Source organism: Melospiza georgiana, chromosome 5 (genome assembly GCF_028018845.1).
Source record: "Melospiza georgiana isolate bMelGeo1 chromosome 5, bMelGeo1.pri, whole genome shotgun sequence".
NCBI lineage: Eukaryota > Metazoa > Chordata > Aves > Passeriformes > Passerellidae > Melospiza > Melospiza georgiana.
This window is the reverse complement of record NC_080434.1, coordinates 31,772,901-31,914,316: the sequence shown is the minus strand read 5'-3', so window position 1 is coordinate 31,914,316 and position 141,416 is coordinate 31,772,901. Positions and strand designations below refer to the sequence as shown.

The 141,416-nt window shown below is 49.7% G+C and overlaps 2 protein-coding genes and 3 long non-coding RNA genes across 6 annotated transcripts; 4 read left to right on the top strand and 1 right to left on the bottom strand.

The window, feature by feature from the left end:
• Window positions 1-37,586: 37,586 nt before the first annotated feature.
• ANTXR2 (ANTXR cell adhesion molecule 2) lies at window positions 37,587-113,764 on the bottom strand. 2 transcript variants are annotated; one of them, XM_058024798.1, is made up of 17 exons: window positions 113,683-113,764; window positions 113,100-113,171; window positions 111,201-111,272; window positions 105,462-105,543; window positions 104,493-104,600; window positions 104,330-104,398; window positions 103,414-103,494; window positions 90,347-90,407; window positions 89,290-89,385; window positions 86,572-86,641; window positions 73,898-73,976; window positions 71,575-71,670; window positions 67,185-67,226; window positions 66,522-66,617; window positions 63,513-63,680; window positions 62,588-62,668; window positions 37,587-39,424 (listed from the first exon to the last, which is right to left on the bottom strand). In XM_058024798.1, exons 1-17 carry the CDS (start codon window positions 113,700-113,702, stop codon window positions 39,386-39,388), a joined length of 1,332 nt encoding a protein of 443 aa, XP_057880781.1. In that variant the 5' UTR covers window positions 113,703-113,764; the 3' UTR covers window positions 37,587-39,385. The 2 variants fall into 2 exon arrangements, with proteins under 2 accessions (XP_057880781.1, XP_057880782.1); XM_058024799.1 differs by lacking the exon at window positions 113,683-113,764 and adding an exon at window positions 113,397-113,519.
• Window positions 66,532-73,375, top strand: LOC131083830 (uncharacterized). Its single transcript, XR_009114483.1, has 4 exons — window positions 66,532-66,619; window positions 70,760-70,788; window positions 70,879-70,983; window positions 73,119-73,375. It is a non-coding gene; the product is annotated as an uncharacterized LOC131083830 (long non-coding RNA).
• On the top strand, window positions 99,259-102,575 carry LOC131083831 (uncharacterized). The gene is made up of 3 exons (XR_009114484.1): window positions 99,259-99,358; window positions 100,287-100,399; window positions 102,428-102,575. It is a non-coding gene; the product is annotated as an uncharacterized LOC131083831 (long non-coding RNA).
• On the top strand, window positions 102,924-105,466 carry LOC131083829 (uncharacterized). The gene is made up of 4 exons (XR_009114482.1): window positions 102,924-103,037; window positions 103,136-103,291; window positions 103,846-104,228; window positions 105,400-105,466. It is a non-coding gene; the product is annotated as an uncharacterized LOC131083829 (long non-coding RNA).
• A 22,032-nt stretch (window positions 113,765-135,796) lies between the features above and the next one.
• PRDM8 (PR/SET domain 8) lies at window positions 135,797-139,824 on the top strand. Its single transcript, XM_058024965.1, has 4 exons — window positions 135,797-135,989; window positions 137,377-137,597; window positions 137,826-138,057; window positions 138,245-139,824. The coding sequence occupies exons 2-4, from the start codon at window positions 137,379-137,381 to the stop codon at window positions 139,624-139,626; spliced, it is 1,833 nt and encodes a 610-aa protein (XP_057880948.1). The 5' UTR covers window positions 135,797-135,989; window positions 137,377-137,378; the 3' UTR covers window positions 139,627-139,824.
• The last annotated feature ends 1,592 nt before the right edge of the window (window positions 139,825-141,416 follow it).

Sequence of the window (141,416 nt, the reverse complement as noted above, 5' to 3'; positions counted from 1 at the left end):
GTCTGTTGTTATCAGCTACCGCTGACTGGTAAAGCAACAGACCTTAAAGATAATGATATTTGCTGGAACGTGTTTGTCAGGCAGCCAGCTTTCCTCTTACAGCGGCTTTTATTCTCCCTAAAGCACTACTTGTGCTTAACTCCTGCTGCTCCTGCTCTCTCAGAGCTGTTCCCATTCCCACAGCCCCTGCATCAGTGTCAGCACAGCAGACCTGGCAAAGCTGGGCAGGGCTGGAGGAGTCCTGCAAACAGCCTTTCCAAAAGCTGAGGCCAAGTGGACACGCCAAGTGCTGTGTCTCATAGTCATAGGAGTTGCTGGTTGCAATGTTTATTCAATACACATGTATCAGCTTTTACATGAAGAAGTGTTTGGATACCTGATGAAATTTACTGAAACCCTGTAAATAGAAACTTGATTTTATTCTCCCTCTGTGTCCGGGAGAATCAAACATTTGGCTTTTGTCTGCCTCTTATACACACGCAGAGATCCATCTATTTTGGGGCTCTCAGCAGGCTGTGGCTCAGTCACTACCATTTTGTGCATGGACATGGGTCAGTCACCGCCATTTTGAGGCAGGCTGTGGGTCAGTCACTGCCATTCTGTGGCCCTCAGCAGGCTGTGTGTCAGCAGCCACCATTTTAGGTTAAGCTGTGGATCAGTCACCACTATTTTCTGGCCTCAGCAGTATGTGGGTTAGTCATAGCCATTTTGTGGCCCTCAGCCGTCTGTGGGTCAGTGGCCGCCATTTTGGGGCCCTTAGCAGAGTGGGTCAGTCCCTGCCATTTTGTGGCCCTCATCGGTCCGTGGATCAGTGACCACCATTTTGGGGGAGGCTGTGGGTTGGCCACTGAAGCAGGGGAGATGTGGAAAGAGGATGTGAAGATGTCAGCAGTGGAACAGGGTGGAATATGGTGTCAGTCTCAAGCTGCAAACAGTGACAGGTACTTCAAACTGAGCACCTCCAAAATATTGTGCAGATTCAGGTAGGTTTCTCATTTCTTAGCACATCAGGCTGTCTGCCTGTCCCCTTTTCCAGGGCACACGTGTCACGCTTTTTAAGCTGTCCTGTATATATATTGTCAAGAGAGTTACTCTGCTAGGGCAGCAGTGAAATCTGATCTAGCTCTTCAATTGCAATTTTGGCTTTTGTTTCTTCTGAAAACCTGCTCTATCTCTCTCAAAGCTGTCCTTGGGCATCCAAACATTCTTCTAAGTACAGTGGAAAAGGGATTCTTTGAAAAGAGTTCCCTGGGCTGTGATTCTCTGGAGGAGTGTTGCTGGTGCTGGCACTGTTGTTTTCCACACTGGTACCAGCACACGTCCAGTTGGCATCCCTCACAGTGCTGGGGAACATTGAGAGCCAGGATCGGTCTCAGGGAGAGAAACTGAGCTGCTGGTGTGGATAGAGATTAACCTTTGGGTTAGGGTAGTGTCTGGGCTGTGCTGGGGAGGGAAAAAACAGTAATTTTTTTCAGTGCTTAACTCCCTTCTGCTGGGCAAAATCTACCTTGGCAGATTCTGACTACTTCTGGCTTCACAAGTGTGTGTACATTTTGGGTGGCTGAGTTTCCATGGAAATTCAGTGCACCCATGAGGTTCTGAAATGGCTCCACGTGCAGTCTGGATTTGAGAGCAATTGTTAGCTTGTCTTTTTTTTTAATGCCATTTTTTGATAGAATTGGCCCATTCTCCTTGTAAGTTGTGGAGGAGCAGTTTGCTAAGTAAGCAGACTCCAGAAGTATCTGCTCTCCGCGCAGGTACATTTACAGGTGTTGTAGAAGTCACTGTGGGAGAAGCTGCAGGACTTGAGGGTTGGTAATGGGGACACTTTCAAGTGTTCATGTCTGTTTCTGAATAGCTTCAGAGGAGCTGTTTGGTTCCAGTGGGTGAATCATCTGCATTTTTAGAAGAACCTTAGTATATATTTATGTAATCTGCCTTTTAACAAATCCCTAATTTTGTATTTATGTGACAGATCATAACAGCACCAAAGGAGCCATTTTTTATTGTCTGCTTTGTCACTCCTAGTAGACTTCCATGAGGGATATTTTCCTGCTTCAGGTTGGTGTTTGTGCATCTAAAAGCAAAGGGATCAGCAGTGAGGCTTTCAGTACAGTTATCACTACACCAAAGCTGGGCAGGGAAGGGCTCCTCCTCCTCTCCCTGGCTGTGCGAAGCTGCTGTGCAGGCAGATGGGGTGTCTTGAACCAACCCTTGCTGCTGGGTTGGGTTTGAGATGTCTGAGCTGTTCTGCTGGAGCCTGGGCAGGGCTGGGGCTGTGTCAGTGTGGGTTAAAGCCCATCCTGCAAGGACCCCCCCCTCCCAGGCCTCATTCCCTGTTCTCCTGCCTATTACCTCCTAAGCATTGTAATAACTCGGGTAAACTGCCAGGACAACAACGCCGTCTGGAGATCCTGCATCTGCCTGCCTTAATCAGCTTCCTCCCTTGAACAAGAATTTAAATAATGAGTCAATTAATGTTCTCAAATGCCAATGAGATGCAGAAGAGATGGGTGGAGGTGGGAGCCTTGTGAGCTGTTCCAGCACTGGATTTTATGAGGAGTCACACACTAGAGCACCCAGCTGATTGTGTGTCCCACACAGATGTGCCCACCTGGCACTGCTCCTGCTCCCCATGCCTGGCTCAAAAGAAAAGGCCCCTTTTCCACAGGACTGTGCACCTTTCTGCACAGGGCAGATTTATCACACACCCACAAGCAGACAGATGGTCTTTCCATAGGGCATAGTAGCTTTGTTTACTAATGGGGGCCTTAAAAATGCAGAAGAAAGCCCAACCTCAATTCTGCTTCCTTCATACTGAGGGTCATTTAATTCATCCCTGCAACCTGCACAGATTATTTTGGCAAGCACCTAATCTCTTTGTTTGTTGCTTTGACTTCACCTGTGCTCAGGCACTTGAACTCTTCTTACCACACTTTGCTTATTCTGAACAGTAGCAATAATTAATAATAACTAAATCAGCACCATAACTTGTGAAATTTCCTTTTATTTCACAAACTAAATGCAGGCTGGTAGGGCTGAGAAGGGATCTGATCTATAAAAATGACTGGAAGGAAAAGAATGGTCCCTAAATTTTAGGTATCAACATTTCAGTTCTTCCTCTGCCTCTCTTCTCCACAAAAATAATTTTGGTTGCTCTTTGTCCTGCAGGGGACTTATGTAATTTGTAATCCTATCTTGAGCAGAACCAGACAGGTAGTGTGGAGCACAGGTTGCCTGTGCTCCTCTGACTGACTGTTTTGTTACTGCCGTAGCAGTGCCTGATGGGGCCGAGTAATGTCCTTAATGTCGCGAATGCTGGAGCTGTGCCAGCTGTAAACACTGCTGGAGTGCCCCGTGGCTGGGGAGATTTGCCATCTCAAAAGAAGATGTTCCCTTGCCTTTGGTGGCAGCCTCCCGTGCTGGATGAGCCTGACATCATCCTTGCTTGTGACAGGGGCAGGAGCTGCATGAGCACGTGGTGCACAGGGGCGAGCCACGTTTTTGTCAGTAGTTCCTGTTGACCCCCAAAAGTAGTCTGCTGGTGGGGTGCTGTTAAATCTGAAACCTCCTTCACCCTTCTATCTGTGCATAGACACTGGCTAAAGGCTGTTTTAGGATGCAGCGGATGGAGCTGTGCATCGTGACTGCTCCATCAGGTCCCAGCAAACCTCCCCTTCAATTATTCCTCTGCTGGTGACTTAGAGAAGCCCAGTGCAGAGTTATTCCACCTGACAGCAGCAGCAGAGCATCCAGGTAAATAAAGATCACAGGCTGGCTGAGAAATGAAGTTGGACCTCAGTCAGATCTAATCAGGGTTAGCTCACCTAGAAACTTACCTGTCAGCGTGTGCAGGACTCGGATACTTTCCCTCCTCCTGGTGAGTTGTGAGCAAGGATGTGAGGCTTTGGTGGATGAGGATTTGCTGCCATGCAGAGTTGTGATGGAGCCAGTCCCTTCAGAGGAGTCCCTCCCTGGGTCTGTGGGAGAAACAGGGACACACCAGGGCCTCCAGCACTTGGGTTTTTTGGTATCCAATGGCTTGTGAAAGCACAGACCTTGCCAGCTTCCTGTCTAGTAAGTAACAACCTGTATGTGGAACACATTATCCCTGTCTGTCAGGAGCCCTGCCTAATTGCAATGGGAAATGTAACGTTATCCTTTAACTTCCCATTTATGAAGCAATTTGCAGTGGCAATGGGGACTGTGTGATGGCCTTTCAGAAAGGAGCTGCAGAACTGGAAAACACACACAATTTAATAACTGACACATCCAATTGTGAGGCAGAGGAGGGGCACTGGTTAAATATTCCCTCATTTGCTTGCCCTGTGTGTGGAATATGCTGCAGTGGAATAGGCATCAGTTGTTACTGCAGCTTTTGAACTCATAGGGCAGGTGAAGCCTGGGTGCCACTGCAGCTCTGCCAGGGAGCCTGGTTACAGCAAAGAGAGGCAAATTGCTCTGGCTTGGATATTTGTGTTTGGTCTGAAACATGTTCAAAGCATGCAGGGCTTGCTTCTAGAGTAGATTAGAATTGAATGAACTCCTGATGAAGGCTAGAGGAGTCAAGCATGCCCACGCATTGGTCAGGCTGCTCCAAGGCCATGAGCTGGGCTCTGTGCTCTGCAGTGGGAGCATGGAGCTCGTCTAGGATTTCCAGTACCATTTCCTGAGCAGAAAATGCCAGATGGATTTCCTGCAGTTAGGCAAAGCAGGGTGTTTACTCAGATTCTGGTCAGCAGAGACAGGGGCTGGACAGGCTGGGAGTCCTGAGAGCATCTGCAGGGTTGATGACCTGTTAACATTTGTGCCCTCACTCTTTGTCCACATTTTCCATCCTGCACAGCATTTCCCATTAAAGGAGAGTTGGACATCACTGTGAAACTGCCAGTGACCGAATATAGATATGTGGTGCTTTTCTCTCACCTGTCTGTTTCACCCTCACAGTGGCTCAGCTTTTGCTGCCTCCTCTGCGTATCTCAATAATTTGTGAATGATTTGAGGCTTTCAGAAATGCACTTTGCATAGCCAGTAGCCAGAGGTGTTATTTCTACCAGGATAGATTTTCTGTCTCTTTTTCCCCTTTGTCTCCATGTGTCATTCCAAGGCAGAGTGGGTGATACACTGTGCCACAGCTCGGTGGATTAGTCTCTGACCTTTTGCTGGGGGATTCTCTTTGATGTAGCCTCAGTTCACAGTGGAAGTGCGGCCGTTTCTGTGCCCGCCAGTGAGTGCGGGAGCTGGCAGGCTCCTGACGAGTTTCCATGTACCCTTCTGGGGATCTCTGCTCTTTATCCATGGCCTTGGGTCCACATTTTTACTAAGTGTTGGGGTTGCTGAGGCAGGGTGAGTGCAGGAGGCTGCTGCTGGGAATGTTGGGAGGGGGGGGACAGGTTCGATTACCGAGCCCTGCTGCTCTGCTTTGGTCACTGGCACTGCACTGCCAGTGGCAGCCCAGAGTGCTTGGGCTGCACGTGACAAGGGAATAACTCAGATGCAATCAGAATAACCTGCGTATCATGCAGCTTTTCTTTCCTTCATTCAGAGGCTTAAGATAAACCCTTGGAAGAAGTAAACATGAAAGCCATATTCTTGAATGCAGGCTTAGGGCCTGTTGCTGTGCTTGTGTGGCATTTCCATTGTTTTGTCACCGCAAAGGAATGTGTGGAAAAATCCACCTGTTTACCTGAAGTCAAGTGAAAAAGTTGGCACAAGTTCTCTGTGGGATTTGAGGAGAAGAAAGGAGAGCTATAGTGGAGAACTTGTTGCCAGAAGGTGGACATCCATCACCAAATCAAAGTCTTGTGCTCCAGAGTGTCCCTGTTGCAGCGCAGGACAGGCCAGTGCTGGGCTGCACTCCCACAGCCTTAGGGCAGGAGGCATGGAATTTATGTGAGCTTGATGGGGAGGGCGGACATGGAGAGTGGCATGGGGGTGCTTGGACTGCTGCCTTTGTGCAATGTCACTGGGGTCCTGGAAACCGGAAACAGGCCCAGCAGCATCTGCAGGAGTCTTTAAGGAGCAGCTTTCTGTTCCTGTTGAAGTACAGCAAAATTGGATGCAAGCTTCCTGGCCTTTTCTTCAGAATGGTTTGTGAATGATGTGTTCCTGTGGCTGTCCAATGCATTCTTAATTAGCCATATATATCCATAGTGCAAAAGCTTTTTGTGAATTGAAAATACACCTCTCACTAGCTGCCCAAGTCACATAGGCATTTTGCAAATATCTCCCAAAATAATTTCTGTGCATCTCTTCCAAAGGGAAGTTGAGCATGAGATTTGCTCCCTTTGAGGAGGAGCTGCTGGAACTGTGATTTATGGACTGTGCCTCCTGGAGTCCAGGGATCCACACTTGAGAGGTGGAAGGACAGGAGCAGAGGGCTGGCCTGACCATCAGGTACATTAATGGAGGGCAGTCTGTCATGTCACTAATGATGGCAGTGGCACTTCATTATACTGCTGTAGTACCTGTAGCTGGTGCTGAGGGAGGAGATGCTCTTTGATGTGTCATTGTAACCTCTGTGCCACAATGCTCTCAGGATACCTCACTTAGCTGAGAACACAGGATTTTCCCCTGAGTGTTGGTCCTCCCTTCACTGATTTGGATTGGGTTTTCTGTTACCCTTGTGGCTTAGACAACTGCAGGTATTAAAGGGCCATTCAAATTAAATGAGGTTCAGCTAACTGGAGGGGCCTTTGGAAAACTGGGACAAGCAAGAGGAAGCTGGGAGTCCCTGTCAGCTGGCAGCAGCATAGACTGCAGAGCCAGGGGTGAGTTTCTCCACTGGTGGAAGAGGTTGCATGGCATCAGGAACCTGAGTCTTGTGTCTGCCTATGTCTGTAGGCTTACTTACAAGTCCCAGGGGCTGCTATGCTTTTGGAAAACCTAGACAGACGATCCTGGTGCTGGGGTGAAATAGGGCAGCTGGCTTAGCTGTAAAATAGTTACAATGGCAAATGTATCTCAGGTGAGCTGTTGGAGATCTGCAGGTACTGGAAATGTCCTTTGTGCATGGCTTGGGGTACCATATGCCATTCAGTAAGGGCACAGTTGGTGTGCTGGTGACCCACATCCAAGGTGGAGGGTATGGAATGAAGAGGTGACAGTGACTGTAGTTCTGTCTCTCCATGTCCTTGTGTTATCTGCCCTCTTGGTGAGACGTTCTATCTGCAATACTACTAAAGGTACAGATATGCCCACATCTCTTGCTGTTTCTGTGCCCCTTGCTGTTGACCCTATTCAGGAGTTAGTTTTTAAGCAGAGCAGAACCATATACTCCTTTTCCTATTCATAGAGGACTTCTGGTTAATGGTGCTTTATGGTTATTAATAGTAAATCAACAGTGTTTACCTCAGCAGGTTCAACTTCCTTTTACTACCTGACATTATTTTGGCAGGAGAGCTTAGGCCAGTAAAAGGCAAAGAGTGGCTGCCTTAAAGGGAATGGTTTAGAAACCCCTCAGATGCCAAAATGGTGGCTATGTAAGAAGCTGCCCAAGAGCCAGAGCAGCCTGATGGATCCCTGGCTGGTGGGCTCCAGTTCCGTGTTGTCCCCTGTCCCTCTCATGGCTGGTGAGCTCCAGCTGTGTGCCCAACTCTGTCCCTGGGCTGGTGTCACGAGTTGCTGTTGGGTATTGCCTGAGAGCTTCAGCACTGCTGTGCTCAGCTTTGGGCTCTAGAAATGTGCTGATGGTCTGGCTGGGTCAAATGTTAGCGTTCAGCTGAAATCCGAGGGAACAGCCTGGCTCACGCCTTGCTTGCTGTGTTTCCTTTTCTCTGCAGAGATCTGTGTGGGCAGGTTTCATGTCTGTGTGCTCTGTGCCTCTGGGCTGAGACCAGGGCTCTCTGTCCCCCCTGAAATCAGCCCATGCGGACAGCAGATTTACAGGGGAGCTCTCCCAAGCTGAGCTGGGGCGTTTGAGGTTTTACTGTCCCCTTTGGCTGCTTGTCTTGTGCGTGATATGTGGAGGGGCATATAAAGACTGGAGATTAAAAAAAGGAAAAAAGTTACCATTTCTATGCGGGAATAAATCCAGAGGCAAGTGCTCCTGGTGTGTGGGAGGAGGGCAGGGCCAGGTGGGCCACGGAGCCACAGCGCTGAGGGGAGCAGGGCTGCCCTCCTGGCCTGGGAACGCAGCATCAATGGACCATAAGTGCTCCTGCAATGGCACTGGATCCGTGGCAGCTGTTTGTTCAATGTTTCATGCTTTTAGCCACATCTGTTCCAAATGAGTGTTAATATTGCAGTGGCATCCACTAAGGATGGGCTCTGTCAGCTCTGCTGAGCGTCAGGCTGACCCTGGTGACAAGGAAAGAGCAGTTCAGCCCACAGTGCTCCCTCTCCCTCCACCCCCCCGTATCCATCTTGCCTGGCTCCGCTCCATCAGAACGCCTTTCCTCCCCACCAAGGGGGGAAAAGAAAAGGGAAAACTAAGGCAGTGATTCTCAAGGAGAAAGATTGCATTTATTCCTAGCACCCTGTCCAGCAATGTCAGATAACAGTTTATTCATCCCCTGGCCCCTGTATGACATTGAAGCATATCAACAGTGACAAAAGTATATTGAATAATTATCTTGAAATTAATACATTATCCCAAACTTAAATAAATGTCATCTGATCAATATATCTTGGAATGGAAAGGGAAGAGAATGTGAAGGGCATCGCTTCATTATTCATTAATTTTAGAGTAATGTAGGCAGATGAAATGGTTATTTCAGAGCACTGCTATTATACTCACTGGCATTTTAAATAACTCCCAAGATTTAACAGTATATATTCCCTTGTCGAAGCAGCTTACACTCGTTAACACTGTGGGTTCCAGATTTTTCTGCTTGACGGTGCCAGAAAAGACCAGAAATACTGTTCCAGCCCCATTTTTTTTGTTTGGTTGGGATTTTTTTCCCTTTACCCTTTCTGTTTTTTCTGTGGTTTAAGAGATCCAGTTCCACCCTCACCAGTACAGCACATGCTGGGGTCAGTCCAGCTGAAACATCTGGGCATGACTGTTGAATTTCTGGGTATGAGAGGTGACCCCATTTAATCCACATGTATGGCTCCGGCTCAAAATCAAGCTGCTGGTTGCAGATTTCTCTGTGAGGAGAAAATGGAAGCAATCTTGTGCCTCCTGGAATCAGGATCTATGTTTGGACTCTGGCTGGCTTTCCCCAGGAACAGGCAAGGTAACATCCTCAGGTGTGGCCTCACATGGGTCAGACAGGTGCTCACCACAGACATGCCCAGGGACCTGGCTCTGGCCTTTTCCCCTTTCAGGGGCCACTACAGAGCTACAGGGACCAGCAGGAGCCAGTCCAGGGCACACATCTGTAGGATTATAACAAAACCAAAAAACCACGTTGGCAACTGCTGTGAAACTGCTTGACAGAGTTGAGTTGGTTAACTGAGAATTCTCAGCTGAGAATCCAGCCTGGTGGAGCGTAGTACCTGTGCTGGCACACGCAGAGCACAGCCAGGACATGGTTTTGGTTGGAAGTTACAGATATTTGGGAACAGTAGGGATTGGATGGCAGGGCCTTAGTGAAGTGAGAGGAGAGGTCACAGGCCGCCCCAAGTCTGTACTTAGCTCAGGCACGTGTGTGTCCCAGCTCTGCCAAGCCCAGTCCCATGTGGGATTCTCCTGGTCCCAAAGGCCAGAACATCACAAAGACCATCTTAGATCAGTGTGACAAAAGGCACAGCCATGCTGGTGCCTCCTTCCTGTGTTGGTGCTGCTTTCACACTCGCCATGAGCGTTAACCCCTGCTATGCACCCCTCCTCCCACCCCTCATGGGGTGCAGTGCCAGGTGCACACAGGTTGTGTGAAGCTGTGGCAGATTTGAACTGTGCCCTGCCTCTGCCTCACACCAATAAATGTCCTCTCCTGCGGTGCCCAGGGACAAGCACGGCACTTAATGACACCCAGCAAGGTCTGCAGTGCCAAATGAACTGGGATTCTGGGAATGGATTATCTGTGCCCAGCTCAGAGGTACTGGAAATGCATTATCCAGTGTCTCAAGCTCATGGCTTGGAGTGGGGTTGGGAGAAGAATGCACTGCCAGTAATTTACTTCATAAATTTAACCTTCCAGCGTATTTTGAATAAATCTTCACAACTGTCCTGCATGTCACACACCCTGTTATGATTTTGATGTTACTCAGTGACCTGTGTTTCTCCTTCCTTCATCTGTGGCTGATTTCATGCAAATTTACAGTCAAGTTCACAACTGAATATGCTGGAAATTCCAGCTGTTTCTTGGTTTAGGGTGGTGACCTCTGTGGTTGGTGTTTTATTTCCCCCATGTGGGTCTGTGTAGGGGAATCACCTTGTTCGTCCTCTAGCAGAAATCAATCCTTTTTTCTTTTTTCCCCCTATGGCTTCAGCTGATCTTCAATCTAGCCAACATAAATATTTTCTCTACCAGGAAATACTAACTATATTTTTATCTAGGAAAATAGTAAAACAAGGTGTAAAGTTGAGAGGTGCCATAGTGTGTGTGCATGTGCTTGTGCAGGTGTGTGCGTGTGTGTACTGGCAGAACGTTCCAGCAACCTGCATGCTGTACTTAGAAGAACTGAGGCATGTTCCTGTGTGTGAAAGGAGAGAAAATGATTTGTTTCTGTGGGGAACAGAGTGAGAGGATTAAGGAAACAATTGCAGTGACACAGCAGAGTGGTGCCTGAGATGCTGATAAATTGAGGCCTTTTGGAAACATTGAGGCACACATGGAGTGCCTGTGTCACCGAGGCGTGCCAGGCCCAAGAGTATGCTGAGCCAATGTGAGTGTGATTCAGGACAGAATATCCAGGGACAAATAGAGTGAAGAGCAGAGCAGATGAGGCCCCAGAGCAGGATGCGCCCTCTGTGTGACGCCCAGTGCAGTGGATGCCGTGGTGTGTGCGGAGCAGCAGCACAGCACCCAGAGCCCTTCTTCCTAAAGCCCTTGCTTTGCCTGGCCCTGCCTGGGAGCTGCAGTCACTGCTGGAACATCTGTGTTTATTTTGCATGACAAACTTGTTCCTGGGCTCTGACAAAACGCGTGCTGGTCTGGGACTGGGGTTTGGGCTCCTCAGCAGGGCTGTGCCATAGTGCGCGGCTGGCCCTGCGCTGCTCTATAATACATATTACATTACTTCATCCATAGTTAATGACAAGTGTGCTATATTTTTAATCTTTATGGCTTTATTGTGTGCAAGTGGTTTTAATAATTGGTGCTGCAGGATGGTTACTTCCCAGAATTACCCTGCAAAATTGCTGTGTTTTCAGCCTTCAGTCGTGCAGGTTGTAAATTATAAACTTGGTTAGTAATAAACTTGGCTCCCTCTCAGTGCTCTGTGGAGATGCCAACCTGTAACAACAGCAAAAAGATAGATGCTGGCAAAAATTTCTCCCTGAAGCTATCCTCATCCTATGCGCATGGCCTGTGGGGCAAGGAGGCCCTCTGGTAACCCCTGCTTATGCTTTGTGTGTGTGACCATGAGCAGGAAAGTAACTGCAATGACACAGGGATAGTGGTAAGGAGCAAAGGGGCTTGGGGACTCCCTGAACCCCCCCACCTCCTCCAAGACATTCCTTGGTCTCCTGCCCACGTGGAGCATGAGCACTTCTGCCAGAATTGTGATAAACAGGGCATGTGGTGTCCAAATGCCTCTGTTGATGTCCTGAGCCTGCACATCCCTGAACTGGGGCTCTGGAACGGGGTTGCACATGACTGATGCTGGGACTGTAGCCTTGTCTCATGTGGAGTCTCTGCTCATCCCATTTGAAGGCTGAGATTAGGGTGCTGCCCACCAATGCAAGGCACATACTGTAGCGCCTCAGGCAAGCAGAACATTTTTATTTAAGAAAAAGAACACAAAACTGGGTGAAGGTGTTCTGGAGGCTTCCTGTTTCAGCTGGCTCATTCTGTTTGGCATTTCTCAATTCTCTTTTTCTGGGCACGTCCCCAGCAGGATGATGGTAGTGCCTCCCCTTCCCCTGTGCACTGGGATGGTGAGGGCTGTGTCCCTCCCTCCTGTGCTGCCTTGGCTCCCAGTTTCCACCCCCGAGCGCCGGGGGCCCAGGTGCTGGAGCAGCCCCCCAAGCCCCACACACAGACAGTCCCCAGTATCCCGAGGAATGCTGTGAGCATGGCAAACACACAGCATCTCTCCGGAGGCACAGCTCTGGGATGGCCTCAGGTAACAGCAGCTCCTTTGATCGGGCTTGTTGCCTTCAGCCTCCAGCTGCTGGCGACGTTCCGCTGCCTCTGAAACTCTGTTCACCCGTGGGCAATATCCACCTGCTGCCGTCCTCGGAGCCAGGCAGGGGATGTGAAATGCGCTCCTGGAGTGCCTGCAGGAGTTACTGGAATAGCTGATGATCAGCCTGCAGGAAGATGGGAGTCTGGGGGAGGGTGTCAAGGGCCAGGCAGCACTTTGAGCAACCATACAGCCTGCAGAAGTGAGCAGTCCTCAGCTGGGGACAGGCTCTAGTCCTACCAGCCAGCTCTGCTTTAAAGCAGCACCAAGACCTCCCTTAAATTACTGGGTTTCTTATATTTTGGCTTGGGATGAAACTCTGTGTCATTGTCAGTGGCATTTTTAAGCCTTACATGGACACAATGAAGTATTAATAGCTGTAGCAAGACAAGACCTAAAGAGGTAATTCATAACAAATAAATCACTTAATGCTTTAAGCTTCTTTACTTCCCCCAGAAACACTGAAGACATGTGGGGTTCCCAATAAAAACATGGGTGCAAACATTTTTCATTAGTTCCTGAGCTTTGAGGTGCAAACATTTGGTTTTCACCCTTCACTCTGTGTGGAGCTGGTCAGCTTCTAGTTGCTGGGAAGTGACTGGCTTTGCAGGGGGCTGTGCATTTCCAGGGTACTTGTCCTCTGTGGATAAAAGTGAATTGGGGGATCTTGATTGTTTGACCAAGGTGCTTCAGCACGTGTTTAGCTTGTGTCTTTGGGGCTCAGGCACCTGTTGAATGAAAGATCTTTCCTCGTGAAATGTTTGAGCATTTTCCTGTGACTTAGCTAACTCTGCACCATCCTTTTGCTGGCATTGCAGTGCCTTGTGGCCCAGCTGTGTCCTCTGGATCTCTGGCGACCCGACAGCCACGGTGGACCTGCCAGGTGACAACCATGAGGCACAGCAGGAGGTGAAGGCTAAGGTAGGAGATGTTCAGTCTTATTTACACATTAAACATATTGAAAGACAGATTACCACTGAAGCACACAAACACATGCAAACACTGTGACTCCAAGTGCATTCAGGGACATCCCCCTTTCTTCTCGTGGCTGGAGCAGAACAGCGATCCTGTTTGAGCAGTGTTGGACTGAAGAAATTAAGGTAGGAGGGAGGGGATTTAAAAAGAATTAAAGCAGCTTTTTTCTGCGCGCGTGCCTTTGTTGTCTCCTTTTGGATGCGGTGATTTCCATTTTACTTTGTGTCTATTGCCAGTTCTGCAGAGCACCAGTTCACTGTGAGCACTTGTCACAATGTGTGTGATTTTTTACTGATGGTGTCCAGTTTGTTTCAGTTAACATATTTGTGGGCAAAGATTTCATTCAGATGTGTGTTCAAGACCACCTTATTTGATAGAGGCTTTGAGCAGGGTTTAATCTGCCTTGTGGAACACATTGAGGGGGTGCCAGGCTGGGTGGGGAGGTGCCTGTGCCCATGCTGCGCTCAGCCAAGAGCTGCTCTGCTGAAGGCTTTGAGGGAGTTCTCCTCACTAATTAGTCATCCTGTCTGAAACAAATAAGATTATCACTACTTTTTGTTGAATGTTGAAATCCCAATTATGGCTATGCTTGATGGAGGGGAGAGCAAGTTCAACAGTCCTTGTTCCCACTGTTGAAGTGCTCACTTTAACACAAGCTGTTGTGTGTTTGAAAATCAGCGTGTTAATGCTGTGTGTGTCTCACTCCCCTGAGAGCAGCTGCAGTGCCTGTTTCAACCAGTGCACAATGTTCCTGGAACTGGGACTTCTTTGTGACATGAGGGGTTTGGACCCCACACCCTGTAGGCTTGTGACAGTCCTTGTAACAGTCTGTGTGGGTGCGGTGTCTGGGAGAGGAGACCTTGGGGAATGCCTCTTGGGAAAAGCCCCTTGTTGTTAGTGAGGTGCTGAATCACACAGGGGAATTGTGCAGGTAATGCTGGAGGTACCCCCGTGTGGGGCAGGGGCACAGCCTGAGCACAGGCTGTTGGGAGCTGAATGTGCTGAGCTCAGGACAGGGCTGTGGCACCTGCTGGGCTGCCTAAATCGGGGGTCATGCCTCATTTACCTTTTGCAAAGAGTGTAAAGAGACAGAACTGAGCAAGGTCCCTCCTGAAGGGAGGGTGTATCAGCTTAACCCCAAAGTCAGCTGTGAGGTGAATCTGATTTCAAATACTGGGACACCGCAAAGCATTGCCCTTAGAAAGTGCATTTTTCCTCTGACAGAATGCAAATTAGTTAATAGTTTCCAGCAACCAAAAATGTACTAAAGCATGATTTGAGCAGGAAGGAAGCCACCAGCAGTGCTGCCACCTCTTTGACAGCTCTTCTAATCACCATAGCTTTATCAAGAAGTGTTAAGTTGTATTTTTTTATTGATATTTAAGAATAAATTCTTACAACATCATCTCTATAAAAGGTTCATCACAGACCAAATACCACTCTAACCTTTTAAGCTTCTACAGTAAAAACTGTCGTCTTTATTTATCTAAGTTTGGGAGAGATACAAATGTAATCATAACCCCCAAGGCAAAATTTTATGGCAGTTTTCAGAACTCCTCTCTATAAAAACTACTCAAAGCTACCAACATAAAAGCTCCCAATAAAATTTGCTTTAGATCCTAGTCGTAAAACATGAATTTTTTTCCCTGGTCCTGGAACTACAGGTGTCCAATTGGCAGCGCTGGTCACTGCCGGATCCCCTGGCAATGTCAGGCTCCACGTATCTGCTGGGTCAGGTGGGCAAGGAGGGGCTGCTACCCCTGAGCTCTACCTTGGCTCATGCCAGCGCAGCCTGTGGGTGCCTGGTGCTGTGCCTGGTGGCAAGTGTGGGCACAGGAGGTGTGGTTAGATTGTGGCTGGGACAGTTCTGAAAGTGAGCCAAATCTTTGGGTATATGAAGAGCTGTGCAATAAAAAGCTGAAAAAGAACATCACAGGCAGTAATGTAGAACACGGGACTCTTTCCTCTGTTGCTTGGCTGTTAAAACATTGGGGATCTGCACTTGTTTGCAAGACTGGTGGCCCTCCAGGTCTTATTTTGGTGACATAGGAATCCATGCGCCAGAGGTTGCCTTAATTAAAGATTCCTTACTGTTATTTGCACATCCAGTGTTAGCACTAAGTAAAAAACCCTTTACGTACATTTAGCTGAGAAACCTAATCTGGACCCATATGCCATGAGGTTGGGCTGGGGGGGGATGCAGCCCAGCTGTGTTCTTGAAATGCAGTGCAGGAATAAATCTCTACAGGCTTTAGTGGATTCCTGGCAAGTAAAGGCTCACACTTTATCAGCCTAGAGTAATTTGCTTTTGCTGTGCAAAATGGATTTAACCCTGCTACCCCACTCTGGATGTTTTCTGTTCAGAGACCTGAACCTCTTCTTCTGACTGCAATTTGGAGAAAATCTAACATAGCACAAAGCTTCTGCTGGTAAAGGAGAGCAGAGACAATTCCTAGATGTGAAATAAAAAGCACAGCCACCTTCTTTGGGGTACACACCTCAAAGCATCCCAGAAATGTTATGGTAAGTAAGAACAATGTGATATAAAAGTGTGCTTGGATGCAAGTATTTTTCTGAGGCAAAAATACTATTATGTTGATTTCTAAAGCTGCTTTTTTTCAGGAGGCTGGAGGTAGTCCAGAAAGCCTCTACCTGGCAGCCCACATCTTGCGATTGTAGGCCTTGGCCTTGCTTGTCATTCTAAGCCTCCGCTGCATGCTCTGTTCTATAGCTGGGAAACATGAAGTGGTTGCTCATCTCAGCTGATGGTCCTTGTAAGGAGGGTGGGAAGCCCATAGCCCCATCTTTGGGAAGTTTCCTTCCCATGGTGCTTCCCAAGGGCTTTTTCCTCCTGACTCCATGTACTCCTCTGCAGAGACGTCCTTGGGAGCTCTAGGACTGCCAGGAAAGGGCACTCTCAGGGAAATCAGGTAGATACAATAGTTGCATAACATGTATAATAAAAGCTGTGATTAATGACAGGGCTTTTCTGTTTACTTTAAAGTAGACTTAAATTACAAATCTGTCTTCCCAATTGTGTGTGATGTTAGGAATTGGCTCTGGGAGCATTCCCAAGCTGGCTGTTAGAGCTGTGTTCCTATCTCCCTGTCTTTGCTCCATTGGAGAGGCTGCTGGGTACTTCCTGTGTGCTGGATCTGTGATAACTGGTTAGTTCTGCTTTGTGGGTGCTGTCTGACATGGGAACTTCTCCCCAGTGCCCATCCTGAGTTATCAGTTAGCTTAGGGCTGTTGGGTCTTTGCTGTGTCCAGCTAGGAAAAGCTTTACTGGGTGTATGTTGGTGAGAAAGGTCAGAGAAAGGATGTTTTTCCTTGTCTGAAGGACTGACAGACTGATACCTTCTCTGGCTGCATGGGCAAAACTACACAGCAGCCACCATCTCTTCCTTGCCTCCCTTCTTCCTGACAGTCCTGAGGGAGCCTGAAGCATAGAGTATCCCATGAGTCCTTAATGGCCTTCAACAGCCATGTCCTCACAAAGCTATGTCCTGACAAAGAAGTTAAAAATCTGTACTAAACTAATGAGACTGTTCCTTGTAGTGGCAACCAACCATAGAGTCCCTCTTATGGCACCTTTTAATTATTGTTACTGATGATAGAGGCTTTGGGTCACTGCTTTTGGAAAGAAGCAAACCAGGAAACTTGTTTCTCCTAGAAACAGGCATTCCAAACTCTGGAGCCACAGGCTCAGAGGGCACAGGAGATACAGGGCTCTTTGGCTGCTGCAGTTTGGAGACCCGGGGCTGTTTTGACTCTGTGTTTTGTTGATAAACACAGCCATTCATTCCCTGTGCCTTTGTACCTGTTCCCTCTCATGAGCTCCAAAGGCATTTATTTTCCTTCAGTTTTGGCATGGGATCAGAGGGTGGCTCTCTGCCTCTGATCTAAATAAAATAGTCATGATTTGAGGTAGGTGCTGTTCACATTATTCATTGCTCCTGGCAAGACAAATGTTGGTTTTAAAATATGGCCATTAATATTTTGAGGAAGTATTGAAGCCACCTGGATTTTGGGCAGAGCCAGGCTGCTGGGTGGGGGCCTGGTAGCTCACAGACCCAGACAAGGAGGCCCAGTGATAGCAGGTGAAACTGCACAGCAGCATTCCCAGCCTGAAAGGTGGATGTGCAGGTCGATTGTCACCACCCTCTTCGTCCTGTTCAGCTGCTGCTCAAGGGAGAGTGGCAAGGTCCCAGCCCCAGGTGCTCCTGGACAGCAACAGGTCTTTAATGGTTTTGATTTCACTTGTGAAAATAAATGTTTGTAACAGAACGCAAGGTCGTTGAGTCTTGTGGGCATTTATCCTCAAAAGATTAGGGAAAGGGAGGAAGAAGCTGTTGCCAGCTTCTGTGCTTGCACTGAGTAGAGGTTTCTGTGTGAGACTTCTGCAGCTATTGATGGCCTGAGCTCCCCGTATCTCTGCCTTACACGAGGCTGTCAGGCACCTTTTGTGAAGGCTTGACAGCATCATCAATACTGGCATTAGAGCTCCTTGTGCAGCTTATGAGGATGGGATGGGTGTGATGGATATGGAGCCATGTGAGAAACTGGGCAGGTCACTGCCATTTTTTTCCTGGCTTTCACATTTGCTTCCCTGAGTTCTCACACAGGGACATGAATTGTTTGGTGCTGCTGCAAGTCACTTGGCAGGATGAGTCGGGAACCCTCAGGGGCTCTGCCAAATGGATGCATTGAGTGGGTCCGAACAGAGCTCTGGGACTGTTGGGCCGTCAGTGTTTGGATGCAGGGAGCCCCTCTGAAGGCTGTCTCTGGGGATAGACACTTTGTGTCTGTGTGCTCTGTGAGGTGGAATTGTCTGACAAATTGTAGTGCCCACACAGGGCACTGCAGAAATTGGACTGTTCTGTCTGTTCTCTGATCTCCAGTTTCATTTTCCTTTGCTACTGCTGCCTCTGGCTGTGGGAACAGAAGAGGCTCCTTCCCCAAATGTCTCCCAGTTGGCATCTGGAACTCGTGCAGTTTTTCCAGATCCCTCATACTGCCCTCAGAGCCTGGCTGGAGCCTGAGGAGAGGCTGTGTGGATGCTGGTTGAGGGACTGTACCAGTGCACTTGTGGGGCAGTGAGAGTGGGGTGAGGAACCATATTGCAACTCCCAGAGTCTCTGTGGCTCCCTCGCTGCTCCAGCTGGGAAATAATCTGCACCAGACTTGTTTCCTGGCACCAGCCAGCTTCCTTGGTGCCAGCTCCAATGTGTAGGCTGGCACATTGCAGGAACGGGGAATGTGTGTGTGGGGCAAAAGAAGTGGAAACAGTCCTGGCTCCAACACCTCTGTTCTGACCTGCCATGGCCCCTGATGGCCTTGCCTTCATGGGGTAGAAAAACATCCAGGATAAGACATCCCTCTTTCCTGGTTTACACCATTTCCTCCTATTCACTTTAGTGATGGTGCTTACAGGCACAGATTCCAACATGTTCCAGGATAAGTGCAAATTATTCCCATTCTGACAAGGACAGTTCATACCAGAAGCAGGAAGTTGCTTCCACTGATCTGTCTGTGAAATACCCCCCAAAGCAGCTCCAGTTGGGAAGAGCTGGATGGTTAGATTTTGTGGTTTTTGTTAGATTTGGCCGTGTTCCTCATAAGCCAGTGGAGGTGCAGCAGCATGCGGCTGCCACAGGGACCTGACATGGGAGTGAGTTCCCATGCTTGTTTTACAGTAGAGGCTGGCTTGGTGCTGCTTCATGTGTGAAAGCTCCGCAGGATTTGCTTTGAGCTGTGTTTTTAGCAGCTCTCAGACAGCTGGGGCTGTCCTGCAGCAGGGTGGCGAGCCTGTGGGAAATGGCCTTTTGCAAAATATTTCCACAAGATTTTTAATGCTCCCACTCTTTCCAAATGTGCCCTGGTTGACCTGAGGCACAGGATAGGCAGCAGCTGCAAGGACAGTGTTTGAGTGGGGTGTTCCCACTGCACCAGAGCTGGGCTGTCTGCCACAGAGAGAAGGTGGGATGCTGCCTTATCCTATTAACTGTGGGACCTTCTACCTGGAGATGAAAGAACAAAAGCCTGGGCAGACAGTTAATTATAGCTTCAGCTTCACAAGCAGAGTTAATGAATTTTAACGTGCCTCAATTAATAACTAATTGGGTTTTGCGCCTCGGCTGTGAGTGGAACTGGAGGGGTGTCCAGGAAAAAAAATGGCCTAAAGATGAGAGATTTTAATTGAAATACTGTAGGATTCTTGTACAGGGGGATGGTTCCTGGTGTTATTGTATGGTTTGAATGCAGAGGGAAATTAAAGGGGAAGTTGTTTCCAAGAGAAAACAAGTGGAAGCTTCAGAGTGCCAACAAGACATTATTGTGTCACCTATAGTGTGCAGTTTGGAGAGCCCTTTATTAACACCATTATTGTGCCACAGAGAAGTGGGTCCTGCAGGCACACCAGGATGTTCAACCTCAGAGTTCCAGGAGTCAGAGAATTTAGGTAGAAAGAAATTATGTGTAACATAAATTTTTTTATACTCTAGGCTGGAATATGCCTGGTAGTGCTATTGGTCTAATGAGATATTTTATGTCTGTTTCTGTGGAAAGAGGATTATTTTTTAAGCCTACAGTTAGGAGAATGTCCAGTGTTTTGCTGTGATTAGCATTAATTCAGGCTCTGGTGGGCCAAAGGAAATGACCAGAGGTAAAGGTAGCAAAGGTTAAATTGTGTTTGCAGTAGTTTAAAAGAGCGATAAATCCTGGAGAGTGCAGAAATAGAGAAACACTCTGCATCTCAAGCAGCAGAAAATTGTTGTCTTTTGAATTTGATGCTCTGAGTGTGAAGGAAGAAAGGAAAATATATCTATATGCCATTTCCTCCTTCAGTACCATTTCCAGGGAATATTTATCAGCAGCCTCAGCCACCAGGCAGGAAAACACCCAAAAGCCAAAGTGCAGATTTAGTTTGTTTTGTTTTACTCTTTCATTTTTCTGGCTTTATTCAAACCCCCTTGGAGAGAATGTGGAGTAATAAGAAAAAGAAAAGAAATTAATTTATTCAATGCAGCATTGTCAGGCACCGACCCTCCACCGATGACTATTTACGCTGGGCTGCTCATCATGCCCTTCACAACTGCTGCACAATAAATAATAAAAGATTAAAACCTTAAACCTGGAAAACTTAGGAAAAAAAATATTAGAAAATTTTATTTCGGATTATAAAAATCCCTGAATGATTTACTTTAAGGGACAATTTCATTGCTGCCATGTGCAGGAACTAATGATCATGGAGGGCTCCGGATTGGTGAGGAGGCTGCTTGGGAAACATAGTCATGGGTAGGTGATAAAGTCACCTTGCTCCCGCGCTGCCTCACTGTCACCGCAGTGGCTTTCACCATTTGTTACAAGAAAATGATGGTCCATGTACATATTTATACGTGGATGGCAATAACATTGGCAATAACCCTCCCTGAGCCAGCCACCTTGTTTTAGGGAGCCCGGCTCATTTCCCCGTGCCAGCAGCCCTCGCCCGGTGTGCAGGGAGGTGAATGGAGCTTGGGTGATGGACGTTTGCAATGGCAACTATTCCTTGTCATGAAGGATGTTGCTTAAACTAGCAGCAGGTGCCAAGTGTGCCACATTTCCCCCCAGGTGCTCCCGCGGCACCCCCTTAGTGAGGAGATGGGTCTGTAAGGGCCTTCCAGTCTGCTCTGGAGAACAGCATGTCTACTGGTACTTGGGTGGCTGGAGTGTGCCTGGCTGGGCATTGCCCTTGTGTCAAAGTGGATTTGTGCTGGCTGGGGGAAAGGCTGCTGGATGCAGCGCTGGTTCAGCAGCGAACCATTGTTTGAGTTTTAGTTTGTGTTTTTAAACACCCACACACACTGCGCAATTAGCACATTCTTGTCCAGGCTATTGTTGGGCAAGGCTGTCAAATGGAGCAGCAATTGATGGTGCCAAAGCCTAGGAAAAGTACAACTAAAAGCAAAAGACAGTATAGGGTATACAAGGCAACTGGCTGTGCTTTGGGGCACAGAGGAGACACTTGTGCTGGTGAATGGAGGCACCTGGGAGGTTTAGTAAATCCCATTTGGAAACCTTCTCTGTGTGTCCCAGCCCTCTGCCTTGTCTATGTCTTGCTGCATTTATTCAGTCTAGCATATACTAATTCTTTGCTCCAAATTCAGGATTTGCCATTTTTGTGCCTTGATTTCAGGTGTTTGCCATGTTTTACCCCCCTCTCTCTGTGTCCAATGGCAAAGTTCCCTGGTTTTGATGACTTATTAGAGTGTGCAGTTCTGGCTAGGGTGCCTTCTTGCCTTTTGTCTTGGCCTCATGCTCAGGAGGCTGCTGAAACCTTTCTGGTTCTTCACTACCACCTTCTGTTAAAAAAAAAACAAACAGTGTGAAATGGTAGGAAAGAGGTTATGAACTTGATGCTAGTGATAAGCGAGTTCCTTCCATGGGATGAGGTGACAGCAGATGGAGGTGTTGGGAGTCAGTCCTGGTAGCCCACAGGCTCTGGTGCAGCCCAGTTCCACCTTCCCCTCACCTTCTGAAGCGCATGCAGGCTGGGCAGCATTTTGGCACCTGCCTGTGGCTGCACAGAAGGGGCTGGGAGCAGAACCTGCCAAGTGCTGGGCCCTGGAGGAGTTGCCAGCCTGAGTCCCACAGGTCACCAGCCATGCATGCACGGCGCCTGCTCCCTGAGCGTGTCCAGCTCCGTGTCTCGCAGCCCAGTCCTGGCTGGCATCCCCGCTCCGCGTGCCTCCTCCTGAGGGGGCTGTGGCCAGAGGACAGCAGCAAGGTCACAGCCGCTGCAGGATTGTCAGGTTTGCAGGCTGCAAGAGGGGTCTGGGCTGGCTGGGCTCTCTGGAGCAATGGGAGCCTGCATGAGGATGGTGTCATGGTGTATGGCACCTGCGCCTGGAGTGGCATTGTTTGCACTCAGAGGGGTGTGAAGTGCCCCTCGGGAACCTCTGATTTTCTGCGTGGCTCTGGCTGCTGCTCCTCATGCCCCGGAGGTGACTGGACCATGGGGAGGGCAGGCAGGGGTGATGGGCACAGCCCAGCTCGGCTGTCGTATGTGGGGAGCCAGACCAGTGCACTGTGGCCACCGTGCTTGTCACTGTAGCCTGCTGGTGCCCTTGATTCCATGGCCAGATCAGCACAGGCACGCTCCTCTTGGGAAGCACACACAAATTCCGGGCCAAGGCACAAGGCTAAAGGCATCTTCAAACAGCCACAGTCAGGCTGCCCTAGGAGATGGTGCTACTTGTCTTGAAATGAGTGAAGTAGTGGGGGAGAGCCCTCCCTCAGCCTGCTGGCCACACACAAATTGCTTACAGAAGGTTTTAAATTTCAGTTGAGAACTGTTTGTGGCACGGCTTGGGTTTCTGCTGGTGTTAATGAATCAGTGCTGACTTAATTTATCCGTGTTAAATGTTTGTTTCTCGTCTGGAAGTTGGATGTGAGTGAGAATTTAAGGCCAGCATTCCGTGTTTTCTTAAAGCAAGGGTCCACATCTGCATTCCCAGGAAGTAAACATGTAAGGTCCTTTCCTGTGCCCAAACTGCAAATGGCATTCAGAGCCAAACCAATATGCAGTGTATTTTCGTCCACATTTCTTCTGCTTCGCTTAACACCTGCCAACCATTTCAGGAGAGGCCCTTGGTCAGATCAAACAATTCTTTGTGGGCCACCAAGCATCCTTCCCTGTCAGTTGCTGTCCAAACCTTCCATCCCAGTGCTGCCCGCCCCACAGCCCCCCCAAACCAGTCACCCTTGGTTACCTGCAGGGCTGGCAGCCGAACACGCTGTGCCCCTATCAGCATAGGGAGGTTTTCTGCTTCTGTCCTTCCTTTAAAGCCACTCTTCTCTTACCGGCACTGGTGGCTTTGCCTCACAGTCCCTGGCTGAGTGAGCTGCTGCACGTAGGGGCACTCTGCACTAGATCAGATACGAGTATCAGTGGCAGAAAGGTGTGATTCAGACAAGGCAGCCCTGGTACAAACTGACGTTATTCTCTCCCACCACTCCAGTGGAGAAACTCTCAGGGGCACTTACTGTAACCATGTGTAATGATTACTCACGTAACTTGGTCTGATCCTGTGGGGATTTGAACTGTATTTGACATGAAGTGAAATGGATTTCCATTCACCCATACAGACACTTGCAGCAGTTTAACCAGCTCCGTTTCCAAAGTAGTTTTAGGGCATCTCAGGCACAGCTGGGGGAGATAGGGAAGTGGAGGGGAGCTGTGGTGGATGAGGAGCCCAGAGGTGATAGCCCCATAAAAGGGATGGTGCAGGTATCTGGATGCCCTGTCCAGCATAGTTGGCAGGTGCTTATCAGAGCCCAGCTTTTTAGGGCTGTTCCTGCACCCTGGAGTGGGCCAGCACACTCTGTGCTCAAAGCGCAGCAAATGGGAATATTCTGCCTAAAGCACTTATGGTTCTTCATGTTGTTATTGCTCTGATACTGAGCAGAGATTTATGAGGTACTCCAAGGTGGTGATTGAATGTATCTGTGCTTCAGGACCTAATCATGTAAGCAGGAATTAAGAAGGGGATTTTTAAGAGGAATGCCAATTCCCCAGCATTTGCCACAGTTGTTGGGGATTCTACCAAAGCCCACAGCAGAGCTGCATTTATTTCATTTATTTTGATATCCAAGTCTACTTAGGGAAGGAAATCAGTTAAATTAAGTATTTATAAAAGAGAAATTGGAGAAAAGATGTGCAAGTTCCCCACCCCAAGAAAGATACTGCATTGGCTGTAAAAAGAGTTCTCAGGGTGTTCCGTGTTTTACTCGCCTGTGTCATTCCTGCTCTGTGCAGAAAGAATCTCTCCTGTGTCTATGTCAGGAGGGTGACAAGCCAAAAATGCCATCAGTGCCTGTGGGGAGACAGAGGTGACTGGTCAGCACTTCCCAGCATGAGGAATCCCAGTGAATGGGATCGGGTTTAAGATAGGAGCCACATTCTGTATGTACTAGCAGGAGGAAGGGCTTTATTGCTCATTGATGAATACCCTGAGCTAGTACAGTTTGTAACCCATGAGAGAAAGGCAATGCTTTTGCTGCTTCTGTTTGCTGTCTGGTGTGAAGTCAGTGGGTAACTTGGAGTGCCCACAGAAGCCTTCCAGATGTGGGATTCCCCTGTGGGTGACTCAAATGTAACTTCTGTTTCTTTCCAATTTTGGTGGGATTTTCCTTGTGGAATCAGAGCTCTCCTTCAATCCATGTCCATGTTGTTGGCTTTCCCAGGGCAGATCTCCTTCCACAGCCCCTTGGAAAGGAGAGAGACTGAGCTTTTCTGTCTTACCAGGGCCAGACAACACATGGAGTGACTGCCAAAGTCAGACATGTGTCACTATCCCCTCTCCCAGCACATCCCATCCATCCCACTGTCCCTGGAACAGAAGGAGAGGGGAGTGGGGAGCAATAGAGCATGAACCCCTTGATAGGAGCCCCCCACACCCATGACAGAAGCTTTTGAGATGTGGGCTGTACCACTGCCATGTTGTCCCTTCTCACAGAGCAGATCCCCAGTCCTGCTGCCACTGTTGTGTCTTGGGAAAGGGGAGCTCTTTTTAGATCTGTGAGCTGGGATTCCCTTTACAAAGGTGTTCTTGACTTCCAGTTCAAAACACTTCAGAGCACATTTCCCATTGCCATTTCTCAGCATCTTGCCACCAGTTTTGTTAGCACCAGTTTTAAGAGCAGTAGCTTTCACATAGGCGTGAGTTAGATCGGAGTTTTGCTAAAGGCTGTAGGGAGATGTCCCATTCCTTCCTGTCATTCCATGTATACTTTGAAGAGCTGTGCTAATTGTTCCCTTTCAAGAGTCAAACCCCTGAACTTCTGAAGCACCACTTCCTTGCCAAAAGCACTGCCAGATCTGTCTCCTAAGCTTTCCTGACCACAGATTGCTAAAGCAGGTGCTCATGGTCCATGGTAAGTCATTCAGGCATTACAAAGCTCCAGAATGTGGGTGTGGAGGCCAGTTTCTGGGTGCAAGTTAGAGGTGACCCTGGGTGTAGTAACTGCTGCATAGCCCCATACAGAGTGCAGCCACTGCCTGGCTCTCTGAGTGATCCCAGAGCTGGCTCCGGGCTTGTGCCTACTGCTCAGTACAAGCTTGGAGCCTAACTAGAAGTCCAGCAAACTGGAGGAGTTTCAGGCAAGGTCCCTGCTTGGCCTGGCTGAGCAATAAAGTTGTTTCAGATTTTCTCTTGCTCCATGGCCTCTTAAGCTGGAACCAAAACCCAGCAAAGGAGAAAGGTGTTTGGGTCCCATAGGAGGGGGGGGTCTGAGCAGCCCCAAAAAGCAGAGTTGCTGTGTTCTCAGTGCTGTGCTGGCAGCCACTGCTGGGCTCTGCAGAGCATTTTCACAAGGCCCCTGCATGTGGCACTGACTCACTGCAGCCACAGCCCCTGGAGCATGAACAGCTGGAGCAATTTCCAGCCCCGAGTTTTCCAAATTATGAATGTTTGTGAAAGGAGAAGCAATGCTGAAGGTTTTTAAGGATTTGGTTCTGTAAAGAAGCAATGCTGAAGGTTTTTAAGGATTTGGTTCTGTAAAAGACATCTGGGTTGGAGGTTTGTGTTACCTCATAAGCATCTGTGTGTTTAGTGTGCTGGTATTTCACTGCATCACCTGGCCCTGTCTTTGTGTTTGGATTTCTCTCCCATATGCCTTCACTCTTGTCCCTTTTTTACTGAGCCTTCAGCTTTCCTGAAGGACAAACAGTTCCTAGCCTTTGCAAGCACCCTTAAATGTCCCCCACCTCCTCCCAGCTGCTCCATTCTCTTTTGGCTCTGCTTTAGGAATGTTTTGGAGGAGCTAGGAGATGGGATCTTGTACGAGTTACAGGCAGATAAGCTCTGTGCAAAGAAGCCCTTTTCCACAGAGGTGGAAAAGAGCAGCTTCCCTACCTGGAGGTGGGAGGAAACAAATCCCAACTTTGAGCAAGGTCCTAAAAGAATCCCAAACAAATTCCATCAAACCAGTGACAATGGCTTTTCTCTCATGCCTGTTCCTGAGAATGATCAAGTGCCATAAGAAACCAGTTCTTTGAAAGGCAGACTGTGGTAATGTAGTGAGATTCTTTGTGCCGAGCACAACTCCAGCTGTGACATCACCTCTGTGGTCTCACCACTGGTGACAGGCAGGAATTCCTCGCCATTGACTGCAGCTATAATCCACTATGTGCCAGCCAAAATCCCAGCCTGGCAGCAACCCCTGCTTTCCATCATGGAGGCCCAAGGATGGAAGGAGCCAAACCTGCTGTGTTTGGTTCACGGAGCTGGTCATTACCAGAGCCCAGCTCTGGTGATTATCGCAGTGCGGCGCTGGTGCGGGGCTCGATACAAATAAAAGGTCTTTGCAGTTATAATGAGATATTCATGCATGGCAGCTCCAGGTATAAACTCAGGTGCTACTGTGTGCTTAGCTATGGGAAATGGAGCAAAGCAGGGCTGAACTCATTGCATCCCACCACAGCTGCATCTCACAAATAACGGCCATGAACACCCTTGTCAGCAAGGCCATTTCCTGTGGCTGGGGCGGCAGTTCCCTGGCCAGGTGTCCTCTGCACAGACAGGCCAGCCAGGGGTGACATGGCGCAGTGGGGAACAGTTGTGAAGTATTCATATAGCCTGTTTATGGGAATGCTGATGGTGACAAGGCCATAACAAGTGTCTCACACTTTCTGTCCCAGCTAGGGGAGGGGAGCTCTGTGTGGGAAGGCTGTGGTGTGCTGGAGAGGGGGAAACTGAGGCATCATGTGACCAAAGCCTCGTATGTTGTGCAACAGAGTTTGGAGCACCCAGGAAGCCATGGCAAGGGAACAGTGAGGCTGGATAGTACCTGGTGATGTTCCCCCAGCCTCACAGTATGCCTAGTGGGAAATGGGGAGCTGAAGGCAGTGCTCATGTAAGAGAGACCAGACAAGGGAGGGTGACAGCCTTGTTGCTTTGTCCCTCATGTTTGCAGGTGACATCCCTCAGACCTCCCTGACTCAGAAACTTCTTCTGGTGTCTATCCAGACTTTTCTGGTGTTTTCTTGGGGTTTGGGGTGGATGTGAGGCACAGGAAGTTAATTTTCTAGCTGAATTTACAGCATAGAGTCTGACATCTTCCACACCATTTTCCTGCTGGAGTACCTTGCAGACTGAAGAGCCCTCCCTGAAAGGCTGGATGCTTTGGCACTGCTTCTATTAGATAAAGCTAGAGGTTTGCTGCTGATAATCCTGCCACAAATTCAGAATTAATCACAGCATAATGGAATCTGGTAGTGCTGGTTGTTAATTCTCTATTGAGTCTGCATTCCTGTGTTTGTTCTCATTTGTTCTGATCAGGGCCATTGTCTCTAATATTGCTGCATAAAGGGTAAGAAATAAATCAGCGGTGTTTAGCTTTCCTAACCATCTGCTCTGGCTCCCATCCCAAACTCAGTTTTTAAGTTGGGCACAGTTTCTGTGATTTTGCCTTGTGACAGAGAACGTCTCTTGGGAGAGGAGGAAAAAGTGACTCCTGATCTCACCCCAGGGATCGATCGTTCCAGGGATACTGCATTTGAACTCACCAGGTTTTTGTTGTCATGCCCGTGATTAGGCTGAGCTTTGGTGGAAATGCTGAAAGGAGCTTCTTTCTCTCTGGTATAATGGGATTAATGCTTTTAACAGCAGTGTGGGTACTTGGAGGTGTAAAGCACTTGGTTTGGCCATGGAGTTTGTGTGCTTGGTGGCATTTGGTCCCAGCAAGGTCAGTCTCCAACCTGGGTACACTGTGATGCACCCCTTGGGTTGTTACTGAGCCTTCCTGTGGAGCGCAGCCAGTTGGTTTTAAGAGGTGTTGTTAATGCGGTGAAATTCAGGGCATTTGGGAGCTGCTGCATCGTCACAGATGGGACATACATCTTGTAAACTATAAATTTTTAAAAATTATTTAGCATCTCCATTGCTGTGTGGGCCATGTGGCAGCGAGCATGGGATAATTCTGCAGCTTTCATTAGAGCACACATCAAACATTTAAAGTCCACGGGTGGTGTTTTCAGGAACTATTATAATAATTAGGAAAGGAGAATGGGTTTAATAAGAGTTGTAAACAGTGATCAGCAGCCAGACCCCGTCCCTCCCTGCAGACCCATCTGCACGGCACATCTGGGCACATGGAGCAGGGAGCAGCATGTTCCATCCCACCTGCCCTGACTCTGAAGGAAGGTGTGGGGGGTCTGGGGTCACTCTGGGACACAGCAGTGACAAACTTGAGGAGGAAAATCTGTAAAATAACACAGAAAACCCTAGCCATACCCTTCTAGTAGATACTTGTTCTCAGTCTCTTGACAGCTGTCACTAGGTGCTCAGGGCTCACAGGCACAGAGCCCCGTGGGCCCTGAGCTGTGCTGGGTGGGCACAAAGGGATGTCCCTGCCAGTGTGGGGCCAGGTGTGGCAGCCAGTGGGATGCAGCATGGCCCCACCCTTCTCAGGGACTTGGACACAAGGGCCTGAGCCCGGCTTTTGCGGTCAGGCCCTGCTGACCCTCTGGAGACCAGCAGAGAGAAGTCTGCAGGTTTTGGTGCATTTCAGCTGTCAAGATGAGACATGAGAGGTAAAATCATGAACTCTTACCTAAAAGTCATAATGGGCACTCTAATCTACTTAATCAGGCTAAGTAGTGTAATCCCTAGGAGCAACTCCTTGCAACGGGATACATTGTGGTCTGGAGGGAAGCTCCAACAGCTGGAAATCCAGTCAGGCTATGTGGATTGTGAGCATCTTCTAAGTGATGGGAAGTCCCAAATTATACCCAGTGGAGGAATATTCTGGAAAGCAGGTTCCCATTACTTAAGTTTGATATTCCATGCACAACAACCATAGTCAGGATTGCTTCCTGTGACTATGGGGCAGTTTGGGGTGCTTGTGTTCAGCCACTCTGGTCCCCATTCCCTGGTGCTCTCTGCAGACCTTTGGAATTTCCTGGTGACAGGCAGTGGCTTTGTTCAAGGTGATGGAGGTCCTTGTGTAAGATACTGTGGAGGGGAAGGATGGTTCCAGTGCAGCAGGGAAGAAGCTGTTGAATAATTAGCTGCTTGCTGCAGCTGCATTGTGTGTCCTGCTGGGTGTTAAATGGGCGGTGCTCAAGTCAGCAGATCTGTTATGTCATTCCATGTTCCGTGTGAGTTCAGGCTCTGGAGAAAGCAGCCAAGGTGCAGCCCTGGGAGCCACAGGCTGGCTTTGAGCACTTTTGCACTTGATAGCCCCCACCTAGGAAAGGCCCTGGTTCAGGTGGGACTTCCAGCTGAGCTGTCCTTTCTCTCCCGGAGTACATCCTTCCCTGGGCCAGCTGTGCAGAAACACAGCTGTGGCAACTTGTCAGTCACCCGGCCACCTTCCGGACAGGCCACCAGCCAGGCAGGTCTCAGCAGGGAGCTCTGCTGGACCTCGGTGGCTGTCACAATGCTCTGCCACACCCTGAGGCGCACTGCCAGGCAGGGGTCACCGTGGGATGGGGGGAAGGCACCTCCTCTTAGGCTCTGAGCTGAGGGCCGGTCACGGGGCATGGTAGCCAGGCTCCGGATCTGAGGAAGCAGTATGGTCTCACCTGCCCCACAGAGGGTGAGCCCCACCACAGGGGCAGATACCCATGGCTGGGGTCCCCTCCATGTGAGCCCCCACAGCCAGCCTGGCCCTCCAGCCTGGCATGGGGCAGCTCTTGTCCACTGACCTAAATTGAGGCTGAGCAAAGAGAGCAAGCAGCTGCCCCACTGCTGCTGCTCTGTTTTCAGCACGGCTCGAGCCTCCCTAATCCCCTCGGATTTTGTATCTACCAAAACAGCTTGGGCCCATCAGTAAATTGCAGTGGCATATGGTCCAGGTTTATGAGTAATCTGGCACACGCTGAAGGCAAGGAGGACGTCATTCTTCAGCAAATACAAAAAATATTGGGGGGGAGGTTATGACTGTATTTAATATAGTTGATGAGAAAGCTGTGAGAAATGTTTACCTTTGAAGCCAGTCCTGTTTCAACTTCAGCTGCTGGGAGAAGCCACTGTGAAACAGAAAACAAATAGAAGTAACAGGAGAGTCCCATTGGTCCCGTGAAGGTTTTGTCACTTAAACTGATCCCATGGGGCTGTGCGGGGTTGGAGAGGAAAGCAGGCAGCTGGTGCCACCAGCCACCCTGTATACAACGAGTGCCACAATTGGAATAGTCCTCATCACCTCCCTGCAGGTGAAGTTCCTCCAGCTGGTGCATATGTCAGCAACATAGCTTCATTCCTGAAGAGAAGAGGGAAATGCAGTTTTAGCAGCTCTGGGAGGAGGAGCCTGGTCATGGACACCTTGGTGGGCCTGGCCTTGTTGTAGTGGCAGTGGATGTCCGTCCCAGCATGGTTTCCAGATGTTCTCTGAGGACACAAGAAACACCTCCCAGTGTCAGTGTACTCAGCATTGGCTTCATCAGGGCAATTCACCTGAGGAATGTCCAGGTCCTGGTCAAGGAACCCTTTGTGCAGTCCTTTCCTGGCAGGGAGATGAAGCTGTGGCTCAGCTGACATCCCCAGAGACATCTGTGTGAGGACTGGGACATCTCTGAGAGCAGGAGGACATGGAGACTGTGTTGGGTACAATGCCGCAGCAGCACTGTGAGAGTTTTCCCTTGGCCCCTGATTGCTCTCTGTGGCTCAGACCAGCAATGCTGCTTTTCCCTCCAGCTGGGGTGAGAGCTAACAACTTCTCTCCTCCCCACTCAGCTGCTGTGGGCTGTGGAGCCCCATTACACAGAGGGCTTGAACTTCCTTTCGCTCTTGCCAAAATCCATGTTTCCTCAGCGTGTTTGGAAGCCCAGCTACAAGAACCTCACTCTCTCACTATGCTGTGTAATGCTTTGGCAACACTACATGTTTTCTTGGTTGCATAGACGTGGCTGTGACATTCAGGGAGGAGTCATCTCCAAGAGGAGGTGCATGTCTCCTGTCCTGTGGCCTGGTCGGCAGCACAGGGAAGGAGAATACAGCTGGCTCTGAGTGCCACTCTTTTCTTGCTGCCAGTTTCCAGCTGACACTTGGAAACACCCCAAACTTCAAGGAAGGTTTCACCTCTTTAATCCAAGAAAAGGCCTCAAACAGCTCACAAATAACTTAAACCTCGGGCTTTTAAAATTTTAAACAGAGCCTTTGGGACCATATTTGTTCAAACCTTACGTATCTCGGTGGCTCAGATTTTTAGCTGTTTGCTGCAAGCTTTGAGGCAACACAGTGTGCAGCTTAAAAGGAGCTTTGCTTTTTAAGTGGGAGCTGATTTTGTAAGCTCGGAATTGTGTGTTTTGTGTCTTTGTTTTGCATAATCCAATTTTGCACTCTGGAAACTAAAGGAAATATCTTGTGTAAAAGGGTGGATGCAGACCATGTGATCTCAGCAGCAAGCTGGAGCAGGGTGTGTTTCTCCAGGGGGCGTGGTGTCTTCTGTGGGACCGTGCTGAGACATTCTGCCACTGCTGGGGCAAGTTGCTGGAGCCAGGAGAAGTTTCCAGCAGTCCGTGGCAATCCAAGGATGTCAGCTCCCAGTTGTTATTTTAAGTGTATGTTGACAGGACCTTCACATGCTCTGTTGCTTTGCTTGGTGTGCGTGTGTTCAGATGGATCAGGACAAGTCCCCCCTGCCCCTCCAGGTTGCCCTGGTACAGCAAAGGCCCTGCTTGGTGCCAGGGACAAGGGCATCTCAGGGTCCTGTGTCAGTCTGTGCCTGGGAATGCCAAGCTGCATGCCATGCCTGGAAAACAAGCCCCACGGTGTCCCCTCATGCTGCCACTGTCATGAGGGAGGACACAGCTCCCAAGAGGAGCCCACTGGGATTTTTCAAAGCAGTTTGGGGAAGGGCTGAGCCTCAGGTGTGCAGCAGAGCTGTGGTCTGCAGTTGTCTCTGCAATTCTTCTCTGCTTTCACGTGGGTGGGACAAAACCAGGTGATCTTTCCAATTGTGATGACAGGACATCTCAGGTGTTTCCTCTTCAAGATGTAGCAGTGAGTGGTGGGGACTCAGAGTCTGCATTTGTAGCCCTGCACAGGCAGTGTCCTGGTGTCTGCCTGCTGCTGCAGGACACATGCTAGGCCCTGGGAGCCGAAGGAGTTAAACTGTTTCCAAATAGGCCTCTTCATGCTAATAAAGTACCTTGGAGCTGGTCCAGCAGGCGGACACCTGGGTATTATCCAAGCATCTGACACCCCTAGAGAACTAGAGCCTTGATGAGCTTTGTACACTCTCAGAAATCTTGGAGAAGAAAGGAGGCTTTCCATGGAAAATGGATTTTCAGGGCCAGCTGAAGGACATGACGTTCAAGATCATTGCTTTAAAATAATTTCAGCTGCAGTTAATGTGAAGCAAAGAAGAAAAGAAAACCCAAGACAGTGAAAGGATAATTAATTCTGAGTTGGAGCTGCAATTTGGAAGGGCTGTATTGTGAAGTGACCCTTTTCCAAATGATACCTACACTGGCTCTTCTCAGAGAGCCCTTTGCACTGAAATGTTGTGTTGTTTTACTTTTACACTGTATGTTTATTCACCCCTGGTGTTACAGAGACCTTGAGTTCAGCCTTGCAGACAAGGGCCCAGTGTAGTGAGGAGGTTCTGCAGGGAGCTCTGGCACAGGCTGGGCTGAGCAGAGCCCTCTGGGGCCAGCTCCCCTCTCCGTGCTGTGGCAGGATGGTGCCTGGCTGTCCCCTGGACTTGTGGCACCCTGCCATCCATCCTGCTTTGTTCCTGTCTTCTCCCTGACCACCACAGCATGCACCCTTATCAAGAGAGGCTCTGCAGAGCCCCCTCTAGGATCATGGAGCATCCCTTTGGAGGGGCACAGTGTCCCTACTCCCAGGGTCTCACCCCACAGAGCTCTAAGGGAACTTGGGTCAGTGGATCACCCTATCTGGCTTTGACCTCCTGTTGCTGGTGCATCTCCTCCACTCCTTGCACATGTTGTACTGAATTTCTCCAGAAGCTGAGAGATGATTTTTATGAGGAGCTGTTCCAGGGACTGAAGCCTGTACAGAATATGATGTTTATTACTGCCATTCCAATGTAATTTGAAAAATATTTATTTCTGGCCTACTTGCTCTTCCTCAGCTTACAGCAAAACCAAAAAAAAGTGTCGAGGCCAGAGCTCTAATGAGATTCACATTTTGGACATCAGATCAGTACAATAATGCATTTCACACTGTTGTTTCCTAATTTGCCTAATCAAATAAAAGGAGATGAAGCATCACAGAGCCCAACCTCCCCGTTCCAACAAGGCAGCACTGAACCCATCACTTGGCACTCAAATTAATTTTCCCCATGCAGGTTGGCCAAAGCACATAATTTATTCAGCGTCTTGCAGCTCTGTCAGTAGGCACCATCTATCCCAGGGGCTGGCAATCCCAGGCAGCTGTCCCAAGGAGCCACAGGGTGCATGGATAGCCTGGAGAGGTTCGGGGAAAGAGGGGAAGGCGTCTCAGGCTACTGCAGCCCATGCTGTTGCGGCAGGTATCGATCAGTCAGGTTCTGTGCTGTGCTAAATCCCAGGGAAATCCTTGCTCCAGTACCACAGGTGTAGCAGAGGGGTCACTGTGCCCTCAGGAGATATTCCAGGAAAGTGAGGGCTGTTGTTGGAGCTTGGGGAGGTGCTCGGGGCCAGGGTGGGGCTTGAGTTAATGCTAAAACCATTGGTGTGGTCAGGGAGGCATTTCTCAGTGACTTAGTCATGTCTTGTTACATCCTGAAATGGGAAGGACTCGTGCTCCAGGTAAATCCATGTCCCTGAAGGCAGCTTAAGAAGCAGTATGCTGTTCGGGACAGGTTTTCCTAAGTGTTCTGCTGAGCAGTGCTGCAGGGAGCTGGGAGCTTTTGGGTACTGCCCAATTCACCACCCAGAACAAAGCAGTTCCACTTGGAGAACCCGAATGCTGAGACCTGGGACCCCTCTCCTGGCTGTGGAGCAGACCTGGGAACCCGTGGGAACAAATGCTGCAGGATTGGTGCTATTGCAGATGCTTTTCTCCTACAATGTGTTGGAGAATTTAGCAGAATTTGAGATTGTGCTTTTAAAGGAGAACTAATCAATGGGATGGGTTGGGGTTTTGTTATGATTCACTGGGAGTCAGGAATGTTATTTCAATGCTGGTGAGATCAGTGCAGACCTAAAAATGGTACTCAAACCCCTCAAAGTATAAAACCATGTTTGAATTCTGTTTCTCAGGAGATCTGTCCTGGGCTCGGCTGTGTTGTAGAGCACATCCAGCTTTGCAGGTGGGGTGTTTGTCTCAGAAGGAGGTTTGTTTCCAGTTCCAGTGAGGACAGCTGTGGTTTGTTGCAGTGGGTCCCTGGGCACTACTGGAACATCCCAGAGCTCCCCAGAAGGCAGCAGCAGCCACAGGCCCCAGCTGAGCAATCCTGTGCATTCCCGTTTGGGAAATTAGGTTCGTTTACAAAATCAGGCAGAGCAAGGAAATTTAAAAAAAATTAGTGTGAATTAAATAATACAATTCTGGTGCAAACATGGAAATCAAATTTTGCTTTTCCATGGGCTGTGGAGCCATCCTTGTAGCACAGGAAGAACCATTGTGAGTTCACTGCCAAGACTCAAAAAGTTATCAAGTAAAGGCAGTTTCTTGCATCCAAAGTCCCTCATTATATTAAAAAAAAATATTGCAGCACAAAATTTACAAGTGCATTACAGGACCCAATTGCACTGCTAAACAGATGGCACCTACACAGGACCCAAAAATATATAACAATTTTAATTGAGCCAATGCAAAACAGATTTGTGAAGTAAAATAGGACATGCCAGGTCTAATAAGGCCCTCTCTAGAAATTGTGGCATTAGTTTTGTAAGGGCACAAGAGGTACTCAGAAGCTGCTCTTTAGCAGATGAAGCACTGCCTTGACTTGCTCACTGCAGCCTCTGAAGTTTCTGTTCAGCACACTGCCCCTGCTGTGGCTTTTCCTGGAGTGCAGTGCCAGCCCCCTTGGCCACGTGAGGCCATTTGCCCCGTGTCCTGCTCTGGTGCAGCTCCCTGGGCCACAGCCCTGGCTCTGGGTGAGGACACAGCCAAGCCCCTCGCTTGGCACGTGGGAAGGGGACATTGCTCTGGCCACACCTGAGCTTGTTGTCCGCGCTGGTGAACTGTCACCAGGGCCACACTGCCATACCTGTTTTGGATGCATAGAGGGGAGGTCAGAGATAGATCCTGCCTCCCAGCACTGCAGAGCTGAGCTCCCAAGTTTCCCCTCAGTGTCTCCTCTGGTGAAGGAGGGGTTCCCTAAGCTGAACTCTGAAGGCAGGTGGTGCTGGTGCCTTTGCTGCTTCCCAGTGAAGTAAGGAAAACACCTGTCCTGCAGCAAAGCAGGGTTCCTGTAGTGATGAGGCACCACTCAATGAGAGAGAATGGATTGGGGATTTCTCCCTCATTTATAGCACTGGGTTTCTTTCACCTTTCCCTGCAGTCTGAATTGTGACCAATAAAAAAAGCCATTTCTTCCACAGCTGGAAAGGGAGGTTTGGTCTGAAATGACATAATACAGAATTCCCAAGTTCCTCCTGCACGTGCAGGAGAAACAGCAGAAAGGAAAAACAAAACCTCCCCTACTCCAAATTTTGATCTTTGTTTTTTCCCTGAGTATGTCAGTATGATCCAAACCATGAGGACATGGTAAGGTAATGACAGTTGTCAGGGCAGTCTGTGTCCTGGGAGTTTGTGAGAATCCCAGGAAAGAGATGCAAAGCCATGATGACCTGCATGAGATGCCACTGCTGAGAGGGGTCAAAGATGAAGTTATCTTTGCCACTAAACCCCAGCACCTCCAGGAGTGGGAATGTACCCGTGTGGGAGCATTCCAGTGTGATGAGGCTGAGTCAGGTGTGTCAAACAAACTGCAGTGTGGGAAATGCAGAGCTGTGGTGTCACCTTAGGGATGATAAGAAGAGGGATGCAGCTCAGAAATTTCCTGCAGGAAAATCCCCAATAGGAATTAGTACCAGTCAGCCAGGACTGTCCTGCAGTGCCTAGAGCTCGAGATGAGCCTGCATCACAGCACTCAGAATTCCCTTCCATTTTGCCTTGGATCAGTCTGACCCAGCTCCCCTGGGTTACACACAGCAGGTTCATGCCTGATGAATGCTGTAGTTCTTGTTAAATCAAAAAACTGAAAGGGAACATGGCAAAATTAATGTTTTGTTCATATTAACTCCAGCCAATTCATTTCTGCTGTTATGAAAATGTATAAAATAAACATAGCCTTGTCATACTGAGGATCTTCTTGTCCCCATGAGTTCTCCCTTGCCTCACTGGTGAGAGGAGCCCTTTGGGTTTGCCTGGTGGCATTGCTGGGCTCTTTGTACACAGCTCTTTAGAGTTCTCTGAGCCATCCTGAGCACTCCTGCCAAGTAAGTCTCACTTGTGTCATCTGAATCAGTGGATTTTATATCACCCTACGCCTCTTGCCCCACAAATTATTTGTGATGGACATTTCCACACTGTGTAATAAGGAAACTCTCAAGTATTATCTGCACCAAAATGCTACGTGTAAGGTGCTGTGCTACTGTGCCAGTTAGAAGGGAAAATCCATGTAGGGACTCAAAATGCAGTTTTGCTTGTGATCAGCCTTTCTGTGAAGAACTGCTCATTTCATGGTTTTCAATGGGCACAGGCAGAAAGGATAAAGAGTGATTAGTGGATTTCTACTTTGGTGTCTCAGTTGGTTACAAATATTCTTTGAGAGGCAGCAGAAGAACGTGAGGGACAAACCCTCTTTGTCTGCATGTTGTCCTGTTACACAGCACAGTTCAGAACACGAGCCAGTGCTCCAGTGATACCTTGGAATGTGTCGTGTGTACATGGAAAAGGAAGGAAAAGTGAGAGGGAGCCGATTGTGTTTTAACCTAACATCTGCTGAGCTCAGTGCTTCCAGCTGTGCCGCCTCAGCGCCTTGAGGAGCACTGCAGGACTTCACCTGTGTCCTGGTACACCTGCCCAGTGCTCACTCTTGGTCCTGCGTTGGGCTGGAGACTGCACAGAGATTTAGTCAGGTGCTTGCTGGTTGGGCTCTGTGGGTCAGACGTCCCCGGCCCAGGGCCAGTGCCACCCAACCTGTGGTTCTGCAGCGACAGGGCGTCACTGTGGGCACTTAGTGGTTCTGGTTGTGTGGCTGATGCTCCACAAGGCATGAGCAGCATCCTTGTGGTGTTGGAAGGGTTCTCCCTGGCCCTGGGTGGCTGGGTCCCCTGGGTACAACTGTGGCAGCTCTCCTGGCCACGCTGTGCAAAGCAAAGTGGACTGCCTCTGGAATTCAGCACCACAGGTCACCATGGCACTGGAAAGCAGAGGTCTGAGATGTGGGAATGATGGGGAGGCTATGGGGGAGTAGAAGACGGAAATAATGACTGAAACTTTGATAATAATTTTATTTATAGTCTAATGTGCAGACATGGCTGTTGCTGATGAGGCTACCAGTGACATAAATAAACTCAAGCAGAAGATGTAAGCAAGTGGATAAATGTAAAGGCATCTTTGGGCAGTGCCACGGATTTGGACATGGACCAAGAGAATTATTTCTGTCCCTTGCGATTCCAATGAAGAGCACAAAGGAGATAATTAGCCCAGGATGCTCCGCATTGCTCTTTCCATCTTGCGCACATTCATGCCCACCAAATGTGAAATGTTCGCCTTTTCCCCTCCAACGTGATGGTTGTTGAACTTATTTTTAGTGTCATTTGATAAGCCTTCCTGCTCGCAGAGAGACATCCCACTGACCCAGCCACTGGTCATTGTCTATACCAGTTCCCATCAAAGCGGGCGCGCTTTGTCAGGTTTCGACTCGAATATCCATTCTGCCTCTGAAGTACAGTATCGAAAGTGACTGGATCATTTGAGCCTTTTTCTTCAGCTGCTCCCTCCTTCCTCCCCCACAGTGTTTCCGCTCACGCTAACATAATTTGGCATCGTCGACGTGACACGACACTGGTTTTTCTAAAAAATTATAATACATACATTGTCAATGTTTGGTGATGGCCGGCGCTCCCATAAATTTAATTTCCGAATTGATGGAAAGAGGTCTTTCCCACTCGGAATCGTACCCAACGTTCGGCGCCCCCTCCGCCACTGAGGAACGCACATACAGTAATAGGTCATTCAATGTCAAAAGGCATAAAAAAGATGAGCAAAATCTTCACAGGCTGCTGCTTGCTGTTGCCTTTAATTATATTAATTAAACTTTGAAATTCTCATGCAAAGAGGGTTGCTGGCTTGTGACGCTGAAGAGCCCTTGGAGATTTGCGGGGGGAAAAAAACCCTGAGATACCAGTGTAGTGGCTACTGCTTTTTTTAATCTAAAAAAAAAAATACACAAGCCTACGACTGCTAGGTATGTTTATAGATGATGATGTTTTATGCGCTACTGAACTGTGAATGCAGGAAAGGGGAAAAAACCACCAGCCACAGTGTCAAGGTCTTGAAGCATCAGTCCCTCCAACTCGGCTCGAGATCTCTGCTTACAGGCTGTCTTCCCGCGGAATAACGCTCTAGTAATTCCTTCCTGTCCCGGGTGCATAATGAAGGAAAGGTGTCTTCAAAAACTAAAGGGCAAAGTCTTGCTTGCTACTGATACCTCGAGGCATCCTGTCTACATTTTGTCATGCGTGTGCACTTTTCAGTGTTAGAGTGACAAGATTTCCAGTCAGAAGGTTCCCGTAAGGCACAACGGAGGGAGTTGGCAAGGGTTGGGGATCTGACATGGCTCTGAGGCACTTGGCTCTGTGCCTGCTTAGCCTGGTGGGAATTGTTATCCTGTGCCTGTGGCGAGTAGTCCCTGTGTAAATACCACGTGCCTCCGCTGCAGCTGAGGAACGCTGCGTCGCCGCTAAAAGCACATTGCGTCCTGAGAATCTGTAGTCCTTAAAAAAACAGCAAATAACAAAAAATAGAAAAGCATTCTCATCTTTGGTGTCTGTGCTGTCCCTTCAGTGGCGCACAGAGCCAGGCACTCATGGCAGTGCTGCTCTCCGGGGCACGGGCAGAGCACCAGTGCGGAATTAGAACGCGGGCTCCCGGAGCAGGGATGCAGGAACCTGTGGAGCTTGGGCTGCAAGATGGTCCAAGGGATGCGAGGAAGGGCTCGGTTCTCTCAGCTGGGTAGGACAGTGGCAGTGTGGCTGTCTCTCCTCCTGGTATCCGCTTCTTCTCCTCTACTGAGAGGGAACTCGGGTGAAGTTGATACAGCGGCCCTGAGGGAAGAGAGAAGCTGTTACTGGTGAAGTAGCACACAGGCAGAGGTTGCTGGATGCTGGAAGGAGGCTGTTGAAATTCAGATGTTTGGGAAAATAACAAACCCATGAAAAACCTTTTAAGAATTAATGGAAATTACCCAGAGTGAGGCACTACATTTGCCTTACAAATGCAGGCTCTAGGCAAGCACGAGGACACGGGCGACACATTCTGACACTCCCAGGCCTTCTGTGAGCATAATTCACAAATTCTGTCAAGCTGCAGTGAGCAAACCCAAACCCATCTGACTGTGGGGAGGGAAGAGCATGGGGAAGGCAGATCCTGCCCCCAAATCTCCCCTAAGCCAGGTCCTCACACAGTGAACATGGATAGATGTGACTGTTAGTTAGCAGAGCTGCTGCTGATTTGAAACTGCATTTTATTAGCAATAACCCTAGCTCTGCACCTACAGACTCTGTACTTAGGATCTGTGAATTGCTGTGCACAGAAGGAAAAGGGGTTTCTTGGGATGCCATATCCATAAAGAGGTCCAGGTGAATCCTGACAGCTTTCAGTGTAGCTGAAATGAAACCATTCCAACAGCAAAATCTTCAGCCTTTTTTATTAATTTGGAGCTCTTTTAAATGCCTAAACTCTTACAGGGTCATGGGGTGTTAGAGCAGGGTGTGCTGCCTCAAAGCAGCTCTCTGGCACAGCAGCAATTCCTTCCCTTTGGTCAAGGGCATTTGTCAAGGATGGTGCCACGTGAACAGTGCTGGCTTTGGAGCAGGCAGCACTGCTTGTGTTCTGAATCCTTATTTCTGCTTTAAGAGATGCGCTACTGGAGGGAAATTACTGCTTTCTGCTCAAACCTGGGAGATGATGGAATTGCCAAATTAAATTTGGGCTGAGTTTCATATTCCTATCATTCATTTAGTTTGATCTCCAGTTTTTCTGGGTATCAAGGAGGGTGATGGCACACAGTTATCTGGCATGACTCAAGCAGGTCTTGGCTGGCACGAGAGGGGCAGTGTTCTCATCAAGGGGTTTCCCAATGTTTCAGTTCTGTTTCTGTCAGCTGTTTAAGAAATATAAAATGGGTGAAAAGGTGGAAACAGGAACTGTAAGAACTTCTGGCTGCCACCATCTGTATTATAAATGTAGAAGAGATGCACAGAGATAAATCATGGAATCCTTTAGGCTAGAAGAGCTCTTAAGATCACCTAGTCCAACCATTCCTTCATCACTGTCAAGGCCACCACCATGTCCCCAAGTGCCATATCCACATGGCTTTTCTGCCAGGTTCTGGTTCCCCTTTTCTCTCCCACATCTCTGCCCCCACCTTCTTTATTCCATGACTCATGGAGAAGGGAGGAGAGAAAGAAGTTGTGTGGTCAGGCAAACTGTTGCTCCTGTCACTGGCAGGGAAAACACTCTGAGCTGGGGAATCTCAGAGCCCTAAGAAACACTGTCAGCATCAGACATGTAACATGTAATAACAAACAGACTGTTGGTTTAAGTGGGAAGTCCAACCATTTGCATTCTAGATGGGCAGACTGAGGCAGGCAGAAGATGAAAGGCTGGTGTTCACTTGTTAGGGGTTTATCACTTCAGATCAATATGAGCTGCAGGTTTTTGTTACTAGAAACTCAGTGATGTGACTAATGGCACTGTCTCCTGCAAACTGGTATGGAGAAAAAGCTCTGGACTCATGTAAGTCCTTCCTTGAAAAGCATCCAAAACCTCCCATGCAGCAACATCTGTGTCATCATTGAGACCAGCTTTTAGAAACAGAATATTAAACTCTTCTTCTGATTAATCTGACCTTTACAGAGACAACTATTTACTTAAGTAGAAGCACTATTTACTAAACATTAGTCTCACCAGTCTGGTTTTGGACTTCCCAATTAAAACATGCATGTTCCATGTAACCAATTTCACCAGCGCATTCTCCTCCTGGTGGTATTGCCAGGATACCCCAGTGTGGGGAGTTACTGTTACACTCATGTCCCTGTGCTCAATTAAATCATCAATCCAACCAATTTGAGTTCTGACGTACCATGCCTTGTAAATCACTGGCTCATAAACCTTAACAATACCAACATGTACTCCGTATGAAATTGCACTAAATTAGTGGTTTAGCATGAGAGTAATTAAAAAATGAGTTATGCATGCATTCTGTGATCTTTGCAGGGAATAGAAGATCTGTCTCCATGCACCAGATCCAACAGGAAAAACCCCACTCTTCAAGCTCACAGATGCACCAGAGGTACTGCAGGGTAACAATGTGGCAGGTCTCTAACACCAAGAAAAAACAGGAAAGAGATCTATGGCAAGGGGATTTACCTAAGAAGGAACTCTTTTATATGACATCAAAGCCATTTCTTTAGTTGTTGAATTTCTTACTGAATCTAAGTTACAGGACAGGGTGGAAATAGTCACAGGGCAGAGGATCTCAGGGAGTGAGTGCTCACACCAAACCCCAGGTTAGCCCTCCCTTGGCAATGCCAAAACAAGGCACCAGGAGGGGCCTGCAGGAGCGGCTCTCCCCATCGTGTCCCTCTCCAAGCCGTAAGGCTCTGTAGGCAGTGCTGGGGGCAAGGGGGAAGGAGAGATCACTTTGGGACAGTGTCCACCCTGGGCCTGGAGCTTGGCCCTTGACTGTGGTGAGCCAGGTGTGACGAGCACTTTGGGGTGTCTGTGTGTGTGTGAGCAGACACATGGTGCTGTCCTGCCATTCCAGCGGAATTCTGGGCTCCAGCAGGGACAGGAGAACATGGCATGGGCTCCTTTGGAGCCCTTCCAATGTTCATCGGGAATTCAGGAAGGGCAGGTGAAGCACGCTGGATCTGGGATGGAATGTGACTGCACTGACACTCTAGGCTGAGCTGCTCTGCCTGGTCTCGGCTGCTTGTCCTTGCATGTTTCCTTTAGCATGCTGAGTAGTTGTATCTGTGGGAAAAATTTCCATGGGTGGCATTGCTGATGTGTTCAGCATCTGGCTCAGGACTAACAACTGCTTTTCCCAAAGGAGCACTTGGCAGTGCTGTCCTGCCTGGACAGTTGCTGCTCTGTGTGATACCCAATGTCCTAAAAGCTTGGCTTGTCCTGGCCTTGGAGGACTGAGATCCCACTGCCCACTGCTGAGACTCGTGTGCTCCTACCTCGGCTGCAGTGTCCCATGAGGAGCACACGCCCTTTTGGGATTTGGCAATGATCCTGCTCTCTGTGTGTGATCAGTGCCTGCAGAGCCACGAGGAAGGACAGGGCTTCAGAATAATGTCCCTCCCAAGACACGTATTGAACACTGTTGTGTTGTTTCTGTTGCCCCATCGTCACAGCACTACCAGAGCATCTTCCGTCCCCCACGGGCATATCCCTGTGAGCACAGCCTGTCCCTGGGAAGCAGTCTGCTCCCAACAGCTCCCCAGGACAGCCTGCCCAGGCTGCTGCTGCAGTGTGGGTCAGCAGGCAAGAACCTGCTTTATCTGATTCTGTTTCTTCTCACATACACCCTGTGGCCCAGCCTGCACTTGGCCTCCCTCTAAGGATCCAAGTTGAGGGCAGTGGGTTCTTCCCTGTAGCCCTTACACAAACAGGACTGTGTACACCTCTTCCTCTTTGGTAATGCAAGGAAACAGGCCATTTCCTGCTTTCCACACCTCTTCAGAGTCATTACCTCCCCATCTGCTGCTCACTGGGATAAGGCATGGGCTCTGGACCTGCATGCATGTGTGCAATGGTGACAGCAAAAGGGAATTCTGAGGGAGTAAAGCTGGGAGGGATTCAAACTGGGCGCTGAGGGGCCAGTGCATGGCAGCACCTGCCTCAGAGTCCTGTTTCCTTGCTGAATTGATGCTGGCACTTCCCCTGGGCAGTGGGAGCAGAACCAGAGTGCCCGTGCAGGGCCAAACCCCACTGTCTGGCAGGGCCCTCAATGACCTTCCTGTTCCAGAGGTGGCAGAAGCAGCATTACCTACAGCTAGTGTCACCTGGCCCATGTGGGCACTAAAATCCCTCTGGCATTAAATCTGACCGCTCCTTCCTGGCTCCGCTGCCTGGGATGTATTACAGTTACAACACTCAATCACCCCATAAATACCCACTGACAAGTGTACAGCTGAAGGGACTTTTTTTTTTTTTAGATCACCCTTTACTGTGGAGAAGGGCTGCTAACCTACCCCATCCTGTGCAGCTCTGAACAGCCCTCAGGGATTGGGTGCTGGCATCATCTCCCTCCCCTTTGCTCTTTGTCCCCCACAATGTGGTCATCCCTTGTCCCAGCCCTCTGGGAAGCTCAGGGTGTTGTGGGCATTTGAAACTGGTTTCCCATCCTGCTGACACCAAGCCCAGGGCTGTGCTGCCAGGCTCTGAGCACTCAGACCTCCTCTGTGCCCAGGTGCGCTGCCACAGGCAAATCCATTGCCAGTTGTTCCTGTCACCTGCGGCAGAGCCCGCACGCTGCCATTGTGCAGGTGGTACCTGCAGAGGTCCTGCTGGGCACCCCTGAAACATGGTGCGGGAGCAGGACTTTAACCCCTGGAGAGCTGCCTCCCAGCATGACCTGCTGCTGGACAGACTGTTTGTCACACAGTTCATCAGCAGTAACTCCTTAGAAGGACTGCTCCTGAACCACTGTTATTGCTGCAGGCACCAGGACCTGCTCCTGGGGCTCCCTTGAGGCAGCTTTTTCCCAGAATTCCTGAACTGCTGGCTGAAACACCTGTGACAGAGCTGAGGTGAGCTCTGAAAACACCACAGGGTGGGCTCAAAGGCCTCCTAAAGTAACACAACATCATGAAAAGAAATAAACTACAACTGAATGGTGCTATTTGGGCCCTAGCAAGAATTCGTATTTTACTTCAACAAATTTTACCAGCAGCTTCAGTGGAAAGAGATGTTCATTTGTGTATTTTCCTCAGATTTATGTAATGTAGCCTCAGTAGCATGTGTGCATGAACCTCATGATCTTTCCCAGCCATCCCACAGTCCTGGATGTCAACTTCCAAAGGTCACAAGGTCTGGGGTCCAGGAACTGATTTCCCAAGGAAACCCAAGAAAAGGCTGCACAGTTACAGGTACCTCACAGCCACCTTCCACCCCTTGGACCTGCTTTAGCTGCAGGAAAAAAAGGACAGGAAGATAGGACTAAGTTGTTTTAAAAAGTAGTTCCTATGTTTTCGCACCTGATAAATGCTGTATTTTGGAGCACAGGCCAACAAACCAAACCTGCCAAGGAGAGGTTCCATAGAGGTAGTTTAAAGATGCTAGGTTGGAAGATTTTATTTTTCAGTGCTTGTGATTTAGACGTGTGCTTGGAGTACACGTTGAGGAGGGCAGGGCATGTTAATGTGTGAAATGCTGCTGTTGGCACGTGGGATGGCTCGTACCTGCTTGGTACTCACTGCATGGATGGCACTGCACACAGCTGCTGCTGCCCTGGGAGCCAAGGGTGTCTTTAGTGTGCTGGCAGCTGGGAGGAAATGCCATTAGAGCAGCTTTCTACCCATGAGCAGCAGTTACTTGGGAACTGGGCTTATGGGCAGGTCAGCACAGTTGCTCTGTCTTGGCAGAGCATGTCACCAGGGGTGTATCCCTGTGGGATCCGGGTGCAGGGGCTCTGCAGCTCCCTGAGTCTGTGGCACCCAGCGAGAGCCACCTGCACTTTGGCCTGTGTGCCGGTGCCCTGCACCCTGTCGTGTGCAAGGCGGAATGGAGACGGCACAGGGCTCTGGGCAGCCAGGGAGTGGGCAGGAGTGGGCACTGGGCTGGCGTCAGCACTGACCATCCTGCCCTGATGGGTTTGGGTAGTGAGAAAAGGGAGGGATTTCTTTCCTTTGCCAAGTTTTCCATGACTGCTGTATTCAGCAGTTGTCCAAATAAACTCCTGCCTTGACCGAGAGTGGTTGTGACAAGCTGCCTCTCCTGTGAGCCGGCCTTCCAGGCCTGGGAGGAGGGAGTGCCGAGCTGCTGAGCTCGCCCGTGGGCCTTGGGGGAGGATAAAACTGGCTGCGTTTGTAGCATCTGCTTCAAAAGGAGATTGTGGCAAATATTTTATTCAGCAGAGCTGGAGGTCTCCTGTCTCTAGAGGGCAGGAGTTTGTTGTTTTCCTCATGCAAGGCAAGCATTGCTTATGCAAAAAGAAAGGATGTGGAAATGGCCTGCAGAGTCCCTGTTTTTCCAGCATAGATCCTTTGGAGGGAGGGCCCTGGGTCACTCTTCCTGACTTTTGGCAGTGAGCTTCCCTCACTCCCAGCACTGCTGCCTCCCTGGAAGTACTCCCCTGACCTGGCAGGGTGTGACCCTTTCCTGAAGGGCACGTTCTCAGTTCCATTGCAGGCACCTGCCAATGGAGGGCTCTCCTCCTTCAGCTCTCCTTAGTCCTTGGAAGGCAGCGCGAGGCCGTGTCACTGCCCGAGGGAAGGTGCTCTGTGTCCTGGCGCCGGCCCAGCACACACCTTGCCCAGCACCGACACTCAGCCGCTCGCGCACGTGCTGCCAAAACCAGGACACAGCTCCTGCCATCTCCACAGTGACGTGCAGCGCTGTCCCTGGGACAGCTCCCTCTCCTTCCATGGGACACTGGGGGGTCAGACTGATTCATGCTTCCAGGTGAAGCTCCGAGAGCCACACGTGCAGCACTGCAGTGTGTGGGGAAGAACAGGGAAGGAGTTTTCTCTGAGACATGTCTCAGCTCTTTGAGCTCTTCCCAAATCTTCTGGGATGAATCCCTGCTGTGAATGGGGACCCCATTTATGCTATAGGGTGTCTCTAGACAGACTGACACCAGGCCGGATCTCTAGTGCCAGTTTCCTTATGTCAGCATCCTAAACAACTTCCTGAGTTTGGTATGTCTTCTTTAGGAAGGAGAGAAAGATAATCTGCTACTACAGAGGCATCACACTTCAAAACTCATAGAATCGAGAACTGGCCTGGTGAAACCATAATTTAGCAAATCCTAGTGCTTCGGGGCCTTTTTTTATCTATGAGGACAAAGAATATCAAAAATATGGAGTTCCTAGGGATGGCGCCTTGAAAGCACAAGTTAAATATTCCCATTATTCTTCCTTCCTCCTCTTTGTGCAACCACTGTGAGAAGAAAGCAGTTTATCCTTCTCTGAAATCAGGTGTAGGAACAGATAAACCAGAACTGTCAGAAGACCTGTTCTCCTTAAACTCCGCTTCTGCTCTATCATGACCTCAGCTCAGTCCTCTCCTAAAAGCCCTTTCCTTTAGGAATACTTCCCAGTGTCCTTTTCTTGATCAGCTCTCTAACCTGGGCCTTTCTGAAGAGAGACTCTCCTCTTCAGATGGCCCAGAGATTTAAGACTCAGGTGCTCTATGGCTTTAGGTGTGTAAGTCATCCAGGCACATGTTGTGAGCCCATAACAGAGCAGTGGTGGCACAGCATTCAGATCCTGACCCACAGATTATACAGCATCTGACTGGCATGTGGCAATTGCTTGTAATGAGAGAAGGCAGCCCAGTTCTGTGGTATTTAGTACACTATGGGAATCATTTTAAGCTAGTTATCATACAAATACTATAACCAAAAAATCCACCTGTGGGAAGATGCCAATCTGTTTGAAGCAGTAGGCAGGGTTTAAGTGGGGGCTCCTAGGAGGAAGACTAGCAAGGCTGTGGCAGGAGGGGCAGCTCCCCGAGGTTGTGCCCACTTGACTGGCGCTGGCTCTGGCCCTGCAGATGGGAAGGGAGAGCCCAGCAGGACCCTCGTTCTGCACACACACAGTGCACGTGGCAGCCCTCTAGATGCCACTGTCACCCAGCTGTCCCAGCCCTACAGTGGTGACAATTCTGTGCTGCTGACACCAAGCACTGGGCCAGGAAGGACACAGTGCCAAGCTGTTCCCCACCCCTCAGTCACATCAGCTTCCCTGACACCACACAGTAAATTCTTCTTCCTGCATACAAACCCCCAACACATTTTTAGGCTTTGGTTGGAATGCCAAAGGAATTAGTAATTCACACTTTTCAGGTATTTGGGCATCCCACTCCTCAGAAGCATTCTCTGATTTTATACTGCCGAGGCATTTGCTACAACTCCCCCGTAGGTGCCAGTGTCACTAAGTTAGCAGCTCTGTTAATTTTTAGGCTCTGCTTCTCCTGTGCACCTTGCTGAAAATGAGGAATAGTTTCTTTAAAGGCAGCTGCGTAAGGCTCATGGCACTGGGATGTGGAGGACCCTGGACTGGGCAGCGACAGGCTTCAGTCTGTCAGGGGCTCCTTCCTAGCCCCCCAGGCTGGCCTGTCACACACCGTGCCAGGTGTGTGACAGTGGTGGGTGCACTGGGATGTCCTCTCTTCCTGCCTTGGGAAGGGGCCTGGGAGTAGAGGCTGTATTTCCTGAGATGTTTTTTCCTCATTAGAAGTCACTGCTACAGATGTGCCTATGGAGATGTCCCTGTTCTTTAGCAGTCAGGAGAGGTGTCCTGTGGAAACACCATCAGGCTGAGTTTACTCCTTTCCCTATGCATTCTTCCTAAATGTCCATTACCAGTGACTATGGGAAAAAGGGATTTGATGGGATGTTTGTGTGCTCCAAGTGCTGAGCAGAGACTGGGTATTTATGGAATTTACTCCATTGCTGCCAGACCCTGTTCAGATCCCCTGACTCCCAACCCCTCAGTGCCATGTTTCATACATGGGAATCAGACCAGACTGGTGAGTTTGTTCTGGTTTTCAGTTCCCACCTTTGCCTTTTTCCCTTTTTCCCTTTGCTCAGTTTAATTTGTGTAATGAGTGAGGGCTTTGGAGGGGCTTTGTTACACATAAACCCAGAGATGGTGGCATTAAGTGCATTTGCTAAATTAATAAAGAAATCTGCGCGTTTGCTGTAGGGTTCTGTTGTTGATTCGGGAACAGTGAGCTCTTGCAAATCTCAGCTTTCACCTTGCCAATCCCCGTATCCCTCTAAGTGCACTGCAGCTCCTTGGAACCTGTGGGGGGTTGGTGCTGGCATCCCTTCACTAGATCACATTTATGCATTAGTGCCATCTGTGCCTGCTGCACCTTCTGTGAGCCAGCCCGGCCAAGTGACTGGCAGTTATCTGGGACTGCACACAAAAGGAGAGGGGAGAGAAAGGGGGAAGGAAGAAGAGTCAGTAGGGATGGCACCTTCCTGTGTGCTGGTGGGTCTGGGGAGCACAAACCTGCACTGGGGTCCCTCCCTGCCACTGCTGAGTCCTTTCTCCCTAAGTAACAGAGAATACCTGTCTTGTGGTATTCAAGCCAGTTCTCCCTGTCCTTGTGTTCTGGAAGACAGACAAAGTGCCGAGACATGGGGAAAGAAGCTGCTGCAGTCTGGGAACAATTTGGGGACAATGCTGGGCTTTGCACTGTGCAGTGTTTCCCTCAGGGCAGGGCTGGACCCGGGTGGTGCCGTGGTTCTGTGAGCAGGGGAGGAGCAGGAGGGAATGCAGGGGTGGCCGTGCTGGTTTATCCATTTGCCTTCTGTTCAGGGTCTCTGTTGGTAAAAAACCCTTGTGTGTGAAGTGAAATGGCCTCTGAGGAGTTCTCCTGTCAATAACAAGACAGGGGAGCGTTTGCTGCTGTTCCTGTGCAGGCAGCTGAACTGCTCCCAGCACCCAGGCCCATGTGGATGGAGTCTGGGCACTTAGAGATCATGAACTCCCAGCTGAAAGTCTGGATTGATCTGTCCTACACAGGCAGGTACAAAGTACAAGAGCAGACAGAAATACAGATGCAAGAGTTCTTACACTGAACATAACTGTGTGCTAAGAATTTAGAAGTGAATTATCTGGCATAGAAATTAATTAAATCATTGCAGTGTCAGTCTGTCCAGATAAATAAGGTACCTTACCCAGCCTAACTTTCATCAGGGAAGGAGCACACGACCTCCTGGCAGGGGTAGTGAGCAGCCTCCTGAGCTGAGCACCTTTCCTAACAAGGCTGAGGAGTCATACCTTCCTCTCAAAGCAGGACTCACCTCTGTGTGTGCCTGGACACACCCCAGAGTGAGGGACCTCTCCTCCTCATAACTGAGTTTATAAGTATTTACATATAATAAGTACATCTTCCTGATTTTTCTTCTGAATGACCACTTTCACACTGTGGAGTCTTTTCCACTTAGAATATGATACTTGGAATTCAAGATTTGCTTTTTCATTCTTTCCATATGTTCTGTGTTAAACATATGCTATACTTTATATTTAAAAACTAGCAGCAGCAGACTGAAAAAAAAATGCCCACACCACACCACAAAAATATGTTTGCTTCATTATCCAAAGCTTCTGGGTTTCTGTAGTTTTTTACCAGGCAGGGGGAAGGACCCTCGAGGCCAGTCTCAGAATGGGAGATAACTCAGAGGAGCTGTGGAGAGAGAGGAACATCTGGTCCTCACTAAAGCGTGGGTAAAGCTGGCCAGAGCTTAGAGCTGTACACAGCTGGGTTGAGGTGGTGATGGAGTTGTCAGCTTTGGAATTAAGGAAGGAAGCTCCTCCAGGTCATTGAGGAATTGGCCTTGAGTACTTGGGTAGTACTTGAGCCGGCCTCTCCTGAGAAGCTGCACTGATGCCAAAGGAAAAGCAGCAGCATGTGCTGGGTGTTTAGGTCCCTGCCCAGTGCCCTTCCCCTCCTGCCTGGGCTGACCCAGATTTGCTCCTGGGCATGGAAGTGCAGATGGCTTGGCTTGGGGGGGCACACACCTGGGCACAGCACAGGGCCAGGCCAGGATGGGCATCCATCCAGCAGCGCTGAACACCAAGGAATGCACTCCCCACTGTTTGAGATCTGCCTGGCCTGGAAGGCTGGCTGGGTCGGGGGATGGCACTGCCAGGGACAGTGTGCTCGGGGGCATTCCTAGAGCCTGGGGCAAAGCTGGGGGCTGCTCCCAGAGGCCAGCCTGAGCCCTGGCTGTGAGGAAGGGCACAGTCAGATCTCCCCAAAGGAGCTGCGTACCCTCCAGAGGGTGTGTGCGCACAGCACAGCCCCCATCAGTGTCACTGGGAGCCTTGCTCTGAGCTGCCTCCTGCCTGAGGAGACACTTGGGAATGCCACCAGGAGGAGGACACTGGAGTTCTAAAGGATTTGACAAAAATTCGAATTATCCCACCCTGAGAGTTTCAAGCTGCCTGAGGGTTCATATTGGTTTGACTGGACAAAGGAAAGGAACGGCTCCCACAAAAATCCCTGTGTGAGAGCTGGGAAATGGCTGAGAACAGTTAACTGGAGGTAAAGTGTAGGAATGCCGTGATAAATGGTGAATTTGGGAAAGGTGGCGGGGTTTGTCACAGCTATTACAGAGCCGAATGAAGCGTGGTTGCCGTAGCAACACCGTGTTTGTTGTACACAGAACTGAGCCGTGGGCTGCCCAGTGCCCTGCACCCCCGGGTTTGGGGCTTTTCCAGTACTCTTGGACTCACAGTCTGGGAGACAGGAGGCAATGCCCCAGTGTCCTCCTGCTAGGTATGGATATTTTAAACTTTATGAAATCACTGATAATTTAGACCTTGTCTCTGGAATTACCTGGTAAATTACCACAGCAGCATTCAGAACTAAAAAGCAATGAGGTGTGCACAATTACCTTCCGAAGCTGCAGCCACACATGGACTGAAGCCGGAATTTAATTGCAACACGGGTAGATCGGTGCCTTTTCTACATCCTTTCACTAATGAGCATGTCAGCTCTTTGGAGTTGAAAGCACAACAGAACCAAATGACAATCAGAAACTTCTATATAAAAATTCTCTGGCAAAAATGAAACACAGGTTCAACTATTGTAATTCATTGCATATTTCAAATTATACTTTCAAACAGGTGCAGATGAATGAGTAAAAATAGCTGTGTGAACTGTCCTCAAATGGTTTACATGCATTTAACTGCAGTTAATGAAGGGCTGATTGAAGCTAAATGATTTCTAAAATTTTTAAATGACCCACACATGTTGTAAGGGGTCTTGTACCAGCTGTAATAAAATTCAATCCAGCTGGTCTGTCCTAGGCCCTTGCAAGGCCTTACTGACATAAACGGCACTTTTAATCCCACTTGGCTTGTGTAAAACTCCCTGGTTCAAACTGTACCTTCACTTAAACCAGAGGAGGTTTCACAGTCTGTGAATTACATCTGCCAAGCAAGTACACAAATTCAAGCCCTTATTTTCCTGGACTGATCCCGGGGCTCAGTTCACACAGGAAAGTGCACAAAATCCAGCAGTGTCATGTAACACTCCATTAGAACGTGTGAAATCTAAAGATACTAGGAAATACAGTTAGGAAATGCACTTATAAAATCTAGCCAAACAATTAGGATAAAAAATTCAAAATTCAACAAGCTAAAATCCAACAAACCAAAAATCCCAGCAGGAGCAGCTGGAACATGGTCAGTCTCTGCACTGATTCCAGTCAGATTCCATAGCAAAGTCTTTCTAAAGTAAAGGCTGTTCCAGTAGTGCTGCAGCCCTGCTACCACAGCATTATAAATTAATGCCAGAGATGCCAAAAGGCCCCTTAAGTAGAAAATGTCAACATGCAAATGTTGAGCAGGAGATTCAAGGAGCACTGGGAGCCTCCAGTTTCCCCTGGGACAGTTCCCGCCCCATGAAGCCCTGGGAAAGCCTGAGCCCCCAGCCCTGCCACAGCAGCTTTGCTGGTGGAAGCACATTCCCCTGCAGACGAGGGGAACTCGTGGAATGGCCACTTCCCTGCCACAGGCCCTGTGGGGCAGTGTGTGGAAAAAATCTTCCACCCTGTGGAGGAGCACACAAACTCAGCCAGGGCTTCCACACAAAGAACCAGCTTGCGCCTGTGCAAAGCTGCCACCTTTGGAGAGGGTGGCTGGGGAGGAAGGAATGGGAAACACGGAAAGAGGAGCACAGGAAAATCCCTTGCTGCTAAAAGTGAGGGACTTACATTTAATTGATGGCAGCATTTGGTAAGTTAGGAGAGCTTAGTACAAACCTCTAATGTGCTCAGGGCATAACCTGTGTGATCTGTGTACAGTTTGCTGTAGGTGAAACAGGAGCAGGACAGACAAGTGATGCTTCTCTGTGAATTGTTCCAAGGCCTGTGCACGTGGCACTTGGGGACCTGGGTCGGTGGTGGCCTTGGCAGTGCTGGGCAGGTGGGCAGACTTGATGATCTGAGAGTGTTTTCAATGTGACTACACCAAAAACTCAGCACTCTAATGGGTCATTTCCTGGTGTCTTATTGAAGTGAGGACTGTAGAAGTTAGGTGTGAAATGACACCTGGAAACACTCAGGGAAAGCATTTCTGTGGAAGACTCAGCTTTCCTGAACCACAGCACTGGCTGTGCTGTGTTAACTGTCCAGCCCTGTGGCACCTCTTTGGGAGGACATTCTCACCATGCCTTCATTAATACAACTAAGAACAGAAAAAAGTGTTGCTGCTCTTTATCTTTTTCTTTCTCCTTCCCCCAGACAAGTGGTTTGGCTGTTCCTAATTAAAATGAAGAAAAAAGTGGCATAAGCTTAATTAAGATTTTAATTCAGTTAGAGCCTACAGGAATAAATCACTGCAGACTTGGTAGTGACAATCAGAAAATACAGTTCCTCCTCTGTCACAGAGATGGTATAAATGATGGGAAATCCTGAGACAGGGATGCAAGAGCTTACAAGTGCAGGTGTGTCTGTTACCCAGGTAATAACCCTGTGGTTGCACATACGCTGGATCAAAGAGCACGGAAACTGGCTTTCCCAAATATGGGTAATATTCCCAACTCTGGTGCTGGATTTTTTGGTGGGATTTTGGGACATGGACCCGTTCTTTGGAAGCGTGGGTGAGAAACTGCAAAACATGTGAAACACTGTGTTTTTCCTAAGCAAAATGATGCTTTCCTTAGGATTAAGTAGTGGTGGTGAGCACAAGAACAAAACACAAACACCTCTCAGCTGATGGCCTGACTGTGGCAGGTGGGATGAAAACGGACAGAAATGAGGTCCAGGTAGCCTCTCCTCCCGAATCTGCACAGAAATCCTGGTTTTACTGTGCTCACAGAATAAACCTAATGACGATCCCCTCACACAGAGTTCCTTTGAGCAGCACTTCAGACTGTACAAATTATGTGCATTTTAAAACTAAAAACTGCAGTAATTTTTGCAGTTCTATGATTTTTTTAATGTAGGACTGTATCTTTGCTCCTTGGCTAGTAGATTCTCTCGAACAACTCTTATTCTTAGACTTTTAGTATAAGTTTTCAATTCCAAATCAGGAATTCCTTCAAATTCCTTCCAAGAAATTACCGAGATGTTATGAAGGAGAAGGCTCTGCTGGTTTTACAAGACTTAAGAATAGAGAAAATGCATCATAGGATGTTGAACAGGCACAGGACGCATGCACTGCATTTTTCTTGACTGGGAACTGGGTTCCTCCCTGTCTGAACACCTCTGCCCCTCCCAGGAGCCCTTCCAGAGGTGCCATCCCAGCGCCTCCCAGGGCAGGGACGGGCCGGCCGGCCCCCAGGGCCACAGGGCTGTTGTAGCAAAGTGTGCAGTTGGGTTTTCACCGTAATTAGGTGCCTAATTGTGCGCCTGGGCTGGGCTGCTGTATTTGCATGTGGACTTAATGATGATTTATCGAGGAGCTCTCTGGCCACACCTCACTCTGCAGCCTGGCAGAGGCAACCACAGGGTGAGAGGTGAGCCTGAGTTCTGGCTTCTCCCCAGCTTTTATTTTAAACTGAACACCTGTTTCACTTGGGGTTTTTAAACCACTGGAGCAAAGGGAGAAGTCCAACTCCCAGTGTCACTGAGAGACAAGCACACTGCTGCACTGACAGCTGGGAAAAAGAGAAATTCCAGGGAAAAGGCCAGGGCCAGGTTAATAAATGACATTTCCATGCCAGGCGTCCAAACAGTGCTGATGTTGAACTTGTTCAGTGGTGTGCTGTCAGGAAGTAACCTGTACCAGCCAAGGTCAAAAGGGATCTTCTTTCAAGAGAGATAAATTCTTAGTGTCCTCTCTCAGGATCATCCAGCTGCCTTTTAACTCAGAACTGCCTGAACTCCAGCACTGGAGTTATCAGGGCCAGCTCAGCTGCACAGCCACGCAGTTGGACGCTTAATAGACACAGCACTGTGAAAATGTCTATTATTTCCCTTCAGTGAAACACTTCTTAACTACAGCATCCGATCACTCTTTATGGCGTATGATGTCAAAAACACTTACTGCACAAGCAGAGATCTGTGTTTCTTTTGCCACAGACAATAAATCTTTAGTGTCTTCTCTTGCCACGCATCACTCCACTTGCTCTCAGGAGGCACCATACGCCTCTCTTTCCCTCTGCCTCTTCTAGCAAGGTCACTTTCCAGTGATGAAACAACTTTTCCAGAAGGTATAGTGTTCAATAATTAATACCTACTGATAATAGCTTCCCAAAGCAGTGCTTTAAAGCTCTAATGCTCATCACAGACTTGCAGTGGGAAGAACCCTTAAAATAGATCTGAGTAGCACATCTGAAAATATCAGCCTCAGGAAGCTGGGGTGCGTGTGACTGAACTTGCACCATGGAAACAGACAGACCTGTAGCCCTGGTGCCAAAGGAAGCCCAGCCCTTCCTCTCACACCAGGCTGTACTGCAGGTGTGAGCAGGTCAGGTCACCCCTGTGCAGTGCTCCGGTGTCACCTCCCGAGCAGGCACATCTCCTGCTGACATCTCCTGCTGCTCCCACAGGTTCTGTGGGAACAGGGTCCCCAGCAGGAGGATGCTCAGGAAGGTGCCCAGCTGCAGATGCTGAGGGCTCTGTGAGTGCTCAGGCCATGTCAGACAGGCTGGGGACAGACCCTAATCCCAGAGTGGCAGCGAGCTCAGAGCACCATTTCCCACCACTGTGGTGGAGTTCCCTTCTCCCAGCCATCTCATTAGCACCAAACTGGCCTTCCCAGGCCATGTCCAGTGACGGCAGCCTTTGGCATGCATGCCAAACGCTGTCCCTGAGCATGCACTGGACAAACCAGGGGATCAGTAGTGTCAGTGTTTCTCCTGGCTGACAGGGGGTGCCACGGGGCTCAGCCTGAACTGCTCAGTAGCTGCAGCAGTTATTCATAAAACTGCTCTTCAGAGCCATCTCAAGAACTAAGCTCCATGCCACAACTTTCTACCTAAGCAGTGCAGTCCTTGATAGATGCAGGGGCTTTGTGTAGCTCATTCTAGACCGGTGTAAATCTAACTTGGTTTGGCTTGTGTCTGTGTACGAGGTGAAATCTCTGCGCCCTAAACTCCGCAATGAGTGTATTCATGGAAGAAAACCTGCTTTATGTTGCTCCACTTTGGCCCCAAATACCCTTGTCATTGTTTTAGCAGTGTGACTCTCCCATTTTCACCCCCTAGAAATGCACTGTGAACCCCTTTAACTACATCAGCGACCCTCTGCTCCCTGCTGGTACTCAAGCCTCACCAGGGGCATCTCTCCTTCCCCTTCTAGCCATGGGCTTGCTTCATTACTTGGGGCTCACATCAGCTCTGCACATGTGCCTCAGCTCCCTTTGTCCCTCGGGAGAGCTGTGCTGCTCTGCCCAGAGGACACACTGCATTTAGGGATGTACGGCCAGGGCCCAATGGGAAGGCACGTCCTCCCTGCTGCAGGGGAGACACAGCACTGCGTTACTCCTGACTTCTCTGAGCCAAAACCTAGTATTACTCTCCTCTCTCTCAGCAGAGCATTTATGGGTTTATAAATCAGGACAGACTGACATCAAACATGCCCTGAGAGTGCCTCGGAGCATTCAGAGTGCCAGCTGGGCATGTGGCTGGCTTGGGAGGAAAGGGCCTTAATTACAACCAGCATAGGAAGAATTTAAGGAAGCAGGAAGAGTTCTTTCAGAGAATTCTCACAGTTCTAATGCACAGATTCCTAAGTACAATGGAAAAATTATATGTTATTCCCCTAATCCTTCAAACAGCTTTCCTTTTTATTGTAAGTGTTGGTATCAGAGGAAAAAAACCTTACTGGGCCGTCGTAATCATGGAGCTGATTGGCCCCGATGCCCTATAACCACCTGCTGGGGCACAGTCATGTCACCAGAGGGGACTGATGGCTGCTCCACTGTGGGAGCAGGTGGGTTGGGAGGGCCATTCCCAGCATTCCTATCACTGCCCTGGCCACTTCACTGGGGAGCCTTTGTCTAGAGATGTTGTTTTTAGTAAAGGCATGGCAGCAAATGGCCTGTGACTGTTGTGGCTGGGCTGTGGGAGATACTCCAGGTTCAAGACAGGCACCCACAGCTCCCCAAGGGGGCAAACAGAGATGGGAACAGGGCAGCCAAGCAGTCCTGAGAGGCAGGGAAGCAGCCCTTGGAAGAGGGCTGCTCAGACATCCTCTCTGTCTCCTGGGCGAGCAGGGGGGCACTACTCAGAGTTTCTGAGCAATTCCCAAATTCAGGGGTGCTCAGCTGGGCTGGGAACCTCCTTCCCAGAATGGACTGATATTCTCAGAGCTCTTGGGCACTGCTCTGAATGTTCAACTCTAAATAACCATTTTCTTTTGGATCATAATATGCTTATTCTGCTGATCATTTTATGGCCTTTCCAGATTTTAGTAAGTTCTATGTTTTACTATAATGTAAAATAAAGTATCATCCATCTACCTAGGTACAGAAGGATAAAAAACATGCTACAAGCTCCTGTGTGCTTTGCACCCTCGCTTCCTCTCTGCTCAGACAGGCACAGTTTGCATCCAGAAAGGGAACTTCTATTTCACACTAGTAAAGAATTTCTGTTCTTCCACTGGAAAAAGGTGATAATGAACTCCAAGAAAATCTACCCCTTTTTCACTGGATTAAACTGTTTTACACTGCTGCGTGTGGCCTGCTGGACTAACAAATAAAGACAGGGCAAGGCTGTGGGAGAAAACTGCAGACAGAAATGAGTCTGAGGAACAACCATTACCTGGGAAGGGGCAGTACTGAGCCCCAGAGCAACCACGAAGCTGCAGCAGGGAAGCACTGTCCTAGGGAGGCTGTCACCCCATCCCCAAGGTTGTGTTCACAGCCAGATGTGTCACCTGTCCTGAGGCGGCAGGCCAGGGACACTGCTCCCCTTCCTTGGTCACCTGTCCAGCACAGCTTGGAGCCTGGCAGGAACTGAGCCCACCTGAACTGCAGTGGTTATCTCATGTAGCATTTGCCCACCAGTTCCTGGAAGTTACAGAATTCTTTCTGGAGTCACTGGGAGGGGACAGACCTGTGTGCACCACAAGCCCTCTGTGACAGGGAGCAGCATTGGTAACCATTGCTGTGCATTGTATTGCCTTCCTTGGAGCCTGTGCTTAAATTGCAGGAGGCTGTGGCACAGCCAGCCCACAGCCAGTGGTCAGGAAATGTTCTGGCTGGGGAACACCTGCCCACAATGCAAACAACTGAAGTGTTATGGGGGTTTTGTTAACGCTTTATGGATCTGTAGGTCAGAATGAACTTAAACATGTAAAAACTGATTTCAGAACAAAAGTAATTTTGAATTATGGGAATGCACTAATAAGATCGGAGGCAATAACTGTAATTTTGGATCACTTTTCCTCTCCCTCTCCCCACTGTCTGCCTCTCCCATGCAGCAGTCACATCCAGCAGCATGTGCACTGCAGTTCTTCCAACTTTTGAAGAGCTGTAGGGGAAAACAGCTCCCTCCCCCTGCCTTCTTTTGGATAATGTTGTGCACAAAAGGATTAACGTGTGTAACTGCTTACAGGCTTTAGAGCCCTGGGTTGGCAGGGCCTGGGTGGGCACATCTGAGCATTCCAGTAGCTGCAGTTTACCACAGGTTTGTAACAACTCACCCTGGGTGACTGAACGAGCTCAGGCTGCCACAGCTATGGTCAGTGATAGCACACCTGCCAGGTGAGACAGAAACTCACTTTATAGAAACAGCTTTTCCAAGGTGTTTTCATATGCCTTTGCTGTTGGTCAGAGGAGTGAAGTTAGAGGCCAGTGAAATGAGAGGGAAACCAGCCTAGTTCTATTCACCTCATTCTGCCACTACCTCCCATCTTTAGCTCTGGTCACCATTTCAAGCATCACCTGACTCTGTTCTATCAAGTATTTGTGCTGATCTCCTCCAAAATGGCAGTGGAACCACAGCCTGGACTTTTTAAAATGTACCATGTCACTGTGGAAGAACACTGGGACCTCTTAAATCTGCCAAACTAAGAATGCCATTTGAATGCTAATCTAGATAAATGGCACATAAAATTGATCTGGATTAATACACATATCAATATAAACAGAGGTATGGGAGTTCAGAGTGTGGGAATGTAACCTTTGAGCGAGGTGTTTTTTCATTTTCATCCCCTTTTCTGAAGACCGTGTGAATGCAAACGCTTCCTCAGCGCTGCGTGCGCGTTACCCGTGTGAGCAGCTCCCATACAGCGATGTATGTATGTGTAAATTGTGTGAATGTAAATATAGATAGGCCATATGTCCCCAAAGTCCCAAAAGAGCATCTGATGTTGATATGTAGACAGTGTGTTAAGGACCTTCCTAATTAATAAGCCAGATTAAAAACCTCTTGGCAATCAATTAAGATTAATGACAGAAGTCATTCTGTCTCCCCCTCCGCCCGCGTCTCGGGCTGTGAAAACCCTGGGTCGGGAAACTTTAATCCTGTTATCTGCTGCCTCCTTCATCTGCAAAGCCTGGAGATTAGCTCAGCGGCCATTCCCGAATCCCGGCCAGCCGCTCGGACAGCTGCCCTGCGCCGCCAGCTCACAGGGGAGGAATAATCTGGCCAGGGGAACAGGCCTGCTGCATCACTCTGCTGCAGCTCACTCCATGGGAAAGGTGTCGTCAGGATGAGGAAAACAAATGTGCTTGTTGCTTGGGAATCCTGTGCAGTGAAACACTCTGTGATTACCAGCCCCTGCCCTGCCCAGGGAAAGGTTTTCTTTGGCTTGGTTTGGGGGGTTGCACTGCTCGTGTGCTGGCAGGGAAGCTGTGGGACACCTATAGCACATCCGTGCTTCCCCCAGCACCGACGTTCCTTCCTCCATGGCTGCCATCCCGTGCCACATGGCCTTGGAACTGACAGGCAGGTTGGCTTCTTCCTGCTCTCTCATTCCTACCACTGCTCACAGAGGGATGAGTCCCCAAGGCTCATTCAAGAGAGCAGCAGACTCATCTGCACCAAGGGAGGCAGTGCCAAGAACTGCTGCCTACATAGTTGGGAAAACATCCCTGTTTCTCCTGACACCAGCACAACATCCTCTCTTCAGCAAGATGGTCCCTCCCGCTCCCACTGACTGACAGCAAATCCGGCTGCCAGGGGAGCCACTCTAGTCGGAAAGGGCACCTGCCAGGCAGCCAGCCAGACCCTCCTGAAACCAGCTCAGGCTACAGGGAGAGGGCATGATTCCAGTGACGAGGAGCTTCCTTTTGGAGGGAGCACTGCTAGCCACATCTTGCACGTGCAGAATGTATTACTTTTGTATTATGCAGAGATGCTCAAAAGTAACAGTTTAAACATATGTTTGTGGTAACTCTGCAGCCATTATTAGAAAAGACCTTTAAAGCAGGAAAAAACTAACAGGCTTAAAAACAAGTACCAGTGTCTTCCTGTTTAAAAGGCTGGTTTGCATATGGAAGTACAACCTGGAAGCATTCTACAGTTCTTGTCTCTTCTGATTGTCCTAGAATGAAGTACAGTCTTTCTCTTCCTTTACCACTGACTCCTATTTCCATCCTGATAGGGCAAAATCTTCATTACAAGTGACATGGACTTAAAGATGTTTGTGTGCATAAATGCACGCAGGATCAGAGTCTCAGCCACCATCACATTGCAGCAAGCTCAGACAAAGAATCCAAACTGCTGATGATCACCTTGTGCTGCTAAACTGTGACTTGGAAAACAAACACAAGGATTTAGAGGAAAAGCTAGGCCCCTAAGGCTGGTGCTGTGCCCCTGTGCCAGGCTGTGTTCCTGGGGCAGCCCCAGACTCCTGGCAAAAGAAGTTCAGTACAGATCCTTGGACACTGAACTGGTTTATCAGAGTAGCCCAGACTGCTGTGGCTCAGTCTTCTTTGCCCCTTTAATAAAAAAAAGGACGGAAGTCTAGCTAGGAGCACAGACACAGGGTAATGCATCATTTATAAATTACCTTGTTAGCGCAGAAAACACCACATGGTTCTGCAGCCGAAATCTCCTGCTGCGGACTTGCTCTGTTTGATGGGAGCCCTTCAAAAGCGCTCGTGGCTTAATGGAGGCTGTTTGTGGGGCCCTCGATCCATACCTGCTGTCCTCATCCCTCACTGGGAGCCCGGCGCAGCTGCCGCGGCGTGCAGCTGTCTCTGAAGTGGCTGCGTGTCCTCGGCCCCCAGCACAGCCAGCCCGCGTTGGATCTCTGGATTTGTGCCTGAGGCGAGCCGGGGAGCAGCTGTGTCTAAGCCGTGCTACCTTTAGTGCTGCAGCCCCCGGGCCCCACGTGCCCCGGCCTGCCCTGCGCTCCCGCGGCCGCCGCACAGCTGTGCCCGCAGCCTGCTCGGTGCGCCCACACCTGGGCGCGGCTCCCGCGGCCCCGGCCTCCCCCGCAGCCTCCTGCTACGGCCCTCCCGGCACCGCCTGCCGCACGGCACAGCCAGGACAGCGCGGGGATGCACCAACTGCTCGCTCTGCTTTGATACCTCATGCCCAAACTTCAACTGCCTCATCAAGCACTCCAATTCAGCAGTGAGATCTTTTACAAATGGAACTGACAAGTTCCTAAACAGTAACAGAAAGGTGCTAAACAACTCCACGGCTCTCTGTGTGTGTCTGTGTGTCTGTGTCTGTGTGTCTGTGTGTGTCTCCCTGTGCACACTCGTGCACTGACACACACCAGGGGCCCACCATGGGATCTCCACCCAGTGTGCTAGGAACAAGGAAAAAGATACCATTTTTTCCCCAAGACAGCAAACACTGCGCAGACAGAAATGGCACTCTGCAGTGACACAGGTCACATCTGACCCACCATTCCTTTTCCCTTGAGCCGCCACTCTGTTTTTCACAAGCTGAGATGCTGACCAGTGTTGCTCCTGTCAGGCCCAGGGAAGGAGGGTATCTGACTGCACAATGGCTCAGCAAAGCCTGCCCCCAGGGCAATCCTTACAGTAACTCCTTCCCTTTAGGGGCAGAAATCCCCAAAACAGGCCCTGATTGACACTTTTTTAGCCTTTTAAGGCACCACTTCTATGTTCCTGTTTACATTGCATTTACCTGTTAAACTGTATTGTGCCATGTATTTTGTGGGTAGATTGTCGTTGTTATTGCTGCTCCATGTCACATGCATTATTCATGCAAACAGTGACTAACCTGCCATGGTAACAATGCTAACAGCTGTATCCAGCTGTGCTCTCCACCTGCAGCACTGCACTTGGCCATTCTGCTGTTTCCAACACTTGCCTTACCTTAGTCTCACCTCTTCATCCTTTTGAACAGCACCAAACTTCATCCCGGGAAAATAATCAAAATTCCCATTACCTCCCATTCTACCACATGTAACTCCCTCCCCTTCAGCCCTGTCATCCTTTTATGTGGCCTTCATGTTGCATGGTACACAGACAGTGCCCTGGAGTACGTGAGACTGTGACCTGCTGCCATCTTGTTGAAAGTAAAGCATTTGCTCCCGTGGCTCTTCCCAAGTGCCACAGACAGAAAGCTGAGTGGATGCATGAGATAAATGCTGACAATCAAAGTGATACTTTCCTAAGGAGCAGCAAACAAAACTATTTGATCTGGTTTCACTATCAGAGGTGCAAACAGCAGCTCTGTGTCCTCAGCAGCATTTGGGGGAGAGGCCCCTTTTTCAGTGGCCAGAGATGTTCCAGGAGAAAGGACTATCTGAGAAAACATATTTCCTCACCTTCTTCTGTGAAAGGTGTCATTGGTGTGCAAGTGCAAAGCTCTAGGAAGCAACTTGCATGGACATTATTGCCAGCCTCTGCTGTTACAAACAGCTGGGTCTGAGAGTGATGTATGTGCCTGTGACAAGAGTTTACTCTGCACGAGGCTGTGTTCCTGTTCTCCACCTGAGCACACACCACATCTAGCACCCCTCCCTCTGCCTCCGCCAGCCCTGTGCCAGTGCTGCGCATCCAGGCTGGTGCCACACCCCTTTTGCCACCTGGATCCCCCGGTGTGTCACCCTTCCCACCGTGCCACTCTGGTGTCGCTCTGCTCCCCCCCGGGCCGTGTCCCGGCCCCTGGCCGGCCGTGCACCGCACACCCACCTGGTCTCCTTGCTGAGGCCGCATCAGCGAGACTCTGTCGTACTGGCGCCGCAGCAGCGCCCACAGCGCATCCAGCCGGCCCTGCGGGGACACGGGGGCTCAGTCAGGGGCAGCAGCACCCCCACCCGCACAGGGGCTGCCCAGGGCAGCACCGCTTCCCTGGAGCCTGGGGAGCAGAGCCAAGGCTGGCCTGTGTCCCCTACAACCACTGTGGTGCTGCTCCTGCCCACCCGGAGTGCCTGGGGAGCAGAGCCGGTTAGGAGCATCCCACACTGCACAGATGGCTCCAGACCTTGCCTGTGTCTGGACATCACGGCTTCAGGGCTTTCTGGGGGTCAGAAAGGAGTGGCAGGCACTTGGGAAGACAGCAGTGTCCAGTGTCCCAGCTACACCTGGGTGTTTGCTGCTCTTAACACCTAAAGGCAAGGTATTTACAGACCTACCCTCTGCCTGTAGGCAGTGCTTGTGCTCTCTTGGCAGGTGACTCAGAGCACCATCCATATGAGCCAGATAGAACAATTTGCTTTTTATCAGAATTCTTGCATTACATTGTTTTATGTAATTTTTTGCTTTTCTTGGTTTGTCATGACAATGTGTGTTTAAAACTTAGTGTAGCAGCTACAAACTGTGCAGTTTTGGGTTTAATTAGCTCTACTAAGCCAACAAAGCCCCCATAGATTTTAATGCTCTCACTGTACAATATGTCCCTTTTTAAGGGGAGGCAAACAGAATATGGCAGTAATGATCAAGTAGTGCATTTAGGGCTACAAACTGCTTCTGCCATTCCTGCTGAGTAGGTGTTCCCTTCGAGAATAGCACATTACACTTGAATGGGAACACTTGGAAAGTAAGGCACAGCTCAGCCTGCATAAGGCACAAAGAACCCAGCCCTTAGTAACAATCGTGCCAAAGACTGAACAGATACCTTGATTGGTGTGTACCATTTCTGCTGTATGGCTGGTGAGGTAGGCTTTCGTTTAGGTGGTTTAGGGTGAAAAGGTTCTTCTGGTTCTTCTGGGAGTTTCACCACAGCATTCTTTGCTTTTTCCAACCTGGCCCCTTCTTCTGTGGAGCCTTTGTCGCCCCAGCGCACCTGAGGAAAGGCAGAGTTCAGGCGTAAGTGCACCTCAGGGCAGGGAAACTGCTGCAAATAACAGAGGGTAAATCTGGAAGAGGTGCTGGAGGTACTGAGGAGAACACTACCTCTTCAGTCTTAGGTAAATGTCTGTAAATAAGTCTCAGAACTGAAAAATCCTATCTTGCTTCACATGGGTGACAGGGGATCTGTGAAATCTCTAAGTAATGATATAAAAATATAATTTCTACTTCTTATTTATCCTAAAATTTCAGACCTTAACCTGCACCCATGAAGGGTAAGATTTCTGAACCAGGTCTCCTAGCCCAGAGAGTTTTCAAGAACCCCAGTGTAGATTTAATGTGATGCCTAGGGAGGTTTAAGCAGAAGCTCCCTGAACCTGCTCAGGTTTCCATGTTGTCCTGAAGGAAGATACATGCTGGAGAAGTGCAGGTGAAGCTGTCTACCCTGCCTAAGTGCATGCAGAACATGCAACACTGTGTATGATAATGTTAACTGTGTGTGTTACACTGCTCCAAGTGTATAAAATATATAGAGAGTTGAAAGAGAAGGAAACCAGGGTTATCACTGCCAGGGAGACACATATTCCCACTTCCATACAGGCTGTACTCACTGTGCTCTGGAGATTAAATACATGGAAAAACCTCCCTGCTAAGAGGGATAATTCACCTTGCTGCAGGAATCCTGTTTCACCTTTAACTCAAGCACCATGCAGCAATCTGAGCAGCAGTGTTTGCTGTACTGTGCACAGAAACAAGCCTGGACAAGGCTGTTCCCTTCTCATCCAAAAAGGAACAGCTGAAAGTTTGAGAGTCCTTAGGGAAAGTGACCTGGACCATTTCAGCAAGACTTGCCATAATCATGCCATTTGCTGAGATGTGGCCTGCCAGGAGGCCCCTGTACACCTGTGTCTTCACTGTGATCAGTGGTACTTTTACAGGGCTTGTCATGTGGCTGCTAACATGTATTTTAAACACTGTTAAAACCATTAGCTGGTGGATCTCTCACTGAAAAAATTACCTTCTCCTTCAGACAAAAGCCAATTCACCCAGAAGAAACCACAAGTGGTGGAGTCTGACCACCCAATTTTGACATAAAAATGAATTAACTGTAACAGGTGGGGTCTGGCAATGACATCACAAAACTTTAAAGCAATGCCAAAAGACAGAGCTAGGAGAGCACTGCCCAAAGCTATCTGGGATTGTCACAGAGGAGTGGAGCTAGTGGAGAAGGCAGGAGTGGATGGGTACCTGCTCCAGCACAGGAGTGGGAAGTGCCAAGGTGTTGGTTCAGTCCCTTCCCTTCTCCAGAAAGGGAAGCAGCCAGATGAATCATGCTGCTGAAGGAATGGCAGAAGAAAAAAAGCCAGAGAAGCAATAAAAACCAGACGACTCCACTGCCACATGGAAGAAATGACCAACTGGACCAGCAAGTTTGTCACTGGCCATGGCACAGAAACCACCTTTACCTGCCAGATAAGAAACAACCTCCCTTGGAGTGTTTTCTCTCACTTCTTCCCCAGCTCCCCAAAGGAGCAGCGTGCTCTTCGGAGCCAGGGAGAGCTGTGAGGCCTGTCCTGCTTTCCCTACAGGCAGAGCCCATCTTCCCAGCCTGTCCCAGACACAGCAGGGCAGAGGTGAAGCTCCCCACTCAAACCCAGAGGCACTGACCATTGGTGCCCAGCCACACCTGACACTGCTCTGGGGTCTCAGGGACAGACAGAGACACACAGCCCCATACAAGGGGGGCTTTTTTCTAGGGCCCATGATAATGCTGGCAGGAATTTCAGTTGGTTAACTTCTTTAGCCCTTAGTCCTGCACGAAATTCCTACCACAGATGAAAAGGTTTTCTAACCTAATCATCAGTTTCTACCTTCGTTTGCATTTTTGCCATGGGCTGAACATGTCTTTCTTTGTGGTCCCGATGTCACTTTGTTCATGAGCTTTCTGCTCCATTGTGCAGGATCCCATTTGGGAGCCCCTCCTGGAGGCTATCATAGTTTCCCTCAAATCCAGGCTTGTAATTCTTGATGTTGGAAAGCATTTCCTAGTTTGCTTCTGAAAAACACCGCACAAAATGTTTGCTTTTTGTGAAATCTGAAGCTCTTCTAAATTAGCAATTCTGAACTGCTGAAGAAAATGCATATAAGTGACACAACTTCAAACCTGCATATTCTGCCTCTGCATTTAAAAAGTACTCGAGCAAAGCTGATTAGGCCAATACCTTTAAAGTTTCATTAAGACACCTCAGTATGGCCTAGGTGGGTGTTTCAGACAGAGACAGCTTCCTGGACTGCAGTTAGGAACTGCTTTGCACATTCCATATAGGCTGACTTGACTACAAAACCTGCCATAAGGATGTGCCCATAAGGATGCACATTCTTCATTCTGTTTTAATTAACATGATGCTATCGTGTCTCTTCAAAGACAGGCTCTGTTGTCGCTGCGAGTCCCTCTGGGATCAAGCCTCTCCTCAGCGTCACCATTGTCAGTGCATTTGGCTGGCCCACACTTGGGGGACTTATGTTTCACTGTAATTCCTTCCAAAACACGCAGAAAAGGCTCTCACTCTCTCTTTCTCATTAGCGTGATGGAAAGAGCATGTCTTGAGGCAGCTATTTAAAGTCCCAGTCAAATGGAACTACTGAAAGCTGTTCTTTCAGAGGCAAGGTCAGCATTGTTCGATATGGTAACGAATTTTCCAAGGCTTATGCCAGTGGGAAGACAAGCACACATTATGGCCTTGTATTTTCAGTGCACTGTCAAGTCTTTGTTTCCACACTTACAGCCTCAGAGAGCTCGTGCTTGAGGGAACTGCCATCTCTAAATCATACCAACCTCCATTCTCTTAATTCCCCCAACTCCTCGTCCACCGTAGTAGGAAGCATCCACCGTGGGCCACTTCTTGGAAGGCAAGGGCTCCTGTTCTTCTTCCTGTAAGTACATTCAAATGGTGTTTACTTTTAAAAGATGCTTCCACACCCACACACTGAATGTCTTTTCTGTGTATTCCACTGGAGTTCCCGGAGTGTACCCTGTTGGTTGTGAAAGGGGTGCAAACACTGAGGACAGCAGAGCCTCCAGTGTGTTACTGCCTGTAAGAGGGACAGGAATTCCCTTGTTAGGGGGATTCTTCAGTGTCTGGAATGACAGAGCAGGGGGAAAACACTGCCTAAGTCCTACATGAATCTTTAGATGTTGGACAAGGGCTATTCAAGCTTTCTGCTTTCAGTGCAGAATGTGGAAAACAAAGCTGTCTTGGAATAAAGGCCCTAAGTGTTTCTGCAGATCTGGGCTTAATTCAGGCCACACTGAGCTGAGGCCTGTGGAGAGACCCACACATCCAGATCTGTGAGAGCAGAGATCTGGACTTTAGGAACGCTGTTCCCCAGTGAAGGCACCCCCCAGGGCAGTCCTTTCTCTGGCAGCACTCGGACAAGGAGGTGGACGTGCAGCGTGCAGGGAAGCACAGGAGTGGTTCCATGTGTGGGGGCACCATACCTCTTTTGGGGCTGGCGGAGGTGGAGGTGGATCCTTGATCACCTGAAAGAACCAAACACAGGAAAGAATAAGGTGCTGCACTGCAGCAGCCCAAGGCAACAGACCACGGTAAGAGTGACCTGCTTCCACCCGAGCCCCCACGAGGGCCAGCGAGCTGGCAGTCTGTGCTGCCCGCTCCCCTGAGCATCCATCAGCGAGGCCTTCTGGAAATGAGCACCATCCGTCTGCCAGAGCTGCCATCCCCAGCCTGCAGACACTCTGGGCAGACGTGTCTGCCACCGCGCTTCCTGGACGGATGAGTCTCAGCCGCTGTGAGGAACAGCCACCGCTGAGACCTCTCAGAGTCCGTCAGCAATCCCGGAGGAAAAGCGTCTGAGGGCTGTGTGAGGTCCTGCACAGCCGTGGGCCGAGCTGCCGCTGCTGCTGTGGCGGCTGCTGGGGAGTCTCTGGCCCAGTGACAAGTGTGAAATGCCTTCTGGCAGCTCAGGCTTCACCTCTGGATGTCCAGGACGCTTCCGCAGCCCTCTCATTTCCCACCTCCCAGCTCCATGACTGTGCAGTGCCTGCACTGCAGTCACACTCCCACACTTCTGACACTGCTCTGGGTAAAGCCCACTCCCGGGAGCATTTCTTACACCTCTATTTAAATCTCCCTACAGTCTCTTCCCATTCCCTTTGTCACATCCACACTATAAAGCTCAGAGAATGCCTAGCACTGACAGTCCCAGCAGGGGAGGGACAGGCAAGGGACCCTCTTCACTGATTCAGCTGAAAACCGAATGCACAGGCGTTCCTCCACGAGAAAAGCAGGTTTGCAAGCTAACCTTGGTACATTTTTTGGTGACATTGAGCCATGTTTTGGGCTTGGGTATTGCCTGGAAATGACTAAAAAATACACCATGAATATCAAGGAGTCCATTCTTGCTATGCTTTGATATTACACAAACATATCCAAAACTGTACATGCCGACAAACAATTCAATCTAATACAGGTTTTAAGTAACTTAATTGAAATATGCCTTACTATATTCACTCTGTGCTGTTTAATATTAGTACTTTTATAAAAATACCACTGCAGTCAGCATAATACATGAAAGAAACATATTTTTCTGATCAGTAGAGTTTTCCATCTTGATTTATATTTCAGTTATCAGTCCCACCCAGACAGTTACTACTGACTGCCTTTCAGCAGTGCATAAAGGAATTTGGCCCAATAGGATAAATAACTTATGGCACCCCTGGAACCAGTTTTCCACAGCCCTCCAGGTTTAAATTATGGAATGGCTCATGTCAAACTCAGAGTGCTTTGGGTGGATTGGAAAGTAACTATGGATTTCAACTTTGAGACATCCCTTTGCTGTTAGGATGTTGCAAAACCATGCCAGACATTACTTTTCTTTAAACAGCTCTGAACACTTTTTCTTCCCAGTCATCAGGAGTTTCCAGCGTACTTAACAGAAAGTAATTATTTAATTAGTGAAACACTCCTGAGAGCCACACTGGAATCATTACCCCAACTTTACATGAAACAGCAACACAGAAGGATTGTGGGACAGATGCTGAGAGATACTTGGATGCTGAGTAGGATTTCCCAAAGCCTGGAGATATTTAATTCTCACTGAAAGCAATTAGGAGACTGGAAACAGTAGAGCAGCATTTTCTCTCAATGAAGGGACACCTTATTTAATTTCTGCCCTTATTTCCATTTCACCTGTCCCTAACCATCGTCCCAAAACAGTCTCTGTCTCTATCTCTGTCAAGCCTGCCAGCTGTACAGGAGAAGGTGCTCCTAGGTGGGTCTGTATGCACCCATATGAAATGGCACTGCCCTTCCACATCTATGGCTGTGCCACTCTGAAGCCTCACATCTGTCTGAGCACAGCTTTGCCCAGCAAACCTCTCCGCGATGAGGGATGGAATTCCTGCGGGCCCTAAGCCCATTGGGGATGTAGGAATCACAACTCCCACCCTGGACAATCAAGGGAAACCTGACTTGTTTGAGCTTACTGTGGCTTCCTAAGGCAATAGTCAATGACAGCTTTTGCTCATCTCCTCAGTGGAGGATCTAATCCTGTGCCAGCTCCTGAACTTGCTAAAGTTTGAGGGGAAATTCAGTTTAAAGCCAAGCAATCCATTAATTAGCTGTTATTTCTAATGGCTTCAGAAAATGAAACTTGTTTTAAAAGTGACAGTGGTGTGAGAAAATAATCTGCTTTGAGTAGCAGCTCCTCACCCTGCTGACAGCACTGGAATGTCAATGCCTGCATCCTTATGCTTCCACAGGCTCTCACACTCACACACTTAAATCACACGTGCACACACAAGGATTCTTTTCAATCGTGTGATATTCCAAGTGAAATCAGTAGAAAGCTGTTTTTGAAAAAGAGAAATCCAAGGCACACGTGCAGCTCTGCATGGAGCAGCACACAGAACTGCAGAGAGGAAGACCTGAGTATTGTAAATTAACTTTCCCCGAGCTGGATTCAGACTGTTTCAATGAGGAAGCCTCTGAATAATGCTGCTGTCTTATTATCCTCATGGAGAGATGGGCTGCTTCCTCAGTTTGTTTGGTTTTGTTATCAGCCTCTCCGGGCAAAGCTCCATCTCATTTAGTGAGTCGCAAAGAATGAAGGTTTGAGTTTGGAGATGAGGTAATTTCTTGAAAAAAAATCATTAAAAAAAAGTTGGTGCTTGAGGCAGCAGTGCCTCTGATCCACTCATTAACACTTCTCTGCCGCTCCATGATGTGGGCATTAGGAGATGTCAGCACAGAGCCTACAGCCAGCTTGTTGCAATCACATGTTCCACAGCGAGGGACAAGTGACAGAACTGTCACAGTGAAACCCTTGGAAGTGGGGGACAAGGAAGGAAAAGGAAGAGGAGTCGCCCTCCCCACCCTCTGAGTGTCCATGGGACTTACACCACGGAAGGCTGTGAGACCGAGCCCCAGGCCAGGATGGAGCTGGGCCCGTGGGCAGGGGGAAACCCACCCGCCTGGCTACAGACATTTGTTCTGCCCACAACACCCTCTACCTCTCTGGATCTGACTCCTGTGCTCTTGCTCCTTGTTCCAGGAAACCAGGGAAGCAGAGCCAGAGGAAGGGAAGAGTAGGTCCTACCTGGCCCTAATGCTGCCTCTCTTCTCAGGGATGCTACTGAGCCAGAAGTGGCCCTTCCAGGTGATGGATGTCCAAGCCTCATGGGCAGGAGAGAAAGGCAAGAACTGAGGGACAGCAAAACCAGAAGGAAGGATGAGTGCTCTGCAGTAGGTTCAGTGCAACAGCGTGTGAGCTTGGAACTCAGCAATGCTGTAGCAAAGAGGCCTAAGGTTACCTTTTCTTTCGAAGTAACAAAATAGTATCCAAAGGAGGTACGAGGAAACACAGAGGGCACAAACATTTGAAAGAACTATGGTTTTATAAGGCTGAAAATTGGTAATATACAACTATTCACTGGACTGCTTCATGTCGGAATTTTAACTTTTGAAGCTGGTTTATGAATCAAGGTTAGGTTTTCTTATAATAGGAAAACCAGGGGCTTGCTTTTTACTGATTTACAATGTTCTTTTTCCACAGGGAGGCTCATCATATGAAACACAGTGGAGGTAAGGTGATTAAGAGGAAGCGCCCTGGATTTCTGCTGGGCCTGTGCTGTGGAGAATGAGAACAAGGGAGGCTTTCTGTTCTCACCTTAGGAAGCCCCGACTGTGAGGGTGCAGATGGAGGCTGAGATTTCCTGCCCTTGGACAGCCAGAGGCCCGATGGACCCCCCCAGGTCCCAAGGGCTGCAGCACAATCAGGTGAGAAGGCCATTTCCTCTCTGCCCCACATTCCACAAGCCCCAGACAGGAACAGGAACTCAGACCAGGGAAGCAATCTCCATTTCCCAAGTCCCCCATGCTGTCCTTGAGCTGGATGAATAATAAACTTTCCTGCTCCCCCAGAAAGGAATGGCAGGAGGCAAGTGACCGACACCACCGCTGCTGGGGTGGGGATAGAGAGCGCACTCAGATAAAGAGATGGATGTGTGCAGGGATTATGAAAAAAAATAGAGATTTCAACCTGAGAGCCCATAATGGACTACAAATACCAATTTTCCTGAGAGCAGTTTTAAAGTGGTCCTTGATTTGAGGGTAACATCTGCACACCATTAAGGCCATCCCATTCCCAGTAAGAGCACCATGCTGGAGCTGGTTCCTGTGTGTGTAACTCAGACAGGCAGGGCTGTGCCCAGAGGAGCCCCAGTGCTGGAGCTGCTCTCCCCTGTCCTTTCCTGCCTGTCACAGGCCCCCCCAGAGCTGCCTCCCCATCACTTCACCCATTTCCTGCAGGATCTGTGTTTCCCACCCGTGGCTCAGGGTGCAGGGGCTGTTCCCAGGGTCTGTACTCACCACTTTGCAGCAGAGGGGCCAGAACCACCAGAGCAGGCCGAGCGCCACCAGCAGCAGGAGCACGAGGACGGCAATGAGCGCTCCCACGCCACTGGACTGCGGAGACAGCAGGGACAGCGTCAGTGCTGCCCCACTCGCTCGCCCCACAAGCCAGCCCAGGGCCTTCCTTCTGATGTAAAACTTGTACAGCTCACAGCCCTGAGATCACAGTGAGGCCCAGCCTGAGGAAACAGAGTCCCTTGCCTGCTAGGGAATGAGCCACCAGCCACCGACAGGGGAAGTCTCATCCTAAGCCTGTGGATAACACAGAGGTGCTCTTCTCCATGAGGACCCAAGTCTCACACATGGACTGGGGAGCACGCAGGGAGGTTTTAGGGCATCTCTACAAATAGTACACCTGTGAGGCTTTGATGCAGATTGCCCATACTCCTGCACAGACTGTGGCACATTGACTCCCTGCAGCCATCCTGTGGGAACCTGCAACTGAAGGAGGGAGTGTTCCTGCTTCCAGAAACACCTGAACTACAGAACTGAGCAGCCCACCTCCCACACCTCCAACCCACTTCCTGGGGGTGTCTTTATTCCCACACTTTAGGCTTTTAAAACACTGACAGAAACACAACAGCATCTCTAAAATAGAAGTTATATAAAATAAAAGTTATTCAGACTTCAGCTGGGGAAAAAAAGGAGAGACCCAGAGGACCACTGAGACTGGAATACTGCATGAGCAGTCCTGACCCAGACCTGCTCCACTGCACACGGGGGTGGAACAGAGCTGTATCCCAGGTGCAGTGAGGCACACAGGTACAGTGGTGCCTGGGTGCCTAATGCTGTGTGATTTTGTTTGTTTTCACTGCAGTAACGTGTGTTGGGAGACTGCAACTTGCAACTCATCTCCCATTCAGCCGTCAGCTGCTCAGCTCCCAGAATTAGTGAGCAGTTCTAGCAGTGACCCATTTCTTGAGTTGCCCATCTGCTACTATGGAAACAGCAGTTCTTGTGTGGAGCCGCCTTTGCAGCAGCACAGGCCAAGACCAGAAACCAGAAAGAGACAAAAAAGGCTGCTGAGAAGCTCTTCCTGCTGCTGTGCACATCTGTAGCTCTCTGCTTCCTGCCAGGACAGGCTGTGAGCACAGAGCAGCAGAGCTGCCATGCAGCTCGGTGGGAAGGCCATGCCTAGCACCTCGCTCTGAGCTGCTTTGTGTCAGGGCTTTTCTGTTCCTCTCTGTGCACTCCTGGCAGCTCCTACAGGGGCACCATGTGCTGCCTTGTCTGCAAGGACTGAGGTGCAGCAGGCTGCAGCTAGGCTGCAGCAGCTCCTGTGTTGCACAGCCCTCAGCCACCCTGCCTGGCATGCTGCTGACTGACAAAGGCCCTGGAACACAGAACTGTGATTTGGGCTCTGGTTGTTCCTTTGGCTCCCAGCTCAGTCAGGCTTCCCTCCTCAAACTGCAGGGTTGCACTGGAGCTCTGATCTCTACAGCTGCACAAATGGTGAGGTTTTAAATGAATTGAATAAAAATGTCTTTTTTCTCTCTTTTCAGTTACTGATCTACGAGCAAAGAAATCCTGTTGGGAGCCATGTGTGGTGACGGGCAAAAGAGATTCTCTCTGTGCTCCATGCCCAATGGAAAAGCTGCTCTCCAGTCTCATGTGAGGTAAGACACATTTAAGGCCCACGTGCACAACACGTGCTCTACACCGTGGGCTCATATCTCCCTCCATAAATTCCAGCTGTCCTGTGTAATACAAAAGGAATTAAAGGACAGCAAAAATGTGAGAGTAGAAAATATATGTGTTAAGTTAGAACAGTCACTGACCACACAAGTGTGTGGTCTCTTCCAGAAGCAGTTTTTATCTCTTCTATAACCTGTGATCAGATTGAGCAGGATGTTCACACTGCCTGACTCCCAGGTGTAAGTGGGACACTCTGGCCTCTGCTTGGACAGCTGTCTCCCCGGATGAACAAGAGCTGAGAGCCTACACTCCTCACTCGGGCCCCAGAGTTGCAGAGCATTAGCACCTCTGCAGTCTGCAACCTCTCTCCACACACAGGCTCAAGGGCCAAACTTGTACCCCCTGCTCCCTCCAGCCCTACTGAGGGAAGAGCCATGCTGGAATGGGACTCAGCTGACTGTCATGCCTGGCCCTCAGGACAGGTCTCTCTCTGAGGGCAGGAAAGCCTCCCAGTACTTGGAAAAACACAGCTTTGCACAGCAAAGTGGAAGCAGAGGTTCTGTGCTCTGAGGCTTTGCAATGGCAAAGTCCAAAGAGAAACGGGGTGTAGGGATTTTAGAAGGAGTGACAGAAGTCATTCACTTACACACTCAGAAGCAGTGATGGTTAACGAGCTGGACATGAAAGACTGGCCTTCATTCAAACTCACCAAAACATCCAGGGTTCTGCCAAGAGACAAAGAAGAAACATGAGCAGCCATGGAAGAGCCAAGAAGGGCTCATACCTGCTGTGCAGGCCCTTGTACCTACAGTCTCTGCTCCACAGGGAGTGTCCTCAGAGGGGAAATGGAAGCCTGTGCTTATTCCTATTTGGGAATAAGTTTGGTCTCCTTGACAAAGAGCTGTCCAAGTAGAGAATACCCCTTCCCTATTCCACAGAGCAGAAAGTTTTCCATAAAATAAATTGAAGTTCAGCTGTAAAAGTAGCATTGTTTTGTCTGTTCCATAACCATCTCCTTAGTCACACACAGACATTATGGTTAAAGATGTCGGATAATTATAAATGGTCAGGACTTGCTATAAATAGCCCTGAACACTGCATACAAATAGTATGTGGTTTACATTTTACAAATTAACCCTACAAGAAAACAACACATGGTGGATGTTAAACAGAATAAGACTCCTCAGCTTCTCTGGCTTGGATTCCCAGGATTCAGACAGTTTATGTTATGCATAGATGTAATTAAATAAAAATGTAGATATCCATGAACTAAAATGATTAATCATTTACACCGTTCTTACATGTCATGAGTTTTTATTCTGGCACAAACACTGTAGTCAATATGGAGTTCAAAGCTATTTTAGCTAATTTGGCTCATTTCTTCTTCAGTTTTAGCAAAAATGAAGTGAGTTGCTTCCACTAAACTCATTTTTATATGATCTCTGTTCTGAATAATTGATCCAACAGAAAGAATAATCTCCTTCTAATTGGAATTCACTGGAATAAGTGAATCAGAACCAATAAAAAACCCAAACCTATTTGATTCCCTTGCAGAGCAATAAATCAAACCACAGTGAAACTCTGGTCAATGATGACTTTTTTAAAGATGTGGTGCTTTTTACTATTTTTAATTCCAATTACTTGTTTTGGCATTGTCATGAGGAATGCTGGGGGAAATTGCAGCATGAGGATTCTGCTCAGGTTTGGCCAAACACTCCTGGAACTGCAGGGTAGAAGGGTTTCCTGCCTCCCCTGGGGGAGACAAGGACCCCCAGGTTGAGCTGCTCACACACTCCTGCAGCTGTCCCACCATCCCTGTGTGCCCTGACAGCTCTCTGAGTCCTGCCTGAGTTTAATGTGGCTTACCTGTTTTATCCAGGTGTGTTTCGTGTCCCTGTTTTGCTCCATCTGCTAGCAAAGACCATCTCCCAAAACAATTCTCTGAGGAATTCCACTAATGAGGAATAAGGCTGTTTTGGTAGATGGTCTTTGCTAGCAGATGGAGCAAAACAGGGACACGAAACACACCTGGATAAAACAGGTAAGCCACATTAAAGCAAAGGATCATTCCCTGGCATCCTGGGGACCTTGGCATGTTCTTGAGTTCACTGGGTTGTATGAAACATTCTGTAAAACAGCAAAGATTTCCCAGCAGGCTGAAGTATATTGTAGCCCTTGCTGTGTGCAGCACAGTACCAGTTCCTGCCTGTACTAGGTACCAGCCTGGATTGCATTTCCCAGCCCACACCCGCAGCTCTGCAGCCCCACTCCCGCTGTCAGCCCGCTGACAGATCCCAGGGAGCAGGCTCACTGAGCAATCAGCTCCAGCACGGGCACAGCTCCACCCTGATACACCGCTGCAGGGATGAGCCACTGGAGATGTCACTGGAGCTGATCATAGCCGCTCTGTTCTGGAAGCCACAGAGTGAACTCACACAGATAATTACCTCATCTTCAAAAGGATGAACCTGTCAACACACTAAAGCACTCCTTCCCTGAGACTGTCATGACTGTTGGGGATACTCAGTACAACCTTTCATTTCTTGAGCAGCCACCTGTTTGCTGGGCTGTGGGTACTTGTGATTCATACAAACACTGCCCCCTAAACAGGGAGTCCCAGAAAGAGGTGTCCTGTTTCTGCTGCTCCTTCACACATGGCTCGGAGACAGACACATACACAAACACATCCCAGTGTTTACCAGTGTGAGGCTTTCAGCTCGGCATTCTGCCGAAACTGAAAATATTCTGAGATGAAAATGACAAGCAGCAGCCATCCCATTTCTCGGGCCCCTGCTTTTCCCACTGGTGACTGTCACTGCTGTGTGAGGGCTGAGTCCCTCTGTGGAGCTCAGAACAGCCGAGTCAAGAGAACATTCTTGTCCCTGCAGCCAGGGACACAGCCCTGGTTCACCAGAGAAGGGTGAGGCTGTACTAGTTTTGTCCCAGCACAGATCTCAGCTGAGGGCTGAGCTCTGGAAAGCTGCCACAGAGTGAGATATGTCCTCAGGGCCCCTCAAATGAAGCCACTCTAGAGTCGGGCAGTGTTGTTGCTGCAGCCCCCGGGGCCGTCCCGCTGGCCAGGCTCCAGGGAAAGGCAGCAGCGCCCTGCTCACACCTCCTCACAAGCCCAGCAGTGCCCACAGACACTGGCTTTGAGGCAGGGTGCTCATTCCCATCCTCTGCTCCCTCCTGACACTGCACCTGAGCGAGGTGGAAGCAGAGAGCTGGCAAAGGAGCAGGAGTAGTCACAGTGGTGCTCAGCACAAACCCTACTGCTCTGCCTCTACCCTAGCCCTATTGTGTGCACCTTCCCAGCAGTCTGTACTTCCAATCTGCCTCACTGCACTAGGAAAAACTGCCTTCCATTTACAGTTCACGGCCCTTCCTCCACGTGGAAGGGATTTTCTTATCCTTTGTCTGTGCAATATATCACTTTCTGGATGGGAACCAATCCTGGAAAACTTAAGTCTGAAAAGAGCTTTTTAAAAATGTTCTGATTTCTGACCAAAGGTAACCACAAGACTCTTGCAACTTGAAGCTGCCTCGGTCCTGGCCCACTGCCCATCCTAATACACAATTTACCCAAAAATGTAACTTGAGGAGACCAAACAGTTGCAATTCCTTCCCTCATGCCCACTGCTGGTTTATTGTGACAGCAGAGGGATGTGGCCCAGCGCCATATGTCCCTGCAACTCTGGTCTAAAGCCTCCCATTCCCTGTGAAATACAGCTGACATTTCCATCCACGGTAACCTATTTGCAAAGTATTCATTTGCTCCTTACTTTATGGGAAGCTACTAAAAGACTACCATTTTATGACCCATTAAAAAAGATGAAAAAATTAAATACAATTGTGAAAGACATTTGCTGTAAGTAATAAATAATTTACCTCCAATTTTCACGCACTGAAAATTAAACTGGCAACTGCTCAAAAAGTTACTAAAATTACGGTGACAAAGGTACTTCAGAATCAAATGCCTGCACTAAAATAGCAAAAATGCTGTACATAGGAGGAAGGCAAAAAATAGGTCTGTGTATTTAAAGGGCACTTTCCCTTCCAACTCTGCCTTCATGAAATAATGGATAGCTTTATAATACAGGCTCCATTTGACCAACCTCACTCTGATATCTTTGGGGACTGATTGCTGGGGTGCAATTAACATTTACCCCTCCATTCTCCCTGACCCAGTCATTCCCTGGGCTCTGCTAACAAACACTCCTGGACCACAATGATGACTCTGCATCCAGGGACTCGTCCCAGCCCCAGGAGGAGGCAACACACAGAGGAAAGGATTTCCACCCCGGACTTCTGGGTGTGGTGCTCTTTGCAGACAGCAACTCCAGCTGCACAAGGACAGGGACAGCTCTCCTGGAGCAGGGTTCCAGCCGTGCCTGTCCTGTTTGGTGCAGTGCCACTATGCTACAGGTCAGCTGTGCCCAGGGAGCACTGGAATCATTCATTCAGTGGGAACTATGCTGGGGGCAGGACATGGCCTGCAGTTAGGAGAAGTGGGCAGAGGTGTTTTCCTCCCATCAGACACACAGGCACAAAAAGGAGCACTGAGTATTTTCCTGAGGATAGCGAGACCCACTCATCCTGGAATTTATTATGGTGTTTGGGGATTCTGGTAAAGAATGAGTAGAAACTCATCCCCCTGCCCTTCTTGGTGTAGCTTAGCACTGATATAAATTCAGATGATGGTTCTTTAGGACTCCCTCTTGTTAGCTCAGAATGCTCTAGCTTTTCCAGCCACATGTCCACATGTCCGGGCTTGACTTTCCACAGAACAAGACACAAACTTTCACGTTCTCCTAGGGAATGTGAGAGAACTGGAGAGCAGCAAGGAACTAGATCTGATCTTGTGGAATCATGGGAACCTGCAGTAGCAGGGTATGAAACGTCATTATTCTGTTAAAGTAGACCATTAATTCAGCTCGGGATCCTATGGCCACTGCTGGATGTGCAGCACTTAGTTCTGCTCACGCAGTCCTCGCTAATGCTCTGGGAACACTGCGTGCCCTAGGAGGGACATGAAGGACTGCGCCAGAAATTACTACTGATCTTAACACCACATCCATATGGCTGAGGGGCCTGTTAGCCTGTACAATTCATTGAGGATGTTTCCATCTGTGAATAGGTCCCATTATACCCTAATTGTGTCAGACTAAATGTATTTCTAAAATATTTGCAGAAGTTAATATTTATGACAGACATTAAGCCTACTCCAGCCCTATTTCTTGCTTCCCCCCTACCTGAGTTGATTTCCCTGGCTATTCTGGAGAGGGGAGCTTGTCCCACATGAGCACCAGACACATGAGAGCTATGTCCCATGGGAGCACCAGACACTGGGAACCATACTGTCTCTTATTTTTGTGGGAACAAAATGTTGTGTAGGGAAATAAAAGACAATGCCTACATTAAACACTTCACCTCACTGAGTTTGCCACAGGAAGAATCAGTGCAGGTGGGAGCAGTTCTTGACCCCCTGGCTGCCTGCCCAGGGCTGCAGGGGAAGCCCAGCTGTTTGCAATGAGGGGTAATGCCAATATCCTGACCAGGTCTGGACTGGCCATGGGCACAGCAGCAATTTGGGGCTATTGCCTTCACCTGAGCACAGGGGCTCTGCAACGCTGAAAACAACAGTGAACAGGTGAAAACAGCCTGACCTGGAGCTGGCATCCTACCAATTGCTGAGCAGCAGGAAGTCAAAAGGGAGAAGCACAGGGGTTTCCTTTTTGGCTGGTGATGGGAATGGCTGCAACTCCCACATCAGAGAGCTGCTGGCAAGGCTGGAAGAGGACTGAGCAGCTGAGAGAGCCCAGAATTCATCCTGGGGGTTGGGAACTCCTGCAGCAGCAGCAGGCTGCCTGCCCTTCTCTGTTCAGAGCATCTCAAAGGACAGCTGGCTTCTGAGAGGTAACTGGGCTCTTTGTGCTTTTGCCTTCTCACACTAGTGACCAGTGTTATGTGGAATGGGAAATATTTTAGTCAACAAGCTGCCTATTAACTTGCCAATCTTATAGAATTCTCCTTTTACTTGGTCCCCTTGTCTGTGAACAATGTTTTTTTCCAAGTGGTATGTAGTCAGCATGTAGGTTTCAGACTGAGGAAGAGGCTTGGAAAATTGGTCCTTTAACCCATGCCTGCATGCTGACACCAGCTGCCAAGCTCTCAAGTGGCTCAGCACTCAGCACAAGCACAGCCCCTTACGTCAGTGAGTAATTCAGCTCTGTGGCCAAATGACACCCCTGTCTGCATTGCCACAAATGCTGTGCTAAGGGTACTGAGTGAACAGCACTACAGAAAGAGCTCAGTGTCACTTGTTAGTTAGACAACAGAAATCCTCAACACAGCCACAGCATATTAATCCTTTCTTGAGTGACCCTGAAAGACATGTAAGACTGAGCTGCAGCTTGCAAACACTCTGCCTTTGCTGACAACAGCTTTTCTAAATTTTTACCTTTCTCAGCAGAAGAAAAGTGACAAAACAAAAATAACAGTAGTGAAGGAAGCCATAGTAAGCAACAGCTCTCCTCACTCTGGTTTCAGCCACTCACTTCCATGTTATCAGAAAACTCACTTAAGTTCCACACACCTTTCTCAGCACTCGTTCAGACAGGCAAAGAGATGTTTTCCACAATTCCATGACCCTAAGTTCTGGCCTTGTCTGACTAAACAGGTGATGATGTGTGTGTACCTGTGTGCACTGGAAATCAGGGGGATTTGTGTACTTCAATATTTGTGGGTGAAACACCTGGAGGGTTGTCAGGGGCATCTTTTGAATGTGAGTTTGGACTTTGTGGTAAGACAGACTGTCTCAGGTTACTGCTGTTGTTTGTCCATGTGGTAGAACAGGGTGAGATAAAGGTGAGGTGTAACCTGCAGGTATGCCTGAGGTACCAAGTAACCTGGCATTGCAGAGGGGTGTTGGGTGAGCACCCAGCAAGTTCCAGAGTTACATGTGTGTGAGGGCAGTGGGACTGCTGGATGCATCCAGCTGGGAGAGGTGTGGCTGGGCTGTGCTGCCAACACTGGGCCAGTAAGGTGTGACACTGGCTGCTAGGTCAGGTGTAATTACAAGCTCGTGGCCTACTTGCTTTTGAGGCTTGCACTGTTAGAGGGAGGTACAACTGTGCCATGCTAACATGAGGCACTGGCATTTGGTGTGGGAATGTCAGTGTGTCAGCCCCAGCACCAGAGTGCGTCCTCTGAGAGCATTAATGGTGCCGGATTGGCTTGCATGCTATTCAGATATTTATTTTGTGTTTGCTTGAAGAATCAGGCCAATGTTTTTGAAAGCACATTTAACTATACCATATGCCTACTTAAATCATCCCTATCAAACAAGTTGTGGGTTGGTGCTCTGGTTCATTCTGTTCTGTTTTCTCTCCCTTCCCAATGTGTTTATGTGTATTTATCCAATTTGCTCTGTTCCTCGTGCCAAATGGCAGGTCTGAGATCCCAGCCAGGCAGGGGCAGCTGTGCTATTGTTGGTGTCTGACAAAACAGAGGTCATGGGCTGGGCCTGCAGCTCTAGCTCTAATGACAGCTTGTGTGGGACATAATGGGGCAGTTACAATGTAATCAGGGTTTCTGTGCCCTCAGAACCAGGAATAAACCTTAACTTACCCCTTGGTAACTTAGAACTTAAGTCTCATTTTTAAGATGTAATTCCTGGCAAATTAGCCTCTTGCAAAATATTCTGCTGCTTGTTTACTTCATTGTCATAACTCCTTCCTCTGTCTGGAAAACACCCAACTTTAAACAGCCCCACCACAAAAAGCCGACCTGAAAAATCAGGCAACAGTCTCAGTGGAAGAAAGGGTCTCTCCTGCATGGAACTGATCCCAGCTGTTCTCGTTTCTAAGACTGATGAGAGTTATGAGCTCTGCCAACCTAGGCAGTAACTGCCCATAGAAAGGAGTAGGCTTTTGTCCTCCACGGGAGGACTCTTCCTGCCCTGGAGGGTTGTTCCAAGTCCAGCCCAGCAGTTCCAGGCACTGACACAGCAAAGCGTGATCATTCCCAGTGCCCACTGTTCAGTAAGAGATCAGTCTGCAGGGCTAGGGAATTCTAAACTCTGTGCTCCTTGGGTGGCCTGACACTTTATCCCCTTTTCCTGCTGCCTTTCAGCCCAGCAGGCAGGAGTCTCTAAGCTATTGGGAAGGGTGTTCCTTGGAGCTGCACGCCAGCTCTGAGGCACCAGAACAGGCTGCAGTGGCTGGGCAGCTGAGGAGAGGAGGCACAAGTCCCTGGAGCCACTCGCGGAAGTACGCAGCTGCCACGAGGCTGCCTGGCTCTGGCTGCGGCACTGCCGTGCTGCTCGGCATGGAAAAGGGAGCGCTGGGGAAACAGCACATCTGTCACCCACACACAGCCACAGCCTCCACTCAGGGCAGCACCAGATGTGTTTATTCGGAGCATGTACTAACTAGCTACTTAATGGCTTAGAATTATTAGCCACAAGTTAATTAGGCAAACATAGTCACCATCAGTCACCTTACAAAGCATCGCTTCTTCAACACTGCTTTTACTTCCTGAGTGCCTTTATCAAGCACAGGAAACAGGAGGGGAAAACTACCAATTCCATAAAGGAGCTGCAGCAAGAAATAAATGTGTGAAAGGGGTCCACAGGGTCTTAATGAATGGAGTGTACAGGTAATGCCTTAGCTGAGCACCTATCCATGCTGCCAGCACAGTGGCACAGGGGAGGAAGCAGTGAGACTTAAGAGGCTGCAGCTGATGGGGAAGAAAAGGGACGTAACAGTGGAAAAAATTATTCCTTGGTATAGTTAAGTCAAATTTGCAAAGATTGGCTTCCCTGCTGCTGCGTGTACTGGGTATGTGCCTGGGGGGGTGCAAGTGCTTGCTTGGCATCCTGCCTGCGCAATGGATTTGGGACCACCACTGTCCCAAGGGAACGGGCTCTGGTTCCTCAAGATGCGAGACACAAAAGCAGTTGGTCAGTTCTTGACTCCCAGGTCACAGGCAGCAGTGCACGGAGTCAGGGCAGAAGAGGATCTATCTTTGGGTACTGGGAATAGTCAGGATCACTGGTTAGGAGCCTGCCATTCCATACAGCACCTTCCAGCTGCTCTCCAAAGGGACAGCTATCTAGAAACCCAGTGAGGTCATCTGAAGGATAGAGCCCACAATCCGTTCATCTTCTCTGTGTCTGTTTGCTTTCATGTGTCCATGCTCTTCCCCTTAAATCTGGTGCTAGTATTAATTAAAAAGGCACTTGAAAATGGGAAGCAAGATTCAAGATAGCCCTGTTCCACTGTCGTGGAAACATGCTGCACCTAGAAATCCTAGAGCCCCAAGAGCTATGTGAGGTGTGGGGGGTAACCTCATTTTGCAGATTACATCCTGCAATGCTGTGTGCTTTGTGCCAAGCGAGCTGCCCCAGACTCCATCAGCTCCTTGCAAACTGCAGGTAACCGAGAATTTGGCAATACAGTCATTTTCCTTCCTACCACCCAGCAAATAACTCCTATTGAATCTTTGCTCTTTAAGTGCCACCAGCTGTTTGTGTTGGACAGGATGTAGGAAGCGATAAATGGAAGCTGAAGACAGCAGGGCTTGAAGAGAGGGCAAATAAGGTCATTAATAGCAGCAGTGTGGACTGTCCTACCTTGGCATGCAAGCTGAGGTACCTGAGAGAAATTTTGCTTACACTCAGGTTTTGGCTGGGATTTTTCTTTTTTGGCTCTGTTATTCCTTTAGCTTCCAAGCCCAAGGAGAAGGGTGCTGCATTCTCCAGTCCCAGCAAAACCTGACTTCAAGTGCAGGATGCACGAAGATGGAAGCTGGCCAGCACTGCAGCTGCATGAAAAAAACAGCCTTCTGTAGTTCCCTGAACTATTTTAAGAACAATGACAATTCCTCAGCCTGTTGGTTCAGTTTGAATAATCCACTGCCTAGCCTACATCCATCCGTTCTTGCCTGGCTTAGAGGAGAGTCTGCACAAGATTGGATGTTTTCAGTAGGCACCATCAGAACCAAAATGTTAATGTGATTTCCCAGTGAGAAATGAGAGCTCAAATAGACTGAGATAAGTAGTAGTCATATAACTATTCAGTAGAAGCATTCCAGTAAAGCAGTGTTTATTTGTGCTAGTTTGAACTGCAGTTATTGTCACCCACTCACCTAATAAAAGCAAATTTGTAAGTGTTCAGGCAGTGCAAGAAATGTTGGTTTTCCCACTGGCATTTCCATGCAAGGCACAAGGGCTCACCCAAGCAGAAGCCAGCTGGAAGTGAAGCCAAGCCTACAGACAGATTGTTCTGAATGCAAACTCACAGAGCTTAGGGCAGTGAGAGAGCAGAAGTGAAACTAGCAGGGAATGTGGAATTGTAAATATCACAGTTTTTCCTGTACTAGTGTTCAGGGCTAGTGATCTGAGCAGTCTCTTGAAAGAGACAAAGGCTCTGATTGCCCTCGGAGGCACAATGGCTACAGAAAGATGTACAGTAAGGGAGAGGTCACAGCCACCTCTGGCTTGGTTAGATTCTCTCAAGCTGTGGCAGGAAAACAAATCCAAGTCTCTGCTGAAAAGGGGAACTGATTTTCTCAAAATATTCTGAGCCCTTCAAAACGTGACTTTTAAATGGGCAGTGCAGTAGAATCAGAGTTCTGCTTACTAACCAGCTTGACTGTGTTGTGGCATCTGCCATCACAGTGCAGAGCTGATCTCTCAAAGCAATTCAAGCTGGGTTAGCCTCCTCGCCTTCCTGCCAGGTGTATGTGTACTTTCCCTTTCTGCTTTATTTCAAATTCGTAACGTGTTTTATAAGGCATGGGGTGCTTGTGTGAAAATCGTGAATAATTGTCAGCCGTTAGCTGATCAGGAGCCTTTTAAGTGGGCTGGGTTTGTAAGCAGACTATGGAATTTTGCACTTTAGAAGCAGCATGACAAGAAGGGATTTTAAATGGCACAGGCAGCACAGTCATGTTGTCACCCAACCTAAGGATGATACATCCATCTGCTACAGGGTACTGTGGAAAAGCAGACTGAAAAAAATGCTTGGTTTAATCTACAGCTGGCACTTGGGAAGCTCCAGACTCAATGCAGCCAACAGCTGGGAAGGAAGCAGAAACACAGCATGGCCCAATTCCAGGAGAGTACGGGCTCACCAACCCAACATCCTGAATACTTTGGCATTTTATCTATTTCAAACAGCTTATTGCTCTGCATGTGAAAACTGCTAATTCATCAGGCAACAAGAAGTGTCTCCAATTAGGGAAAAATACAATGAAACCTGTTACATGAGTCTTGACTGTTCACCCAGAAACTAAGCTTGCTGTGTGGCTTTTAAATCTGCAGCTAACTCAGACTGCTTGTGTTCTCTTAAATCCACCCAAAAGAGCACTAGAAAAGAACAGAGCGGTTGTTGCTACATTAGTGACTAATATTAGCTCCACTACATGAGGAATTACTGGGAGATATCCAGCACTAGTCTAGGCTGTGCCAATGGGAAGTCAAGAGTTGAAGTACGTACATATCTTTCATAGCTGTCAGTCTTCTGCACAGTAAACTGCTCAGCTCTGGGGCAGAGCTCCAACTCTTTCAATAGTATGTCAGGGAACTGTGTTTCACATGGTATCTTGGGAAAAGGTGTTTTCCTGTGAACCTGTAGAACTCCAACTGCATTGTGCTGAGGTGCATGATCCACACTGCATTTCCAGGGTGGCAGTTGTCTGCTTCAGTACCACTCCACAGTGTAAGGAAAAATGCAGCATGTGCAACTAACTTCCATGGCTTTACCTATGCAGACATGTCACACACTTCACATGCCTTTGGCAGGACTGGCTGTTTATGCACTCTGGGACAAACTGTGTGTGGAAAAGCCTTTACAGCCTCACCTTTTGGGGAGCTTCATACTGGGATTGTATGTCATGCATGCTTCATACTGGGAGTGTATGTGGTTTGCTACTGCTCTTCTGTTGTACAGTAACTGCCCTGAAATACCTGGCCTGGGGAGGAGGGGTTTAAACCCGACTGACTGGCATTGTCCTGATGACAAGATCAGTTCACTTACAACTGTGGTGGTGCTGACTGCTTTTAGCTGAGCCAGAGGCTGCAGAGCTGCAGCACTGTGGGATGCACAGGCCGCTCAGCAGGCACAGGGGACTGACACCCTGCTGCACGTGGCACAAGATGCATTGGTCACACAGCCATGTGAAAAGCAGCATCAGGAGACAGATCAGTATTGAATCCCTCACCCTCCCTCTGCTCTGTGCCTGCTCTCCCTGCCAGCCATGACACAGCTCGAGAGGCAGACCCTCTGGCCCCAGCCACCCCACTGGGGCCAGGCACTGAATGTTCTTGCTCCACAGCTTTCCAGCTTCCCTCCCCCAGCCTGCTGTCCAACACACAAACCAGATGTGCTTCTGGAGCTTTGCTGTCCATCTGACAGCACAACTGAGGCGGCTGACTGTTGCTCAAGTCAGAAATGTAGCTGCAGACCAGCCATCGATACAACACGCTTACCTCTTCAGCTCTGGAAGTGCCACACATCAAGGCCAGTGCAGAGCTGCTATGCTTCCCATTGGATTAGCACTAGCCTCATGCCTAGTAAGTCTCTGGGAATAACTACTTGACAAGCAGGGAGGAAGCCAACAGCCAAAGCCTTGGCCCTTCCCACAGGACCCAGATCTGATGTGCAGTCTTCTGATTTCAGATTAGCCTAGGGTCTTCAGAAATGTGCACAATGAAGCCCAAGTGATCATAAGGCCCTGAGGCACCTTTGAGTTGGAGAGGAGTAGGGAAGGATTAATTCTCCAAGGGCCAGAAGTAATGTGCAGTCCTGGCCGGTGACACTGAGAATAAGGCCAGAGCTGCAGTTTAGCCCCAGTGCTGGAGCTGTTAACTCACTGGATCAGGATGTGTGGAGCAGGGATACATGTCCTGACACCTAATTTTAATAATAGCTTGTAAGTGTCAGTGGTAATGTCATCTTTTTAACAGTGGGCCTGGAGATGATCTGGACGAGAGCATATTATGCCCTGTTAAAACAGCTAATCTGCATAGAACTTATGACAAGCCAGATCTTTTCAGTATTTCATAAACTGGCTGAATATTCATTTTTAAGGCACTGTCCAAATGGGTTTGGTCACAGATGACTACTCTAAGTCCACTCCAAAGCTGGCATATACACCAGGGAAATAACACAAGAATGGGAGGAAAAATGCAGCAACAAACCACCCCCTGTAAAAGCAACCAAATATTGCCTTCAACCAAACCCCTCCCAGTTAATGTCAGCTATAATGGTGCCAAATTCCAGCAAAACATGTGGTGGTATTTGGTTCAGTACTTACTGGCCACTTTTGTACAGGATCGGTGCAGGGCAGAGCAAAAAATCAGATTCTACTGTTTTAGGCCTTTCGTCTGAAAAACAAAAATCACACGAGCTTACTATGCTGTGCAGCTTAGGTGAGGAGCTGCCACATGAACGTGCTGTGAGCTCCCTCCATTCCCATGCTCCTTACTAGTCTGTCCTGGCTGAAACTGGCAGCAAGGCAGGCCCAAGGTAAGGAACAGGGAGCCCCAGAGCTGGCTGTAAATGCCAGGTGAGCCCATGTTACAGTGCTTATTGGAGCTACTCGAGTCAGCTCATGCTCTTCCAGAGAACACACTGCCTAGAATCAACACCGTCTTTGTGGAGAGTGAGAACACTATTAGTAGTTTCCTGGTAGCTGGAAGATGAAAGTTTGTTTCTAGTTGGCTCCATTCCTGTTGTTGCATTGCAGGACTGTTTTATTAGCTGTGACTTGAGTGTTTTTCTCCAGTGTTTCTTCTGCTTTTGAGTCTGTGTGATTGGCAAACCTCTTACACTTACAAAGCACCTATCTGTAGAGTACATGAAGCACTTATTTGTAGAGCCTTGTGTCCAGTACAGCATTTCTGTTCTTCAGATGTGAGGAGGGGAGGATGGAGCTTTTTTGCCTCACGTGTTTGGTAAGCTGGGGAAAATCCAGCTCCTATGTGCAGAGCCATCAGCCTGAACTTCCCCACGGCAGGACTGATGATTTCTGTGCAAGGACTATTTCCTGACTGTGGGGTGAAAGCAGATAACTGATCTGCCAGATCAACTTGGAGATGACTCTGTCCTGCATTTCAGGAACAGGCAGACAGACAAGCAGTTCAGGGGCAGCTGAAGGAGGAGCTGTTGGCATAAATGAGCTTTTCATATGTGCTATAATCTGCACTGACTGCTTGGCCTAGATTTGGGGCTAGTTGTGAGGTGGGGAAGAGGGATTAGCACATTGCCATATGTTTTTGTCTTAATGGTATGTTTCATAGATTATTTTTCTATCCCACAGCTCCATTTGGCAGGTTTCCTTTCTAGCATTTGGTAATGGTTCTTTATAAATGCAGAACGAGGAAGATGCCAAATGCATCCTTTAAAAGCAGGGGAGCTGACACAGTAAGGGTGTGCTCAGAGGCTGGTCCTAGAGAGAGCCCAGGCTCTCAGTGAGGGCAGCTCCAACACCAGCAGATTCTTGCCCGAGTGCCCTCACGTACTGAGGGTTCTGCAGAGGGCCAGTCTTATGCAGAGGAGACTGCAATGACATGAGAATGGCTGTCCTTCTCTTGAGACCATCTCCTTCCTCCTGCTACTGCTCCAAGTGCCCTCCCTGTCTTCCTGTTCATCCTGGCTCCACTGGACCCCTTTAGGCTTCCTCTGAACCAGGCATTCAGAGTCCAGCACAGAGCTGCAGAGAATGACCTCATGTACTGTGGGAAGGACCACCTGGAATGTCCCACTTGAAATGTTCCTGCTTTCTTCCTGTACTACTCTCCAGCAGCTCGCTGTTGTCCATTGCTGAAGACATGGACCAGGGGCATGTAGCAGGCCCTGGCAAGACCCCATAGAGCAGATTGTGTTTTTGTAATCAATACATCACTGTGCCATCCCCCTACCCTCATGTGCTTCAGCACACCCCTTTCTGAAGCCAAGAAAAAACAAGCAGCCCAGAGCTGTAGTTGGCAATTCTCACATCAGATGGTAGCAAGTGTTTGTGGGCAATGGGAAGCAGAGGTGACAATTGTAATGGAAACTGAAGGGGAAATTATACAAGCGAATTGACTTACATAGGCTGCCTGCATCCAGAACTACTGGGTTATCCTGTTATTCTGCCAAATTATTGTAGGTATTTAACAGGCAGGAGAAACTGGCAACCCACTCCATTATATACAATATCCAGGGTAAGGAAGAAAGTGCACTGGAAAAACAAATTCGATTGTGAAGGAATTTAAGACAGGCTAATATAGAAATCAGACAGTAGGCAGGGAAAAAATCAGTTGTAGATTTTCCTTCAACGTCTTTTTTGGTTTTTTTTTTTTCCAGTCTAGCTGGCTTCTATGGAATTCTGTTCAGAGCTATGGGTTTGATGTACATATCCTAGCCATCCATTTGAGCTTCTGGATACAAAAAGCCAACTCACATATAAGCTAGAGGAAAGTGCCAGTACAAGGTGGTGGTCACCATCTGAAACAGAATTGCTTTGTGCTATGGCTGCAGTCAGCCCTGATGCTGGGCAGACAGAGCTCATGGACCATGACAAAACACACCACTGCTCTGACCTGGCCTTTCTCTGTGCTGCTGCAGGAGGAGGACTGACGTGCCCCTGAACCCCACAGCACACCTGGCACACCACCCAGGACCGGCAGAGACCTTGCAAAAAGCAAGGTAAGTGCCTCTAGGAATTGCAATGAGATGCCTTGGCCAGGATTCACTGCAGAAAGGGACTTCAGTCAGTACACTGCAGCCACAGGTTGGTTCATCAGCAAACATCTGCTTGCCCAAACATCAGGAGCCAAACACTTCTCACCATGCTAATGCCCACAGTGAGGGGGTTGCCAACACTGCTCACAGCTGAAGGCACCTGTGAAACAGCTTTCCTCCCTTTACTAATCCTCAGAGCTTTCCTGCTCTCCTCCTCTTGGCTATTTTTCTCTTTGAGTTGTTATGAGCTGAGGTAACTGCAGAACTGCAGGATTAGAGGCAGGAGATGGCAAATGCCTGCACTTACGGATTGTTGTTCCGTTCACTTGATAGGTACAGGTCACACTGTCGCTTCTCCCACCGAGGGTTAAGCCGCTTCCTCTGAGAACAACCTGAAACTCCTCTGGAGGGGAAAGCAAACACACAAAATCACCAAACTGCAGTGCACTGCAGAAAGCTGCACTTAGACCAGGGCAACTTCACTTAGTCTGCAATAAACAAAGCACAACATAGTTAATGCTTCCAACTTAGTGAGATCTCCTTTTTCCTGAACCTTTGTACTGAATTCTCCTTATAAATTGGTAGAGGCACGATTTGTTCCCAAATCTCTATTGAGACAGCCCTCTGAAACTAGAAGCAGATTCAGGCTATCAGCATGATCTGGGGCTCAGCTGCACAGTAAGACACAGTTTCTCGGTGAATGAGAAATGAGAAATAGGGGACTCAGAAGAAGAAGAAGACTCCCCAAACCCAGATGAGGCTCACTTGAGGTACCAGATGAAGAAAACATTTCTCCTTAGTACTATTTCTCTGCAAGTTGCCCAAGGGCCATGCTCTCTGTGAGCTGTGCAGAGGAGGAGTGAAGAGTTTTTATACCAGGGCTGCTGACTTCATCCAGAGCATCCACATTTTCACAAAAATATCCAAGTAATGTTTAGCAACTACTTTATTTTGATGGATCTCCAACTATGTGTGGATTATGAAGCTTAGAAAGAAGACAAGGCCTTAAAATTCTGTGCAGCTCTTCTATTTCATTAATATATTTCCCTTGCTGCCCAAAAAATGCAGTCATGTGCTTTGTTCTTACACTCCACAGATTTTGGGGCAGATTTGACACAAGTGCAGAGCAGACTCATGGGAGAGGGGCAGGTAAATGTTCTCCAACCTCCACCTGCATCACCCAAGCTATGGAAGGACGCCCTGGTGGACAGCTCCTCTGAGGAGAACCAAGAAGGCAACAGAGAAATCTCATGTTTCTTTAACTTGAGGACTTAAGTTAGAAAGGCTTTATTCCTTTGCATAAAATAGGGGGAAATCACAGTCCTATAATAATGGAACAGAATATTAAAATTATAAAATCTTACCTCCTACACAGACACTGGATGGCTCCAAATATAAAATCTCAGTGCAGGATTGTTTCAAAACCTATTGCAAAGGAGGAAACAATCACAAATAGGTTTCATAGCACTACTTCAATGAGCAATCTTAGTTTAAAACAAATGCTTTTCCATAGAACACACACAGAGCTACAGGTTTGGTTTGCTAAGTCTGACTTTGCAGGACACTGCCTGGAGCATGAGCAGCTCTTGCACACCTGCAAGAGTCAGTCAAGTCTAGCAGTGCCTAAGGCTTGGATTAGTTTGTTAAACCCTGGAGTACCTTTGAAATATAATGATGTCCAGATCCCTATCCTGATTTTCCATGCACCCCAATCCTAATGTTTAAGCCAAAAATGAATCACAAGGAGCCTGATCCAAAACCTAATCCAGTGAAAAGCAGTGTTCCAACAATGAAGCCTGGTCCAGCCAAGTGCACGTTATTGCTGGTGCTGGCACCTTGCCCTGCGTGGAGAGGCAGAGTGACAGCGTGTTCCTGACTGCACTGCCTGCCCTTGGACAGGGATCTCACTTCAGCTCTGCCTGCTGTATGTGGTATTTTTAGCAGTCATTCCTAAACATTCTGTGGCATCAGTTCAGCTCCCTGCAATCATGTGTACAGCAGAGAGTCCTGTTACTGTCCCCTCTCTAGCTCCACTTGCCAGGTGTGTGCCTGCTGCTGAGCTGCCCTGATTCCTAGGCATGTCCCTCTGTCTTACTCTTAACTCCTGCCTTCCTCTCAGTAGGACTCCTTACACTCTATGATGTTTCCCAGTGGTTTCTGTTGCTACATACCCAGGCCCAGCAGAAACAATCATGCGGGCACTGTTCTGACAAGAAGCACACCAAGCTCCAAGACAGAGAGGAGCCTCACTGAACACTTCCCGTGTTGCCTCTCTCCCCACAAACTGTTATGCACAAATTCATCTTTTAGTGCTTTAAAACCCCTGTTAAAAATTAAGTGGTATTTTAAAAAATGGAGATGTGTATTTGGATGAGACGCAGCAACAGAGATCTTAGGAAAGAATGTAGCCCAGAGTTCACTGCAAGCCAAGCAGTTCACATTAGCTGAGGATCTTGCTTCCAAAAAAGGGCTTTAGCCTCTTGATTCCTATTGCAGTGTGGAGAGAAGTTATCCGTGGCTTGGCTGGGGAATATTTTGTATAACGTTTTATTCCTTTGCTGTAAAAGCATGTTCAGTTGTTTTCACTGAAGAGTCAGATAAATAGCTCAAGTGAAGCTGAGACTAGATGCCAGCTTTATGTGAAGCACAGATTGAGCAGTTGGCACAGAATTCAATAATTTTGTTTTTAGAGGGAGAACTTTCCAACCCCTGTCCTGGCCCCATTTGCCCAGTGTTTGAGGAAAGGTCACTGGTATGACCTGGAGGCTGGGGAGAGGGGAAGACAGTGTGGGACTTCCCTTGCAAATCAGTAGTTCTCGGGTTTCATTACATCCCAGGGTGAATTTTCTAACACTGTGCTTCCAAATGCAATATAAATCAGGAAAAAACCTACCTGGATATATTTAACTACCTTTGGATTTAGGAACAAACTGGGAGGGGCAGACATGACAACTCCAATTGAGCTAAAATACAGTGTAGCTAAAATGATGACAAATCACAAAAAAAGCAAATTTCAATGCAAGGGTCAGGATACACTGACTTCCTGCATGGAATCCATTTTCATGCATGCTCTTGGCTAAAGCAGAAAATACCAGATGTTAATACTGCTCTAGAAATAACTGCTTCAACAATAATTTTTCATAATTTTTATTACTGCTGTCCTTTGCTTAGCTTAAGCAAGCTGTACTGTTTAGAGACCATCTCTTTGCAAGGTTGGTGGCCTAATTCTACCATTCCCCCCAGACAAATCTTCTATTGGGGTGAAAAAACCTCTGAGACAACTCAAATGTGGCTTTGTAAGTTCGTCAGGTTGTTTGCTATCCTTCAAAAAGCTTCCTGATACTCCACACTTGGGGGGGGGGGGGGGGGGAAGATAATGGTAGAGAAATGTGCCTTGTCCCCAAAAGCCCTTCCCCTCAAGGACTGAGTGAGCTTAAAAAGCAGACATCAAAGCTTGTCAAGGACTAAGTGGATTCAGGTGGAGCCCATCAGAAGCTCATAGATTCGGCTCTTTGCTTAACCTCTGCTGACTCTCTGGGTTCTCCTTAACACTCCCCCTAAGCAACACTGAAACACTGCTCAGAACTGAGTTTCCTCAGAGTTAAACAGAAGCCATCACACGCTCTCCAGGGTCCAAGCCCACCAGCTGTCCTGAGCACCAGCCCTGGGTAGGGTTTGGCTGACAAGGATTCTGCCCCCACCATGGGAAACTGAGGATATTTTCAATTGCCACATGTGCTTTCATGTGTGGGGGAAATGAACGTATTTGCACATCTTAGGAGAAGGTACAGAAACTTAACACCCTTCATTGTTCCCACTCTTTTCTACCTGTTTCAATCTTTTTTCCCTTTCCACGCAAGCTATTCCTTCCAGCCAGCACAGTGCACTCCAGCACTCCAATAGAAAGGTTTTTTCCCTTGGGGAGAAATCATGTGATGGTATTTTACCCATTTTCCTTATGATCCATGTGCATTATTTAACATGCCTTCACACCCCTGTCCTTTAGAATTTAAAACTAACTTTAAACTATCCTGATGTGGAAATCTGGGCTGCAAAGTCAGCAAGACCAAAAAAACTCCACAAAAATCTATACAATGCTCCCTCTTTTCCAGTTCAGGATAATCCAAGACACTGCAAATTCATTATTTAGAAACCTACTGCCCACAAGAAAAGTTGAAATAATAACTTAATAAGGCCATCCTGGGATAGGATAGTTAAGCACTCTGCTGACATAAATTCAAATAAGACAAATTGCCTTATTTTAACAGCATGCAAGGAGAGATTCTGAGAATTGATGTCATCCACTTTGTCTCCAGAGGTCCTCACCAAATATAGGACTCTGCTCCCAGGCTCACAAAGGCTTTTCTCTCATTCCCTGCCCTCCCCCTCCTCCCAGGGCTGGCTTTACCAGAGAGAACCAATTTTCCACAACCCCAAGTGTAAAACAGAGTAGAAACCTGTCAGCGTTTGTCCTGCTGTCCTGCAGCTTCAGCAGTGGAGAGCTGTGCTAAGACTAGAGGGTGTTCATTGCCTCCTGAGGCGACCTGTGCAGTGTGGGAATGGTGCCAGCTGCAAGCCGAGTCTATCAGGTGAAGTGGCCACAGCTGTGACTCGTTAACAAAGGTGTGGCTGCTGGGACAGGAGAAGGCACCGCAGTTCTGTTCTTGGGCAGGCAGTCTCTTGGACTGTACAAAAATGAGACATGGAATCCATGCCCCAAACAGCCTCTTGTCCAACAGCAACACAACAGACTGCTGAGGAAATGATTCTCTAGCTTCTCCATGTTGAGGACTTGTTACATTGCTGCCACACTGCAGCAGCAGCAACCAAGGATCTTATGTTTTAAACCCTGGTGTTTTTTAGGGCCAGTTCTTAGAGCAGCCAGCACCAGAACCAGTGGCACAAATGCAGCTTGTGCTCCACACTGACTCTGATGGATGCATGCAGGGCAGCCTCCCACCCACTCCTTCAGTAAAATCCCTTCTTACAGCTCCTGAGTGGTCTCTGTGCAGTTCCTATGGCATCTCTCAGAAAAGCAAGTTGATCATTTCAGAACACTTCTGAGAGCACAAGCTACCAGAAGAGAGGCACCCAAGATACCTGGGGACACTCTCAAGCCAACTCACCCTCGATGCAAGCTCGCTGGCATGCCTTGGGCCCTACCTGCCCAAACAAGCTTTTCTTTGCTGAAAGGGTTGCCTGTCAATCAGCTGCTGGGCTGCCCAGCTCCTCTGGGAACACCGTGGCCATCCCAACTGTGGCTGTGGAGCTTTAAACCACCTGTCTCCAGGCTATTTCAGTGGCTTACAAGTAAGCATACATGTCAATCTTCCTAAAACAGTTGTAGGCAGTTCATTTATCAGGTCCACTTACCATTACCAAAAGCTTTACCAGCTCTTCCATGTGACCCCATTTTCACCTAATGCATTTTTCCCAGACTTTCCTGATTGTTAAGGAATACTTAAAATCCACATCTGTCCTCATGGCTTTCTATGTGCTTCTCACTAGAAGGTGTCTGAAGGCTCACAGAAACTTCAGTGCACCATTTCTGAAGCAGTATTTTTGCTATTTCTGTCATTACTAACACATTTCCTCCCACCACAGCTGTTGGAAAAACTCTGCCTGTTTCTGACCTGCAGGTGTCTGCATTGACCACACACCGGGGTGTTGTCAGCCCCCAGCTGCAGCAACGCCCCACACCCAAATTCTGACATCAGCACTGAAAGGGCAGATGTCCTTGCAGCACACTGCACAAAGGCAGCCAACTAACAGGCTGACACCAAGCTCTCCACTGCTCACGGTCCTTGTAAACTCCACCTCTGTTTATCAATTCTGCCTTGCCAGAGATCTTTCCCCTACTTTATGCAACATTTCTTCTTGTGGAAAATGTGCTTTCTGGACCTTCCAAGACCTCTTTAGCCTGTCATAGACCAGGCGTGGCTCTGCCTGGACTCTCTTCTCACCCTCACTGCTGCCTCTTACAAGTTCTCAGTGTTTAACAGCAAAGCAGGATGGCTCCTGCAGCTTTTCAAGTATTTAGCCTGCCATTCCCTCAGCACATGCTGTGGAACAGAGCTGTACCAGGCAGCACAGCGTTACACAAACAACTTTCCCTTCCAGAACACTAATGAAGGTTGTGTTCCATGGAATAGTGAGAACAATGCACTAGTAACAAGCCATGAGCAGCCCAACCATACAGAGACAATTAACAAAATACGCTAAGCGTCAATTTGTCTTGCAACCTTGCTCGGTTTCGTTTAGCCCTGTATGCAGTTCAAAAGTTTTTGGCAGCAGGCAGCACCATAAATCATAACTTGCATGGCATCTGTTCCTGCCCAGAACTGTAAACTGCATTCAGGGTTTGGGTAGTCATCATCACAGCTGGATTCTTCACTGAACCACTGTAATGGTTCCAAGTCTTGAAAATGCTCTCTGGCTCTGTAAAGCATTTGTTTCCTGGGACAGAGGTCAGAATAACCAGGAACTGCTAGAAGGAGACAGCTGCTGACATGTTCTGGTCAGACCTGGCATGCTAACAACTCTGAATAAATTAGGATTTCTAGGGCCACCAGTGGCCTTTCCTCCCTGTGGATCCATTCAAATTTGCACCTCTGTTTACATCAGTGCTCACCGTAAGCTGACCACAAATCAGGCTGCTGTGATTTTTGAAAAAAGGCAGCCTGAGTCTCTGAACCAAGTGTATGTCCCATAACAGAGCAAATGCATCCTACTTGCTAGTTCCAGAACCTGTTTTTAAAGAAGAGAAAATGTTCACCTTTACAAGCTCATCTTTGTTCTACTGCTGTATGGCAAGGCTTGTGCAAAACCCCTGAGAGCACAACAGGATGGCTTCCACACTTTGTGTGTGCACAGATATCATCCCTGCAGCTTTATCCCCTGGTGGGCACATGAAGGCATCCTGGAGTGCAGTCCATGGACACACTGCCAGCCAGAGATGGCAGCACAGCCCTGAAAGCACCCTTGCACAGCAGCCTCAGCTACTACTGCCTGCAGCTCTTTCCTGTGGAGATTCCTTTTCTTTCCTCTCTCCCTCCCAAACGTGGGGTCTGTAATTTTCTCTAGGGATGCTACAAGCAGAACAGCTGGTGAACAAAATTGTAAGCTCAAGGAAAACAGAGCTAGAAACGAAACACTGTTGATGGTGTGACAGCCCATTAGGATGTGCTTCCTCTTATACTCTGCCAAGCTCCTCCCTCAGGTAACCACAAAACCAGCCTCAAGAGCTGCATCTCTCATCAGGATACATATTTCAAGACACAGTGGTAAGCGTGCATCTCATGTACTTGTCACTGCAACACATGGATTGTCAGTGTCATAAAGTTATGGCAAGTGGGGGGCAGTAATGGAAGGTGATGTCTGAGAGGGCCCTGATAACATAAAGAGTGTTTAAATCTGTGTTGAGCATTCCATGCCTCAGCTGGATCTGTGCATGCAGGCCAAGCCTCAACGACTGCCAGCTGTGGGCCTTTTCTTGGTGAGGAATTGCCTGCACCATTGGGCTCCCAGTTTAGCTGCTCAGAAATGCCACTGGGTGTGGGCGCAGCTATTTAAATGGTAGGGAACAGCAGGGCTCCTGCCTACACAGGTGGAGCAGGGCATGCTGATGGGGTCCAGAAGCCCAGATCAGAGCGGGGGAAGGCTGTCCCAGCCTATAGAACACTGCTCCTGAGCGAGGCCATTCTCTGGTGAGTCAATGCCTTCTGGAGCCCCATCCCAGCTTGGGGCTGTGAAGCTCCTCAGAGCAATGGATGGTGAGCTCACCCGGGTGCTTGGTTCAGTTCCTACAACTATTCTGCTTCGTTCCTTCCAATTGGCTGCAGCAGGACTCGGCTTACCCCATGTTTCCATGTATGTTTGTTTTTCTATGAGTCACTTAGAAGTATTACTGGCAGCTTGCTTCTTTTTTTTTTCTTTTTAATTCAAACCTTTTTTTTTCCACTACCACTAAGACAGTAAAAAGGAAAGAGAAGTAAAGCAGGAGGTGTATAATTGGTTTGCTGGACTCACTGGTTTTGTTCTAGAGAATGAAATGCTGACTGTGCATTGGGCAGGATTTTTTGTACTGAATTCAGTGACTCTTATGGCATGTAAAGTCAACGTGTGTGAAATGAGGGTGATGAAGAATATAAGGCGTATGTAGGCTGGCATTGTTACAGATTTCTCATTCATGAGCTGTTGCTTTTTTTATGGAAATAGGACTTGTGCCCCCCTCCCCCCCCGCAGTGTGGCAGAATTAGGTTTTTAAAAAGAAAAGATCTAGAGTAGGTTACAAGAGGAAATAAATTTAAGTAGAGCTCTTGATTTCTGTGATTACACTGAAGAAACCTTTATCAGACTTTTTAAGTGAGAAGCACCTTTGCAGCCCACCTTAGGCTCTGGACAGACCAGCCTGTCCATATAGCAATTAATGTTTGAACTCCCTGAAACTAACTGTTTCCAAAGTGCAGCCTTTCACTCTTTCTAGCATTGGTTTCACATCACATGTCTCTGCTGTGTTCAAGCAAGCTCTGTCATTTATCTCCCCAGTACTGATCTGTGCAGAAAGGCACGAGGCAGCAGGACCACCCCACACTAGAGGGAAGGCAATCAATTCAGGGTGACTTGGAATGAAACACATGCTTTTCAAGGAAACACCATTTTGGTGCTTCTCTCCCACAAAGTGAGAGCAGGAACTGCAGCAGTTAATATCGCATGGCTCCTTCCTCTCTCTGCTGCCAAACATCTGTGCCTGTGACTACACCTCGCTGCCAAGCCCAGCCTGCTCCCTGACACAGCTTGGCAGTGCCATGGACAAAGAGTGAGGGGAAGGGGAAGGCTGCTACCCTGTCCCCTATCTAAGTGAAAAAAATCCCTGAGACATATGGTCTTGCATAAAATCACCACCCGAGAGAAGCCTGGCGCGGCGTTAGGTTAGTGAGAATATTCTAATTACACCAAGGCTGAGCAGCACCTCATTGGCAGCCACCGAGGAAAGCAAATGGAGATGACAAAACTGCGGGTCATGAGATGAGTATTTTAACAGCACCGGAACCTTTACCCCCAAATTGCTAAAAACAACCCTAAAACCATTACTTATCAAGTAATGTAACTAGGAATCAAGACAAACTGTTACTTTCCATAACAGGGAAAAAAGTTGTTTGGGCTATTTTTTTTTTTTCTTATTAGTAAGAAAAATCTGGCTCAAAGAAACTTCTCACTAAGGAGTGACTGGATTTCACTTGGACCTGTGGCTGCTTCCTTTGGAGCCAGTTGTGCAGCATCCCTTATGTAAGAGAGCTGCCAGGCGTGCAGGGCTGGCTGACAAATCCCATCCCAATCACAGGGCACAGGCACGCTCACTCTAACCAGAGTCGTGTCAGTGCTGGTGCGGGCTTATCAAGCTCACTGTGCTCCAGGAGAACATTATATGGTTTGTAATATGTCAGAGAATGTCAAACTGAGGGCTGCACGGCAGTGAAGGGTAGAGCAGAAAGCATTCTATTCCAGGCCATTGATTCCTTTTAACAACTACATGCAGTAATTCCCAAAACTATCTCCTCAGTCTCAGTGACATGGAAAACATAGCGCAGCGTTAGTTCTGAACCTTGCACCCAGTGCAGCTTGAAGATTAGACCGTCCAAGGGGATTAAATAAGATGACTGATTTAATCAGAATAATTCTTTTAATGATAACTTGCTGCATTTCTCCTCCCCCCACCTCCTTAAAGGTCTAATAGTTTGCTTCCTGGATTCCCAGTGCATAAACCGAGCATATTTTCTTCCTACAGGAAATGATCCAATTAAGTTGATGGATAATTGATAATGAACAGTTTAAGCTGATTTTGGCCTTGAAAAATCTTAACGGCGTCCAGTCAGCTGGCTGACCCCCCTTCATCCACGGTGGAGGGACAGCACTTGGGGAAAGGGAGGGAGCAGGCTGAGCACGCTGCCCAAGGAAGTGCAGGGAGGCAGCATAGCTCGAGGGGCTGCACAGCAGCAGGGACTACTTGAACATCATGTAATCAGGTAGTCCCTGATTGCTGCTCAGTACCCGAGCTGCAGCCTGGACCCTGGGTTTGGGCAGCAGAGCTTGGTAAGCAGCCAGGTTAGAGACATGGAACCAGTGTTCTCCAGTGTCTGATCCTGGAGCACCACTGAGGCAGTGGGAAGTTTCCCACCTTCCCTAAACACAAATTCTGTTGCCTTACAGCAGGTACCAGTGGGAGATGCTGTTGGACTCCTGGGAGTTCGGTAATTCACCCTCCCCCAGTGCCAAAGCCAGGTCAGCCTGAGGAAGTGCTGCTGACAGCACAGCTGGAAAAGAAGGCGTCAGATTCATGGAGAGAGGCTGGAGCATATCTTTGGGAAGCCAGTGCAGTAAGTTTTATCAACATAAAGGCTAAAATTGTTCCTCACATGAATGCCTCTTGCCTACCTCAACAAAACTGGCTCCCTCTCACGAGCCTTTGGTTTTGTCCCTGCCTGGGCAGAGCTGAGCGCGCCGCTGCCACGCACGGTTTGTGCAGCAGCTCCCCGCGGGCCCCACCGTGCTGGCTGTCACCGAGCCGTGTAACTCCAACACTGCCATGCACAGCCAGTGACACAGGAACCATCCAGCTGACATGGACACCCCCAGGATATTCCATAGATACCCTTCACTGGTGTCCAAAGGGACTGGAATGCCAGAGGGATTTTGCTGACTGCTCTTTGCAACAGGAGCAGACTTCTCGCCATCACCCACAGAGTTTAACTGGAGAGAATTTATACGTTTATGGCAAACAATTTACTTTTTTATAGCACTCCCCACTTACACCCCTTTAGCCAGAGTCTGACACTGGGTGAATCTAGTTTTCTTTAAGGACCTTGTGTGCATTTAATCCTTTGTTTGGCCTCACTGGTCCCGGATGCACTCCTTGGGTGGGTCTAAGTCACTCCATGTCAGCCTGGGAGCTCAGCTTGTACCCTGTAAAACCCTGAGGTGTCCTCTCCCCTGGTCACCCCTTCACCAGGAGGCAGATCCTCGAGTATCCCAATTTGCAATTTTTCCTGGACAAACTGACAGCTTTATGCTGAGGCATAGGGCTTTTTCCCAAGAGGCTCAGCCAACTTGGAGAGAATTTTGCTTCAATTGACAATGCAACTACCCAATTCACATGACTTGATCTATTTTTTTTTTTTTTTTGTCCATTATGTTTAACAGTGAGTTTCCCATGTAAAATTAACAAAAAAAAAAAAAACCTCTGAGCACCTGTAAAATGAACAAGCAGAAGAAGAGATTACCAATTCTATTTCTAATCCTTTCCAGGTAGAATTTTTAAGAAATTTTGGAACACTGTAGATAAAACAACTCTAGGCTGACCCTATTTTGACCTACTTCCTCTAAAGTTCTGCATGTATCAGTTCCTGTAGTCTTATCTGGTAAGTTTTTGTGGTGTTTCCTAAGAACAAAATATATTTTAATTTCCTGTATTAAGTGCTGTCAACTTACTTCAGTATAAAAATGTGTTTGTCTACTTAGAGCTGTCATACACTGATAATGTTACTTAAGTGAGTTCCCTTAACGTAACTTTTCAAGGTACCAGCCTTGTCCAATTCTGCCTGCAGAGACAACCAGACAACTTTCACTCACAAATCAGCAGAACTTGAGTTTAATTAAGGGTTTCATTTCCTTATCTAGTACTGATCTGCTGCATGGTGACAGAAGCTGTGCCCTCCCAAAGCCTTCACCCTGTCCTAGCTCGTTGACTAGGCTACACTCTGTGTAACAATCAGCCAAACCCCATCAGTGACTGTTCCTCAGAGTGCAGTAAGTTGCCTTCAGCGTTTTGCTTTTAAGCTCTAGAGTTTTGCTCAGATTTATTCACACTGACAATGCTGTTTAGTTATGACCTTGTAAGCTAGGTATGAGCAAAGCTGGCAGAGCAGGGAACTTTGCAAAGCAGCCCCCTCTTCACAGGTCTGCACAGACTTTTAGGAGTGGATGTCAGTAGTGTAGTTGGATGTAGTTAGTAGTGTAGTAGTGGATATTATTAGCAGAAACAATGGCATGGAGGTGTGTCAACCCTTCTCACTTCCCTAGGATTTTATCAGAACTAATGTCGAAACATGACACAAGCTCTCTGGCAGCTAAGCTGAGGTTAGTCTAAATGTTCATCTCAACTGTCCTGAATGTTAATCCCTGGTCATGACTAAACAGACACTGCGTAAATGTCCAGAGAAAATAAATTGGAGTAGTTGCCTATGCTGAAAGCATAAGAAGGAGGTATGACAGTCTGTGCTAGAACTCATAACTTTTTTTTTTTTTAACACTAAAAAACATAGAATAAGTGCTCAGCTCTCCTGGGATACAGTGCAAAAGTAACAGGATAGCAGCCAAATTGTCTCATACTTGGAGAGATCAATGTAGTTGAGGCTCCTGCATCCCCTCCTCAGCAATTCTGGGCTGTAGTTTTGCTCAGGGGTTTTAATTGCTGGGTTGCTACCACTTCTGAAGACAATGTTTTTTCTGAACAGAAATTGTTCAGCAACATTCACAGAGGGTTTCACAACTGCACCTTTGACTCTGTACTTTGAGCAATACTGCTGCATGTTTGTGACCTATCTCCTTTTCATCTGGTTCACAATTAGCTTTCCCCTTTAGATCAGTGTCTCTGAGTCTGTATTCTCTAGCTAACTTGAAAACTGAAATGAATTTATAACACTGACTAAAAAGGAAAACTCTGACTATTTCATGTTCAGTTAGATCTACTTATCAGTGCTATAATGTTATGAGAATGAATTGCCACAATCACTCCACACCCCTGCAAAGAAAAGTATTAAATACAACATACCAAATATCCTATTAATACTGCCACTACACATGCACTACAAAAAAAGCCCACACACACACACAAGATCCAAACCAACCAGAAACCCGACTGTGGATGCTTCCATCCGTGCTCTGTGGGAAAAGCCGAGTGTTGACATGTCTGGTGGCCGGGCTGTAAATAAAGCCTGAGCCAACTCAGGAGCTCAGTCTGCAGAAGCAGACCGTGCATGTAAGCTGTTGAACAGTGTGCATCAGTTTGCTTTTCCTGTCACTGCTGCTACCTTGAAACAGTATGCTGCCATTCTGTATGTTTGGTCCTGTTCTACAGCTGAGATATGCCCAAATCTGGGATTTTTACAGCCGGGCTTTTTCTAAGTATCAGAAGCAGCTGGACTGAGGCTTGTGCAAACACCATCAGGCATATCTTACCAGAAAAGCCTCCCTCCCTGCTGATACAGAAGTGAAGGTGCTTTAAAGTTCTGGGAGGTTTGGATGCAGCAGGCTGGCACTGCTGCTAGCCAGAGATTGCCCAAAACCACCTTGGGTAATGGGACACTATACAGCTTACGTTAACCTGCCATGTGTGCGAAATTTTCAATACTAGAGGGAATACCACATGGGCTGCCCTGTCTTTTCAGGAGAACAACTGTCAATGCATCCAAAGATAGATTAATTTTCTTTAGAAAGTTCAAGGAAGATTCTGGAACTACGTTTAAGTAACAAGGTAAATAAGTTGCTGCATTACAGCATTCACAAAAACCACACTGCTCAAAGGAAGCGATAAATTCGTGACTGTGTAGTATCCTGTATGTAAGTAGTTTCCTCTTGTTATTTAAAAAAAGAAAAGGAAAGGGAAATGAATGACAGTGGGCTCTCTCAGAAAAAGGATTTAATTATTGCTTTTGACTTCTGCCAGTAAGCCTGTTTGCACTGCCTGTTTGTGCTGCCTACATGCAGCAGCAGCACTGTTAACCCTGCATAAAAGATACAGCCTTCAGTCTAAAATGAGACAAATAAATTTTGTGTTCACAACCACAGGTGTCTTAACACACAGTCGAAACACTGTCAAACCACTGATCACAACCAAAATGTTTCTCTTTGATCCCTTCCTGCAAACCATGGTAATCAGCTGAATGGCCTCATCTCACCAACAGGAGTTTCTCATGCCATGCTGAAAACTGGAACTGAGTCTTACCACTTATTGGGATAACAAGGGGTTAAACTCATGGATTTAAAATGCTTCTGTCTGTAAGTAAAGGTTAATTCCTAAATTGCACTTATTCCCCAGATTTTAAGCAGTTGTTTGTTCTCAAGTCTCCCAGAGTAACAGTCTCCATTTTTTCCAGACTAAACCCAAAGCAGTCATTTATCAGAGCATCCCCCGAACTTCGCACATGAACTCCCCTCTCCTTGTGAAGAGTCCTCAAATTCCACATGAGGTGTGAGCATGAATAACTGCAGGAGGCGCAAGCAGTGCTCATTTACAGAACTGCCTCTCTAAGGTAATGAGGAAGGAACTTCATCTACTGCAACTGCTGCTTTAGGAACCAGTTCTGCCTGGGAGTGGGACTGGAGAGTATGCTCTAATCTTGAGGAAAGGTAAAACTTATTGCCTGGTACTCACAGAATTGATTATCCCCTTAAGTGCTTGGAATCCTCCAGTGACAGGGAAGACTTGCTCTTTCACGTCAGCAATTCTTTCCAGCTTTGGAGAGAAAATGCATGCAAATACATGAATCATCTGGCAAACTAAATTCCTCACAGTGCTTTACACCCTTAAAATTTAAATGGATATCTAAAAGCAACCCTCATCAATTCTGAGAAGAGAGGGAAAGTTTAGAGCTCTCTCACAGCTAAGAGTTTTCTGAACTGTAGGACTTAGCACAGCTGACTGCAGCTAACAAAATGCTGGCTAGTCATTGTGGCAGGCATCACACTGAAGAAGCTTTTCAGGGCCTGCATCTTGGCAGTGATTTTGTACCTTTGTCCAGAATTACCTCCCCTGTTTGCTCTGCTTATTATTTCACTAAAAACCCTTTCACTGCATCTTCTGCAGGAAGGAGCCTTTCGTTTACCTCTCCTTGAAGCCACTTTGACCGAACAGGAGTAGCTACAGTGTTCACTGGGACACAGCAACTCTGGAACAGCTTTCCAGTGAAGGACATGAATCCCACCTTCTTTTCCTTATCCCAAGACTGTTACATATACACTGCTTGAATCTTGTCTAGAGCTCCTCTGTTCATGTGATCAGTACCCTGACCTGGTTGCCATTCCAGTGAGAGGGGCTTGCCTGCACCCTCTTGTTGGCAGCTCCCAGCTAACAAGGGTATTTCCAACGGGTCCCCTTGGCAGTGAGCACGACACCCACACATTCTATTTACGTCTACGTACACATCCGAGTGTGTTTCCTGAGCCAGAGAAGACATTACGCTGCCTAATGTAAGTAAAATTAAATTTCTGTACTACTTAACATTAACTCTGTAAAACTCTGGGTTGAGGTACTGCCTAGGACTCTATAATAGTTAGGGTCTTATTCTTACCTGTTCCTGTTCAAAATCCAGGACACCGACACAGTAAACTCTTGCTCCCAGCTCTCTGGATTTCCTTGCCTGTAGCATCATAGAACAGAGCAATAAGCATTTTTTTATTCAACAAGGCAGCACCCAAACTCTGCAGAGCATGACATTTCTAGCTCATGCTCACCTCCTTCTCTGCATACAGGGGAATCTGTCCATCCAGCTTGCCATCAGTCAGCGCAATGATGATACTAGAGAACCTTGAGGCTCCTTGCTTCGCAATTTGCTCATTGGCCTGAAAACAACAAAATTAATTATTCACCTTAAAATTACATCCAAACTTTTAACCATGATGCATCTTCTAAGCATCTAATGCAACATCTCTCTCATGACAATCCTCTGCCTTCCTTGAACTCACTAACAGCAGGGAAACCCCTCATTGGTCCTTTCCAGCCACCATTGAGCCCATCTCCAAAGCACTGGGGTCACTGACCCATCAACGCTTGCCAACACGCATTTCTTCCAGGACAGATCTCTTCAAATCCACTGCCAGGATTTCGTTTGCTACCCCCCAGATTTCAAACACAGTCAGTAGGTTCCAAGATATTAAAATTATTTTTTTTTAATAGCAACAAAATTCCCTTGGCCCAGCTTTTCATTGCACAGATCCTGGTTACAAACATGGTTCTACAGTCACAGGGGAAGAACTGACTTGTCTGTAACAGTCAAAGCTTAGATGCTCACTTTCAGGACCAGGGCTTTCATCAAAACTGCATTATTTGACCAAAGAAGAATATAAGTGGCTGGGAACTCTAATTAAGACAGCCCAAAATGAGGAGCATTTGTCTCTGGGTTGCTGCTGCATGTGGCTGTTTACAGTGTCACTGGGATGCTGGCTGAGCTCTGAGATCCACCCCACAGACCCCTGCTCCCTAAGAAGTAGAGAGGGAAATTCCACACAGCAGATTGCTGTGATGGCTAGTCATCCTCTGCATGGGGTTTGCAGAGTGTCTGGGGAACCCTGGGACCACTCAGGCAACCAGACAGATTTGAGCATAACAGACTGATAAAACATAAATCTATTTATGTTACAGGTTGTTACCCAAAGAGTGAGAACAGAGGATGTGTTGATTGCAAGAAGATGAGTAAAACCTACCTGCTTTAGTCCTTCATGTATGTATGTCTCACCTGCTGGTGTCACCTCCTCCAGATCCTTTAGACCTTTCTTGATTTTCTCTCTGCGAACGAAAAAAAGGTAAGAGCCTGCTTGTGTGACCTGAAGTGTGAAAAGGGTGTCATTTATCAATTGAAAAAAGGTATTTGTCTTCAAGGAGAATTGAAATGAAAAGCTGTAAATTAGAGCCTTTAGCTAGGATCCCACGTGGAGGCAGACTGTGTTTATGATAGAAGTGGTGCTGTGGGAACAGGCATTTCAGACCTATCTAACACAATATGCTTCAGTGAGTCAAAAAGCTGGAATCAAGGAAAATGTCCAGGTGGAGCAGATATTGCAAAGAGGTGGCAAAGCCTCAGCATTACATAGCCCAGTGGAAATTCTGTTGCATTAGGTCTATTTTGCTACTTTAAACCAACTTTGCTTCTAATCACACTGCAGTCAAAGAAGAAATCCCCTAAAACAGCGGTTCTATTTCAGCAGAAATCTTCCAGACTGATATGTACGAATTTATCACATAGAACTGAACTTCAATAATTAAAGCCTTTGCCCTGAAGAAAATATCAATAGGCAAACACAGCATTTGCAAGATACTTTTTGTTCCCATGGGAAAAGAGCAAGATTGAGGACAGATTTAAATTTTGACTGTTACAACCTTTTCATGTGGCCTTTCATAAGACATCCCACACAGGTTCACAGCTCACTTAGATTTAACAGGAGAATGCATCTGCACCATGATTTTTCATGAGCAGTACAGCAGATCCACCTGCAAGATGCTCACTAACTATGGGGCTGAAAGGGGAGAAGTTGACAGACTGCACCACAGGAATTATTTCCAGTGAAATCAGCTCAACTGGCAGGAACAAAGGCAGAGAGACTACTGAAAGAATCAAATCCAGAGGGTCTTCATTCTTCTGCAAACACAGTTTCAGCCAAGTCCATGAAAAGTCATGCTAGGGAAGGATGAGCAAAAACTAAGAAGGGGCAAAATTTGGGCCAGAATATATAGAACACTGTGACAAATCTAGGTGAGAAAGAGGAACCCAGCAGGGGTGAGGAGATGGAGGGAAAATACATTGCGGGATGCGTGAAAGCTTTCCTTAGGCCAGACCAAATGAGAAAGAATGCATATGCCACACTGCCTGAATGCCACCCACTCGTCATTTGTTCCACGGATGGGCTTCCTCTATGTTTAGCAGCTCTGTTCCAAAGTACAATCCATAGCTGGAATAAGCTCCCCGTCACAGGATCCACTGATACGATCACAGAGGGGAGGGAGTAGAAGAGATATGTGGCATGGAATGTATGGAAGGGAACAAGTTATGTAAGATAATACAATCTGTTTGATCCAAATATTTTACATTCAGCATCTATAGAAACAACTTGCAAGTGATTATGTACGAACGCAGATTATAAACCACAGAGTTGGTGCTTGCCAGAAATGAGTGGCAGCACATCACAGGCGTTAGTGCTCTGCTGCCAAGAAACAAGCAGCAACTCAAGTCCCAGTTTTCTGAAACAGATTTCATTTTGCAAAAATAGCTTTCGTACAATCAGTTCAGTTTTATTTATCTGCAATGTCTTGTGACCCGGTCGCGCAGCAATCTCTGGTGCTGCCAGGCCTCTGCCTACAGGGGGTTCCAGGAAAATCTTTGGCAGCATGAGCTCTTTTAGCTGTGTTTAATCAGGCACCATCTCTTGCCCTCAGGGCACAGCTGCACTAGACAGACCCAGCCAGATGTCAGCTAGCTCCCGGCTTTCTCCAAGCTGGTCAAGTGCAAGCGGGTCCTGGTCTGCATGTCCGAATGCCAGTGTGGATGCAGGATTTGGGGCCCCAGCACCAACAGGAGAGGTAGGCTCCATCACTCTAAACCCCACCCCTGGCTGGTTTGAAGGCCAGGCACGGGGGCTCATGCCTGCCTGCACTGTCCTGACAATGAATGGGACTCAGCAGTCAACCAGCCGCAGCAGCCAGGACCCCCGTTCCTGCTCCTCAGTGCTCTCACCACTTCCCTTTCTCTAGTTTCTGTAAGGCTGCTTGGTGGCCACGGAAGTCCCCAGGGAAGTTCTGGTTGTATAACTCATCTGTACCATGACAGCAGAGCCCTCAGCCTGGGTGCCTGGACATCCCACGGCACAGCTCAGGAACACTAACAAAGGCTAAGGGCCACTGGCTTTGTGGTGCAAGTCAGAAAAGGAACGGAGGTGGAAGAGGCAAAACAGAGCCAGCAACTTGCAGCCTGTCTGTGTTTGGGCTGAATAAGTACAAATTTAATATCTTTTTACCCACTCAGCATATGCGCTGCAGCCCATTTCTGTGTTTAAGCACAGGCACAACTAATTTTTAATAGCTACCCCGTCTGTTCTCTCTCTAAGCTGTGTAACTGCCTCAGACAGCTCCTCCAGCAGCAGCCAGGCACCACAGCTGCTAATATCCACGCAGATTCCAGAATGGGTGTTCTTAGCTCCTCTGAGTGGAGGACAGCACTCTGTATGTCTCTTCCATGTTGCATTCCACCTATTGAAGTGCTGGAATCTTGAATTATCTCAATGTGATGAGCATATGAGTGCTGGCAGGAGATGGTGGCTCTTACTGAGCATATATTTCTGGTGAGAAATGAGGCTGTGTGCTGCAAGGCAACGGGCTCATCCCTAACAAAGGAGGGCAAACAAAACAGGTACTTGGGGTTTGCTGCTAAGAAGGATGTGCAGTAAACAGGAAAACACACACACGTGTCAGTGAAACCGAGAGGGGAAGTGTTCTTTGACAAAAAGAGGGATGGCTTCATCTCTGATGAGGCAAGCTGTTGTAGTGGTGCAAGAAAACCCTGCATGAGCCTCCCCAGATGTATCATTTGGAAGAGGCTTATGCCTTCTAGGCCTCTTAAATATTACAAAGGGCCGATTCACTTAAAATAATTAGTCTGCTTCAAACCTGAGGCCTCCTGCACAGGCTCCAGATGAAAACCACATCAGTGGCCAGCTCTGCTGTACTTGATACACACACAGCAGAACACTCTCTGCAGATGAGTCTGTTCTGGCAAGCTGCCTTGGACCCACACACAGGGGCAGCTCACATGACCGAGGCCCCAAATGCGTCCATGTCTTACACATCCCTGTGAAACCAGGAGCAGTCAGCTGGACTAGGGACAAGGGATAGTTGGTCATGTAACCAGGTACTCAAGTGTCCTACTTTTTCACCTTCACTAACACCATCTCTGTTTATCTCCAGCAGGAGTTTCACCCAGGCAGAGGCAGCAGGGCTCGTCCTGGCTGCTGGCACCGGTCAGGGCTGCCAAAGCCGGCTCACAGAAACCTGGACTGCTGCTGGCCAGGACAGCTGGCCAAAAGAGAACAAAGGCAACATCGTGCCAGCTGTACGGTATTCCTGAAGGTATCCACTGTCCCAAGCCATGTGCTTCCCGGGAGCCAGCCCTGAAGGTGAGTGCATCAATCTTTGTTTACCACTTCCTGCACAGTTTCCAGCTCAACTTCACAAATGTGTGTGTTTCAAATGGGCTTTAACCAGTGTGAGAAGGCTGTTCCACCTGGGTGCTGCTGTTATTCTATGGATTTATTGTAGCATTGTGTGTACTGTGATTAACAATGAGTTCTCTTTACAGAGTTAGTCACAGCACTGCCCACACTCACAAAATATTAGGGAATTTGGGGGCTTTGGTGCTATGCTGTGGCTTTCTTTGTATCCACAGCTTTATTGTGCAGTAAACCCAGCAAGAATATTGTGCAAATAATCAGAAGCCTAAGGCTTTCCAAACAAAAAATTCTGCCCTACTTTGATCTAACTGCTGGGAAGAAATTGTGGTTTCCTGACATTTGGGAATTAGCAAGAAAGCCAGGGCAAAAACATGCCTGCAAGTCCAAAGTGCACGTAACAAACCAAGGCCATAATATCACATAATAACCCTCACAAACACCCATCCCCAGAACTGTAGTGTGCTTAGTTAGCATCCTCATCTTCTGTTAGGAACAATGGGGGCCAGACAGTCTCAGCATTTTTCCTCTGCTGACTTCTTTAATATCTAAAAAGACAGCTGCTCCAACTGTATCTATCTGTCCTTACCTGTGTACATATGGTCACAGTCAGCAGTGTCCTCTTCCCTTCTCCTTATCATTACCCCTGAACAAGAATGGTGGCACTTTGTCTCCCCTGATACACACACAAGAGCTTCGGCCAACCCTGAACGAGAGCCAAGCCCCTCAAGGGAGCCCACTGGATCTGCAGAGGTTCTTCCTGTGATTTACACAAGAAAAGCACAATTCTGTCCCTGGCTCCAAGCGTGCCGGCAATGAAAAAGACGCTTGTGTCCTGGTGGCGGGCTTCCAGCACCCTGCCCAGCATTTCAAGTGGTCTGTGTGCTATCAGTGCTGCCTCTCAGGCCTGATAAGAAACAGGCCACTGACAGCCCACTGAAATGGAGAGAAAGGACCTCATTGACTTCAGCAGGCCTCAGAACAGGCTCAAGTGTCCTCTCCTGACCCCTCTCCAGCCATCTGGAAAAATGACTTATAAGCTTCTCTCTGCCCACAGAGCGCAGATCCAATATCCCAGTCCGGATGGGGGGAAGTGGCTGTTTTCATGTCAGGCCACTCTATAAATGCTAAAACAGGAGGGGCTCAGAACTGAGTTTTTGGACATCTCAGATATCAGCTACATTTCTGCCTGTTGCCAGCAGCAGGTCTTTTCAGGAGGTCTCATACTGTTATGTATTGTTTAAAACAAACCCACAGCAGAGCTAACTAACTACACCACACCAACTACAGCTCCCTACTAACAGGAGCAGAAAGGATGGACCACCTTACTTCCACCCTGCCACACGTTTGTGGAGTGATTCCTAAATGGCTTATCCACAAGTTCAAAACCCAGAAGAGTGTGCACGGTGGCAGCTTCTGGACAAAAGGGAGAGAGCAGAGGTCATGTTGGTTTTGAGAAAGCTGAGAGGACACCAAAGGACTCTGACAGCAGTGCCACTGTCCTCTGCCGAGAGCACTCGTTCCACACGACCATCTCCCAGTTTATTTGAGTTCGGTAATAATTTTTACAATATTTTCTTCTCTGCCTGTTTCTCCTCCTTCTGTTTCCCCCCACCCATCCTTAAGATATCCTAGCTGCACATCCTCACTTGCTTTAGAAATCAGAGTGAGCAGCCTTGAATTCCATCCCCTGAAAGTTCAGGCACACCTGTACATCACCACAGTGTCAGGAAGATCTCACACCCTTCAAGTGGCACCAACCCCACTGTCTAAAACAAACCCTGAAGTTCAGATTAGGAAATACAAAACAAAATACCTACCTTATGGGGGAATATGAGAAACATTTTTTTACCATTTTATGCTTCTCCTAGACATGAAAAATCCTGATAACCATTCTATGGAGGCTGCTTTACAAAAGCAAATGGAAGAATCATTCTCACGCTGTGCCAAGTGAGATGCAGAATCACACAGAGATGAAAACATTAGCGCTAATTTTTCTGCAAAGCAGTGGCAGAAGTAGCATCAAGGATTTGTTTCCCATCATTCCTCTCCTTCCTTTTTTATGAGGCTATCCAGGGATATGGCCACAAAATTAAATCAGCTCTGCAGGGTGGCTCCATGACTGGCCAGCACTTAGGGGTATCGGTCGTTGTTGTATTCCTGTGACTGCTGCTCTGATTCAGTAAGGGCAGAGGCAGGAGGGGAGAATTAAGAAAGCAGAGCACTGACCTGTCTCCAGTTAGCGGCATAATGACATGCGCCTGGGTGGAAAACACGATAAACGACAGCCTCATCTTGGGGCTGTGGAAAGAGAAAGAAGGCAAAAACACATTTCAGAGAAACACAGATGCACAGCCTTTCATTCACTTGTTCAGGTCCCATCCACATGAACTTCACCCTCCAGCCTCCTAGGAATGCACTTTTGAACTACAAACCCAAAATGAGAGGAGTTGAAGCATTTTTGCCCATTACTCTCTCCCACATGACGAGTCTCTGCTGATGTGCCCACCCCACACACACCCTTTGGAATCGCCAGGGCCACTGGTATAACACCAAGGCAGGGACACCACTCAGTTCCCTCCTGCTCCCCTGGGTACTGACCAGACACACGTCCCATCTTTGAAACTGACCCTGCCAATTTACCCTTTTCTTTCAGGATGACACAATGCCAATTTCCAACTTCGCTTTTTATGTTTATCAAATCCTCCCAGTGCCCACTGCTTTAGCCCTGAGAAAGCATGCAGGGCCTTCCAGAGTGAGATTGGGCTTGTTCCTACGACCAGAGAGCTGTGAGACTTGAAAACTTCTTCCCTAAAAGCATCCAGGGAAATGTCATGGTAAAAAGCAATGCTGTACAAACTGCTTTTATTGAGGAATTCAATCTCTTTTTTTTTTTCCATTTATTTTTAAGAAGGTCACCTGTCTCTGCACAAGGTTGCAGGGAATCATATCTAATTAGCAGTGGAAAGCACTTAGGAGTTGCCAGATGCTCTGGAGGCCCAAAACAGGAATTTTTCCAAGGTAAGCTGTAGCATCTCTCCTGCATGATTTTACGTTTTATTCATCACAATTTTAATATCTTCACTAACTTGGTAATTTACTGTACATGAGAATCACCATTAATTAATCAGGTTACATTTAGTAAGGACTTAACACTTGAAAAGCTGAATGACCATATGTTTTCAGCCCACTGATGTCACTGATGCAGCTTAAAACTATTGACATCAAGGGAATGTAAGTACTTTTTTTTCTTTCTTTTTTTTTTTTTTTTTTGGTGTAATTCCAGACAAAACAACAAAACTTTTAAAAGTTTCTGTCACCCCCTGGACAGAAGTTTTACATAAGTTTACAGAAGATTTGCTTTTGACAAGATGACAATAAGCTATATTTACTTATAAAAGCCTAACTGAATCATCCTTTTCTTAGCAAGCCAAGATTACAACTGCACTCTGCACTGGGTTTTCCTCAGCAAAACCTACCACACCCCCTCTCCCTTTGTGTGTGGTGAGGGATTCGTTCAGTTTATTCTGGGTTTTGTGGTAAGGTTTTTTAAAGCAAAGCACTGCAATCCTCAGCTATTTGTACAGAGCAGTCAGCCAACTGGGCTTGCCCGACAACACTGCTGACAGTAACAAAGTTGATTATATGTAAGTACAGCAAAGGCACTGTTACATGGGCATGTGCTTCCTCTGCGTTTGAGCTTTAACACTGCTCCCTTCCTTTAGACCTGCACTATATATTAACACATATGTTTACATGTGTTCAAGACTGTTTCTTTATACAGATCTCCAAACACAGAATTTGAGCAGTACTCCATCAGAAACTAGGCACACGGTATATTGAAAATCAAGTTTCAAAAACTTCAAATCACATCTGAGAGTCATTTAAGAAAGTGAGTATTTAAAGGCACATATTGTCACCTTTTTGCTCAGTTCCAAGCACAAGAAAATAAATTAAAAGTTTTCAATGTTTTCCAGCAGTCTGGGTCTTAGAAGCCAAACTTTTAATGTGTTTGAGGAACACATCCCCTGAGCTTGCAAAAACACGGGGACCAGGGGTAGGGGGGTGTTTAACACAGCCCAGAATTACTCCAGCACCACCTCGGCTGTCACAAGCAGCACCACGCACCTCACAAATCTTTCTGTCAGCTGATTTACAAAATCAAATATCTCTCGCCAGTTCGTCGCCACGCTCCCGGACCTACAAGGGAAAACCAGAGCACATCAGCGGCCTGATCCGGGCTGACATTTCGGGAGAAACTGATCACATTCGCGGTGCCAGACATCTCGCTGCTAAGTTCGTCGCCCGGGCCCCGCTCCCCCCTCGCCCTGAGGGCGCTCACGGCCGCCGAAAAAAGCCCGGCCGCCGCGGCGGGGCAGATGCTGCCGCCGCTCGCTTCCCCAACGCCTCTGGCTGCAAACGCACCTCCGCTGGGGGAACTTCCAGGGGGCCCCTCTGACCTCAGAGAGGTCCGGGCAGGATTCCCGAACTTCCCTCACGACGCCGTTCCCGCCGAGCCCCTCACGATGCTCTTCCCGCCGTTTTCCCTCACGGCGCCCCCCCCACCTCGCGCGCGCGGCACCTCACAGCCGCCCCCCCACCCCGCGCGCGGCCCCTCAGCCCCACGCAGCGCCCGAACAAAAGCGGCGGCGCCGCCGCCCCGATGGCGGCGATTCCTCCATCCCCGCCCGCGTCTCGCCTCGCCGCTTACTTGTCCAAGACGAAGTACATATCGAAGGCTCCGTGGCACGACGGCTCGCCCGCAGCCGGCGCGGCGCCGGCGGGCAGCGGCGGCAGCAGCAGCGGCAGCAGCAGCAAGGGCACGGCCCCGGCCATGGAGGCTGCGGGGAGCGCAGGCGGGCGCTGCCGTCCTGCCGCTCGCCGGAGTGGCCGCCCCTCGCCGCCGCCACCGCGGCTCGCCCGGCCCGGCCCGGCCCGGCCCTCCCTCCCCACAGCAGCGGCGGCGGCGGGCGGCTGGGGCGGGGGACAGGGCGGGCGGGCTCGCACCGCCCCCGCTCGCCCGGCCCCTGCGTCCCCCTTGCGTCCCGTCAGCCGCGTCACTCCGGTCCGCGGTGCTGCCGGCGTTGCACATGTGCCAGGGAGTGAGCCCCAAATAAATGTAATGTCCTGGGGATTGGGGATTACACCAACACCTCAGAGTTGGGATTTTGAAACAAACAAAAAAAAGCCCCGTCCTAACAGTGATCATGTGTCTCCCACAGGCTGCGGACGTGAATCAGACTGCAAAAAGGATCTTGCTTTTCGCTCCGCAGGAGGAGATGGGGAAGTCGGAGTCATCCTGCTGGAGAGTTTTCCTCTCATCTCACTTCAGCCCCATTCCTGCTGTCTCTGGACGGCTCACTGTAGCCACAGCACTCTGACCTGACACATCCGTGTCACAGTGCCTTCTCCACTCCAATCCCAACACCAAGCCAAACCTCCCTATGATGCAAGTTGGAAACTTTACCAAAGCCCGCGGACCAGCAGTGGATAATGTCAGCCAGAGATCTGGCTCACGGAGTTCTTAGTGCCTTTGAGCTAGCAAGGCCAAAGGGTAAGCAAGCAGTGTTTTACAGTCTCCGTGGATACACAAAACATGGGAGATTAAGGGCAGAGCAGCCTGGGCTTTGCCAGAGACCCAGCCAAAAGAAAGGCCGAGCAGAGGCTTGTGAGACAACAGAGGAAGCTTGGTGAGCTTCCCAAAACCAGCTGCACTCCAGCTTTCCAAGCTGCATGAGTCCACCCCAAGCCCCAGGAGCACTCGCCTTGCCTGGGAGTACGTGTCATGTTATCCAGATGTTGGAAATCTTGCTTCAAGCGCATGTGACCCCGTGTGTTTGGAACAAGCCTCCTCTGCCAGTTCACTCTTTACTTGTTTCCAAGTGTGTGAATTCCTCTTTTAGCCTGTGGTTTCTGCTGAAGACGCAGATAAATCATGGCTATTTTGCTGGAATGGCTGGATGAGAGGGAGATAGGCATGTAGGACTTACAGGGCAGTGGCTCATGGCTGTTTGGCTTCATTCACACAAAAGCTGCAGCCTCCTTTCCCAGTTCCCAGAACTTGTTTGCTGATGCCTGGCTCTCTCCCAACCCTCTTCCAGTGCCACAGTGCTGCACAGCCCCATCAGGACAGGCATTCCTCCCTGTGTGCGCACAAGCCCTCAGGAAAGCAGCCCCCTGAGCTGATATCTTCATGATATCCCAGGAGCCAGATGGGGCATCAGCAGCTTGCCAATGCCAAAACAAGCCATATTGTAGCAGCAGGAGGGGACCTTGGCTCTTGGCTGCACCAAGGGACCCAGGCCAGCTGCAGACCTCTGCCCCGACCCCATCTGGAGCAGGCACAGCTTGTTCTCACTCCCCATCCTGCTCTTCTGGAGTCCAGTTCACTTGCACAAGGACCTCCTTTACACTGGCTCCTTGTGCCTGGAGGCTGGGACAGCAGGGAAACCAGGGGTCCAGGGAGAAACTGCCCTCAGTGATGGAAAACAGAACTCTTAAAAAAATACAGCTACAAAGTAACCCAGCCCTAGAAGCAGAAGTTTTGACGTGCATGGTCGATGTGCAAATGAACTCAAGTTCACTGCCAAGATTTACTGCAGAGAAAAGTAGGAAACAGAGCAGCTTACAGCGCCTTTGGGTTATACAGTTCCCTTCTTCATCTCCAGCACTTGCAGATGATTTCTCCACATGTTGTCCTTTAACTTCCACCCACTCCCACCTTCTTTTTGGCCCAGGCTGGTTGGGAATACCTCAGGCAAACGGTGCCAGGCGAACTTGTATCTGGGGATGAGCAGCTGGAAGGAAAAGTCACCCTTGCTGTAACCTGGCTGTGAGCCTGGCCCTGCCTGTGGGTCCCCAGGAATGCTGCAGCACCAGGGTGGGGCCTGCAGGGGAAACCCTTCAGCGCTGTGCTGGGATGACCTCGGGACTGGAGTCAAGCAGTGGTTTGGTGGCCACACAGGCTGCCTTTTGCACAGACTACAGAGGGTCAGGAGGGCTTCGTTGCTTGTTAAATCCAGCTCAGGTCCAGGACACCTCTGCCCAACAGCTGTGAGCCAGCCTGTTTTCTTCAGGGTGCTCAGTGATTGCCAACATTTGGAAAAATGAAACTTGGGTTTGTCTGTGAGTGTGGCTGCCGTGCTGATTAATTAAATCCCCTTTCTGACTTAGGTCTAGGATTGCCCTTCTGCCACATGATCCAGGGGCAACATGGAATGGGACAGCTCCACAGCCAGCTCTTCCAGACACCCTGAGCTGTGCAAACCCAAGAATAGGGGATGATGATGATGATGGTGGCGATCCTTGAGCCACGGCAGCTCACAGGAAAATACTTTTCTTCTTCTCTCACAGGATACGAACCACACATGGAAGTCTCATGCTTTGTAAAAGGAAAGAGAAACCAGAGGGGCTCCAGCAGTTATACAAGATGCAGGAGCTGTTTGAGAGCTGCCTCCTGAAGGATTAGCTACAAATCCTTGTTCCCTTCACAGCTGTAGCCTTGTGTCTGTGTGCATCCTGTAATGCAGTGTAGAAATTAATAAATAAAAAGGACAGCATTAAGTAACACAGGAACTCTCGTGTCCATGTGGTACTGCCTGCATCATCCAGATGGAAAGTATCTGTCTAGACAAATCTGGGAATTATGCAAGCTTGGAATTCCTGAATAGCTCTTCCTTTCCAACATCATGAAGCATTTGCAGTGCCCACGGAAAATACAGAAATCCAGGGGAGAAAGAAACCCTTCAATCCCAGCAGCCAGGAAACCTAAACACTGGCAGTATGTTGGATGAGAGAAGGTCTAAGTGCAGGAATATGGAGCAGTGTCCCTGCTGTGTGCAGGCTGACTCATCTCCGAGGAGCCAGGATGGTCCCTGGTGCTCACTCCTGTCTCAGCAGAAGCGGAGCAGGCTCTCTTGAGCTTCTTGTGGTTCTCTGCTGCCTGATGCCCTGGACAAGGCACAGAGCTGCTTGTTTCCACTTTTCCAGAGCTGTTTGTTTCCACGGTGCTCAGGCAAGCAGAAGGAATGAAAACAAAGAGGGAAAGATGGGCTGTCCTGGTGCAAACCACAACAGCATGAAAATAAATCACTCCACCTAGGAGAGCCAAAAAAAAAGCAGGACAGAAAACATGGAACTCCCACTCTGGCCCGGGAGCTGCTGCTGGCTCTGAGCAACACCCAGGGATCACTGGGGCTGGGAGCTCAGCACAACTCTAGAGTTGCAGTGACCCTTTTTGGTGTTCTTGGGAAACAACGGCCCGGCCAGAGGAGACTGAAGAATGGAGCAGCCAGGAACTCTGCCTGCAGAGCAGTGTAACCCAGGGCAGGGATGACACAATTCTCAATATTGTATGGAGAAAAGTCATTTTTTAAAAAGCACAGGTCGTGATCCAGCAGTCATCTGGTTTGTGGCAGTTTTATCACTGACTCCAGGGGGGCAGTTTCAAACCTTCCAAGGTGCATCCAAACAGAAACGTCACTTGTGGTCAGTTTGGGGTCACCTGGAGAAAAAGGGGCTGATGTTTGTCCATCTGGCCTGGCCCCTTCAGTGCTGCAGAGGAGAGTGAGAGAGAGCATTGTGTCTGTCCTGTCCTCCCAGGCCCAGGAGAGAAAGAGTAAAGAGCAACTGGGAGCCTGAGAGATAAAACCACGGCTCGTACCACTGTTTGGGGGCAATCAGGGCAATATTTCTGCAGGGCCAGGGGGCTGCAGCAGGACATCACATCATGCCTGAGCCACCGTTGGATCAGCAGCCCGGAAAGCAGATGTGCCAATTTCCTGTCCTTGATGATGATGGGCCCTAATTACGCCAGAGCTGTGGCAATGTCCTTTCTTGTGTATGACCCCTAATTTGGTTTCATGAAGTCATCTGTGCCAGGTTCTTCCGGCTGCAAGGCTGGGGTGAGTGACAGTCACGAAGAGCCGTATGCTCTGTCTGCCCAAACACCTAGCCCGTGCTTTCAACCAACAAAATTTGACTGGGAAAAAACAAAATTCGGGCAACTCACCAGGAGCTGGGTCAGTTGCTTGGCTTGACTTACCTCTTGCTAGTTATCATGCCTGCTGTGTGTTGGGGGGAGCATTCCAAGACAGGTGCAGGCACTCAGCAGAGACCAGCACATGAGAGGCTGTTCACTTGTCGGGGGATGAATTTTGGAACTGGGGGGAAAAACACTCTCCTTTGTTTTTCCACCAGGGAGATTCCCTTGCTGGCATTGCTGCTGATGCTTTTTTCAACTTTTCACCATTCCTTTCCATGGTTTATGACAGTTTATTTGGGGCTTTTATTCAATTTTTTCCCCCATTTTCTGTCCCACTCATAATTTGAGGAGTTCCCCAATTTTGAAGATTGCCAGCAGAGCATATATTTTTAGTGTATGTATTTAAACAGAGGCTTCTATAAGTTTGGGAGAGGCTTTTTGGATGGCATTGTGGGAGGTTTTTCAACTTTTTTCTTGCATGACGTTTTGAGGAATCTTCTTAGGGTTTTGCATTTTTATTTTTTCTTCCCTTCTTTCCCTCAGGAGCTCTTTGTGGAATTAGATTTGTCTTCTCGTGTAGATCCTGCTTTGCATGGGTGGGGTCACTGCTCCTGAGCCCAGCCGCACCCCCCAGGAGCTGTTTGTTGTTCCCTGATTGTGGGACTCTGATTATTGTTTATTGATTATTGTGCTGATTACCAGCAGCTCCCATTTTTGGGACGCCTAAGCCTGGGCATCACCCAGGCTTGCTGCTGCTGGAAGAGGATGGTGCTTAGGAGTTTGGCACAGAGGTGCCGTGGAGGTTTGCAGGGCAGTGAGAGGAAGAGGAGGGACTGCTCCCAGGACATCAGGGATGCACAGCAGGGGCTTGGTGGCCACGTGGTACCTGTTACTTCCTAGGGCCCACATGGGGATGGAACCCACAACCTTGGCATTTTAAGCACCAGGCTCTCAAGAACTGAGCTAATTTGGTGTTAGCTCTCTTCGGGGTTTTAAGGCCTGACTAGATTTTTGATCTGGTCTGGTGTTGGCCCTGCTTTGAGCAGGAGGTAAACCCATCCGAGGTACTTTCCAACCTTGGTGATTTTCCTTCTTGCTTACAGCCCCTGTGCTTGGCTGCAACACCGTTCCTCTGCCCTGTGTAATCTCAGGTTAGTGAAGATTTGTACACCAAACTCCACGTCTAGAGGATGTGCTTGGGGAAGCACCACTTAGAGGAGGTAGGATGGGGTTTCCATTGCAGTCAGCTCCTGGTTCTGCTGCTGTCACACCGCAGGGCAGGAAGGGTGCGTGTGGGAGTGTTTGCTGGCTGACTCACGGCCCTGCCTGGTTATTCACCAGCCAGATCACGCCGCTGACTTGGCATGCATCAGCCTTGCCCTGTTCATGAGAGCTGCTCCTCTGGCTGCCTGGATGACAAGTGTTTCTGATCACCAGTGTAACTGTGCTGGCCTTAAGACAGGAGTGATGTGGCTGGGATGTGTCTTATCTGACTGGTGTTTACATCTGTGTGACTCTGAATTACCTTTTCCTCAATATCTCCACATGTAAGAAGTTTACCTTATATGCACTCATGTCCTGTTGTCTGCCATACAATATTTTATCCTTTTCTCCCTATGTCTGGGCAGTTAAGATGGGTGGAGGTGGAGCAATGCTGACTGGATTGCAGGCTTCATTTTCTGCAGTGCCATTGGCAGAGCAACAAATGCTACAAGAGCAGGAAGGGTCATGTCCCTTCCCCCAGGGACAAGCTGGTGAAGCAGCTTGACAAGGACCTCGTATGTTTTCATGGATCAGCTTAGCAGGGTGCAGAAGATGGTGTGCTTGGCACTGCTTTTGAGGAACAGGTAGAGTTACCTGGCAATAGCCACAGAAAGAGAGCTGGGGTACCAAAGTGTCATCCCCCCCGGGGCAGGATTTTCATGGTCCTGTTGAATTCTTGTGCCTGTAAGAAAGCCTTTTAAATGAAATGTTTTGCTCAGCAAAGCTAACCAAGAAGCAGTATAGCTCATGGTTCAATGGTACCATGGCACCATAGCCCAAGACACCTGTAGTGACACATGTTGAGCAGGAAGGGCCTTCAGTCCCTGCTGAGGATATGCAAAGACTGGTTTACTTCCTTGGAAAACTCATTTCCTGAGTCGGAGACAGTGATGAGTCGGTGTGCATTCACCTGGGCAGCTCATCTTGTGGCACAGACAAGCCATGGTGCATAAGCTTCTCAGTAGCTCCCTGCCAGCCCTGTGCTCTCCCCCTTCCTCTACTCAGGGGCACTTACTTGTTTTGCTTGCTACTCCAGGGTTTTGTGCTCCTGCACTAGCAAGAACTGTTGGAAGCAGCTGCACTTCAGAGAATGAGCCAGAGTCACCGTGAGCTTGGAAAGGTACTTCGGTGCACAGAGACCAAAAGAAATGTGAGATGGTGTCAGCTGCAGTGAGTGAGCAGATGTTCCATGTTATGGAACCAGGCTGGTGCTCTGCAATGAGAATTATGCCCTTAGAAATCAAGTTTACTTGGGAACTCAGTATGCCAGCAATGCTTGTCCCCCTCGGGAATTGCAATCTCAGCCTGTGTTCTCAGCATCTTCCCTGTTACCTGGGTGCTGGCTCAGGCTGGAAGCATGGGAAACGGTGGTCAGTTCTCCACAGTTTGGCTGGGAGAGGTGAACAATGTGCTTGCTGTACTCAGCATGTTTTGTCCCATTTGCTTTGGAGCTGCTTTGCAGGCACTGAGTGCAAGGTTGGCCACAGGCAGGAGTTACAGAGAGAGCACAGCTACTCTGAGCTAGAAACATGGCACTGTTGATCAGTGCTGTCTGTGCTTATCTGCAGGAAGTAAGGAATAGCCCCCATAAATCCTGTCCCACAAATCAAACCCTCCTGAGCTCAGCTCTCAGGAGCCACGTCACAGATCTTGGATAAGCAGCAGGGAAAGGTGCAGCTGAGTCACCAGCAGGGAGGGAGTCAACACCTTGCTGCCTCAGGGGAGCTGTTTGCACACACAAAGATCAGCCTGCTTTGTCCTTGTCTTCAGGCTCACCATACACACTTTCCCAGATGGGCAGGTGACATTAGTGCAAGGTATGACCCTCGGGGTGCACGTTAGTATAACATGTGTGAGTGGGAATGCTGAGGGAGGCTGGTGTTGTCTGAGGAATAAGCAGGAGATATCCAAGTCCCTCAGAGGTTGCTAGCCAGTGTGGGCACGTGTTAGCAAGGCTGAGTGGCCACAGGCACTGGTTCCTTGCAGCCAGGGCAGCAAACCTTGGGGGTTAATATTCACTTTTCCAGTTTCACTTTTACTGGAGTATAACCCTTTACTGGAACTGGGAGCCAGCATAAAAATAATGGCAATTTTCTCTGGGGCCTTGGCTGGGGTCCTGCCTTACAGAAATAATGTGCCATCTCTGCTGCCCTGTGGTGACAGTTCCCATCCTCAGGTGGAGATTTTAGGGATGTGCAAGAAGGCTCAACTTTCTGTGCCTCGTTTGTAAAGTTCCTAGGCATCCTGGAATAAGATGCATAACAAGATCCACAAAACAGAACACTGAAAACACCAAAATAAAACCCAAGCAAAACAGGCTAAAACCCCCTCCAAACCAGTGTTTCAGCTGCTGTGCTGAGGGAATTTTCATTCAGCATCTTGTAGGCAGTGTTTCATGTCTTGCAGAATGAAAGTTACTGAATGTAACTCATCAAGGCAGAATGCTGTGATAAAATTTAGAAGCTCATTAGAGATCATAATCACAGTGACAGATGTTGGTGGGAAGTAAGGAACCATCACAAAGAAAAATAGAGAGCTGTTTGTCATGAGGGTACTAGATCATATGGGGGCAACATTTTCTGGGATATCTAAGGGATTCCATTATCACTTGGAGGTTTCCATCTAGATTTCTTAGTGTATAAATTGCTTGGAAAATAAGACTGAAGCACTCAAATATTGAAAGGCCTTTTCAAGACTTTGCTTGCAAGAGCCATAAATTGAAATGGTGTCTGCCAACCCATGTTGGAGCAGGGCATGCCCTTCTCTTGGGTGAGCTATGCATACCACAGCCTCTCTGAGTGTCAGATGCTGTGGGATGGGAGCTGGCTCTGAGGTGGGAGAGCTGTGCCTGGGTAAGGAGCAGTGGAAGCAGCTGAATTGTGCAGGTAGCTTGAGCATGGGCTTGTGGCATGTGCTGCAGAGAAAAAGGCTTTTAAGGGTGACCAAAAGGTGTTATTTGGCCTGTTACTGGAGTGAGAACAAAATCATCACCAGATCTGGAGATGTGCACTCTTCCTTTGTGCCACCCACTTCCTCTGGGTTGCACCATCAGGGTTGAGACAGACTCTGCAGACCCTGTGCACGAGCAGTGACTCGGATGTGGCTGCCAGCGTGAGAGGCTCTGTGGGGATGGAGCGGAAATCCTGGCCTGTCGGAAATCCTGGGTGGCAGGGCCACAGCAGGGGTTGAGCCCCCAATCCTAATGCTCCTGTGCAGTTTGGAAGGGCAGAGATGAAAAGGGAGGGCAGCCTTGGGAGGTGGAACTGCACGGCCTCAGTGGAAGTAGGTTAACAGAATCATCATTGGGCTCCACTGGCATGTGGGCTCACTGGGGTGTGAAGTCACCTGATGGAAGCATTGCCCAATAACAGAAATCCCCTAGCAGAAAATGAGCTTTTGTTGCTGCAGTGCTGTTCTTCTGAGGTGTTCCATCTGCTTTACAAAGAGTGTCTGACTGAGCCCAGCAACGCTTCTGTGAGAACAGCATCTCTAGTGACAGCTTCCAGCTGTCTAGCAGATGAGAGCACCCAGGTGTCGTGGCAAACGGGGAGGGAATTACAACCATCCCATTTCACTGAGAGAGGGATGCTCCCGCAAGACAAAAAGGGACCACCTAGTTGGTCTGCTAGACAGCTGAATGTCCTTAAGTAGGCACTAAAAATGAGGGCGTGGAGCGTGCTGTAAGCTCATACAAGGAAGTATAAGAGAATAAGTCAAAATAGTTGGATTAATTTTATCTTTGGAATGTGGGCTAGGCAATTTTAGACAGTTACTCCGAATGATCTTTAAACTTTTGTGTTAAAAAGAGGAGAACCCAGCAGGACCACCTCGGGGCTCAGCCTGGCACAGCCGTCCCAACTCTCGGTGGCCCTGGCAGGGCAGGAGGGGCTGCCATGTGCCACAGGGCACGGAATGCAGTCAGAGCCCTGGGCTGGCACTGTGGCACAGATGATCTCCATAAACTGTGATGACATTAATCTAATGTATGCGTTTTCCTACGAATGTGAATACCAACAAATACAAATCCCATGCAAATCAGGCGCTCGCGCAGTATGTGCAAGCGGCTGAACATCTGAGGACTCAAATATTATATCAGAAGTTGTTCGCAGACATGCCAGTTCCAAAATTTGCTGTTACACTGCCCTTCTGTGTTCCCATGGGAACTCTCAGGTGAGGGAGAAATGTGCTCCCTGCTCCCCTTCAGCTAAAAGAAGTTTGTGAAGTAAAACCTGGCTTCCCTGCTGGATTCCTCCTCCTTCCCCAAGCCTGCAGCTCCTTCAGATGCCTGGCTGCCAGGAAAGATCCCCCCAGCCTCTGTGGTTTCCCCTTGGGGTGGGGGAAAGGTGGATGTTAAGCATTCCTCAGAAAAGGAAATGGTACCTTCTGCCAACTGGCAAGGAGCAAGTGCTGGCACCAACTGCAGGAGAGAAATTATTCACTCATTCTGCAGGAGCGCGCATTGGGAATCCCTCTTCCAGTCCCTGCCTGGCTCTTCCAGCTGTGCCTGCTGCAGCCCAGGTGCTTGAAGGGACCTGGGGGCTGTGTCCCCAAGGGGCTGGGAAGCTTCCTGGGATGGTGTCTCTCGGGTGAGAAATCTTTGCACCTCTCAACCGAATGAAGAGGGAAGCTGAGAGCTTTGCCAGAGGCTACAGGAAGGGAAGGAGGCAGTGAATTTACTGCCCCTCAGCCAGCACCATGGGGAATTCAGGCTGCCAGAGGAAAAGGAAAAGGTGGGAACAAGGGTGAACTGTGCAAGAACACCAAGTGTAAAACCTCTTAGTTCAGGTTTTGGGGTTGTTTTGGTTTTGTTTTTTTTTTTTTTTTTTTTTTCAGTTGCTGCAGAAAGCAAGCAGTTTCAAAATGGTGCTGGATCTTGTAAAATGAAGTCTGATGGATTCAGCAGGGTTTGCAGAAACACCCCAGGAAGAACAGGGGGAAGGTAACCCAGCAGCTCATGAACAGGCAGTCAGAGGTGATGCCTTCCAGGTGGAGGGACTGGGTTGCAGAGACATGGGCCTCAATGAAAACAAGTAATAGGGGAGGCAGAAGGATGTGTTGTTGTAAATACCCAGTTGCTCAGGTTATTTTTTCCTCATGAAACTATAGTGGCTTGTGCATTCAGGATGGGATTTAGGAGAGGGAGCAAGCCTGTCCAGGGGGTTATATCCCACATGGAGACTGTTCTCCCTTAAAAGGGGCTAGATTTTTTGGTGGCATAGGGAGATTGCTGATGGGAGCTGTGAATGGCGCTGCCAGGAGAGGGGCCTGTCCTGGCAGTGGCAGCGGGTGCTTGCCTGGCTCCAGAAAGGGGTTGCCTCTGGAGCACAGGAGTACAGCATGGAGGAGTGGTTGGGTTTTACCTGCTCATGGATATGATGAACAACATACCATTAAACCCCTTCCAGCTTTCCCCTCACTATCCCCTCTGTGCACTCAGCTGCTCAGAGGGTTCCAGGGGACTGCTGACTTCTGTGCTGAGAGAAAATAATCTGGTGTCTCTTAGGCAGTGGCAAATTGTGTGGGCTGAGATCACATTTACTCTTAGCCACAGCCTGCAAGTATTCCATGCATAGCCCCCCTTAATGAAAAGCCCCAACCTCTGCCAGCAGGTTAAGAGTTAGGGCCAGCAACCCCTGGCATGCCAATAAATCTTCTTCCTGAGCTCATCAAATCCCCAGCCTGCCTGTTCAAGAGGGATTCACAAGAGGCAATACCAGACTGACCTTTGTGCTGCCATAAATGCGGGCGCACGTGAGCCAGCTCAATCAGCAGGCTCTTTTTTTTGGCTCCCTTCACTCAGGGTAGTTTGTCTCACCCAGCAGCTGCAGGATCACTGCAGCATCCTGGCAGCATGATGTGAGGTGCTTGCCTTTCTCTGTCCCCTTCTTTGTCAGCTCCTTCAGGTGGCTTTTCCCAGGCCTCCCCTTTTGGACCCTGTGGGACTGTTTTTCCCTCTCCCCATGACTGCCAGTCTTTGTAATATATATACTTTGTAATTTTGACAATGTTGATTTTTACTGCAGTAAGGGAAAAACGTGGCCTTTTTTGATAGCCAGATTGCATGTTTGTTTGTTCTTTTATTTTTGGCTTCTTAGAGCTTTTTGCCATTTTTCACTTTCCAATTGTCTCTTCTTCTAATCCAGGCACTTATGCTCAAAGCCAACATTTCTTATGGCAATTTTTTATCACCTGCTGACCAGAACAGAATAGGGAAAAAACGGATTCTGGCTGAAGGACCTACAAAAGTAGGATAACATAAAGGCTGGAAGAATTTGATATTTGAAGGATTTCTTCTGTGATAGAATAGAAAAAAACTGTTTAGAAGTGAAAGACCTGGCTGCAGGCAGAAGTCTGGCTTAAGCTTTAGAACAGAGTATCTCTCTAACTTGAGGGGAGGAAAGTGGGATCCCACTTTATGTCACAGGGGGAAAAAACCTACCAAAAAGGAATTGCTTGGGCACCCAGATGGTTTGCAACTCAGGATAATGCCTTGGGGGCTGGCAGCAGACAGGAGGTAATGAGCAGGTCTGATGTGCAGGGGAAGTCAAGCAGAGGCAGTGGTGGGCACGGGATCCTGTTGAGGGAGGTTGTGCTTGCTGAAATGGGGTGCTGCAGTGCAAGACTGGCAAGGAAAGGAGTGGCACACCTCGGTCTCTTGGGGAAAAGGCATCTGTGTGTCTTGAATGACACTGTCATGTATGGAGATGGCTGAATTTTTTCAGGACCCTGTAGGGTGACAGTATTGCGCTGAGACTGTGTGCAGGGAGTCCTGGGTTTGTTGTTGTTTTTAACATTAGGTAAGCAATACACTGGAAAAGCCACGTGTTTCTTGGAGGCACTGGTATCTCTCCCCTCCTCCCGAGGTTTGCCTGGTCCCCTGGCGCTGCCAGGAGCTCTGGGGATGTCAGGAGCCGTGCTTCCAAGGCAGGAGCGAACTGCAGAGTGACCTGGGAATGGGCTTGCTCATTCCCACAATATCAGCCTCTGTGGACGCTGACAAACCAAAAGACAGAGGCAATGGTGGCAACAGGTAATTTTACAATGTTGATTGTGAATGGGGAGCCTTAATGCTAAACAGCAACATTTTGGAATCCTTCAGCACAGCAAGATCCCAGGCAGAGATGACAAGCTTTTTCTGCAGATGAGAGGAGCGCCAGGAGTAGCACTGTCAGAGGTAGGTCATGGAACGGGGTGTTGATTGCTGTGTACCTGCTGGTGCACAGCCAAGGAAGGAGGGAGAGTTTCTGCCTTGGCTGATGGGGTTTGAAGCCTTTAGTGATGCACAGGTGCTCCATGTGAGCCCTGTGCACTGCCCCTCCACCTCGGCGTTGGTGCTGCCAGCCCTTCTGGGAACAGCTGCTACCATGGACCATCCCCTTTGTCTGAGCCCTCGCTCACCAGGACCGATCCCAGCCCAGGTCAGAGTTTAGCAGAGCTGCCATCCACCTTGGACCACGTGTCTGAAATCCTCTCTTTCCACCCCAGCTATTGTTTCTGAGGACCTATTCACAAAAGCTTTGTCCGCCCGCTTGCTTTGCAGTAGCCCCTGAGCAGGGCCAACCCACCCGTGTTCCCAGGGAGGTTATTCCTGGCTGAACAAGCTTTGCTCCATGCAGCTGATCTGCTTAAGTGCACTTCCCTGCCTTGCTTTCATTCCACTAGTCAGGCTGCAGAGATAACGTCTGTCTTTGTTCTAATGCGAGACCCTTGCGTAGGTACACAATCTTCCCCATAGTGTGTGCTTCAAAATAGATAAAACGCCTTTTCTGAATTGCAGCTTAGATGGATTTTGATAGAGAGGATGGGGGAATCGTATACAGAAGGAAAAAATCTTTTAAAACGAGAACGGAAGCAAATATAGTTTAGTAGTATACTCGTTACAGAATGAACAGCATATTGTATGTGCTGTGTTAGAGGTATGTTATGAATAACAAAAGCACTGGAGCATTTACATATTTGTTTTCAGAAATCCTGGCAGTTGGATTTCACCATTCTGCGCCTCTTTGCCAGAATCACTAAACAGTGGTACATATGGCTTCTGAAGTACCATATGCCGTGGAAAACGTTAGCTGATGCCTATACTGATGCGACACACTATAGTCTTTATTTAGATTTTCTTGCAGTTTTGAACAAAGAATATTAGATCATGCAAAACATTGTGCAAGCAGTATGGAGTAGTACATACAGGAAAACATAATGCATTGTGCCCAGAGAAAATCCGGCTAAGAAAAGGGGAAGAAAGGGTGGTGTCGGGAATTAGAATGTGCACGTGCCAAGAAATGCATCAAAGGGTGGGACGGGGCTTTGTGCGGCCAAGGCAGGAGGTTTTGCAGTGCTTGAAGCAGAGTCAAGAGCCAGAGCTCCATGGATGTGCGGGTTTTGAATCAAGTCCTGTTTCTAAGAGGTGCTCCCTGTTAACAAAAAGTAGCACTCAGTCTACACACATACTTAAATCTAAGTATGTGCTTGAAATCCTTGGAGAGCAAAGGAAACCATGTGCATGAGTGCTTTCCTAGAGCCCTCCTTGCAGGAGAGGGGATAACTGCTCTCTCTCCCGTATCATTGTCTGAAAATAATGATGATGAGCACAATGAGATTGGCGAGAAGCGTCTTGAAAACAAAACAAAATATAGCTTCCAACGCTGTGACCGCAGAGCCCAAGCTGGCATTAAAAAATGAATCCAGGCTTTTGTTTTGACAAGTTTTTAAAGCAATTTCTCCCCCCCCAGCCGGCTTCATCTCGCACTCAGATCAGCCGAACGCTGAGGGGAGCCCAGTGCTGGGGCTGTCGGGAGTAGCCGGAGGAGAAGGTAAGCCTGAGGAAAAGGAGAGCAAGGAGGTGTTTCTTGGCACCATGGCTCCCTGCCGGAGCAGCGCCTCACTCTCCCCTTTCCCTTTTCTCCTGGCTCTTCTGTGTGCAGACCGCCCCGTGAACACTTAATAGGCTTAGCTTTAAGCACCGGAGTAGATCCAGTGGGATTACTCGAGTATTTAAATGAAGGTATAATGTTTGGACAGGAGGGAGAAGCCTCGTGTCTCTGTCTCTTGATGTGGCTCCTGCTCTTGCAGCCACGCAGTTCTAATGTCTGAGGATGGGGAGTTACGGGGTTCACACTGCCTCTGCCAGAAGGGTGTTGGGGTGTATGTGGTGCAGCGAGCATTAAACCACCAAAAGTAGGAAACTGGGGAAATCTCTTACAATGTGCAGACATTCCTTGGTTGAGGCTGACCAGCTAACCAGAACAGAGACAAACCCAGCACAGAAACAGAAGGTGGATGAGGCTGAGTCCAGAATGCAGCTGGAGCAGAACGACTTCCTGGGGAGGCGAGAGCAGAAGGAAAGGCCTCACAGCTGAGCTGTGCCGCAGATGGCCAGGCACAGGATGCCGGGCAAGCCGCTGCCTGTGGGAAGAGCACGTATGGTGTCAGAGATGGGCTCCACCATGGAACACTTGTGCTGACCTGGGAGGGCTCTTGGTTTGTGTGGGCATTTAATAGCACAGGTAATGGCAGAGAGGCTGGTGCTGGGGAGGGGAAGCCTGTGATTCCCTGCCTGGCTGAGAGCAGCATGAAGGGCGCTGCAAGCTGCCAGTGGCCTTTCATGGAGCAAGCAGAAGTCTTAGAACATGTAAGAAACTGAGGCTGTCACAGGAATTATCTGTGAGGCAAAAGCTGTGTGTGTAGGTAGGTAGCATCTCACACACTTGATGAACCACTACCTGAGTGGATGTGGACAGAAATAGAAGTCAGAATGGGAAAACAGGGCTGAGGGGAGCTTTCACTGAGCATCTATTTGAGGTTGCCTCCCAGGCTCCCTGGAAAGCACACAGTGGCTCAAAATCAAGCTTCATTATGTGGTTGTAAATTTATTAAATTAATAAACAGGGATGATTGATGTCTTTACATCTATCTCTGATTGAGGTGTTTTAATTCCTTTGTAGGAACAAGTACCTTCCCAGAGATTCTGAGCGGAGGAAAATGGAGCCTCTCTTACCAGAGAGTGATGTTTGTAGCAGTGCCAAGCAGATGCTCCTTCCTTCCACCTCTGGTCCCCACATCTCTTGCAGGGCAGGGCGGGGAGTGCCCAGCCTGCCCTGGGGGTGCAGCTGCCCCTTTGGGCTGTGAACCAAGCTGTCAGGGCCAGCACTGAGACCGCTCTGTCACGAGCAGGGTGGCTGTCTGGGCTGCAGCAGGTAGACCCCCAGAGGGGCAGCACATCTGAGCCAGGCTGCCCCCGAGCAGGTCGGTGCAGCTCCCTCCCCTGGCCCGGGCGGTTTTCCCGGCTGGCCTGGCACCGATCTCCCTGCGTTGTTCTGTGTGTCGTCCGTGAGCACAAGCAGGCCATTTGCTGCATTAGCCTCATTATGCTTCCTTTCCAAAAAGCGCCCACCACTGTCTGCCTTGTGGTTTGGAAAGGGGTTAACGCTTTCCCGTCCCAAACCTCAGCTCACCAGCACATATCCCTTGTGCTGCAATTATTGAATGACACTTCACAACTTCATCTCCTCTCCTGCTACATCTGCTTGCTGCTCCCATGTGCAACCTTGCTCACATCCCAAACATCTAAATGCATTGTTTCCTCTGTTTCTCCTGCCAGCATGGAAAGGAGCCATCCCTGAAGCAGGATTGCCTTTGGGCTGGCAGCAGACGAGTGATTGGCATTGGGCAGTGCTGCTGAGACTCTGGCAGGCCGTTTAGCAGAGAACCTTGGCTAATGAATGTCATCCACACCTAGCAGATGTGCCACTGCCTGCCATGCCAGATTTTTGACATAATACAGGGCTGCTGGACACGACAGTGCTCGGGAAAAGCCAGGGAGCGACTTGTGCCTTCAACGTGGCGTTTGGTCCTTCTCGTGCTCTGTGAGAGAAACGAAACCTGCAGAGGGCAGGGAGGCACAGCCGCGTCTTCCAGCCCTCCACCCTGGTTTTATCGGTGCGTAAATCCTATTTGTGTCGCTTTCACTTCTGTGCCAGGCAGTCTTAAAACCCACCACCTTTTCTTTTGGTTCCCTGTGCTCCCAGCCCCGGCTCCTGCTGGGCCCTCCCGCCGGGTCCCGAGATAGGGAACCGAGCAGGGGGCTCAGTGCCCCCCGGGAACTGGGATGTCTGCCGGCAGGTGCCTGGCACCTGCATTTCGCCGCCGGCAGCATCCCGGGCTTCGTCTTTCCTCTCCTGCCCTCCATCGGAGGGAAGCAGCATTCGCCGGGCACAGCGTGGGGCCAGGGGGAGAGACCGGCCCCCCGGGCGCCCCGAGGCCCTCCGGGTTTCCGGGACTCCCCCTCACCCGCCCGGCGCGGGAGTGGGGACGGGGCCGCTTCCTAATCCCGGCGTAATCCCGGAGAGCGGCAGCAGAGCGGGCGGCCGCTAATCCCGGCCCGCCGCCGCTAATCCCGGCCCGTGGCCGTGGGTCCCTGCCCGCGTCCCCGCGGGCTGGGGGCGAAGTCCCCTCCCCAGAGCGTGCGGTGGGGTCCCGGGTCGAAGCCCCTGCTCTCAGGGGACGTAAATCTGTTAATGACCTAACTCGGTCATTAACCCGCTGCTTGCCCGGCGGGCGGCGGCGCGGGAAGGGGCGGGGGCCGCTCTCGGGTGGGCGCTGCCGGCCCGGTGCTCCCGCAGCCCCCCCAGGCTTCTGCACCCCCTCTCCCGTCCGCCGCCCTCGCACCTCCCCGCCTCTTTTTTGGGGTGACATCGTTGCCGGCTTTTTCTGTGCTCCCAGGAGCAGCGCGGCGGGCGGTGCTGTGAGAGGGGTCCCCTCAAACACCCTCCAGGGAAGGCTGGGGCGGCTGCGGGACGTGTCCTGCATCACGGGGAGCTCCGGGGGGGCGCCTCGGGGTTGTTCCCTCCCAGCCGGCTGCAAGCCAAGTTCAGCGCGGCGTGGCCGGGGAGAGCGTAATGGGGGGTCGGTCCCGCCAATATCGTACCCCAGTCAGCAATGCTCCGGCTCGCTGGCTGCCAGAGCTCAGCCGCCGATGCACCGTGTAACGCGGGGCTTTGCCACTCTTCGGTTTTTTTGGTGGGTTTTTTTGTTTTCTTCTCTTTTTTTTTTTTTTGTTTTGTTTTGTTTTGTTTTTGGGGATTTTTGTTTTGTTTTGTTTTCTCGGCCTCTTTATCTTTCAATTGCAAAGCAATTAAAGGTTTGTATGAATCTGCGAGCATCCCTCCCCGCGGGGCCCTCTGATGCCCGCTGTATTGCCCTTTAGATGCCTCTTCCTTTTTTTGTTTTACAATTGTTGTATCAATATAATGCTTCCTTTCTTCCTCTGTCTCTATAGATACAGATATACAAGGCAAACCAAAGGTTTCGGCTGCTATTCAGTGCCTCCTCATTTGTCCCAGAGCCGTAACAGTGGTGCCCTTTCTCTTCTGGCTGCTTTTCCCTGCTTCTGGAGCAGCAGTTATGGGAGAAGCAGATGGCTACTGATTGGGTGAGCTTTGTGGCTTTAATACTGAATACTTTATGGAAAAGGACTTTATCATGCTTGGTTGGTCAGAGGAACAACGGGATGAGATTTATGACTAGAGAAAATAAATCTTTTTAAGTTTCAGGCTCCTTCACACACCCCACGTCAAGTTGCTGCAGCAGAGCTGGAGCTGAAATCCTCTGCATCTTTATTTTTTTCCCTCCCCCCCCCGTCCCGTCTGTCTGTCCTTTCACTGCTCTCCCCACCCCCTCTGCGCCAGGCTTTAGCAAACCTTTCCTAACTTTAGGGACTGTCACTCGCTGCAGAGGCCAAGGCCTCCAGAGCCCCCGGGCAGCACCAGGAGTGGAGAGGCCATCCCTGCAGGAGGATTATCCACCTGAGGGAATATGCTGGGCACTCAGCTCCTGCTGTGCGGAACTCAGCGGCCACCCAGGGTCCGGCGGGGAGCTGTGAGTGACGTCGTCACGGACCGACAGCAGAGAACTCCTGTGGCCACCAAAAAGACGTGCAGCCCACCACTCTGAGCTCAGGTGTCCTGAGGAGATGGAGCCCAGGACTGCCCCACCCCACACTGGTCCCAGCATGGGACGTGCTGGTGGCACACAGGGACAGAAAGGCCCAAGGGTGTACAGGCAGATTTCAGTCCTGCAGGGATTCCCCTTCTTCCATTTCTCTGCCTTTTCTGTCCTTCGTAGCCAATCATGTCTTCTGTCAGGCTGTTAAATGTTTGAAGGAAGGTGAAGCTAGGTGAAAGATTTCCATGTTTTAAACCTTGATGCTGCTGTCAGGCCAAGAAAGAAGGAGAAGCAGAAAGCCTGAGAAAAATAATTCTGAAATAGAAAGTCAGCAGTGATAGAGGGCTATGTATGAACCGTTTAACCAGCCACCTGTATTATGTTTAGTGGTCTAGGGTTATAGGTAATAAAAAGAATTCCTGTGAATCCCTTTGGTGAATATGCAAATTAATATTTCTAACCAGTCTCTGTGTTTGCTCGGAAGAAAGTAGAAGGGAAGTTCAGGCACAATTAGGGATGAGGAAAGAGCCAAGATGCCTGTGGTGTATCTGAACCATGAGAAGGCAGGTAGGGAAAGTATGTCAGCTTCCTGGGGAGCAGGAGCATTGGCTCCTTGGGGTGAACCACAGCTAAAGGTGGTATCTGGCCCTTTTTAGGGATTTGTGGCATTACAGTGACCTGATCTGGGAGTCCAACACCAGTAAGGTGGGGCTGAAGGGTCAGAGGGAATAGGAAAGGACAGGCATCCTCAGGTGTGTTTGGGAGCTGGGCTGGAAACAAGAGAGAGCTCTGGTGGTGTGCCTCAGCCCTGGCAGGGACCTGGAGGTAGGCAAACGTTCATCTGGGTGTGGGTCTGAGGACTCCCAGTGGGCTCCCCATGCAGAATGAGCAGTGGGGGAAGTGTTCCTCCTCTCTGTGCCCCATATCTGTAGCATGATGGGATGTCTCTGGCACCCCAGCACAGGGCTTCCCCAGGAAAGGTGCCATCCATGAGCCTGGTGACAAGCAGGAAGGATGGTTTCAGTCATTCAGCTGAGGCCCTGATTTATTTCCACTACAGAGGCCTGTCTGTCTCCAGGGAAGGGAACCGTTCTGGCTGCATTTCTCCAGGCACCAGGAAAGCTTGTGGCTCCACATTTCGTTTTAAGTGGATTTTCCATTCCACCTGGTGTGCACCTCCTGGGGACCACAGCTGGCCCTGCCCCTGGCAGCAGCAGGCAGAGAGGGTAGCAGGGTAGTTCAGAGCATCCTTTTGTGCCCCCTCCTCACAGTGCCCTGGCCCCGCAGGAGTGAGTGTGGCTGGGCTTGTGTGCCTCTGGGAACTCGTGTGTTCTCTCAGTGATTTTATTTTATGAGTGATTTTATTGCAGTCACCTGGGAGCTGACTCTCAGCTGTGTGTCTCCTCACGGGAGTAACCACACACCCGTAGGCCTGGCGCATGCCACAACTCAGGCAGTGTTTCCCAAAGGATGCGGGAGTGTTTCTGAGCGCAGGTTGAGCAGCCTTTCCTGGTCCCTCTCCTCTCCTCTCCCCTTCCTGCATGAAGGTCAGGGAGAAAAGAAAAGACGTACACTGCTGGGAGCAGGTTCTCTGACCCTTGCAGCTGTCCCCACACTAACTCATTGCGGGCAGAAGAGGGTTATCACGGTGGTTAGTGATAACGGTGTCCAAGCATCCAGGCATCCCCACTCTGCCAGCCCTGCAGCCACCTGAATCTCCACCTGGTCCCCACCCTGGCTTCTGCAGGGATTTGGCCAGCCCAGCCCCTTCTGAGCTCGGGTCCCGGGCTTGTCCGCTGCTCCTGGGGCTCCCCTCGCCCGGGAGCTGCTCCGTGCCGCGCTGGTGCCGTCGAGAGGGGCTCGGCAGAGCAGGGGCTGTGCTTTTGGAGGACGGGGAGTGGCGAGGGTTTGCCGGCTGCGGGGGTCCCTGGGAAAGCGGCCGGAACTCCTCAGCCCGGGTTGCCCCTGGCCCTCCGCAAGAGATTTTCTGGAAAAACAAGGGAATAGGAAATACATGGATGTACCGAGATAGATAGGAGCGTGCGGCAGCCGGGCGGCGGCGGGCAGCGATCGCACGGCCCCGCTGGGTGACACCGCGCTCGCTGGCAGCGCAGCGGGGACCGGATCGGGCCCGGCGCACCTGCCCCGTGTCCCCCAGAAATCCCGGTGAGGCATTTCCAGGAGGCCGGGAGAGCGCCGCCGGCGCCAGGCTTTGCGGGGTTTGCGGTGGGCGCACCCCTCAGCAGAAACTCCAAAAGAAAGAACCCGTGGCCGTCCCAAAGCCGTTCTGCAGGTCGAAGGACGCTGTTCCCTGGGATCCCCTTTTAGAGTGGCATCAGAGACTGGATAAAAGCTCGGAAATTCCTGCGCGGTCCTTTCCAGTCCCAGGGAATTTCGGTAGCTTGGATCACGCCGAAGCGATTTCGAGATCGTATATGTGCTGTGATGTCCCTTAAAATTCTCGCGAATAAAATCAGCGCGTAGGTTTTCTTTCCCCCCACTAATGACAGTCATTCGGACAATTTATATCTTACAGCGAGAGCTGCAGCACTGACGAAAAAAAAAAGGAAAAAGAAACAGGAATAGGGAAAAAAAAAAAACCAACACCATATTTGAAGCAGGAATTGACATCCAAATTTTTAGACTCCCATATTTTTAATGTTATGAGAATCTCCCTTTTAGGAGACGCTGCGTTTTGTCGAATTAATAAGATAAATGTTGAAAGCATATTATATGCAGCCTTTAATCCTAATGCAAGGAAAATCGTAATTATGTGGAGGATAAGTGAATTTGAAAGCCAAACATCAGCCCACTCTCTGCAAACCCCGCTCCGTTCGCCCCTGGAAAACGCTTTGTCTCTCTCTCTCTCTCTTTTTTTTTTTTTAGTTTAAGGGGTTTCAAATTCTATTTTTAATTATTCTTTTTTTTTTTTTTTTAATCTGTTTTATGTCTGAAATGACGACGATCAGGGAGGGACCGGTAAACACTTTTCCACGCGATAAACCCCTTATTTCTGCACAGAGCATCCGCGCCTCTGTTTCCCGAAGCTGCGCGCGTGTCGGTGAACGCGGGAGCCCCGCGTGTGCAGGGGGAGAGCCCGTGGCCGCCCCCCGCCCCGGAGCGGCTCGGAATGGGCGGGGGGCTCCGGCCGGGGCTGCCCCTGCCCCGCTCCGGCGGGGAGCGCGGGGCTGCCCGGTGTCGCTTCTCCGCACGCCGGGCCTTCGCCGGCCGCCGGCAGCGCAGCAGGGCCGCTCCACTCCGCGGAGCCGGGCACGGGCATCCCCACTCGGCTCCGTCCCGCCGAGGAGGTTTTTTTCCTGCGTGTCCGATTGCCCCTACCTGGCAGGTGCGGGGACAGGGCGGGAAGGCGCCGCCGGGATCCCGGCGCCGGGCGGAGCGGCCGTCGGGCACCCCCGCTCCCCGCCCCGCATCCCCGCCGGGCCGAAGCGGAGCCGCGGCCCCAAACACGCTCCCTGCCCCGGCAGAGGGTCGGTGGAGGAAGGCGCCCCGCGTTTCCCACCCCTTTCCCCGGTGGTGCCCGGTGGCGGCGGGTCCAGGTGAGGGTAGGGCGGGCGGCGAGCGGGCAGCCCCGAAGGGGTTAACGGGAGGGACGTGGGCTGTCACGCGTCATTGGGCAGATTATGTGCAGCAAACAAAAAGTGTGTGTCTGCGTGCCAGCCCCTCACTGCACCGGGTCCGTCTGCACCGCGCGCCTCCCGCTCCGCCGCCCGCACGGCCCGGCCCGGCATGGAGCGGCGCTGAGAGCCCGAGGCAGCCAGCCCGAAGCCGCCTTTGTGCCACTGTCGGGGCGAGGATTATCCCCACCGTCCCTGGTGAGTACCGGCGGAGGGGCCCTGCCGCCCCCCGCCGCCCCGGAGCGGGAACAATGCCGGGGATGGCCGTGCTGCCGGCGGGCCTGCCCGGGCTGCGGGGACCGGCGGGGGAGCCTCCGGGAGCGGCCCCGGCGCCGCCCGGCCCGGACAAAGGGCGGCCGGGGGGAGGCAGCGCCGCGGGGCCGGGGGCGGCCCGGGGAGCCGGGGAGATGCGGCCCCGTGGGGAGCCGTAAGGGGCTCGCCGCCGCCGGGAGGAAAGTTGGGCTGGGGCCCCTCGCCGCCGGTGGTTTCGTTTGGCGAAATCGTTCCTTCGGGGAAGGGATGCGCCGGGCAGCGGCGGAACGGGGAGGGCGCCGGGGAGGCGGCCGGAGCGCCTTCCCCCCCGGCCTCCGTTCCCGGGGAGGGCCGGGATCCCGGCCGCCGCTCTGGTCTGGGAGGGGGTGAAGTTCCCGGCGGTGCGGGTCGTACCCCGAAATCGCCGGGGGAGCGGCGGCTCGGCGGAGCCGTGCCCGGCGCGAGCGGCGGCAGCCGTCAGCAGGCGCACCGGGAGGAGCACCGGTCTTTTCCCGAGCCAGCCCCAAATGACGGATTTCGATGGCAGATGGGGCGGGGGGAGGCAGCCGTGCGCTAATCTGGTCGGGAAGGGCGAGGGCACCGCAGCCGGGCGCGATGCTCCCTCCCCGGCCTCGGCGGCGCCGCCGGCCCCGCACCCTGCCCGCTGCCCGCGCCCCGCCAGCTGCCCGCCGCCCGCATCCCTCCCCTCGTAACGCGCGGCAGCCGGGGCTCTCACCCTGCTCCATAAATAAGCGTGTCGAGGTAAAAATAATTACCTCTGCTTGCTGCTTTTAATTAAAGTCTCGGAGGGAAAGTGCTGGATTATGATAATGAGCAGCCATACGTTCCCCTTGTCGCGCGGAGCGGGAGGTGAGCTGACACGCAATCGGCGACAATGACAAGCCGCTGGAACCCACCCGCTCCCCCGGCGTAGTCCGCAGCCCGGCCCGGCGCCGGGGATTGCACGAGGGAGACCCTGCGCCCGCTCGGGACAGGACCTGGCCGGTGGGATTCCCGGGTCCCTGCTCAGAACCAGCTCCGCCGCGATATCTAAAAAAATAAATCGGCGCGGCAGAGTCCCCGCACCCCGCCTCTGCTCGCAGCTCCGAGCCTGCTTTAAATTTTTTTTCAAACCGGAGAAACTGCTCGCCTGATTTTTTTTGTCTTTCCATCTTTCTATCTAATTTTTAAAAATAATTTGGAGGTTTTATCGTAATGTTTTATTTATTAATTCAAGTCGATTTTATTTTGTTTTCCGGGGCATCCCGGTGTACCGCTGAGCGGGACCCGCAGCGGTAACGGGGCCCCTCTCTGCCCCTCTCTCCGCCCGCAGGGATGGAGGACGCCGGCGTCCAGCGGGGAATATGGGACGGGGATGCCAAGACGGTCCAGCAGTGCTTGACTGACATTTTTACCAGTGTTTACACCACCTGCGACATCCCGGAAAATGCCATTTTCGGCCCCTGCGTCCTGAGCCACACGTCCCTGTATGACAGCATCGCCTTTATCGCCCTCAAGTCCACCGACAAGCGCACCGTCCCCTACATATTCCGGGTAAGAGCCGCTCGTCCCCGGGCCCAGCCGCTCGCCACGCCGGCCGGTGCCCGCACGCGTCCCCGCCGCGGAGCGCAGGTCGGCCCGGGGAGCCCCGCCGCCGGGAGGCTGTCCCCGAGGGCAGAGCCGCGCCGCAGCCGCCGCTCCTACTGCTGCCTGGCCCTGTGCTGTCGGTCCGTCGATCGGTCTGTCTTTCGGTCCGGTGGATTGATTACCGCGGGTTTTCAGGTGGACACGTCGGCGGCCAACGGCTCGTCGGAGGGGCTGATGTGGCTGCGGCTGGTGCAGTCGGCGCGGGAGCGGGAGGAGCAGAACCTGGAGGCCTACATCAAGAGCGGGCAGCTCTTTTATCGCTCCCTGCGCCGCATCGCCAAGGACGAGGAGCTGCTGGTGTGGTACGGCAAGGAGCTCACTGAGCTGCTGCTGCTCGGCCCGGCCCGGGCCCCTGCCCGCACCAACGGTGGGTGCCCCGGGCGGGAGGAAGGAGGGGGATCCCTGCGGCCGGGGGGAATCGGGAGGCGGCGGAGGGCTTTGGGGTCCCCCGCTCCCGATCCCCAAACTCTCGGCGGACATCCCGTCGGTGGCCCCGGCTGACGGTGCTGTTTCTCTCTCCCTCTCTCTCTGTCTGTCGTGCCCACCCGACGCAGGCTCGCCGCCCTTCGCCTGCCCCGAGTGCAGCCAGCGCTTCCAGTTCGAACTGCCCTTCGCCGCACACCTCCGGTTCCGCTGCCCCAAGAGGCTGCACGGCCCCGACATCGGCCCCGCCGCCGAGGCCGCCGCCGCCAAGGACGGCTCCGGCAAGGAACAGGAGCCCGGCAAGTTCGGGAAGCCCGGCGGGCCGCCGCACCACCCCTTCCCCGGGCCCGACGGCGGCCCTGCCGCCAGCACCAAGCCCTCCACGGACTTCCATAACCTGGCACGGGAGCTGGAGAACTCCCGCGGCGGGCGCGCCGGCTCCCCGGGGCGGCCGGCGCCCCCCGAGGGCGGCCCTGAGGCGGCGGCCGGGAAGGCGAAGCGGCGCTTCCCCGAGGAGGAGGAGCGCGGGCCCGGTGCGGCGCGGGGACGCTTCCCGGCGGAGCGGCCGGGGCTGCCGGCGGCGCCCAAGGAGGAGCCGGGCTGCGCCCCGCAGCAGCAGTACCGCGCCGCCGGCTCCTACTGCGGGCTGGAGGAGGGCGGGCGCCTCTTCGCGCCGCCCAGCCCGGAGACCGGCGAGGCCAAGCGCAGCGCCTTCGTGGAGGTGAAGAAGGCGGCCCGCGGCCCCGAGCCCGACGGCGGCCCCGAAGAGGGCCCGGAGCGCGGCTCGCCGGGCGCAGGCGGCGCGGAGCCGGGGCTGTGTCCCCGCGGCGGCGCGGGGGGCCCGCTGGCCGCCCGCCTGGAAGGCGGCAGCCCGGCGCGGGGGAGCGCCTTCAGCACGGTGCCGCAGCTCGGGGCCGGCCCCGGCGGGCCCGGCGGCAGCGGCGGCGCCGACGAGAGGAAAAGCGCCTTCTCGCAGCCCGCCCGCTCCTTCCCGCACGTCCCGCCGCTGGTGCTGGGTCCCAAGCTGGGCGGGCTGGGCGAGCCCTGCCCCGACGGCGCCGCCGCCCCCGCCCGCCTGTACGCCGCCGAAGCGCTGGCCGCCAAGCTGCCGGGCGGCGGGGAGGCGGCGGGCGGCGGCGGCGGCGGCGGGGGGCTGCCCAAGCAAAGCCCCTTCCTCTACACCACGGCCTTCTGGCCCAAGAGCTCGGCGGCGGCGGCGGTGGCGGCGGCGGCGGCGGGGCCGCTGCAGCTGCAGCTGCCGTCGGCGCTGACGCTGCTGCCGCCGTCGTTCACCTCGCTGTGCCTGCCGGCTCAGAACTGGTGCGCCAAGTGCAACGCGTCCTTCCGCATGACCTCGGACCTGGTCTACCACATGCGCTCCCACCACAAGAAGGAGTACGCGCTGGAGCCCCTCGTCAAGCGCCGCCGCGAGGAGAAGCTCAAGTGCCCCATCTGCAACGAGTCCTTCCGCGAGCGCCACCACCTCTCCCGCCACATGACCTCCCACAACTAGCGGGGACACCCCCGTCCCGGCCCCGGGAACACTCCCGGGACCCCCGCGCCGGGAACACCCGCGCCGCCCGCCTCTCCCACCCTTCCCCTTCGATGCACGCGTTTCCACAGTCCGGGGAGGGGCGGGGAGGGCAGCAGGTGAGAAGGATGAGAAGGTAAAGAAGAAAAAGCAGAAAAATGAAGGTAAAAGAAAAAAAAAAGAAAAGAAAAAAGAAAAAGAAAGAGAGAGAGAGAAAAGAGAATCACCGGGAAAAAGAAAAAAAATGACTTAAAAATACATTTTTTTAAATGTCATATATTGCAACATATTGATGCATTTGTCATACGTTTCTACTTAAATTATTAAGCACTTATGGTTTAGATGTAATAATAATTCTATGTCAGGGTAAATTTTTATTTTGGATATGAAGCTAAGGGCGAGGGGAGCGTGGCGGGGCCGGCGGCCGGCGGGCCGGGGTCCTGCATGCACCGGGCGCTATCCCCGTCCGGCCCCGCCGCCCGCGCCCCTTCCCCCCGAGTGTCACTGGTGCCCGTGGAATGGAGTCTCGGTAGTTCCGTGTTTACCTTCCCTTTCCCGTTTGGGTTTGGTTTTTGGTTTGTCTTTTTTTTTTCCTCGCCCCTCTGGACAAAAAAAAAACAACAAAAAAAGATTTATTAAACTTTATAGTTTATCCGGGTATGTTGGATGCTTTGACAATAAATGACTTTATTTTCTTCAAAGCACCTGGACATTAATCGATGCGGGGGAGTGGGCGGTGACGAAGGGGTGGCAATGGGGTCCCCATCGGGCCGCAGGGAAGGGCAGGAAAGCCCGACCACGCCGCCTGTTCTCTGTGCTCTCCTTCCCCGCTCCCCTGCCTCCCTCCCTTCGGCCCCTCCAACATGTGTCCGTCCTTTCCCTGTGCGTCTTTGCTTTCGTCCGGCATTTTCAGCCTTTATATCTCGCCTTCATCCTGTCTTTCCCTTCCTTTCCTCTCCCCTTCGTCTTTTGGGTTGTCTTTATTTTCTTTCATTTTACCTTTCTTTTTATTTCTGTCTTTCTGTGTTTTGCTATTTTCCCACCTCCCCTCTTTCAGCAGCCCGTATTGCCCCCGACCCTGGCCACGGCTGTGGGTGGTCGCGGGCTCGCAGGGTGGGCACAGCCACGGAGGCGGCCCGGAGGTTGTCTGGGGTGACAGGACCCAGGGGAGCCCCCAGCCCGCAGTGTCGTGGGGTAGGGAGCGCTTGAAGGGGCCAGGGGTGGGTCCCCTCTGTCCTGGTGCATTACCGGGTGGTGGCATCGCAGCCAGGGGCACCCGGGAGGGCCAAGACAAGGGGGACACTCCCGGGCACGGGTGCACAGCCTGCGGCGGGTGCGTTCAGTGCCAGCCCCGCTTTGGGGGGCACTGGGGGGCACCGGGGCACGCACAGCCCGGGGATGTGCAGGAAACCCATTTCCACGCACAGGCTGCCGTCACCTCGGCACCGATGCTGTGCCAGGTCACTGGTAGGGAAAATACCCCAAAGCCGGAGCTGTGCAAGGCTGGAGCCCACAGTGTCACATCAATGGGGTCCAGGTGCCACCGGCGTCGGCGGCCGTGGGGTTTGGGGTTGCACGGGGTACCCGTGATGCAGCTTCCCGCTGGTGTTGCTCGCTCTCTCAGCGCGCTGACCCCGGCACCCTGGTACCAATAACCCCCAAGCCACGCCAGGATCCGGAGCGGCCCCCTGCTCTCATTCCTTGCCTCTGGAATACACATAGCCTCACCTGCCGCCGTTGATTGCGGGGGCGAGACACTGATTATCCCGTGG

Excerpts from the sequence above, each read along its gene's own strand:
- PRDM8 (XM_058024965.1), top strand. The coding sequence starts at position 137,379 with ATGGAGGACGCCGGCGTCCAGCGGGGAATATGGGACGGGGATGCCAAG. Across the intron at positions 137,598-137,825 it reads CCGTCCCCTACATATTCCGG|GTGGACACGTCGGCGGCCAA; the intron begins GTAAGAGCCGCT and ends GCGGGTTTTCAG. Across the intron at positions 138,058-138,244 it reads GGCCCCTGCCCGCACCAACG|GCTCGCCGCCCTTCGCCTGC; the intron begins GTGGGTGCCCCG and ends CACCCGACGCAG.
- ANTXR2 (XM_058024798.1), bottom strand. The coding sequence starts at position 113,702 with ATGTACTTCGTCTTGGACAA. Across the intron at positions 67,227-71,574 it reads GGCCCCTCTGCTGCAAAGTG|GTGATCAAGGATCCACCTCC; the intron begins GTGAGTACAGAC and ends TGGTTCTTTCAG. Across the intron at positions 66,618-67,184 it reads CTCCGCCAGCCCCAAAAGAG|GAAGAAGAACAGGAGCCCTT; the intron begins GTATGGTGCCCC and ends ATGTACTTACAG.